Raw genomic sequence first — 144,179 nt, forward strand, 5'->3', positions numbered from 1 at the left:
GTTTATGGTACCCGTAAGGTGGTGCTGAGCTCCTATTTTAAAGACAGTTTTTTTTTAGTGACACAAATCACTATGCAATAACTAATATTCATTTACTAAATATAATCCATTTGTTGCAAAAATAAAATAAAATACCCATTTTTACAATGTGTCCAATTTGTTGTGATGTGATTATACAGGAAATATACAACATTCTAACTTAAAATTCTTTTTTGTTATTTACAGAAACATATATGGGATTTCAGGGGTCATGATTAAATAAGTAAATTTCTTTTCAGACAATATACTGTTTCAGAATATAAACTGCTTACAATTAACTTCTTAAAAAATTCTGAATTCTAGACTATTAAGCAAGAAAAAACACACAAATTTACACATTGATTTTTTAACTTGCTCTTTTATTATATCAAAACTTTCTTGCTCTGATTTTCTTTACCTATGGTAGAACCATGAAGCGTAATTCCACTGTCAGAAGTCTTACCTGGATTATTATTTTGCGAGGAACTCATGAGTAGCTTTTTTTCTTTATACTCAGAAATCAGTTGGTGACAGCTATGTATAAAAAAAAATTGGATAATATTACTACTTTAATGCCCATAATAAAGAACATTTGTCATATACATTAAATGATTCTCAAAAGATTCAGATGATGACAGAGCTAAGAATTCAGAACTTTAATTATCCCATATACTACAAAATACAAGCTCTGCAAACTTTTTATTAAGCATTTAACTGAAGAAGAAGAAAAAAATAAAAATAAGGTGAAGTGGTCCTGAATTCAGGGCAGTAAATTAGCTGGAGTTAGTGGGACACAGTGGAAACTTTCCTACACTCAGCAGCAGTCCTAGCTCTGTAACACAAACTATTTGTCCTTAGACAAGTTCCTGCTCTGAGGCTCAATGTCTTCCTCTACAAACCAGGGATCTTTCTGTCCCACTTCACCAAGAGTTATGAGGATTTAATGGGCTAATATACAAAACACTGCTCATAGAAATAGTCAAGCAATGGAATAATTTGTCTTGAACTTTATTGCTGAAACTATTTTGGTATCTCAACTAAAACCCAATGCAGTTTTCTCATAAGTTTAAACATACAAATATTTCAGTCTTCAAAAAATGCTATTAAGACCTAATTTTGGATATTCTTTGTGGTTTGTAATTTCAGAGCATCTTAGCTACTATATAACTTGTAACTAAATATGCTTATATTATAAATATACTACCTCAATAAATTAGATAACATAATTGGCACCTGTTATTGTAGTTAATCACACCAAGGGCAGAAAACTAATAGAGGTCAAGACCTGGCTTGGACTACTACTCATTCTTTACCAACCCAAACTCTGATCTTTATTAGAACGATGCTTAATTTCCATGTTTATCTTCTATTGTCTTGGAAGATGTAACCCTTCTTTAATACATGGATACTGATGTGTCATGGAGGAGACTTAGCTCTCCTAAGTCCAACTAACCTATCATAGATCCAGAGAACTCTGCTGAATGGCCGCCTTGTGAGGCAGAATTTGAAACTTATGCAAGCTTTGAAAAGTTGACATGAAGATGCAAGTCCTTGGGAGATTTTCATTATTATGGAAATAGATCACTTGAGGGGCTGACCTTAATTATGGAATCTAAACAAGTTGGTACCCACTACTACTCTGGGGAAAGATGATATGGGACTTTCGACAGCCTAAGAAAAGGTGCTCCACAGGACTAAAGGGGCCTTGGGGTACAGATTTAGTAGCAAAGATGAAAGAAACTCTGATCTCTTCCTGCAGGATTATATGAACCTCTCTGACAATCAGAATGGTTCCAACTAATATCTGCTGGCAGAAAAGGCAAACTCGGGCCTCAAAGGGTAATTCACCATGATGATCTAGGCTCCATACAATGTACTGGGGGGAGAGAAAGGGGAATATCAGTTTGCTTACTAAGTGTGCAGTTAAAGCTAGAAGGCCCAGCAGCCAGGGCAGGATACTGGTGTTCTGGAAACAACGGCTGAGCATATAAGCACACATGAACCGAAAAAAAGTTGTAACTCTGAAGACTAAGTGTGGGTCACCACTGAAGACTGTGAGGGGTCTGGATCAGCAAAGACATCCTTGTAGGAAAGGTCAATCATGACTGGACTGTACGACCAGACTTCAACAGCAACACTGCAGCAACAGAAGCAACGGAAACACTAGAATGTCCTTCTTTCCTCCACTTGACTTGTGAAAGAAGATTGTGTTTTTTGACTTAGTAAATCCCACTGGATTCTTGCAAAATTCAAGGGGGTGGGGATAGGTGATAGCACCAAGGGGAAATAGAGGATTTTCTGCAAACCTGGACATTTCAAGACTCAAATAATTAATTAGAAAAATCCAAGATGTGACCCTATTTGTACCCCATGCATAAAGGTGATACTTGGAATAAAATTGATAAAATTTAGGAGCACTAAGAATAAAGGTCTTAAAAATCCTGAGCCTTACCTCTTCCCATCAAGAATGTGGCAGTCACTGCTCCTTCTAACTTGTCTAGCCTCAGAATGCACTTTGCTTCTTATATAGTTTCTGGCTGCTGACATGAACTAACTCACAGCCATTCTAAGACATCCTGAACCAAACTACAAAATCTGCCTCACCAGTTTTCTTGGTAACAGTTATGATTATCTTAAACCTCACTGATTAGTAATAACTAGTATATAATATAAACACTTACATATTAAAACCATTAGAAAGAGCATATTCTTCTGCAGTCCATCCACAGGAATCTCGAGAAAAGACATCAATACCTTTCTGAAGAAGAAGACTGACTATATTTGGTGAGTCAAAAATTACAGCAAGCATGAGGGCTGTTCTAAAATAACAAAAAGATAACTTCACCCTCAAGAACTTTAATTAAACTACTTAAACAGCTAATTTGATATATACTTTACCAAGCTAATATTTTCCCTGTCTGTAGAGCAGTGACTAGGTACAGACACTAACAGACATAAACATCTTGGTTGCTCATGTGATTATCTTCATAAATTACCTCCAAGGCTACAAGGAAGGGAAAAAGCAAAAGGAAGCTTGTCCTACTGTGGTATTAGTAGATAATTTAAAGTCCCTTGATGGACAAGAAACTATACTGAGGTCACTTATCTGAAGTAGGCGAAGATTTAAAGGAAGGATTCTTCATTTCTTCCCTATTCTGACATAGTTAACACATTGTAATTCAAATTCAACTAGGGATAAGTGAAAGCTTTGCAGGCTTAAAATAATATTAATAATAATGGTAATAATAACAGTTAGTTATATTAATGATGCTGATGAGCATGTGGTAGGCATTGAATTAAATGCCATATATATAAATACATATATATTCTACCTTACAAGCACCATTGAAGCATGTATTAGTATCCTCCCTTTCATATCAGAAAACATATTTGGTGAGGTAAGTAATGTTCCCAAGGTTACAACCCTACTAAGTAGGAAAACCAGGAATTAAACTCAGTCTTCAGTGCATCTAAAGCCCATCTCTTTTCTCTTTATCATCCACCTATGTCTTATCTTCATTAAAGGAAATGATTATTTAATGAAAGCTATTTTCCTGCCCTCTGCCCATACCATTTAAAAATAAAAACATCCTTAAGATACTAGAATGAAAAAAGATAAAAAATGATTAGCCCATAACTGGAAAGAGTCATAGTCAAGTAGCAATAATCTAATGTCAGTATTATTCAAAGTAAGCAAGTTAAAGCAGTCATCCAAAAGAAAAAATGACTTTCAATATTTATGTTTAATAAAGCATCTTTTAAGGAAAAGTATATAAGAAGCAGAGATTAATACTATGTGGGAATTAAGAAATTCAGTGTTTTCTCATGTTGAACCACCCCTGCATGGTTATTGAGTTCTAGCTCCATTCCATTATGGTCAGAGAATGTGCTTTGAATAATTTCAATCTTTTTAAATTTATTGAGGCTTGTTGTACACCAGCATATGATCTATCCTTGAGAACATTCCATGAGTACTAGAAAAGAATGTATATCCTGCTACTTTGGGATGTAATGCTCTACAAATGTCTGTTAAGTCTAATTCTTTTATCACATTGTTTAGATTCTCAATTTCCTTATTGGCTCTCTGTCTGGTTAGTCTATCTATAGAAGAGAGTGGTGTATTGCAGTCTCCCACAATTATTGCAGAAACATCTACTGCTCCCTTCAGTTTTGCCAATGTTTGTCTCATATACTTTGGGAGCACCCTGACTGGGTGCACAAACATCTATGATTGCTATTTCTTCTTGGTGAATTGTCCCTTTTATTAATATATAGTGCCCTCCTTTGTCATTTATGACATCTTTGCATTTAAAGTCTACTCTATCTGATATTAGTATTGCCACCCCTGCTTTCTTTTGGCTCCTACTTGCATGGAATATTTTTTCCATCCTTTCACTTTCAATCTCTTTGTGTCACTGCATCTAAGATGGGTCTCTTGTAAACAGCATATCAATGGATCATACTTTTTAATCCATTCTTCCAATCAGTATCTTTTAATTGGGGAGCTTAATTCATTCACAATCAGTGTTATTACTGTGCAGGCAGTTCTTGAATCAACCATCTTATCCTTTGGATTTTAGTTCTCAGATATATTTTCCCTCTCTCTTTCTCTTCCATTTTAGTTACCCTTACTAATACTTTTCAGTTCTGTGCCCTTCTCCAGACCTCTCTCTCCTTTCTTTTTCTCAGCCAGTAGAAATCCCTTTAATATTTCTTGCAGGGCAGGTATTCTAGTTTGCTAATGCTGCCAGAATGCAAAACACCAGAAATGGACTGGCTTTTATAAAGGGGATTTATTTGGTTACACAGTTACAGGCTTAAGGGCATGAAGTGTCCAAGGTAACACATCAGCAATCGAGTACCTTCACAGGAGGATGGCCAGTGGTGCCCAGAAAACCTCTGTTAGCTGGGAAGGCATGTGGCTGGTGTCTGCTGCAAAGTTCTGGTTTCAAAATGGCTTTCTCCCAGGACATTCCTCTCTAGGCTGCAGTTCCTCAAAACTGTCACTCTTTGTTGCACTTGGGGTATTTGTCCTCTCTTAGCTTCTCCGGAGCAAGAGTCTGCTTTCAACGGCCATCTTCAAACTGTCTCTCATCTGCAGCTCCTGTGCTTTCTTCAAAGTGTCCCTCTTGGCTGTAGCTCCTCTTCAAAACATCACTCACAGCTGCACTAAGTTCCCTCTCTCCATCAGCTCATTTATATGGCTCCAGTGACTCAACTTAGACCCACCCCAAATGGGTGGAACAACATCTCCATGGAAATTATCCAATCAGAGTCATCACCCACAGCTGGGTGGGGCACATTCCAAAGAAACACTCAAAGAATTACAATCTAATCAACACTGATAACATCTGCCCATACAAGATTCCATCAAAGATAATGGCTTTTGGGGGACACAATATATTCAAACTGGCACAGCAGGTCTCTTGTTAACAAATTCTCTCAGCATTTGCTTGTCTGTGAAAATGTTAAACTCTCCCTCAATTCTGAAGGAGAGCTTAGCTAGATAAAGAATTCCTGTCTGGGAATTGTTCTCTTTCAGTATCTTAAATATGTCATACCACTGCTTTCTCACCTCTGTGGTGCCAGCTGAGTAGTCAGTACTTAGTCTTATGAGCTTTCCCTTGTATGTGGTGAATCACTTTTCTCTTGCTGCATTCAGGACTTTCCCCTTCTCTTCAGCATTTGACAATCTGATTAGTATATGTCTTAGAGTGGGTTCATTTGGATTTACTCTATTAGGAGTTCATTGGGCATCTTGCTTTTGCATATTTATGTTTTTTAGAAGGGTTGGGAAGTTTTCCCCAACCATGTCTTCAAATACTCTTCCTAGCCCTTTTTTCTTCTCTTCTCTTTCTGGGACACAATAATTCTTATATTTGTGCACTTCATGTTGTCTATCATTTCCCTGAGATGCATTTCAAATTCTTGATTTTTTTCACCATTTGTTCTCTGATGCATTCACATTCAATTGCTTTGACTTCTAGTTCACTTATTCTTTCTTCTGCAATATTATATAATGTAATACAACATATTAAAAATTGAAAGGGAAAAATCAAGTGATCATCTCAATAGATGCTGAAAAAGCATTTGACAATATTCAGCATCCTTTTTTGATAAAATCACTTCAAAAGATAGGAAATTGAAGGAAACTTACTCAATATGATAAAGGGCATATATGAAAAACCCACAGTCAGCATAGTGTTCAACAATGAGAGACTGAAAGCCTTCCCCCTAAGATCAGGAATGAGACAAGGATGGCCACTGTCATAACTGTTATTCAGTGTTGTGCTAGAAGTTCTAGCCAGAGCAATCTGGCAAGACAAAGAAATAAAAGGCATCCAAATTGGAAATGAAGGAGTAAAACTGTCATTATTGCCAGATGATATTAATCGTATATTTGGAAAATCCTGAGGAATCGACGACAAAGGTACTTGAGCTAATAAACAAATTCAGCAAATTGGCAGGATACAAGATTACTGTGCAAAAGTCAGTAATGTTCCTATATACTAGAAATAACCTAATGAAGGGACACTCAAGAAAAAATTCAATTCACAATAGCAATTTAAAGAATCAAGTGCATAGAAATAAAGTTAACCAAGAATGTAAAAGACTGCTACATAGGAAATTACATAACTTTACTAAAAGAAATAAAAAAGAACCTAAATAGGTGGAAATTTTCCATGTTCATGGATAGGAAGGCTAAATAAACATCAAGATGTCAATTCTACCCAAACCGATCTACAGATCAACGCAATTCCAATCAAAATTCCAAAAACTTTTCAGACTTGGAAAAGCTAGTTATTAAATTTATTTGGAAGGGAATGGGGCCTCAAATTGCCAAAAACATTCTAAAAAAAAAAAAGAACCAAGTAGGAGGACTTACACTTCCACACTTTAAAGCCTACTATAAAGCCACAGTAGTCAAAACAGCATGGTACTGGCACAAAGATAGACATATAAATCAATGGAATCAAATCAAGAGTTCAGAAATAGACCCCCAGATCTATGGTTGACTGATTTTTGATACGGCCCCCAAATCCACTGAACTGGGACACAACAGTCTCTTCAACAAATCAGCTGGGAGAACTGGATAGCCATATCTAAAAGAATGAAAGAGGACCCATACCTTATACCCTAATTCAAAAATTAACTCAAAATGGATCAAAGATCTTAATGTAAGAGACAGCACCATAAAACTCTTAAGAGATAATGTAGGGAAACATCTTCAAGACGTAGTATTGGGAGGTTACTTCTTAGATCTTACACCCAAAGCATAAGCAACAAAAAATAGATAAATGGAAACTCCTCAAAACCAAAAAGCTTCTGTACCTCAAAGGAATTTGTGAAAAAAGTAAAGAGGCAGCCAATGCAATGGGAGAAAATATTTGGAAAGCATATATCTGATAAGAGACTGATATCCAGCATATATAAGGAAATCCTACAACTCAACAATAGTACAAACAGCCCAATTATAAAATGGGCAAAAGATATGAAAAGACATTTCTCTGAAGAAGAAACACAAATAGCTATAAAACACATGAAAAAACATTCATCTTCACTAGCTGCTAGGGAAATGCAAATCAAAACTACAATGAGATACCATTTCATACCAACAAGAATGGCTACTATTAAACAAACAGGAAACTACAGATGCTGGAAAGGATGTGGAGAAATTGGAACTCTTATTCATTGCTGGTGGGAATGTATAATGGTACAGCCACTGTGGAAGACAGTTTGGTGGTTCCTCAGAAAACTAGATATCGAGTTACCCTAAGATTCAGCAATTTCACTTCTCAGTATATACCCAGAAGATCTGAAAGCAGTCACATGAACAGACATTTGTACACCAATGTTCATAGTGGCACTGTTCACAATTTCCCAAGGTGGAAGCAACCCAAGTGTCCTTCATCAGACGAGTGGATAAACAAAATGTGGTAATATACATATGATGGAATACTGTGCAGCAGTAAGAAGGAATGAGGTCCTGAAACATATGACAACATGATGAACCCTGAAGACATAATGCTGAGTGAAATAAGTCAGACACAAAAGGAAAGATATTGTATGTTACCACTACTATGAACTCCCTGAACAATGTAAAATCAGTGTCTTATAATGTAGAATATAGGGGACCTGGACCTAGACAGAAGCTAGTGAAGGGGGAATGATAACCTAGTATGTACAGACATGTTAATAACAGTGAACCTAAATGTATGGGAATGGACAGGGGTGATGACTGTTCATTATTGAGACTGTAAGTATTCAGTGCCACATTGAAGGCAAACATGATTGAAAGGGTTTGTTTAAAGGTATGCATCCCGCAAGTGCTTGCATGATCTACTTCTAAGGTATGACACGGGTACAAAGAGTTAACAACAGAATGGTATATGGGAAAAACTACATATTGCACATTATAGACTATATATGAATAGTATAGACTATATTTAATAGGAATACCTTACCAGTACCATAGTAATACCAGGGTTAAATAACCAGGGGCTGATAAGAGCTTTGGGGTATTTGGGGTTATGATAATTGTTTAAAAATTTGACAGTGACAATGACTGTACAACTAAGTAAAGATAATGTGAGACATTGATTGTTTATCTTGGACAGAATATATGTAACATGAAATTAGGAACCCCCTACTTAATAAGTCAAGCTCCTGATCTAGAGGCTTACTCTAGTGAAACTAATGGCTGTAAAGAAGCTAAGCCTACCTATAATTATGCCTAGGAGTCACCTCCAGAGAACCTCTTTGCTTTTCAGATATGGCCTTTTTCTCTCTAAGCCCAATTCTGCAAATAAATTCATTAACCTACCCCCTCTGTAGGACATGACTCCCAGGGGAGTGAATCTCCCTGGTGACATGGGACATGACTCCTAGGAATGAGTCAGGCCCTGCCATTGAGGGACTGAGAATGCTTTTTTGACCAAAAGGGGGATAAAATTAACAAAATAAGGTTTCAGTGGCTAAGAGATTTCAAATAGAGTCAAGAGGCTATCTTGGAGGTTACTCTTATGCAAGTTCCAGGTAGATATTCCAAATGCCTACAGTATGCCAAGCCCTAATCAACAGTAGTCCCAAAATACTCAAGAATACCTAGATCCCTATCTGAGACTCTATAAAAGTTTCACTAAGTTTACTTTTCAGAAACTTGAATCCCCCAGACTGTTCCTATGCCAGATAAATCCTAAAATCCCAGAGGCAACAGCCTCTCCAAGAACATCAACCAGATGCATGCCCCTTCCCCATAATGTTGACACCCCTTTTTAATTATGAACAAGTTATGCTGGTCACTGCACAGATATCCCTGAAGACTGAGACGGTAATCAACTGACAAGACAGGATTTAACAAAGGATTAAGAATATTGAATCTTTACATAATTTTTTTTTTACTTTCTAGGGTACTAGAATAGCTAGAAGGAAATAACTGACATGGTGGAACTGTAACATATAAGATGCTTTGAACTTTGCTCTATAGCAACTTGTTAAACTATACTTTGAAAGTTATCACATTTCTGTATTTACATTATATTTCACAATAAGGAAATAACTGAAAGGGTGGAATAGTAATCCATAACATTCTTTGAAATTTGCTCTATAACTACTTGCTAAATCGTACTTTGAAAGTTAGCATCTTTCTGTATATGTTATACTTCACAATAAAAAACATTAAAAAAAGAAATTCAGTATTGCATCTGAAGTAAAATAAAAATTAGTCTGTAATTTACAAAATCATTACGAGATCATATGACAAAAAAATCAGATTATAAATCACAAACATCAACCAGTATCATAAAGGAATATGAAATCTTGCTACATCCTGGATTTCATGGTGCCCCATCAGAAAAACTACTTTTCTACTATCTGATGATTTGTGTTGATATTTTTCACCATATAAAAATAATCATAAGTTAATCCTTTTCTTATTAATTCAATCTCTCTGACATGAGTGGTTCTTACCACTGTAGAACACCACTGAGATTTAAAAAAAGAAAGAACTACTGTACCTTTTTGACTTATCAACTGCATGTATATTTGCTCCTTTCTTTACTAAAAATTCCACCATTTGCTGTTTGCTTTCATCTACAGCAAGTAAAAGTGGTGTCAAGTCATCCTGAAAATTAGTAAAAACAATTTATAATTTACAAAATTACCTATTTTCTCAAGTGAATTTAAAACCTTAAAAAAGATCACTTCAGTTTCATCTCATATTTGTATGGCCAATTCCCTTTATAATTTGGAGATTTGGCCAAAAAAGGAAAGAGTAAGTAATAGAGTACATAACAAAAACTGGATTTAATTTTCCTGGGTAGCAGTGGAACAGAGCCTAGTAAACTCAAACTGTACCTTAATTTCATTGTGCATAAAATCCTTTCCTCCCAGCTTCCCATCAAGATATTCAAGATTTGAGAGCAGAGGCTAGACTCTCATCTAAGTGGCTATTTCTGCCAGAATAGGATGTCAGTTAATTATTTGTTTTTCTGTCTCATTGCCCAATTCACTCAATCTGATTTCCTCACAGACTGCCTAAAACTGATCTCTAGGCAAGTTTACAACTCACCCTTTTCCAAACTGAGAATTATCATCCACAGAATTGAAGAGCACCTTGCCTAAACATAAAAACTGAAAAAAAAATCTTCTCTTGATATTTTCCCTCAATTACTAAATTTCCAAATTGATTTGAATATTTCTGATTGTTCTCTCCTTTTTCTTTTCCTTTTTTTTCTCTTTTAAATTAAGCCTTGGTCACTGAAAGATAAATCACTTTTACATAAACATTTTTTTATAAAACAGGAACTGTCAAAAGCAGCAAGAATTCTATTTATTGTAAAATGCTTTTGTCTAGTTTATTTTAATAAAGCCTGTTTCCAAATGAAATATGTAAAACAGACCCTACTTATGTCAAGATTAAAATAAATTTATTTCAAATATTTTGTAAATGAAGCTAGTAGATCTCTACCTTGTTTCTTGCCTCAATATTTGCATTGTATGAAAGCAGTTTGGCTGCTAGTGGTATATGCTCAGCACAGGCAGCATAGTGGAGAGCCGTGTTGCCACAGGCATCCACAATATCTGGGTCAGCACCATGCTGTAGCAGAATGGTTGCACATTCCTCTTCCTTGCATTGTATAGCCTGTCAGTATTAGAAGGAGAAACAGACTTCAGATTCTAGGAATTAATAAACAGTTCAAATATTTCACCGATTAGTTATACGAATCTGTTTTTATCCTCAGTATTTAAGTCAAATCCATCTCATGCTGAAACAGTTGGCCACTACATACCTTCATCAGAGCTGTCCTTTGTTCACCGTCATAGAGGTTCAACTGGCACTTTCTCTCTACCAGGAGAGTTACCACTTCTGCATAGCCATTGGCACAGGCCAGATGCAGAGCGGTCCTATAAAAGGGAGAGGACTTTTTAGGAACTTATAGTCACTATCTCAAGATGTACAATTATTAGTGTATTTGTAAACATTAAAGAGCATGTTACTCCTATGCCTTCAAAACAAAGACTTATTTTCTTCTGAAGTTTAATATTTGTTAGCACATATTACTTACTACATTAATGAAAGAGCACGGCTTTTGGATTCAGCCCAACTTGGGTTGGAATCCTATTTCAACTCTGTGACTTATTAGCTATCAGCCTTTCTGTGCTTCCACTTCCTTATCAGTAAAATGGGGAGAAAAATAGTAGCTATCTCACAGGACACCAGTGTGATGCTTAAATCAGAATCCATACAAAGTCTTTATAACAGGTCCTGGCAGAAAAAACAGCTCAATAAATGTTAGCTAAAATTATTATTCCTACTGAACAATGATAACATTTCAACTAAGTAAAATGATACAGTTATACTTATTTTGCAGTTATGTATTAAGAATTAGAGAAAAAGCGTATTTCCGTGATTCAAAGATGCTCATTTTCTCACATTTTAATAGCTCTGACATTGGAATGCAACTTAACATTGATGATGTCTTACAACCATAGTTAGCTGCATTTTAAAAAATTTCTTATTGATACATAAAACAATGGGACATCTTCAGTGGGACATCTCACAATTCACAGTGCCTTACATTAAGAGAAATATGGTACATACAACAGGTTTACTGAAGTTCAAGTCATTTGGTTGGCATTTGAATAAAGTTTAGTTCTTAAAAGTGCTATGGGGAAAGAGGGCTGAAATAAAACAACAAAAGGAATTAAAAGGATAAAGTAATTGTTACTTTGGTTTTCAAGAAACTAACTCAGCCAAAGGAAACTCAGAATTTAAATGAATAGGTATAGCTCATTTTATTCAATATTTAGAAGTATACAATGTATGTAAGTCATGTATTTCCAAAGATTAATATTAATATTTAATGTTGTTATAAATTTTTAGAAGGCAATTAAAGTATTTCTCTGTACTTATAAAATTTTAGCTGTGTCCTTATGAATATAAAAAATAAAAGTAGAAAATATAAATGATTATTCCTATTGCAAAAGTATTGCTTTAATTTATGAAGTTTTCTTTTTACAATTTCCTACTTTCAGAAATGCTTTTGCATGAAGGGAGAGAGGAAAAACTTCAATTCACATTAAGTCTTAATACTTCAATTTTAAATTTCTCAACTTGCTCAGACTAGGCAGGTAAACTTGAAGTTTTTAAGGACAAAAAGATCCTGATAGAAAAATGTGTCTGCTGTATAACAGGTTTTGAGGCTATGTTTGATGAAAAAAACAGATGCAAGAATGGCTCAAATAATGGATAAATACAGTTGGAGAGTACAATATTTTTAAAGAAAACTTTATAATCACCTGCTCTTTTTGTCCTTGTCATTCACGCCATTTTTTCCGAGCAACAGGATCTGCTGCACTTTGGCCACTTTGCCGCGACTGGCGGCCCTGTGGATCTTGCCAAGGTCCTGGTCCCGGAGGAGGTACCCCCAACCCGCCGGCCCTGCCGGAGCTCAGCGACGGATTGCTCTTCCTCCTCCCGAAGCCGAAAATCCTCTTCATCGCTGAGACACCGGCTCCGGAGACACCTCAGCTGTCCCTCGGCTCTTCGCCGTCCCCCGAGCCCAGAACCAGCGCTAGAGGGGAACCCGCCCAATCTCCGTCACACAGACACACAGGGAACATCAACGCCTCTTGGCCCAGAATAACTGTAGCCAAACGGTTAGCTAAACGGAAGCGCGCATGCGCGCGTGCCGATGTTTGCCATGAGGCTGCCCTTAGCTCCAGCTTGTGCGCCCTGAGGCCCCCCCGGCTTTGTAATTTCCCAGTGGTCAGGGTTTGTTGCTGCTGACATGCATGAGGATAGGATTGTTGTTATCTTATTATTAACAAATTGGGTGCTTGTATTTGTGTGTGACAGAGAACATATACTCAGATTACTTCTTTTTTAAGTTTTGGTTAATATTCCTTATGACCTAACCTATGGTCCTTTTGCTGACACTTGTAGAAACAGAAAGCATTCTCTACTTTAAGGACTTACGGCTTCATTTATATCTGTTAACCAACATTATCATGTGGCTGATATTTGCAACATTTTCACTTATTTATTTCTGTCAGCTTGTTCTGTCCAAAACTGGGAAGCTTGTTAAACTTTTCCCAAACAATATAATATCTTAGCAATTTAATGTAAATTTGGTGAGTGCATTTTAAGCATCTCTGGATGCTTTGTGATTTGCCCCGTAAATATTCATGACTGTGATCCCTCCATTGACATTTCATTTTAATTGAGTGCTTTCAGAGACTGTCCTTGACTTATTTGAGGATCATGTGTTTGAAACAAATCAAACTTGGTACAATTTTCAAGTGTTTTTTTTTTTTCTTTTTAAACTTCTTTTACAGATGAATTGGATAAAGACTTGGAACATTCACTTTTTATATGCGGTTTCTTTTGTATTTATTTACATAATTCATTTGGCAAATTGGTAAGTGTTAATATTTATTTTCCCAGAGGTTTTGAAATATATGTGTCAGAGTTTAATGTTTTAAAGTTTGGAATGATTGTGTGAAAGGTGCACAGAAGATTTCATTTAACCATTATTTTCTTTTAAAAACAAATTATGATATTGGAAATACATACCAAAAATTATATATACAGATGCAGAAGACAGAAGCATAGTTTTCAATGTTTCATGATGTTTTAGGAGTGAATTCTAAATTTTATCAATGTTTATTACTTTTATTTCTTGATAAAATGTTTTGTCCTTTTATATATATGATAAACATGAAAACAATGAATACATATACATCTACATGTATATAATTAAAATGTATGGCTTTATTAACTTTGATGCAAAAAGAATGAGGGACAGATTTATAATGGGTGGAATTTGCTCTTTAAAGTCAGATTAATGCTTAATTATGAGTTCTGTTCCTAAATATAAAATTTCATATGTTAATGAAAAGATAAAGAGCATCAAGTAAAACCTAGTGTGTATTTTACTAAATAATTGTGATGAGCATTTAAGTTCTAATTATTTCAGTGTTGGCTTTTATTATATTATAGTGTGTGTGTGACTAATATAAGTTTAGGACCAAAGTTAATATTAAGTGACTAAATTGACAATAGACACAAAAAAATGAGTTTAATGAAATTCTAATGAAAGATTTGCTAAAATGTAAATTATATACATTTTTTTCTGGATTATTTTCCCCACTTCAAAAAAAGAAACAATACATTTTTCTGTCCTGTGCTAAATGTCCAAGTGTTTTTAACTTTAGGGGGAAACAATACTGGAATCTTTCAAAATTGTTTTTTTCTTTAACTTTCAAAATTGTGGACCCCATAGTAACCTTCATGAGCCTAGACTCCAACCCACTCCTTTCACCAATAAGTAAAGGGAGGAAGAACCACATGACTTGAACCCAGTGTTAGCCAAGGTGGTGCCTCCTTGTTCCTAGTGCAGGGATGATTTTAATGCCTGTTCCCCCAGGAGATTACTTTCCTTTGCTTAAGAATGAGTTTTCGGCAAGATGGCAGACTGGTGAGCTGTATGTTTTAGTTACTCCTCCAGGAAAGTAGGTAAAAAGCCAGGAACTGCGTAGACTGGACACCACAGAGCAATCTGTCTTTGGGCATACTTCATACAACACTCATGAAAACGTGGAACTGCTGAGATCAGCGAAATCTGTAAGTTTTTGCGGCCAGGGGACCCGCGCCCCTCCCTGCCAGGCTCAGTCCCGGGGGAGGAGGGGCTGTCAGCTCCGGGAAGGAGAAGGGAGAATTGCGGTGGCTGCTCTTATCGGAAACTCATTCTACTGATTCAAACTCCAACCATAGATAGACTGAGACCAGACACCAGAGACTCTGAGAGCGGCCAGCCCAGCAGAGAGGAGACAGACATAGAAAAAAAACAACACGAAAAGCTCCAAAATAAAAGCAGAGGATTTTTCGAGTTCTGGTGAACACAGAAAGGGGAAGGGCGGAGATCAGGCCTTGAGGCGCATGTGCAAATCCCGAAGCAAAGCTGATCTCTCTGCCCTGTGCACCTTTCCTTAATGGCCCTGGTTGCTTTGTCTATTAGCATTTCAATAACCCATTAGATCTCCGAGGAGGGCCGTTTTTTTTTTTTTTTTAAATCCTTTTTGCTTTTTCTAAAACAATTACTCTAAGAAGCTCAATACAGAAAGCTTCAAAGAATTGAAATTTGGGCACGTCAACTCAAGAGCAGAACTAAGAGAGCTCTGAGACAAAAGGCAATATTCCAGTGGCTGAGAAAATTCACTAAACAACACAACTTCCCAAGAAAAGGGGGGTGTCCGCTCACAGCCACCATCCTGGTGGACAGGAAACACTCCTGCCCATCGCCAGCCCCATAGCCCAGAGCTGCCCCAGACAACCCAGTGTGACGGAAGTGCTTCAAATAACAGGCACACACCACAAAACTGGGCGTGGACATTAGCCTTCCCTGCAACCTCAGCTGAAGGTCCCAGAGCTGGGAAGGTGGAGCAGTGTGAATTAACAAAGCCCCATTCAGCCATCATTTGAGCAGACTGGGAGCCTCCCTACACAGCCCAGCAGCCCAGAACTGCCCTGGGGGGACGGCACTCACCTGTGACATAGCACAGTCATCCCTCAACAGAGGACCCGGGGTGCACAGCCTGGAAGAGGGGCCCACTTGCAAGTCTCAGGAGCCATACGCCAATACCAAAGACTTGTGGGTCAGTGGCAGAGACAAACTGTGGCAGGACTGAACTGAAGGATTAGACTATTGCAGCAGCTTTAAAACTCTAGGATCATCAGGGAGATTTGATTGTTAGGGCCACCCCCCCTCCCCGACTGCCCAGAAACACGCCCCACATACAGGGCAGGCAACACCAACTACACACGCAAGCTTGGTACACCAATTGGGCCCCACAAGACTCACTCCCCCACTCACCAAAAAGGCTAAGCAGGGGAGATCTGGCTTGTGGAGAACAGGTGGCTCGTGGACGCCACCTGCTGGTTAGTTAGAGAAAGTGTACTCCACGAAGCTGTAGATCTGATAAATTAGAGATAAGGACTTCAACTGGTCTACAAACCCTAAAAGAACCCTATCAAGTTCAGCAAATGCCACGAGGCCAAAAACAACAGAAAATTATAAAGCATATGAAAAAACCAGACGATATGGATAACCCAAGCCCAAGCACCCAAATCAAAAGACCAGAAGAGACACACCAACTAGAGCAGCTACTCAAAGAACTAAAGATGAACAATGAGACCCTAGTACGGGATATGAAGGAAATCAAGAAGACCCTAGAAGAGCATAAAGAAGACATTGCAAGACTAAATAAAAAAATGGATGATCTTATGGAAATTAAAGAAACTGTTGACCAAATTAAAAAGATTCTGGACACTCATAGTACAAGACTAGAGGAAGTTGAACAACGAATCAGTGACCTGGAAGATGACAGAATGGAAAATGAAAGCATAAAAGAAAGAATGGGGAAAAAAATTGAAAAACTCGAAATGGACCTCAGGGATATGATAGATAATATGAAACGTCCGAATATAAGACTCATTGGTGTCCCAGAAGGGGAAGAAAAGGGTAAAGGTCTAGGAAGAGTATTCAAAGAAATTGTTGGGGAAAACTTCCCAAATCTTCTAAACAACATAAATACACAAATCATAAATGCTCAGCGAACTCCAAATAGAATAAATCCAAAAAAACCCACTCCGAGACATATACTGATCACACTGTCAAACATAGAAGAGAAGGAGCAAGTTCTGAAAGCAGCAAGAGAAAAGCAATTCACCACATACAAAGGAAACAGCATAAGACTAAGTAGTGACTACTCAGCAGCCACCATGGAGGCAAGAAGGCAGTGGCACGATATATTTAAAATTCTGAGTGAGAGGAATTTCCAGCCAAGAATACTTTATCCAGCAAAGCTCTCCTTCAAATTTGAGGGAGAGCTTAAATTTTTCACAGACAAAGAAATGCTGAGAGAATTTGCTAACAAGAGACCTGCCCTACTGGAGATACTAAAGGGAGCCCTACAGACAGAGAAACAAAGACAGGACAGAGAGACCTGGAGAAAGGTTCAGTACTAAAGAGATTCGGTATGGGTACAATAAAGGATATTAATAGAGAGAGGGAAAAATATGGCAAACATAATCCAAAGGATAAGATGGCCGATTCAAGAAATGCCTTCACGGTTTTAACGTTGAATGTAAATGGATTAAACTCCCCAATTAAAAGATATAGATTCGCAGAATGGATCAAAAAAAATGAACCATCAATATGTTGCATACAAGAGACTCATCTTAGACACAGGGACACAAAGAAACTGAAAGTGAAAGGATGGAAAAAAAATATTTCATGCAAGCTACAGCCAAAAGAAAGCAGGTGTAGCAATATTAATCTCAGATAAAATAGACTTCAAATGCAGGGATGTTTTGAGAGACAAAGAAGGCCACTACATACTAATAAAAGGGGCAATTCAGCAAGAAGAAATAACAATCGTAAATGTCTATGCACCCAATCAAGGTGCCACAAAATACATGAGAGAAACATTGGCAAAACTAAAGGAAGCAATTGATGTTTCCACAATAATTGTGGGAGACTTCAACACATCACTCTCTCCTATAGATAGATCAACCAGACAGAAGACCAATAAGGAAATCGAAAACCTAAACAATCTGATAAATGAATTAGATTTAACAGACATCTACAGGACATTACATCCCAAATCACCAGGATACACATACTTTTCTAGTGCTCACGGAACTTTCTCCAGAATAGATCATATGCTGGGACATAAAACAAGCCTCAATAAATTTAAAAAGATTGAAATTATTCAAAGCACATTCTCTGACCACAATGGAATACAATTAGAAGTCAATAACCAGAGACTTAGAAAATTCACAAATACCTGGAGGTTAAACAACACACTCCTAAACAATCAGTGGGTTAAAGAAGAAATAGCAAGAGAAATTGCTAAATATATAGAGACGAATGAAAATGAGAACACAACATACCAAAACCTATGGGATGCAGCAAAAGCAGTGCTAAGGGGGAAATTTATAGCACTAAACGCATATATTAAAAAGGAAGAAAGAGCCAAAATCAAAGAACTAATGGATCAACTGAAGAAGCTAGAAAATGAACAGCAAACCAATCCTAAACCAAGTACAAGAAAAGAAATAACAAGGATTAAAGCAGAAATAAATGACATAGAGAACAAAAAAACAATAGAAAGGATAAATATCACCAAAAGTTGGTTCTTTGAGAAGATCAACAAGATTGACAAGCCCCTAGCTAGACTGACAAAATCAAAAAGAGAGAAGACCCATATAAACAAAATAATGAATGAAAAAGGTAACATAACTGCAGATCCTGAAGAAATTAAAAAAATTATAAGAGGATATTATGAACAACTGTATGGCAACAAACTGGATAATGTAGAAGAAATGGACAATTTCCTGGAAACATATGAACAACCTAGACTGACCAGAGAAGAAATAGAAGACCTCAACCAACCCATCACAAGCAAAGAGATCCAATCAGTCATCAAAAATCTTCCCACAAATAAATGCCCAGGGCCAGATGGCTTCACAGGGGAATTCTACCAAACTTTCCAGAAAGAACTGACACCAATCTTACTCAAACTCTTTCAAAACATTGAAAAAAATGGAACACTACCTAACTCATTTTATGAAGCTAACATCAATCTAATACCAAAACCAGGCAAAGATGCTACAAAAAAGGAAAACTACCGGCCAATCTCCCTAATGAATATAGATGCAAAAATCCTCAACAAAATACTTGCAAATCGAATCCAAAGACACATTAAAAAAATCATACACCATGACCAAGTGGGGTTCATTCCAGGCATGCAAGGATGGTTCAACATCAGAAAAACAATCAATGTATTACAACACATTAAAAACTCGAAAGGGAAAAATCAATTGATCATCTCAATAGATGCTGAAAAAGCATTTGACAAAATCCAACATCCCTTTTTGATAAAAACACTTCAAAAGGTAGGAATTGAAGGAAACTTCCTCAACATGATAAAGAGCATATATGAAAAACCCACAGCCAGCATAGTACTCAATGGTGAGAGACTGAAAGCCTTCCCTCTAAGATCAGGAACAAGACAAGGATGCCCGCTGTCACCACTGTTATTCAACATTGTGCTGGAAGTGCTAGCCAGGGCATCCGGCAAGACAAAGAAATAAAAGGCATCCAAATTGGAAAAGAAGAAGTAAAACTGTCATTGTTTGCAGATGATATGATCTTATATCTAGAAAACCCTGAGAAATCGACGATACACCTACTAGAGCTAATAAACAAATTTAGCAAAGTAGCAGGATACAAGATTAATGCACATAAGTCAGTAATGTTTCTATATGCTAGAAATGAACAAACTGAAGAGACACTCAAGAAAAAGATACCATTTTCAATAGCAACTAAAAAAATCAAGTACCTAGGAATAAACTTAACCAAAGATGTAAAAGACCTATACAAAGAAAACTACATAACTCTACTAAAAGAAATAGAAGGGGACCTTAAAAGATGGAAAAATATTCCATGTTCATGGATAGGAAGGCTAAATGTCATTAAGATGTCAATTCTACCCAAACTCATCTACAGATTCAATGCAATCCCAATCAAAATTCCAACAACCTACTTTGCAGACTTGGAAAAGCTAGTTATCAAATTTATTTGGAAAGGGAAGATGCCTCGAATTGCTAAAGACACTCTAAAAAAGAAAAACGAAGTGGGAGGACTTACACTCCCTGACTTTGAAGCTTATTATAAAGCCACAGTTGCCAAAACAGCATGGTACTGGCACAAAGATAGACATATAGATCAATGGAATCGAATTGAGAATTCAGAGATAGACCCTCAGATCTATGGCCGACTGATCTTTGATAAGGCCCCCAAAGTCACCGAACTGAGCCATAATGGTCTTTTCAACAAATGGGGCTGGGAGAGTTGGATATCCATATCCAAAAGAATGAAAAAGGACCCCTACCTCACCCCCTACACAAAAATTAACTCAAAATGGACCAAAGATCTCAATATAAAAGAAAGTACCATAAAACTCCTAGAAGATAATGTAGGAAAACATCTTCAAGACCTTGTAATAGGAGGCCACTTCCTAGACTTTACACCCAAAGCACAAGCAACAAAAGAGAAAATAGATAAATGGGAACTCCTCAAGCTTAGAAGTTTCTGCACCTCAAAGGAATTTCTCAAAAAGGTAAAGAGGCAGCCAACTCAATGGGAAAAAATTTTTGGAAACCATGTATCTGACAAAAGACTGATATCTTGCATATACAAAGAAATCCTACAACTCAATGACAATAGTACAGACAGCCCAATTATAAAATGGGCAAAAGATATGAAAAGACAGTTCTCTGAAGAGGAAATACAAATGGCCAAGAAACACATGAAAAAATGTTCAGCTTCACTAGCTATTAGAGAGATGCAAATTAAGACCACAATGAGATACCATCTAACACCGGTTAGAATGGCTGCCATTAAACAAACAGGAAACTACAAATGCTGGAGGGGATGTGGAGAAATTGGAACTCTTATTCATTGTTGGTGGGACTGTATAATGGTTCAGCCACTCTGGAAGTCAGTCTGGAAGTTCCTTAGAAAACTAGATATAGAGCTACCATTCGATCCAGCGATTGCACTTCTCGGTATATACCCGGAAGATCGGAAAGCAGTGACACGAACAGATATCTGCACGCCAATGTTCATAGCAGCATTATTCACAATTGCCAAGAGATGGAAACAACCCAAATGTCCTTCAACAGATGAGTGGATAAATAAAATGTGGTATATACACACGATGGAATACTACGCGGCAGTAAGAAGGAACGATCTGGTGAAACATATGACAACATGGATGAACCTTGAAGACATAATGCTGAGCGAAATAAGCCAGGCACAAAAAGAGAAATATTATATGCTACCACTAATGTGAACTTTGAAAAATGTAAAAACAAATGGTTTATAATGTAGAATGTAGGGGAACTAGCAGTAGAGAGCAATTAAGGAAGGGGGAACAATAATCCAAGAAGAACAGATAAGCTATTTAACGTTCTGGGGATGCCCAGAAATGACTATGGTCTGTTAATTTCTGATGGATGTAGTAGGAACAAGTTCACTGGAATGTTGCTATATTATGTAACTTTCTTGGGGTAAAGTAGGAACATGTTGGAAGTTAAGCAGTTATCTTAGGTTAGTTGTCTTTTCCTTACTCCCTTGTTATGGTCTCTTTGAAATGTTCTTTTATTGTATGTTTGTTTTCTTTTTAATTTTTTTTTTCATACAGTTGATTTAAAAAAGAAGGGAAAGTTAAAAAAAAAAAAAAGAAAGAAAAAAGACAAACAAGGAAAAAAAAAAAAAAAGATGTAGTGCCCCCTTGAGGAGCCTGTGGAGAATGCAGGGGTATTTGCCTACCCCACCTTCATGGTTGCTAACATGACCACAGACATAGGGGACTGGTGGTTTGATGGGTTGAGCCCTCTACCATAAGTTTTACCCTTGGGAAGACGGTTGCTGCAAAGGAGAGGCTAGGCCTCCCTGTATTTGTGCCTAAGAGTCTCCTCCTGAATGCCTCTTTGTTGCTCAGATGTGGCCCTCTCTCTCTGGCTAAGCCAACTTGAAAGGTGAAATCACTGCCCTCCCCCCTACGTGGGATCAGACACCCAGGGAAGTGAATCTCCCTGGCAACGTGGAATATGACTCCCGGGGAGGAATGTAGACCCGGCATCGTGGGATGGAGAACATCTTCTTGACCAAAAGGGGGATGTGAAAGGAAATGAAATAAGCTTCAGTGGCAGAGAGATTCCAAAACGAGCCGAGAGATCACTCTGGTGGGCACTCTTACGCACACTTTAGACAACCTTTTTTAAGTTCTAAAGAATTGGGGTAGCTGGTGGTGGATACCTGAAACTATTAAACTACAACCCAGAACCCATGAATCTCGAAGACAGTTGTATAAAAATGTAGCTTATGAGGGGTGACAGTGGGATTGGGAATGCCATAAGGACCAAACTCCACTTTGTCTAGTTTATGGATGGATGTGTAGAAAAGTAGGGGAAGCAAACAAACAGACAAAGGTACCCAGTGTTCTTTTTTACTTCAATTGCTGTTTTTCACTCTAATTATTATTCTTGTTATTTTTGTGTGTGTGCTAATGAAGGTGTCAGGGATTGATTTAGGTGATGAATGTACAACTATGTAATGGTACTGTAAACAATCGAAAGTACAATTTGTTTTGTATGACTGCGTGGTATGTGAATATATCTCAATAAAATGATGATTAAAAAAAATAATAATAATAAAAAAAAAAGTTGTGAAAAAAAAAAAAAAAAAGAATGAGTTTTCAACATTCTACTGGAAAGGGTATTGTTTTGTTTGCTAAAGCTGACAATGTGGCACCACATTTGTGCACTTCTGAAACCAAAAGTGAAACATAAGACAAAGTAGCAGGTACATTTAAGGTTTCAAGCTTAAGTTGGCTTGGAGGGTCTATTAAAATAATGTTTTAAAAATCCTGATACAGATTCTACACAGTCTGACAAATGTGCCCACAGGGCAGCCGGGCCGTGTTCCAGACTGTGGCTGGCAGCGCCGGGGAACACTCTCCGGGGCTCGAGCACCCCCTGCTCAGCTGGCTCCCTGCAGCCCCCGTGGGTGATTCCTGCTTATTGACTGATTCCAAAATAAAGCAGTCAGTCACTGCACGACACGGACCAAGGTCCCCTCAGAGCATGGAGTTCAGAGGCTGACACACAGTTTCCCAGGTGAGGGGCTCGTCCAGACAGAATGGGGGCTCATCCAGGCTGAGTGGGGGCTTGTCCAGCCGGCTCTGAACCCAGTTTTCAAGCAGGCTGATGGGTGCTGGGGCAGCCCACGCTGGGTGCTGGACGCTCCCAGCAGGCGTGTCCAGCAAGCGCACGGGGCAGGGGCACGCACAGGTAGAAGCCAGCGCCCCAGCCCTGAAGAGCTTGTCCCCAGTGGGGGTGCTGAGGGAGAGCACAGGAACCACAGCCGCACTCCACAGGGGGGGACGGGCAGTACCCACTGAGCGGTCAGCACACCCAGCCCTGGGCTAAGAGCCTGGGTCCCCTGTCCCCTCGAATCAGGCCTCCCCAAAACCCCATGAGGGGGCCCCTGGGAACCCCCTCGACAGATGAAGGTGCAGCCACATAGCCAGAAGGGGTGCAGTGGGGTGTGAACCCAGATCTGGGAGTCCAGGCCTGTGCTCGGCTGGCCCCCACGCCCCAGGAGGGAAAGGGGGTCCCAGGATGTGGCTCAGCCAGAGGGGGAGGAGCCTGGGGGAGGCCAGGGGCAGCCGGGAAGGAGCAGATGCCACGCAGCCATCTGGAACTCGGACAGAGGATGTTGACAGGATGGGGGGACAGATGGATGCAGGACTTCCTTGCAGCACAGATACAAAGCCAAGAGCCAGGGCTGCTCCCAGACCCTGGCGAGGAGCCGCCCGAGCCCTGCCCACCCGGCCCCACATCAGAGCCCCCCCGCTGGGCCTCAGGCCGTAGGGAGCCCTTACTGCGAGGCACTGACCACCGGCAGGCCCCCCCCTGCCAGCAGGCCCAGCCTGACTTGCAGTTAAGCCCGTTTAGCCCAATTCCACCCACAGAGCTGAAACGGCATGTGGGGGAGTGCGGGTGGGAGGATGGAGGACGGATATGGGCCTGGAGGTAAGGGGACAGGCCCAGGGGACAGGTGAGAGGCCAGGCCCGGGGGCAGGTGAGGAAGAAGGCCCAGGAGCATCGCAGCCAGAAGGGCAGAGGTGAGCAGAATCGGGCCCAGCACTGGCTTCCAGCCGGGCTCTCTCTCCCACCCACTCAAACAGCCGAGGATGGAGCCGAGGGCCTATTTCGCTGTCGGAGGGAGGAAAAAAAGGGAGCAGAGCGCCCGCGGCCCAAACCTGGGCTGGGGAGAGGAGGCCTCTGCCCCCAACCAGCAGTGTGACCTCAGCCAGTGCACTCCCCTGTCCCCTCCCTCACCTCTGAGCCAGGGCAGAGCCTCCCCAGAGGGGTGCCCTTCAGGGCCTCTGAGAGGAAGTGCCAGTGCTAGGGGATCAGAGGCCCCCAGAAACAAACCCTCTTAGACCAGGGCACGGCCCAGGCAGAACCAGGGAATTCCAGCTTTCACCAGCTTTGCAGCCCACCCTGGCATGTCACCATCAGCAAGGAGATGGAGAGACACGGCCAGAGGGATGTGTGTCTGACCTAGAGGGGGTCCTGTTGCCTCCCCAGCTCTGCAGCCAGGTCCCAGAGAACACAGGTGCACCCCCCCACCCCATCCATCCCAGAAAAACAGTCGCACACCTCCCCACCCCCATCACCCGGGAAAATCCCCGAATTGAGCCAGGAGCAGCCACCAGAAAGAGAGCTGAGAAAGTCGCCTTAAATCCCAACTTATTTAAGGAGTCCTGGGAGACAGAGAGGCCTAAGTTTGTGTTTAGTCTTGCCACATACTCTCTGCATGATGGGGGCACGTCACCAGACCTGAGCTCCAGCCACCTCATCTATGAAACGGGGTGCTGGCCCCTGCCCCAGGATCCCACCTAGCACAGGGCAGAATGGATAAGAATGGGCAGCTGCCATTTCTTTTGTCATCAAACCACTGTGGATAAAGTTCATCGCTAGCAAAAGAGCAGCGCCACAGAGAGGCCACCAACTTCCCCTCCCAGACCCTCACTCGTGTTTCCTTAATTGTGAACATCCCAGTGGAACTCGCCGGCTAACCCTTCCCCTCCCTCCACACAGGCTCACGGAGCCGGCCTGGGCCGGCCACTGGCACACAACGGTCCGTGTGACTAGGCCACCCTATGAGACCCCAGGAGCGTTGAGGAGGAGCCAGCCCCAAAGGGTGACACTGGCCATTGCCCAGCTAATGAGCCTGACATTGCTGGTGTCGGTATCGCCACCCCAACCGCCAGTGGCTCCAGGACCCGCAGACAGCCTGGGGTACCCACACCCAGCTCAGGGGCAGGGCCAAGCCGCCTGCCACAGCCAGCGCCAGCCCCATCCTGCCCAAACCACGGCTGGAAGGGGCAGTTCCGGGACAGACTCTGCCCACCCCACGGCCCCGGACCCCAGCCTCCCCGCCAGGCAGCCGGAAACCCTGCCCAGAGCTAGCAAGCCCGAGCAGACCCTGCGGCCCGCAATCAAAGGCAGACGCTCGGTGCAAGGCCCGCTCGGTGCAAGGCCCAGCGCCCCATTACCAGCCCTGCCCTTCCTCCCCCAAGACTCTCCAGGTGAAGAAGAACCGGGAAAGTACTTCCCAGCCGCCGGCAAGGCTGCGGGGACAGATAAGAACGGACCTGTAAAACCGCTCTGCAGTAGTGGCCCAGGTGAGTTATCATCTGCAAAGGAGCTTAAGGGGGCTTCCCCCTCAGGGCCGGCCTTTGCAAGCTGCCGCCACCCCCGTCTCCAGACCCTGACCACAGGAAAGGGCAGAGGCCACGAAGGCCACCCTGGGACCGCACTGAGTGTGACTCACTCGTCTCCCCATGTCAGGCCCCTCGTGAATGGCCGTTGTCCACGCCTAGTCACCGAGGGCCGCCAGGGGAGAGGCTACTGGGCTGGGGTGATGGTGGAGCCTCGACACCCCCTCTGCCTCCCCAGCCACTTGGCTGCCCGCATGGGCTGGAGATTCCGTGACCCCGAGGGCGCGACGGGAGTCTCGGTTCTGCTTAAGTCTTGGCCAGATTCCCTTCAAGGGGCCAAGAAAAGCAGCTCCGGTGGCCGGACATTTTCCGGCGGGCCGGGCGGCCCCACATGCGCCTCCACCGTGACAAAGGCCACCCTTGCGGGCCAGACGCGGACGGGGGCAGGGTGCGGGGCCGGAGGAGGGGATCGGAACTCCCGCCGGTGGCTGGCGGCCCCGGGGCACGGAGGAGGCGAGGGAGGCAGGGGGCGGTGCGGGGCCTACCCGCTCCCTCCCGGCCCCGAGGGCGCCGGCTCCCCGCCCCGCCCCGGCCCCACGACGCCGGCTGCTCCTCCGCGGCGCCCGGCCACCAGGTGCGAAGCCCGAGGACGCCAGCTCTGGTGCGCCGGGCCGCCGGGGTCCAGACCGGAGAACGGGCGCTCCCCGGGCTGGGAGACTTTGGTCAACTCGGCGCCCCCTCTCTACATCGCACCGCCCTCCCGCCGACGTCCCTGAGTGCTGGCGTCCGCACAACGGGCGGCAGAACCCCCGAAAGCCCGGGGCGGCCCGGCTGTCGCGGGCCCCTCCCGCCGCGCCCGGCAGCTCACCTGGGACATCTGCGGCCAGAAGTTGATGTCCTTGAGGTCGATGGAGCCGGGGGAGAGGTTGCGCAGCAGCTGGCACAGCAGGACGCCGTCGCGCAGTGCCTGGGCCAGGTCGAAGACCACCGCCGAGGGCCACACGAGTCGGTGATTGGGAGGCAGGACCTTGCAGTCGATGAGCCAGCGGCCGCACTGCTGCTACTGCTCCATGGCGCCCGCGCAGGGCAGGGCTCAGGCCAAAGTGTGGCGGCCGAGGGCATCCCGCCCGCGCGGGGCTCGGCGGCCGGGGCGGGGCCTCGCGGGCGACCCGGGGTCCGGCGGCGCCGCCGCGCTTCCCTCCGCCTCCGACTTCTCCTGCGCCTCCGGGCTCCGGCTGGTCTTCCGGCTCACGGGTCGCCGCTCCCCCCCTTCACACACACAAGTCCCCCCGGGCCTCGGGCCGGGCTCTACACCGCCCGCGCCGCAGCGCTCCCCGGCCCGCCCCGCCCCGCCCCCCCGGGCGCTGCATTCTGCGCTCGGGGCGCCCCGCGGCCGCCGCCGCTCCTGCCCCGCCCGAAGAAAAAGGCCCGGCGGGTCGCTCGCTCCGCGCCTCTCGCGCCCCGGCCGGCCGCGCTCCACGCCCGGCGCTCCGACTCGGCGGCTCCGGGACGCAGGGGGCGTGGGGGGCGCGGCCAGGGCGGAGGGCGGGGCCCGGCGGGGGCGGCCCGGCCCCCCACTTCCTGTACCCCCGCGAGTCATATCTGTGCTGCAAATATTTACAAAAGTTCTTGCAACTCTACGTCACCTGCTCAGGAAATTTCTTTCACCCTCCTATCTGAAAATTATTGTTGGGGTGGCTACCTTGCAACTCACAGGCTGATGTCTTGTGCAGACTATGCCTCCATAGGACTGTCAGCTGGCTGATGATTAGGTTTACCCCTGGACACTTACCTCAAATTAGCTTCATCTCTATGTCCTGTAGCCTGGAGGTAAGCCCTGTTTTAAGTTTCATACTCCCTCCAGGTCCAATAGCCATGGGTTCTGCTTACATTGGGAGAAATGTAAACAAGGAGTTGAAGATACATTTGGAAGAATACAGATTGTGAAAGTCTTTAAATTCCAGCCAACCACATTGATTCATCTAGAATAGCCCTTTATAGGGTGTGGCCCTAGGATGCCTGGAGGTTCCCAAGACCCTTTCCAGAGGTAATCAAGGTTCAATCCATTTTCATAATAAAACTATGACAATGTGTTTCTTTTTCTCTCTCATTCTCTCATGAGTATACAGTGGAGTTTTCCATAGGCTACATGGTGTGTGATATCGCAAAAAAACTGAAGGCAGTAAAACCTAAGAGAATTCAGCTGCCTTCTGTGCAATCCATCATTACATAGATTTGCAGACATGTTAAACGATGGCACTCATTCACTGGAATTCTATTTTGTTTTGGAGAATATCCTTATTTTTTATAATGGTATATATGTTAATGTGGATTTTTTATTTTTATTTAAAAATGAATTAAATATTTAACATTTTCTCAATTTTGATTTCTAATATGATAAACATCAATAAATATAAACCCACATGAAAAAAATCCCTTTTGAGTCCTCAATAACCTTTAAGAATGTAGAGAGGTCACGAGATCAATAAAGATGAGGGCAGTGATGTTGACTGGAGGGAATCAAGAATGATGCAAGTGTTGGGCAGGGAAGTGGCATGATGAGAGCTGTGTTTAAGGATCCTGACCTGACAGCCAAGAGTAGGAGCAATTGGAGGAGAAAGACTTTAATGACCTATTTTCAAGCGGTGTTAGAAGTTTGCAGCCACCATCCAAGGGAAACGGATGGTTGAGGGTGGAATGCTGACACAGAAATCGTGTGTAGGGAGTGCATTGCAGATGCCCTACACTGCATTGCAGACTCTACCTACGAGTTGGACAACAGAAGATTGTTTTTATCTCTCCTGGGTTGTTTCTCCAAGATTGCCAGGGGCTGGTCAATTGTTCCTTCTTAGACATGGACATAACCACGGGGCATTTGAAACATCAGTATTTCCAGAAGAAAATTTTTTTTGCTGTGCAAAATGGAGTAAATGTAAGAAATGCCACGTTTGATATATTAGTAGGATAAAAACAAACAAAAATACCATAGAACTGTACAACACAAAGAGCAAACACTGATATAAACTATGGACTATATTTAATAATATAATAATACTGTTTCATCAATTGTAACAAAGGTACCACACTAATGCAAAATATTAATAACGGGAAAGTGTGTGTATAAGGGGGCATATATGGGAACACTGAACTTACTGCATGATTTTTCTGTAAACATACAATTGCTCTAAAAAATAAATAAGTAAACAATGACAAGAAAATAATGGCACATTTGTAAAAGAGAAGAGCATAGCATAAGTCTTTTATGGCATAATAATTGTTTTCACACTGTGACACTATAAAATTGTCTTGAATTTGACAAGACAAAGTTGGCATCAAGAGCAGAAATCACTCTAGTTCTTCTTTAGTTGTGCTGCAGGAAAACTAAGCCCACTGTTTTGCCTCCTGCAGTAGGAAAGGAGACAGACAGAAACTCTTCCTCTTGTATTTTTCAGGGATGACAAAAAACTGGAGGGCCCATTCATTTCCATAATAAAGTGGTCCATAAGGCATAATAAAATCAAGGCAAAATACCAGGCTCAATGCTTTGGAGAGAAATGGTGACACCTTTCTGAATAGAGACTCAGGGAGGCAATTTATTCAAGCAGAAAAATCAATTTTGTTTGTTGGTACAGTAACACCTCCTGGACAGTGAATTATCCTTAATTTATATTTATGTACTCAAATCATACATTTTGCAGTTTATATCAATTTAGAATATTAGGAAATTACAGATTTACACTAGAGAATAAGACAAGTAGTAGAAAAGATTTAAGACTTGAGCAAGCCTATACCCTCACTTCTTCACACCCACTCACAATTCTCTTGCTTTCCACTGTCCTCAATCTTTGTCATTTTTTAAAAGAAATGTTCCTTTTATTTTGATAGCACACTACAAAACATTTGACTAATTCCCTGGAACAAAAATGTTGGTAACATCCTTAAACCTATGGTGGAATGGCTGTGGTCAAGTATGACCACCAAAATAACTGACTTGAATGTCAGGGCTTGGGTCTACATTTTTAAAGAAAGTAGTGTCTCCACTTTTCCTCCCTAGTTTGATGTATCCTACTGCTCAGCTGATTTCCTGAAATAACCTCCTACTTCTGTTATTTCCATTGTAATCTATTTTCCCTGCAGCACCAGGTTATAGTATTAAAATAAAATTTTAAAGACCCACAATTATGTCATTTCTCTAGGGAAAGCCATCAATGGCTACACTGCACATACTGACTCCTTATAATTGCCAGTATCCATGGGCTGATGACTGACTCCATGGCAGGCTTCTCTACCCAACTGTCTCAGTTTTCCAGGCTGCTCTGACAAATACCACACAATGAGTTGGCTTAAACAACAGGAATTTATTGACTCACAGTTTCAGGAGCCACAATTCTATATCAAGGTGTTGGCTAGAAGGTTTGTTTCCTCCTGGGGTTGGTTCCGGGAGGTTGCCAATCTTGGGTTCCTTGACTTTGCCATCACACAGCAATGTCTTCTCCTTTCTCTTCCAGGTTCTGTGGACTTCTGCCTTCTGGCTCCTCCCCATAGCTTTCCCTATGACTCAATTTCTTAGGTTTATAACAGACTCCAGTCATCCGGATTAAGTCCACCCTCTTTCACTTGGGCCACACCTTAACTAATAACATCTTCAAGAGATCCTATTTACATGTTCATACCCTCAAGAATGCAGATTGAGATTAGGAACATGTCTAAATTGGGGTTCATAAGTCAATCCACCCACTCTTTTTCACTCAGGAGGTATTGCTTACATGGGCCTCCTTTCAGTTCTTCTAAGGAGTCAATCTCTCTCCCACCATGAGGCCATGGCAGATATCAGGAACCTTCTTCCTAAGGCTTTGCGTGGCCCCAGGTTCCATTAAAATCACTTCCTCACACATGTTCCTGCTTGTCCAATCTTAAACAGCTCTTTCCTGTTATTTTCTTTTTTGGTACCTTGTCTTTTTCCACATAGAAGTTGTTAATTTTATAACCATATCAGTGTTCATATTAAGTAACATTTCCTCCTTGATGTCTTTGTTGATACTGTCCAATGTTCATTAAAGTCTCCCTCACTGGATTCCCATAGCATTTTTTTTATATGTTTACTTTTATTTTAGATAATTGAGTATCTTTTATTTAACTGCTCTCCGTATTACAATTCTCACACCACATCTCCCAAGTAGATTGTAACCATTTTGAGAAAAGGGACAATGCCAGGCTTCTCTCATACCTCTTATTACCAAAGGCAATACCTGCATATTAAAGACACCAATATTTGTTGAATTTTGTTGGAGCAAGTCTGTTAGGAACTGGGAATGGAACATCCATTGCTCTCCATCATTTATGAGCCTTCTTTCCATTGCCAGCTATGCCAGCTCTGCACCCAGGCAGTGACCCTTCATTGCCAATACATTTGCCATTGACTTGGCAATTGTGCTACTGTGCCAGCATAAACAGAACTTTTTTATTCACACATTCAGCGCAATACGCTCTCCTATTCTGAAGTGGAATACGTTTCTGAGTATGATTGCTTTTGAAGAGCAAAGTCTCCGTAAGAAGAAGCTGGAAAGAGTTTGCTCCTGCTCTGACTGCATGTTTTAATCATCATTCTTTGCCCCTCCAGCGCATCCGCCCATTTCAGAAGCCAGGCTCATGATTTTGATGTACCATCATGGCTAAATACAGTATATCATTTCAGCAGGCTCTTCACATCGCATTTTTGTTAATGATGCTTTTTATTTACCAGAACCATAGGCAATATAATATTACTCTCATTCAGTGAGCCCAGCAGGAGACTTTTTAAAAGTGTAATGCATTTGCTCTAATGTCTCTGATCAGGTGGATCTGGCCTGGAAAAACTCCAAGTTGGATAATTACATTTCCACTACCTGTAATTTCCACCACCCCTTTGAGAGCTTGTAACATTCTTCTCCTTTTATACTCAACACAAATGTGATGTTTGCCGAACACTATTTTAAAAAGAAAAGAAAATCAGCCAGGCTGAACTGCAGGGAGGTGAGGGTAGAACAGTGAGGAAATTGGGTGGTCAAAATAAGCCCTTTTAAAATTGCAACGTCATTGAAGTTTGTCTTTATTTTCCCTCGTTCCTTCACAATCTGCATCTTCTTTTGCATCTCTTCTATGAGACACCTTCCCTCACTTTCATATAAACAGTATTCTCATGCTATTCTGATTTCCTCAGTAGTGAGAGAAAGCCATATAATGAAATCATTCTTATATAGCATACATATTATATTTGATAACCTGTCCAGAGATACTTGGACTTTAAAAAGGATAACTACTGGAAGAAGCAAGGCATAATGCAAAGGGGCAGTTTTCCAAAGGCAGAATTTTAGGGCCCACATGCTGTGAGAAAGAAGAAAATCTCAAGTGATGGGTACAGTCCCGTGCACCTTAAATCCTATCACATGCCACACTGCTTTTTAAGATAAAAATAAATATTGGATTCCACATTCATGGCCTCTAATAGGTTACATTATCATGCAAGGTTCTCTGCAAGCATGGAGTGACAGGGTCATGGAGAACATTTTAACAGAATCCAAGATCAGAAATTTTTGAGATAAGATTCATTTTCAATCCTGACTAGTGGAATGAGATGGATGGCCATGGCTGGATATAGATTCCTGTATTATAATCACATGATTATTTTTAAAGGGAAAACTTTTCTTTGAGTGTGTGAGGTCTGTTTTGTTGGTGATTCACCCTGTTTTTTAATGGGCATGCATGATGCACTCTTACTACTTTCATCTCTCTCTTCCCTTTGGGGACCTGGGTGCTCACAGTGACCCAGTGCAGCCCGTGTCAGCCGCCGTCCTGCCCCCAACTATCTCACTCAAAGCTCTGCTGGAGAGTCACGTGTGGGTCACCATCTAGGCAGCTGTTCTCTGACACTGAGAGCTGACATCACCGAGCCGGGTGTGTACTTATAGAACATTAATGCAGTCTACAATATTACGGCTGTCAAAATTGGCAAATGGAAATTTTATTCCATACATTCTCCTTTTTCTCTTCCTAATGTGCCTTGCTTTTCTTTATTCTATACAGGCTTATGGGGAAATTTGTTATATATCCAAATGGATTACTTTTCTTTGCTTCTCTGATATTATGGACAGGCTGTGCCAGTTTGAATGTATTGTGTCCCCCAAATGCCATTATCTTTGTGGTCTTGTGTGGGGCAGACGTTTTTGGTGCTGGTTAGATTTGCTTGGAATGTGCCCCACTCAGCTGTGGGTAATGATCATTTTGATGAGATGTTCCCATGGAGGCATGGCCCCACCCATTCGGGGTGGGCCTTGATCGGTGGAGCTACATAAATGAGCTGACTGGGGGGGGGGGGAGGAAGAGAGTGCAGCTGGGAGTGATGTTTTGAAGAGGAGCAAGCTTGCTAGTAGAGGAACGTCCTGGGAGAAAGCCGTTTTGAGGCTGGAGCTTTGGAGCAGATGCCAGCTGCCTTCCTAGCTAACAGAGGTTTTCCGGAGGCCATTGGCCATCCTCCGGTGAGGGTACCCGATTGTTGATGTGTTACCTTGGACGCTTTGTGGCCTTAAGACTGTAATTGTGTAGTGAAATAAACCCCCGTTTTATAAAAGCCTATCCATCTCTGGTGTTTTGCATTCTGCAGCATTAGCAAACTAAGACACAGGCATATGCCATTTTTACCTAGAAACTGTTTGAGGCAAGGCTGAGCATATGATGGATTCCTCTGCTGTGTTGAAGTCACACATCTTAAGGGAGTTGATCACGTACCAATCCACATCTGGAGGGAGTGAGGTTGGGGAGACAGGACAGCATCAATGGTGGCTTTGAGGTCCAAAATGAGAGCTAATTTTTTGAGCAAGATGATAATTTAAATTTTAGAAATGTTGCATTTTAGGTGCTGGAAAGACATCAGATGGAAATACATTTGAGAGTGATGCTATACAAAAGAAAGAAAAAAAAATGGTATTATTAGACTCGTCTTTTCTTTCCAGACCTTTTTAAATGCAACCAAGGGGAAAAAGCTGGGCCTATATTCAAAGTCATCAATATTTTGTTCTCCTGGTTTGACAGTTCTTATTCCTGAGTTCCCCTTGTCCCATTTTGGTGTGGATTTGGCTCACATTCTCAGGGTAGCAGCTTCTATTTGTGATACAGATTTGGATTAGTTATGACCTTTGAATACAATCAGCCCAGAGCTTCCTGTATTTTCCCAATGGTTTTAGTACCACAAACACAGTCAATTGATGACACACTTGGAATCTTTGTCTTGCAGTATCTTCAAGTTCCATGATTCTTTCTGAGGATCAGAGTTCTCCTATATTTATTTTTACTATCCTTTTCTAACTTCACTATTTGATTAAATGTCAGGGTTTATTAAAACCCAGTTCACCAGCCTCCCCACTCTTTGGTCATTGCTTTCTCCCTCAGAAATTTTATCCATACTACAGTCTGTCCAACACACTAGAATTAGTGCTGGCATAGTTTCTCTGTGAAAGCATCAATAGTAAATGTTTTAGGCTTTGCAGACCGTGTAAGGACTCTATTGCCTATTTGTCTTTGTTTGTTTTTACAACCCTTCAACAATTAAAAAAAAACAAAAAAAAAACCCCACAAAAAACACATTCTTAAATCTCGTGTCATACAAAAAAAAAAAAAAAAAAAAGCTCTTTGGACCCGTACTAGAGGCCAAAAGGAGGAAAGAGAATGTATTCACATTCTGAAAAGGGGTGAAGAAGACTGAGAATGGATGATAAACTGCTGCTAAAAATTAGAGGAAAAAGTGTTGCTTTTAAAGTAATTTTACTAGAATACTACTTTTTGGAGAAATGGCAATCACTTCTAGCTTATCTATTCTGCAAGTGTGACTTTTATATTGTACTTCAAGTAGAGTCAATATGTATCACTGGCCTTCTATAAAGAATTTAAATAGCCCCGAGAGTCTGTTATATTCTTTCAAATCAAGTACAGTGTGTTTCTAGTTTCTCCTTAGAGAATAAACACATCTCCTGTTGACCTGGAACTAGAACTGACTTCATGAATAGGCAGTGCCTGAGTAAGGCTGTGCACTCAACAAGCTGTGTGATGAGATGACCTTTCAGAACGTCTTTCACTCTTTTGGCATCCCACTCTTACCAAGCTACTATTTTGGGTCCTGAAGGATTTTGTTTTGTCTTTGAAAATTCACATTTAAAGGAAGATATTAACACCATAATCCATGTTATCTGTCACCTGGCTTAGTCATATTGGTAGGCAGATCTTTTAGAGAAAGATTTTGCAGGAGATGAGACAAACTAGCAATGTGAAGGAGAAGAAGGGAAACAGGGCTGCCAGAAGAGAAAGTAGGAGACAGACAAACAAAAAATCTTCCACACTTACAAATTTTGTTTGATTAGACTTCCTTCAAGAACCTCCATTTCTTAGTAACAGGATGATTGGCTACTATGTATCATAAATCTATACTAATATTCAGAGAAGTGAAGCCCAGGTAGAGCCATGATATTCAAGAGACATGTCCTTTCCTTCACAGCTGTTGAAATAGCTCAGCCCAAACAACCTACAATTAGTCCACTACCTGGGAAACCTCTGCTGTCTTCCATCAAATTTGGAATAAATAATTTTTTTTTTCCTTCTGGGTTTACTCAATAAACAAGCCACCAAACACACACATACATATCAAGCAGAGGAGCCAATTTCCTTGACTTGATGAAACATTTCCAAACAGAAAAATGCTGAATTAATATTACTGAAACTCAAAATGCATGCTGAAATAATGGGTTCATTCATGACTCCAGAGGGATTCTGATTCTTGCAATAAGAGGTATTAATTTGAAAATAGTTCCTATAAGGTTTTTGATGTTACACATCCAGTATTTCCTTCAGGACTCTAAGATATTTGTTATCATTTAAAAAATTCATCTAGTGTTTTAAGCTCTCTTTCAGTTCTCTGGTATTCCTTTGGTGCCTAGCACAGGGCCTGTCCATTAAAGAGATCCAAAAGAGACATGTTGCCTGATTGATTAAATCTTATCCCAAAGCTCCCCTTCAACCTTATAAATCTCTCCCATCTCAAATTTGTCACTCTGAATACGTGAGAAAGAGAAAGGACATTGTACCCCTCTGTGTCCTGCCTTAGTTCCTCATTGCCCTTACATCAAGTTAAAAAGATTTATTTCTTTTAATCAGCCCTGATCAAGCAGTTCCTCTAACCACTTAACCTCTCAGGATGTTTTTCCCATTATTTCTGAAAATTTGTCTTCAGCTGTCTGCTCTCAAGGTGTCCAGAAAGAGCCAAAGCAATGCAGCAGGACAGTCTAGTAAACAGACTGAAAAGGTGACAACCTAATTAGTAGAAATAAGGATTCTGTCTACTTCCACTCACATGCAGACACATACATGCACACACGTGTGCACACATACACACATGGATGCTCAGTCTCCTTCATGATCATCCATACTAAAATTCTAACCAACAGACAGGTTTTATTCATGCATTTGGAGTGTTCAAACTCCAGGACCTAACCACCTAGCATCTAATAAATGCCTTGCCAAATAGGAAGGAGCTGGGGCTAGAGTTACTGGGGGAAATTGACCCAGGAGAGGAAAGAGGAAAGGGAGTAGGGATTTGGAAAATTGGTAGAGCTTTCCTTCACCAAGTAGTGGAAGGGCACCAGAAACAGACTTTCTGATTTCACAATTGTTTTGAGGAAACAGTAAAATACCATTTTCTAAAAGCCCAATAAAATGGCACCTCTCTGGATGTCAATGTTATTAGGTTACTTGGTGCCATAATTTAAAGCCAATTCAATTTTCAGTTGCCTTTGTTGTAGGCCTAAACATACCTAATTTTCGAAATATCCAAACTCTTGTCGATGTTGACAACCTCATCACTCAGAGACAACACTGTCTAGTTTTGGCATTTCTCTTTGTGTTTTCACTGGAATTCCAAACTGGCAGAGAATATAAGAGTGACAGGCACTCGGGAGCATCATCCTCCTTAAAAACAGTGAAACTCCAAGAAGATGATCATCAAATAATACTAAGATTCAAAAACATTCAAAAGTCATCATTTTCTGGAATGTGCGGAATAATTAAATGCAACATCAGCATGACATCAGCGGTAGATAATTTTCAGCCAAAAATGTCATTCTCTTGCATTAACTTGAGGGTTGTTGGATTTTTTTGTCTCCATTTCACCAGAGTACAAAACATTGTGACACACTTAATATTTCTTCCGCCAAGATGTTCACTGATTCCTCACCCTCTACAGAGCTGTTGATTTCATCCTGCATTTAGCTGCCAAAAAAGCGATTGCGTGTGCAGCACCAGTAACAAAGTGAAAATGAATTATGCATCAGAAGGAACTGCATTTGAGTCAAAAAACTTAGACTTCAGCATCTTCAAATTACAATATGATTTAAGAAGGAATACATTTAAGGAGATAGCAATGGACTGAGGTGAAAGGGTCAGCACTGACCCAGTTTAATATAATTTAGTTTTCAATTATTTATTTTTTAAAGAGCTACTAAGCACACTGAATCTCTTTAATGGCAATGCCAAAAGTATGGAGACTGGAGAAAAGCCATGAATAATAGTGACAGATTGTTATGCATGGGAAGGTTATAGGGTCTGCTGCAAACTGAAGCATTCACCAAAGCAGAGAGAGCAAACAAGGAGCAGCCTGTGATGAAAGCAAGGGAGATGGCTCCCTTCTCTGGCCTGTGATGACGGACAGACTCTACTTTCTATGGGATCTAACTGGTTCTGTCAAAAAGGCAGTTAAGCCGATCTGTCCATGAGAATTCTGTACTTCTTCTTTTGACACTTGAAACCTGTAACTGTTTACACATGGAACATGTAATTGTTTACATTGTCCACCTTTAATAAAATATTCCTGCACATTCTTTGAACACCTGTGCTGTGACTAGAACTGTGAAAACTGCTGCAGAGGACAAGAGACAACAACTTGTCCCCTTCTTTAGGAAATCAGTCATCAAGTTGACGGACTGGAAGTAATTAGAAAAATATATAGGCATAAATAGAGGAAATTGATGTGCTGAAGAATCTGATGTAAACAAAAAGTCTTTTCTAATACACAGGAAGAAGCAAAAAGCCATGCCAAAGTAGAAGACCTTGGACTAAGATTAGGGAGCTCCATGTTCATCCATCAACTAGCGAAGGGAAAGTGACTGAAGAAAACATGAGACCTTTAAGATCACGGTTGGTGCTCTGTCACATAGGACCTTTCTGCTCCCACCCCTCCAGATGTCAGGGTGTTCAGCAGATCATCAGGAAACTTTTGGTTAAATAATTACTTCCCCAGTACTTTCCCAAACATGGCCCATGTTTGAGTGCCAATGAAGGCAGTCAGTGACATAATTAAGACAAGGTTGAGTACAGGTCTGGCTGCACCCAGACACTCTTGTGATTGGTGTCTCTTCTCTGCCAATGCTTCCACTCCCAGGTGGAGGAACTTCCTCTTCAATCACAATTTTTCAAACATAGGCACTGTGGTATTTTGGGTGTGATCCAGTGTATTTTATGATTTGGGCCATGAATAGAGGGCTAAAAGGGAAAGACATTACCTTATTACATCACCTTCAAATCATAGCTTTTATCCTTTCACATGAGTAGTTGTTGAGTCCACGACTATAAAAGAAGATATGAAGGACACAAAAGCAATAGAATTCTATATGCTCCTTTTCTCTCCAGGTTCTGATGTTTCTGCTTCATGGTGTCTTATTAAGCTTTCCAAATTATGTCTTTCATCACTTCACTCCCCTGTTAGAATCCACAATAGTTCTTATTGCCAATGGACCAAAGTTAAAATTCTTTAGCTTGCCTTTAAAGACACACAGTGATAATCAAGTACCTTTTTCCTTCCTACATTTTTTATTAGTTTGTCATGAAATCCTTATTACATCGAAATTTCCAATTCCCCAACTATTTATTCTTGCTTTTTTCCCATCCTGGACTGTACTTTGTTCTCAGACTCTTCACATTTTTACCCTACAATGGGGTTGACCTCAAACCCTAAAAGATGTGGCTGTAACCAGGGCATCCTTTACAATGTTGGGAATATTTCTACGAACCCAGTGTACCGACTGAAAGAATAAAGTGTCTATGTTATTATCTAAAGGCAAATCCCAAACTTAGAGTGTAAATGAGGAATAAACACTCACAGCTTTAATTTAACTCTCAGTTCCCAACTTCTCTTCCCAGACAGACACCTCAAGCAATGGAAGTGAGCAGCATCCCACGGTCTTGGGCTAGGCTTATAGAGAATGATGATTTGGCAAATAGCATAGGGCTTATAACCCCTGAAGACAGTTCAAATGAAACCTTATTTCAAGGGGCCCAAGAGGAAAGGCATAATTTATGGCCAGAAAATATGATTAAATTAGGGGGACATGACTAGAAGAAGAAACATGGAAAGTTTCTCCAAGGCTATGACCATTTTTACTAAACACATGTATTCTTATCATGAATGAATGAAGATGGCCAGATTAAATATTCCCGAGTGAGTCAATTTAAGACCAAAATTTCTCTTATTTATAATAGCTCCAAAATGAAAGGACCTCCAATCTCCAAGAGCAGGGAGCTATTTCTACAGGGACACTGACTCTGTCTGCTTTATCTGTTACCGAATCACAAGAAGTAGGAGAGGGTCATGTATACAAGGAACAATTGTTAAATATTTATTTAAGGAATAAGTGCTAAATGAATAACTCACATTTTATAACATGAAATATCATGTCATTATTAAAATTTTTAAAGTATAGAAAAGACTTCTGTGATAACCAATTTAAAAAGTAGGTTACTAAATAAGTGTGATATAAATCTCATTTTATGAAACATTTTATAGTGTGTGCATAGAAAAACATCTCAACCATATTTCCCCTTAATTTGGGGCATTAAAATTATGAAGTAAAAGCAAATATTTGCTTTTTACAAATTTATAAAGAATATGCATTTTGTTTAAGTAAAAAGGAGTTTATCTTTAAAAATACAATAAAAGTGAAGACTAGTCAACATAACTTTGATTATACCCACCTCAAGCTCATGGGGCATATCAGAAGCTTCCAAATTCAAACCTTTGGAAGTGAACAAGGTTTGGTGAAGGAAACATACACCTGATAGGCAGAATGAAACTACATCTCTGAAGTACCCACTGTGCGAGTAAAATGTCACAATCAATGTTAAATTGCATGGGTAACCAAAACAGGGATTGAATTGATGTTTCTAAATATGCTGAAGTGAAAAAAAGCCAGGAAGGATCTAGGCCACCTTATACTATTAAGTTGCATCCTATAAATAACACAGTTTAGAAGACCCACAAATGGAGAATTACAGTAGTCTAGACTTAAAGTATTAAAGGGGTTTACCAACACTGTCACATTGTTCTTGCTGAGCTGGGGCTTTGCTTCTAGGAGGAAGAAAAGATGCTCCAGTGACAGTCGCAGGATGTTTACCCATTGATGAATCAGATGTCAACATGACACAAAGGCACTTAAAACTTCGGGATGCTTTTAAAATCACATTCCGTAAACGAGTTACCAGAGAAGCAGCCTCATTTGGCAAGCACTTCAAGCTGAGGAACTGAACTTTGATGCGATTTTGATTCAGTTTCATCAGATTGTGTGACAGCCTTCAGTGCTCACCCTGGATAAAGTCCTCATGGCAAAGTCCTCATGGCTTCTTCTCTTCATCATTTATTGGCGTATGCTGCAGCGTGGAATCGATGCCTCCTGAGAACGGCTGCAGCTCTTTATTTCAACTCCCTCACAGCATTTTCCTGTTCCACTTTACTTATTTGGATGCTTACCCTCTCAATGGCGTGCATTAAAATATACTTAAATTGCAAAGCATTATGAAATTGTTACTTCTTATTGCACCACTGCAAGATGCTTGAGAGCAGGGAATATATCCTATTCATTTTTCCTGTCAGTGATTATCAACTGTCATGCCAATATCATTTTGTGAGTGGCTACACTATGCAGAAATTGTGCTAAGGACTCTGCATGCATCCTTTCTGCTGCTCAGATTTTCCTGCAAGGTATTGTTCCCATTTTACAGACAAAAACTGATCTTCAAAACGTGTAATTTATTTGCAAAATCATAGAGCTGCTACATACTGTCATACTGCATCCTGCAGCTACAACTACTACTAATCATAAGTAAATGGTCAGTGAGTAAAATGCTCCACAATCCATCTCTAAAGATATGAACAGAACTATTTTTCATTCCATACCTAAAGGAAACAGGATTCACTGGGAATTGAAATTGATTGCAATAATGCCTTTCCCATTTGAAAGCTCAATATAAATTGCATGGTTGTTTAATTACTCTCACCCCATATCAAAAACAAAACAAAACAAAAAAAACCCAAACAATCTGCCCCCTCCCCCAATTTAGCAAATGGTATGTTGCTGATTAAATCTGAGAGAAGACGAGTTCAAATTAATCAAACAAGGTTTTATTGTACAACTTGTTAGACCTTTTAATATGATAATAATCATTGCAAAAGTGCCAAGAAACGGCTACTACGTGAATTATTTCTCAAACTTATTCCACCAAGGAAACCTTTTTCTTTGTGGAGTTTCTTACTAGGAAAGCTAGAGCACTCAGAATTATTCATCCTGCTCAGTGTATTTATTGTTTACACACAAATGTATAAAGACCAACTACATTAGATCACAATTTAATTTTGTGCAGTTATATTTCAGGGGATGTAATCTGGCTATTGGTAGACTAATATTACGAGAACTTTTTAACTGACGTATTATTTTCTCAAGAAGAAAAAACTAAACGTGAGAGAAATTTTCTGCATTACTGTATGTAAATAAATAAGGTACATTTCATGAAAGTCTATGAAAAATGTCTGCATAAGAAAAATGAAAGAGAAATGGGTCAAAACATCAAACCCACATATTCAAAAAGGAAGAATTATTTTACTGATTAAAAAAACACTAAATTAAACAGAGCATCAAATTAAAGAGAAAAATATGGTTATAGCATGGCAACATTTTCCCACTTTTACACATGTATATACAGATACGACTAAATAATAGAGATGGAAATTAAATGAAATTGCATTAAAATATGTGTTTATATGCATGAAATATATGCATTTAAAAAGGGTATTCAAGATTTCTTTGATATAATTATTCTGTAGTTTATCTGGAAGACTAAACAAATACAAGTTAGCAAGACATTCTAAAGAAAAGAGAAATAAAGAGGAGGGGCTCTATTATATTAAACTTACTATAAACCTACAATAACAAAAGAGTATGGTAACAGTGCAAAAACAAACAAACAAATCAAAAACAAAAACAAGGACATCTTATAGACCAGAAAGCCCTATTTCATAAAAAAAAAAAAAAATGAGTATAGAATACAGGTGAGTATCTAAGAGTAGATTAACTATTTAGGGAAAACAGATCCTCATCTAACACTAAAAACAAATTTCTAAATGGATTAAAAAGCTTAATTTTATCATAGCATTATTTTTTAAATTATTGGAGAAAAATATAGTACATAATTACTTGACCATGTAAGTTTTTTTTTTAACAGAGAACCAATCCAAGATATGTAAAATCTTAGAAGATCTTACTACATAAACATTTTACATATCTTTATGTTAAAAAGGAAAAAACTATCAGGGTAAAGTATTAGCAATGAATATAAGTAGACGTTTACTATATCCTAAATATAGTACCAAAAAATATTAAGAGTACTTATATATAAAATTTTAAAAACCATTATTTTTAGAGAAATAAAACAAGCAGAAAATTCAGTGGAAAGTGAATATCTCAATCACATAACTTCAATAGAAATAGCTAAGATATAAATTAAAACTATTAATACACAGGTAGATATGATAAAAGTGGCACACCAAAATATTAACAGTATTAATATTTATACCACGGCATTTCAAAATGATTTTACTTTTGTCTATTTTTTCAAATTATTTTATAATCATATACTTAGATTTTTATAATTAGAAAAACAATGAAAGATATTTTTAAAAAGTCACGACACAGCAAGGTATATTTAAGGCAAGTATTTTTGGTGAAATATTAATGTAATGTTTTTGAGTGCTATTTAATGCATGGGATAATTTCCACAATAAAACAATGAATGCAAGAAACAAAATCCTGATTTTTAAAATGTTCATTTACTTAATTTGGGTCAGAAAAAAAAAATATTGGGGCAATTTTTATTGTCTTTCAAGTTTTCTGCATTTTCTGCAAGGATCACTCTACTTTCATAGTTAGAGAATACATATTTAAACATAATGTGCTAATTTCTGTTGCCATTATAAACTTATTGGAGAGTGTATTTCCAAGAAAGCTTGGATGGAATATGGTATAAAATATGATATTAAGCTTTCCTGTGTGTTTCAAAGTACAATTCACATTACTTTTGAATTCTGATACTAGTCAGGAAAAAAAAAAGCACTACTTATTGTTATGAAGAGTCAAGTTTCATTATTGGTGTGCTCATACTCAACAAGTGTTAAACATCAACTGAACATTAAAGGAGCACTGTACAGAGACTACAGGTGGCAGGTGTGAGGCTTTGTGAAGATATTAAAGGTGATGTATCATTGTCTCACGGAGAGAGACATAGGGTCCTCTGATTTTTATATTCCTTGGTAGATCAGAAGGAAAGTTCCAAGAACAAAGGGACAAAAGGATTTAAACAGAACCCAATAATAAATGAGAAACAGAAGTCCACACTCCACTTGTTGAATAACCAGGTTCCCCCACATTGTCCTTTACAAAACAGTAATTCTACATAGATTCTACATATCTGGTCCATGGATTTAGTATTTCTTTGCATATGGTCTCATGTATATGTGCTGGTTTTTAAATATTATACCAGTATGTAGATTTTATTACTTTATTTTATTTTATTTTTGTTTGTGTCTCCCAAATGTTTGAGGGAACAGAAATAGACTGAAAAGATAGTTCATAATTAAGGATCCAAAGGAAATAATATCCCTTAACAAGACTTATTCATATCAATTCATTTGAATGAAAACTGATTGCATCTGTAGCTACATAATTACCTTCCAAAGTGAATTTCACTCAACACACCCAATGGATGGAAAGAAGTGATACCATCATGGTCTGTCTAGAAATATGGTAAGTGATATCTCAAATTCAGGAAACTCAATGCATGAATATTCAAGGAATACACAAACTATTCTATACCAAGGCACCATATCTAAGCACCACCTGATACCAGGCTTATTCTATTACCGTCAATCAGGTGGGCAATTAAGAACATGAAGACAAGAAGAATTTCCCTCTCTTCAAACACCAGTTTTCTCCTACATTATCCAATACACATGCTCATATTGCAATTAGGTTGCACACTCATTGCATTTATGATGAAACATATGGAAACTTAATTCTCTGAGAAGGTAAACAATAAACCCTGGGAATATCACTCACTTTCAGCAGACTGAAATCCTCTAATCACCTGCCACCATTCCCTGCCTTTTTCTGAGCTTATTTGCCTCTTTGGATCTCAGCATGTGATTCTCATTAATGGCAGCAGATGGGGCGCTGGAGTGTCAGGTGAGCATGCTTGGACATTAAACTAGGCCCCTGCAAACCACCAGGCTCAAGGGATAAGGCGAGAAAGTGGGAATTTCCCAGTCCTAGTAATGCTTTCTGACATACAAAAAGGGAAAATAGTTACACCCTTCACTGCATCACTGTTGGAAACTAATTTGTTTTGACATTCGGAGAAGTAATCTGATGTTCATATTTATTTCGAGCGGGGAAAAAAAAGCTGTATTAGCTAAAAACAAATTTCATGAATAAAACCATGGATATAGAATCAAACATATACATCCACTGAAGTGTAAGAAATTAACTGAAGAAATTAACTGTTGCTTCATAAACTTTTTTTTTTAAATAAATTCAAAGTTACATGAATAGTTGCAAAAACAATACGAGCTCCATACACAGAATTCCATCATACCCTGACCCCCCTCCCCCGATAGCTCAATCCACCAACTTTAACATGCTGTCACATTACTATTTCTTTCCCTTCCTCCCTCCCTCCCTATCATCCATCATATATTTCTCTGTCTTCTGAACATGAGTTAGCTGCACACATCCTTGAACATACACTATAATTCACGTATGTACTTCCCATGAACAAGAACATTCTTTTATGTAATTCCATTAAGCGCAGCTAAGAAGTATAACAGATTCAACAATGATACAGTGCTTACATTCTATATTTCCTTTTCCTTATGTCTCAACTGTGTCCCTTCAAGCCACCTGTCCTCCACCCTCCAATACCATCCAAGTTCATCCTTAGCATTCAATCGTGATCTAGTTAGACTTTTTTTTTTTTTTCTTTTTTCAATTGTGGAAACATATATACAGCCTAAATCTTCCCATTCCACCCCCTCACTAGCCTTCCATTAGTGGGATTAATCACATTTAGAATGATGTTATGCTCTTTCCCACCATCCATTACTAGAAATCTCCCTTCACCTCAAACAGCAACCCTACACTCCTTTCTTAACTCCCATTGCCCCTTCCCCCATTTCTCTTAACCCAAACTCTACTTTTCATCTCTATGGTTAGATTCTCTGATAATTTCTTTGTGTTTACTGTGGGGCTTAAAATTAACCTCTTAAATCCCTATCAATCTTGTTTTTCTTTGATACCACCTTCACTTCAATAGGGCACATAAACTATGTTCCTATACTCCTTCATTCCCCCACCTTTATATAGTTGTCTGAAATTACATATTTTACATTGAGTTCAAAACCACTGATTTGTCCTTAGTTTGTGTATTTTTTATCATGTAGGAAGTAAATAGTGGAGTTATAATTAAAAAATTATTGACTTCTATTTGTATTCCATTGTGTTCGGAGAATGTTCTTTGAGTATATTCAATTTTTTTTTTTTTTTTAAATTTCCTGAGGCTTGTTTTATGTCCCAGCTTACGGTCCCTTCTGGAGAAAGATCTGTGATCACTAGAGAAAAATGAGTGTCCTGGTGATTTGGGATGTAAGGTAGTATATATGTCTGTTAAAATTTTCTATATCTCTTTCTCCTTTCTTTGTCTCTCTGTTAGTAGGGCTTCCTTTAAAATCTGAAGTAGGACAGGTCTTTTATTGGCAAAGTCTCTCAGCATTTGTTTGTCTGTAAAAAATTTAAGCTCTCCCTCAAATTTGAAGGAGAGTTTTTGCTGGATAAAGTATTCTTGGCTGGAAATTTTTCTCTCTCAGAATTTTAAATATGTCATGCCACTGCCTTCTCGCCTCCATAGTGGCCGCTGAGTAGTCACTACTTAGTCTTATGTTGTTTCCTTTGTATGTGGTGAATTGCTTTTCTCTTGCTGCTTTCAGAACTTGCTCCTTCTCTTCCGTATTTGAGAGTCTGATCAGAATATGTCTTGGGGTGTGTTTATTTGGATTTATTCTATTTGGAGTTCACTGGGCATTTATGCTTTGTGTGTTTATATTGTGTAGAAGGTTGGGGAAGTTTTCCCCAACAATTTCTTTGAATACTCTTTCTAGACCTTTATCCTTCTCTTCCCGTTCTGGGACACCAATGAGTCTTAAGTTTGGACGTTTTATTTTATCTATCATATCCCTGAGATCCATTTCGATTTTTTCAATTTTTTTCTCCATTCTTTCTTTTGTTCTTTCATTTTCTGTTCTGTGGATTTCTAGGACACTGAGATGTTGTTCAGCTTCCTCTAGTCTTGTATTGTGAATATCCAGAGTCTTTTTAATTTGGCCAACAGTTTCTTTTATCTCCATAAGATCTTCTATTTTTTTATTTACTCTTGCAATGTCTTCTTTATGCTCTTCTAGGGTCTTCTTTATGGCACTTATATCCTGGGCCATGGTCCTCTTGATGTCCTTTAAATTCTTTGCCATGTTTTCATTCTTTGATTGTAGTTCTTTGATTAATTGTGCGAGGTACAATGTTTCTTCGGAAATCTTGATTTGTGTGTTTGGAGCTGGATTCTCCATATTGTCTGGTTTTATCATATGCATTAAGATTTTCTGTTGTTTTTGGCCTCTTGGCATTTGTTTTGCTTGATAGGGTTCTTTCAAGTTGTAACAAAAAAAAGGATATCGATCTAATTTTTCAGAGACACAGTTTGGTGACATACACTTTCTCCAACTAACCAGCAGATGGCGTCTGTGAGTCACCTATATCCCTCATGTCAGTTCTCAGCCTTTTTTTCCACAGCGTGTGGGGAAATGATTCTTGTGGGTTCAGTTGGAGAACTCAGTTTGGGCATCTACCCTGAATGTGGGGCGTGTGTACGGGTGGCCAGGAAGGAAGGGCAGTTCTACTGTTCAAATCTCCCAGGTTCCAGGAGTTTCAAGGCCGCCGCAAGAGTCTAAGCCTTCATTTCAGTTCAGCCCCAGACCCTCTCTCTCGCTGTCCCACCAACCACTGGACTTGGCATAGCCTCCCTGGGTTCTCCGAGCAGGTCCCCCCTCCCAGCCGCGATCCTCCAGGAGCTCAGCCAAGGGAATGCCGTGCTACATCACCAGTGTGCACCATCCCTCAAGGGAAGCCCTGGGCCACAGGGCTGTGCCGCGGGGCTCTCAGCTCATTTCAGAATGCAGAATGTCTGAGGCTGTCTTTACTGCAATGCCTTGCGGGCTGAGAACAGCTGAGGTTTTCTCCACAGAGAGCGAGGGACAGAAAAACTCCCAGGTTCACCCGTCAGCCAGAGATAGCACCCGATTCTCTGGGCTCCCTACCCTGAGACAGATAAGTCCCCCGACTCTCCCAAGGTCAGTTGTCACCAAAAGCCTCTGTCTGCTTATTGAGGATTCGCTGCATGTATTGAGCAGTTAATATTAAAACCTCACTTGGAGCTGGGCTGAGAGTGCACGGCGCGGCTTCCGTGAGGGAGGGGCTCTCGGCTCTCAACGCGGGTCCGCAGTTTTACTTACAGATTTTATGCTGTGATCTCGGGCATCCCTCCCAATTCATGTCGGTGGATGTTGAGTGTACAGTCACGTTTGTCTCCCCGCTGTTATTCCAGGTTATTTACTGGTTTTTTGTTCATTTATGAATTGTTCTGGGGGAGACTAAGTCTTCCACTTCTTTCTATGCCGCCATCTTCCCACAATCTCCCGATAAACTTCTCTTTAAAGGAATCTGATTTGTATCACCTTGAAACCCTTCCCTACTTCTCTCTTGGCACTACTAGCACCCAGGACACAGCTGTCTCCATGAACACATGGAAACATTTTACCCAGAACATTAGCTCGCATTAATCCAAACCACTTGTTCATGCTTCTCCTTCCAAAAAGCCTTATAAATGATCTTGATTGAAGGGCTATTTCAATACTATTCTTGGCACAATGACAGTCACTGAAAACCTTTCTGAGCTACAGCCTGTTTCACAAGCTTATGCAACACCTTATTTACTTATCTTCAGTTAATGAAAAGCTAATATCTAAAGCTCTATTTAAACCTTAAGAATCCCCAAATTACCCTCCCGATCTCTTCTGGTTGTGAAAGGACACCAGAAATATATTGAGCTCTAAAGATACAGAGAGAAGGGGGAAAAACCCTCATGAAAACCACAGTGAGTGAAAAGGGACTGGGAGTTACAAGTATTAAAAGAGATGAATTGCATTAACCCCTGCCCTTCCCCATTATATTCACTGCCCACTGGAAACAACAACAGAATTACTAAAATCCCATACTCTCTAATGGGATGGTAATAGGATTCCAAGGCCATTAGGGTAGAGGCAATCCATATTTTACAATGTAATAAGCTCAGACTAAAGATGTTGCACCCCCTCCTCGGAGCTCAACAATTACCAATTTAATAATAACAAATCCATGAGCACTTTCAATACTCCAAACTAAACCCGAGTTAAAAGTCAGAGGTCTAAGAGCAATAGATGATGGATGATAGGGAGGGAGGGAAAGAAATAGCAATGTGACAGCATGTTAAGGTTGGTGGATTGAGCTATCGGGGGAGGGGGGTCAGGGTATGATGGAATTCTTTGTATGGGGTTAGTATTGTTTTTGCAACTGTTCCTATAACTGTGAATTTATTTCAAAATAAAATAAAATTTTAAAAAGTCAAAGGTCTATTTCTTTTAAACTGTATATATTTTTGTGACATAAAATTATCTAAGTTGGAATCATTCATTTTTTTACTCTGATATTGACTATTAGTCACTTTAGAATGCTTTGAAAATGAGGGATTGTGTGTTGTCATGAGGTGGATATGATTTTTTACAAATTGAATCTACTTGCTCATGGCAAGGACATTCCATTTTTAAAAAGAACGTTTTATTATCTGGAAGAAATACAATAAACTACTCTTGGTATTAAGAGTTTCCATGTAAACTGTACAAATGGATTTGATCGGACACTCTTTTGAGAGAGAAAAGAAGGGAGATGGAGAGACGGAGAGCTTCACACCACCCTCATGGAAGCAAAGATTAGGGTAAGGATTATATATCAAAAATTAAAATAGATGGAAACTGCATTTGTGAAATCAAATTGCTAGGAGGACTGTAAACTGAGGAGCCTTTGAATCCTTATTAGTATAACTTAAAATAATTATTTTATAATTTTAATAATGTTTCTATCAAATTGTTATCTATATAACCTCTAGGGTAGCTGTAAGATTGCTTGCATCTTTGTGGAAGAGAGAGAGAGAGTGCATTTTTAGGAACATATTTTGAATGATGAGTTCTGAAATTTTCAATAAAGATGAAGAAAATGATTTGTTTATTATTAATTTCCACAAGTTCTTCTCTTTACCTTTTTCTTACACAATATTAAGAAGAAAATCCCCAATAAGAGATAGCAAATATTACTGTTCTATAGTATAATAGCTAGCCCCTCTATGCTTTATAAAGTAGGCTTCGCTTCGTTCTGAACAATAATATTCCAATGCTGCTTTAATCATATGAATATATGGGATATTTTCATCTTATACACTTTATAAAATATTCACCTCCATAATGTAAACAACAATAAACAACATTGAATACAACAGGGTTAGATAATGAAGGCAGCAGGTATTTTAAAAATAATAAGGTAAAGATATAATATCTAAATGCTCTTTCTAGGACATTTCTTATACCTCTCCACCAAAATCATCCTAAATTTGCAAATCAAGAGGTAGTCATGCCTGGAATGCAGTTCAATATAAATCATAACAGATTAAAACCAGCCAGGCCACTCATTCCTTAACTCCAAGTCCACTGTTAATCATACTTCAGGGTAATGTGGGAATAATTTTCTATTTTGAGGGTGTAGCTTTATTAAAATGGCCAATCAAAAAACCAAACAGAAGTGAAACGGGTGCTCAGACAACAGCCCTGTGTCCCGGAAGCTGCTTGATCATTTAAATATGCCCTTCTAGGCAGACTGATACTGTGGTAACCTGGAAAAGCTTGTATCTACTGCTGTAACATCAGTGACAAGCTAGACACACATGCTTCCTGCCTTCACTGAGCTTAAAAGCTTATGTGGATATGGACAATTAAATGAACAGTTATATGAAATGAGAATTGCTCTATAATAAGGTAAATACCTTGTTATTTATCTTATATTTAACTTAAGCCAAAGGGTATTAAAAGGAGGATTAGCACCAGTTAGGGTCTTTTCATTATAAACAAGCAAGAACAGTTAGATCTTATGAAATCAGAACTCAAAGAACATACTGAAACATTAAGGGAGGACAGTTGGAAAAGAAACACAAAAAAGTTTGACCTGGAGGCAGAAGATCCTTACATAAAGTGGCCAGATCCCACAGACCCAATTCAAAACAAATCAATGTCTATTTATTCTGCTTCATCGATTCTGAATCTCCAGTTCCTAACAAAGTGCCTGACGGCGAGTAAGCATTCAATCTATATTCATGGATGCAATTCTCGGAGTCATAGCCTCTTTCAGCAGCTCTGATATCCAAGGTTTGACATCTTGAACACCGTCACTGGAGTGGAGAGAGGTAGTCACCTCTTTTAGGCTTACCCCCAAACAAGCCCGCAAGTCATCATAGGTAACATCATCAGAGACGAGAGAGAAAACAGTTAAAATGTGTACGATCCCCACCATCTGGTCTAGTACTTAGGTACCTGGATCGTTTTCAGCATGAATAAGGAGAGGCACATGGTGATTCTTGAGGCTAACATACATGAGTAAGGCTTGAGCCCACACACAGACATTAATCCTTCCCCAGTTCTCAAAGATTTAATATTGCCATTTAAACTTATCAATGCCCTGGGAATATTTATGTATTTAAACATTCATTTAACACTTATTGCTTAAATAAACTTTATGCTCTCAGGTTATTTTACTAGACACCAGTGATACAATAGTGGACAAGCTGAACACACATGGTTCCTGCCTTCACTGAGCTTAAAACCTTATGTGGAATACGGAAAGTTTAAAGAGCAGTTATATAAAATGAGAATAGTGCTATAATAAGGTAAATGCACTGTTACTGATACAGACCAAGGAGGAAGGGAGATTTAAATTGAGAACTAAAAGATGAATAGGAGCTACCCAGGGGCAAGCTAGAGTGTTGAGAAGACAAAAAGGATGAGCATCTGTGAAGGCACAGGTATGAAGGCTGAAAGAACTGAAAGAAATTCTGTAGGGATGGAACGCAGAATGTAGACGCTTGGGATGCAGATGTTGGGGCACAGGAAGCAGGGGAGATGATTTGTGGGAAGCATCAATTTTACTGTAAACTCCTTGAGGACAGGAAATACATTGTATCTTCCTCATTTTATAATTGACAGCAAAATGAGTAGATTACCCATTGGAAATGCTCCATCAATACTTACTGAATATCTACTGGGGATTTCCTGGTGATGACTGAAAAAAAGCTTACAGTTCTTTTAAATGCATACGGTCTCCGATCCAAGAGAGGGACGTGAAAGGAAATGAAATAAGCTTCAGTGGCAGAGAGATTCTTCCAAAAGGAGCCGAGAGGTCACTCTGGTGGGCACTCTTACGCACAATTTAGACAACCCTTTTTAGGTTCTAAAGAATTGGGGTAGCTGGTGGTGGATACCTGAAACTATCAAACTACAACCCAGAACCCATGAATCTCGAAGACAGTTGTATAAAAATGTAGCTTATGAGGGGTGACAATGGGATTGGGAAAACCATAAGGACCACACTCCACTTTGTCTAGTTTATGGATGGATGAGTAGAAAAATAGGGGAAGGAAACAAACAAACAGACAAAGGTACCCAGTGTTCTTTTTTACTTCAATTGCTCTTTTTCACTTTAATTATTATTCTTGTTATTTTTGTGTGTGTGCTAATGAAGGTGTCAGGGATTGATTTAGGTGATGAATGTACAACTATGTAATGGTACTGTGAACAATCGAATGTACGATTTGTTTTGTATGACTGCGTGGTATGTGAATATATCTCAATAAAATGAAGATTAAAAAAAACAAACAAAAACAAAACAAAACAAAAATAAATGCATACGGTCACTTCCTGAAAATGCTCAGTACGCACATGTGTGTGTTTAATTGTAATGCTTTATTCACTGTTCCATAGGCCCTCATCAGTCCTGATTGTCTTACTTCTGACTACTCCTTTTTTGGGCATTCATGTTTGCAACCCCTAATTTAGGACTTATCATGGAAGAAAGCTAAGCTAAGAATGCAATCCTCAGTGGCATAAGTAGGCAAATATAGCATTACTTTATTAATGGATTAGTTCCAAGGGTTAGTGGTATTAATACGCAAGACATAATACTTCCAAGCCATGGCATGCAACCTCAACTTTAAAGTTAATCATTCATTCTCAAATCTGAATGAAATCTGAAGCCCTGCTGCACTGTTTTCCCTTAACTGGGATGGTCTGATATGAGGTACTGATAACTCCACTGTCAAATAGTTCAAAGCTCTATACCATCATTTTCTCTACTTTTCGTGCATGAGTTTTCTAGAGAAAAACTTGATAAACATGCTCAACTGTGCAGCAATTTGCAAAGTGTCAACAATTTAACAATTTTAGCTTGCAATATAAAATAAAATCACGGTGGGGCAAGATGGCGGACTGGTGAGCTGTATGTTTTAGTTACTCCTCCAGGAAAGTAGGTAGAAAGCCAGGAACTGCGTGGACTGGACACCACAGAGCAATCTGACTTTGGGCATACTTCATACAACACTCATGAAAACATGGAACTGCTGAGATCAGCGAAATCTGTAAGTTTTTGTGGCCAGGGGACCCACATCCCTCCCTGCCAGGCTCAGTCCCGTGGGAGGAGGGGCTGTCAGCTCCGGGTAGGAGAAGGGAGAACTGCAGTGGCAGCCCTTATCGGAAACTCATTCTACTGATCCAAACTCCAACCATAGATAGACTGAGACCAGACACCAGAGAATCTGAGAGCACCCAGCCCAGCAGAGAGGAGACAGGCATAGAAAAAAACAACACAAAAAACTCCAAAATAAAAGCGGAGGATTTTTGGAGTTCTGGTGAACATAGAAATGGGAAGGGCAGAGCTCAGGCCCTGAGGCTCATATGCAAATCCTGAAGAAAAGCTGATCTCTCTGCCCTGTGGACCTTTCCTTAATGGCCCTAATTGCTTTGTCTCTTAGCATTTCAATAACCCATTAGATCTGTGAGGAGGCCCCCCCCCCTTTTTTTTAATCCTTTTTTCTTTTTCTAAAACAATTACTCTAAGAAGCCCAATACAGAAAGCTTCAAAGACTTGCAATTTGGGCAGGTCAAGACAAGAGCAGAACTAAGAGAGCTCTGAGACAAAAGGCAATAATCCAGTGGCTGAGAAAATTCACTAAACACCACAACTTCCCAAGAAAAGGGGGGTGTCCGCTCACAGCCATCATCCTGGTGGACAGGAAACATTCCTGCCCATCGCCAGCCCCATATCCCAGAGCTGCCCCAGACAACCCAGTGTGATGGAAGTGCTTCAAATAACAGGCACACACCACAAAACTGGGTGTGGACATTAGCCTTCCCTGCAACCTCAGTTGATTGTCCCAGACTTGGGAAGGTGGAGCAGTGTGAATTAACAAAGCCCCATTCAGCCATCATTTCAGCAGACTGGGAGCCTCCCTACACAGCCCTGCAGCCCAGAACCGCCCTGGGGGGGACGGCACTCACCTGTGACATAGCACAGTCATCCCTCAACAGAGGACCAGGGGATGCACGGCCTGGAAGAGGGACCCACTCGCAAGTCTCAGGAGCCATACGCCAATACCAAGGACTTGTGGGTCAGTGGCAGAGACAAACTGTGGCAGGACTGAACTGAAGGATTAGACTATTGCAGCAGCTTTAAAACTCCAGGATCACCAGGGAGATTTGATTGTTAGAGCCACCCCCCTCCTTGACTGCCCAGAAACACGCCCCATATACAGGGCGGGCAACACCAACTACACACGCAAGCTTGGTACACCAATTGGACCCCACAAGACTCACTCCCCCACTCACCACAAAGGCAAAGCAGGGGAGAACTGGCTTGTGGCAAACAGGTGGCTTGTGGACGCCACCTGCTGGTTAGTTAGAGAAAGTGTACTCCACGAAGCTGTAGATCTGATAAATTAGAGATAAGGACTTCAACTGGTCTACAAATCCTAAAAGAACCCTATCAAGTTCAGCAAATGCCAAGAGGCCAAAAACAACAGAAAATTATAAAGCATATGAAAAAACCAGACGATATGGATAACCCAAGCCCAAGCACCCAAATCAAAAGTTCAGAAGAGATACAGCACCTAGAGCAGCTACTCAAAGAACTAAAGATGAACAATGAGACCCTAGTACGGGATACAAAGGAGATCAAGAACACCCTAGGAGAGCATAAAGAAGACATTGCAAGACTAAATAAAAAAATAGATGATCTTATGGAAATTAAAGAAACTGTTGACCAAATTAAAAAGATTCTGGACACTCATAGTACAAGACTAGAGGAAGTTGAACAACGAATCAGTGACCTGGAAGATGACAGAATGGAAAATGAAAGCATAAAAGAAAGGATGGGGAAAAAAATTGAAAAAATCGAAATGGACCTCAGGGATATGATAGATAATATAAAACGTCCTAATATAAGACTCATTGGTGTTCCAGAAGGGGAAGAAAAGGGTAAAGGTCTAGGAAGAGTATTCAAAGAAATTGTTGGGGAAAACTTCCCAAATCTTCTAAACAACATAAATACACAAATCATAAATGCTCAGCGAACTCCAAATAGAATAAATCCAAATAAACCCACTCCGAGACATATACTGATCACACTGTCAAACACAGAAGAGAAGGAGCAAGTTCTGAAAGCAGCAAGAGAAAAGCAATTCACCACATTCAAAGGAAACAGTATAAGACTAAGTAGTGACTACTCAGCAGCCACCATGGAGGCAAGAAGGCAGTGGCATGATATATTTAAAATTCTGAGTGAGAAAAATTTCCAACCAAGAATACTTTATCCAGCAAAGCTCTCCTTCAAATTTGAGGGAGAGCTTAAATTTTTCACAGACAAACAAATGCTGACAGAATTTGCTAACAAGAGACCTGCCCTACTGGAGATACTAAATGGAGCCATACAGACAGAGACACAAAGAAAGGACAGAGAGACTTGGAGAAAGGTTCAGTACTAAAGAGATTCGGTATGGGTACAATAAAGGATAGTAATAGAGAGAGGGGAAAAATATATATGACAAACATAAACCAAAGGATAAGATGGCCGATTCAAGAAATGCCTTCACGGTTATAACGTTGAATGTAAATGGATTAAACTCCCCAATTAAAAGATATAGATTCGCAGAATGGATCAAAAAAAAAATGAACCATCAATATGTTGCATACAAGAGACTCATCTTAGACACAGGGACACAAAGAAATTGAAAGTGAAAGGATAGAAAAAAATATTTCATGCAAGCTACAGCCAAAAGAAAGCAAGTGTAGCAATATTAATCTCAGATAAAATAGACTTTAAATGCAGGGATGTTTTGAGAGACAAAGAAGGCCACTACATACTAATAAAACGGGCAATTCAACAAGAAGAAATAACAATCATAAATGTCTATGCACCCAATCAAGGTGCCACAAAATACATGAGAGAAACACTGGCAAAACTAAAGGAAGCAATTGATGTTTCCACAATAATTGTGGGAGACTTCAACACATCACTCTCTCCTACAGATAGATCAACCAGACAGAAGACCAATAAGGAAATTGAAAACCTAAACAATCTGATAAATGAATTAGATTTAACAGACATATACAGAACACTACATCCCAAATCACCAGGATACACATACTTTTCTAGTGCTCACGGAACTTTCTCCAGAATAGATCATATGCGGGGACATAAAACAAGCCTCAAAATTTAAAAAGATTGAAATTATTCAAAGCACATTCTCTGACCACAATGGAATACAATTAGAAGTCAATAACCATCAGAGACTTAGAAAATTCACAAATACCTGGAGGTTCAACAACACACTCCTAAACAATCAGTGGGTTAAAGAAGAAATAGCAAGAGAAATTGCTAAATATATAGAGACGAATGAAAATGAGAACACAACATACCAAAACCTATGGGATGCAGCAAAAGCAGTACTGAGGGGGAAATTTATAGCACTAAATGCATATATTAAAAAGGAAGAAAGAGCCAAAATCAAAGAACTAATGGATCAACTGAAGAAGCTAGAAAATGAACAGCAAACCAATCCTAAACCAAGTAGAAGAAAAGAAATAACAAGGATTAAAGCAGAAATAAATGACAGAGAACAAAAAAACAATAGAGAGGATAAATATCACCAAAAGTTGGTTCTTTGAGAAGATCAACAAGATTGACAAGCCCCTAGCTAGACTGACAAAATCAAAAAGAGAGAAGACCCATATAAACAAAATAATGAATGAAAAAGGTGACATAACTGCAGATCCTGAAGAAATTAAAAAAATTATAAGAGGATACTATGAACAACTGTATGGCAACAAACTGGATAATGCAGAGGAAATGGACAATTTCCTGGAAACACATGAACAACCTAGACTGACCAGAGAAGAAACAGAAGACCTCAACCAACCCATCACAAGCAAAGAGATCCAATCAGTCATCAAAAATCTTCCCACAAATAAATGCCCAGGGCCAGATGGCTTCACAGGGGAATTCTACCAAACTTTCCAGAAAGAACTGACACCAATCTTACTCAAACTCTTTCAAAACATTGAAGAAAATGGAACACTACCTAACTCATTTTATGAAGCTAACATCAATCTAATACCAAAACCAGGCAAAGATGCTACAAAAAAGGAAAAATACCGGCCAATCTCCCTAATGAATATAGATGCAAAAATCCTCAACAAAATACTTGCAAATCGAATCCAAAGACACATTAAAAAAATCATACACCATGACCAAGTGGGGTTCATTCCAGGCATGCAAGGATGGTTCAACATAAGAAAATCAATCAATGTATTACAACACATTAAAAATTCGAAAGGGAAAAATCAATTGATCATCTCAATAGATGCTGAAAAAGCATTTGACAAAATCCAACATCCGTTTTTGGTAAAAACACTTCAAAAGGTAGGAATTGAAGGAAACTTCGTCAATATGATAAAGAGCATATATGAAAAACCCACAGCCAGCATAGTACTCAATGGTGAGAGACTGAAAGCCTTCCCTCTAAGATCAGGAACAAGACAAGGATGCCTGCTGTCACCACTGCTATTCAACATTGTGCTGGAAGTGCTAGCCAGGGCAATCCGGCAAGACAAAGAAATAAAAGGCATCCAAATTGGAAAAGAAGAAGTAAAACTGTCATTGTTTGCAGATGATATGATCTTATATCTGGAAAACCCTGAGAAATTGACGATACAGCTACTAGAGCTAATAAACAAATTTAGCAAAGTAGCGGGATACAAGATTAACGCACATAAGTCAGTAATGTTTCTATATGCTAGAAATGAACAAACTGAAGTGACACTCAAGAAAAAGATACCATTTTCAATAGCAACTAAAAAAATCAAGTACCTAGGAATCAACTTAACCAAAGATGTAAAAGACCTATACAAAGAAAACTACATAACTCTACTAAAAGAAATAGAAGGGGACCTTAAAAGATGGAAAAATATTCCATGTTCATGGATAGGAAGGCTAAATGTCATTAAGATGTCAATTCTACCCAAACTCATCTACAGATTCAATGCAATCCCAATCAAAATTCCAACAACCTACTTTGCAGACTTGGAAAAGCTAGTTATCAAATTTATTTGGAAAGGGAAGATGCCTCGAAGTGCTAAAGACATTCTAAAAAAGAAAAACGAAGTGGGAGGACTTACACTCCCTGACTTTGAAGCTTATTATAAAGCCACAGTTGTCAAAACAGCATGGTACTGGCACAAAGATAGACATATAGATCAATGGAATCGAATTGAGAATTCGGAGATAGACCCTCAGATCTATGGCCGACTGATCTTTGATAAGGCCCCCAAAGTCACTGAACTGAGTCATAATGGTCTTTTCAACAAACGGGGGTGGGAGAGTTGGATATGCATATCCAAAAGAATGAAAGAGGACCCCTACCTCACACCCTACACAAAAATTAACTCAAAATGGACCAAAGATCTCAATATAAAAGAAAGTATCATAAAACTCCTAGAAGATAATGAAGGAAAACATCTTCAAGACCTTGTATTAGGCGGCCACTTCCTAGACTTTACACCCAAAGCACAAGCAACAAAAGAAAAAATAGATAAATGGGAACTCCTCAAGCTTAGAAGTTTCTGCACCTCAGAGGAATTTCTCAAAAAGGTAAAGAGGCAGCCAACTCAATGGGAAAAAATTTTTGGAAACCATGTATCTGACAAAAGACTGATATCTTGCATATATAAAGAAATCCTACAACTCAATGACAATAGTACAGACAGCCCAATTATAAAATGGGCAAAAGATATGAAAAGACAGTTCTCTGAAGAGGAAATACAAATGGCCAAGAAACACATGAAAAAATGTCAGCTTCACTAGCTATTAGAGAGATGCAAATTAAGACCACAATGAGATACCATCTAACACCGATTAGAATGGCTGCCATTAAACAAACAGGAAACTACAAATGCTGGAGGGGATGTGGAGAAATTGGAACTCTTATTCATTGTTGGTGGGACTGTATAATGGTTCAGCCACTCTGGAAGTCAGTCTGGCAGTTCCTTAGAAAACTAGATATAGAGTTACCATTCGATCCAGCGATTGCACTTCTTGGTATATACCCGGAAGGTCGGAAAGCAGTGACACGAACAGATATCTGCACACCAATGTTCATAGCAGCATTATTCACAATTGCCAAGAGATGGAAACAACCCAAATGTCCTTCAACAGATGAGTGGATAAATAAAATGTGGTATATACACACAATGGAATACTACACGGCAGTAAGAAGGAACGATCTCGTGAAACATATGACAACATGGATGAACCTTGAAGACATAATGCTGAGCGAAATAAGCCAGGCACAAAAAGAGAAATATTATATGCTACCACTAATGTGAAATTTGAAAAATGTAAAACAAATGGTTTATAATGTAGAATGTAGGGGAACTAGCAATAGAGAGCAATTAAGGAAGGGGGACCAATAATTCAAGAAGAACAGATAAGCTATTTAACATTCTGGGGATGCCCAGGAATGACTATGGTCTGTTAATTTCTGATGGATATAGTAGGAACAAGTGCACAGAAATGTTGCTATATTAGGTAACCTTCTTGGGGTAAAGTAGGAACAGGTTGGAAGTAAAGCAGTTATCTTAGGTTAATTGTCTTTTTATTACTCCCTTGTTATGGTCTCTTTGCAATGTTCTTTTATTGTATTTTTTTTTTTTTTTTAATTTTTTTTTCATACAGTTGATTTAAAAAAAAACAAGGAAAAAAATATGTAGAGCCCCCTTGAGGAGCCTGTGGAGAATGCAGGGGTATTGGCCTACCCCACCTCGATGGTTGCTAACATGACCACAGACATAGGGGACTGGTGGTTTGATGGGTTGAGCCCTCTACCATAGGTTTTACCCTTGGGAAGACGGTTGCTGCAAAGGAGAGGCTAGGCCTCTCTATAATTGTGCCTAAGAGCCTCCTCCCGAATGCCTCTTTGTTGCTCAGATGTGGCCCTCTCTCTCTAGCTAAGCCAACTTGAAAGGTGAAATCACTGCCCTCCCCCCTACATGGGATCAGACACCCAGGGGAGTGAATCTCCCTGGCAACGTGGAATATGACTCCTGGGGAGGAATGTAGACCTGGCATCGTGGGATGGAGAACATCTTCTTGACCAAAAGGGGGATGTGAAAGGAAATGAAATAAGCTTCAGTGGCAGAGAGATTCCAAAAGGAGCCGAGAGGTCACTCTGGTGGGCACTCTTATGCACAATTTAGACAACCCTTTTTAGGTTCTAAAGAATTGGGGTAGCTGGTGGTGGATACCTGAAACTATCAAACTACAACCCAGAACCCACGAATCTCGAAGACAATTGTATAAAAATGTAGCTTATGAGGGGTGACAATGGGAATGGGAAAGCCATAAGGACCACACTCCCCTTTGTCTAGTTTATGGATGGATGAGTAGAAAAATAGGGGAAGGAAACAAACAAACAAACAGACAAAGGCACCCAGTGTTCTTTTTTACTTTAATTGCTCTTTTTCACTTTAATTATTATTCTTGTTATTTTTGTGTGTGTGCTAATGAAGGTGTCAGTGATTGATTTAGGTGATGAATGTACAACTATGTAATGGTACTGTGAACAATCGAATGTATGATTTGTTTTGTATGACTGTGTGGTATGTGAATATATTGCAATAGAACGAAGATTAAAAAAAATCAACTCAATTCAAAAATTGAGTCTAATATTCCATCCTTGGCTACATTCCTTTTATACTTATATCTGTAGTGATGGTATATAGTAGGAATACAGGTAATTTCTAATGTCCCCTTTAAAATAAAATCTGAAGTCCAAACAATCCCATTGATAGAGCAGAAAACTGAGAGGCAAAGCCTAAAGCCCCCATAGAAATCTGATCCAAGACTGGGAAAAGCATTTTCTGAATCCTATTTTGGTGGCTTATTGGCCCCATGGCTTTTTGTTCCTACCCTGCCCCATTCACAACTGAGATGAGAAATGTTCTTAGTTTAAGAAGGGATACTTGTCACCCTAGGACATGCAGTTTTCTGATTTGGAACAAAGGGTTTACTTTTTCTAGCATTCTTAATGCAATTACACTCAATCATTAAAGCAAAGGGCAGTGGATGCAAAAATTGCAGAGCCCCCCTGAAAGTTCTCAGTAGGTGGAAAGCTCAAAGAGGAGGGCTACAATATGAGCATCCATTTCACAGAGGATTTGGAGACTCTACCTTTGTCTCATCTTTCTTTCCCTTCAAGTCTCCAGAGGACTTGCCTATGGAGGCTGTGTCTACTGAAACCTTCAAAATTGCTTTGTTTTTTCACATTATAGATACAGTAAAATACTCCAGAGACAAGAGACTGGCTGGGAAGCCACAGCCTGCTGGAGTGAATGAAATAGCCAAATCCTCCCGGTAATGTTGTAGTTGGTAGCATAGTAGCATTGCCTGTGGTTGCCATAATCAAATCCCCATTGAAGATCTGACTCAAGGTAACTTTTCAAGTCTCTGGTGGAAGTGTTAAAACCCAGTAAAGTAGCGGGTAACAAATGGAGGAGAGGAGTCCAGATAATTTCTTTTATTCCTCCATCATTAAGATTCTCAAGTTTTCTCCTTCCAAAATATGTTTTTCTGAAGTCGATAAAAATATGCACACTTCCTATATTATTTCATTATATCTGAGATGAATGTGTATTCGTCTTTAGAAAGGCTACCAGAAAGTCAAGAGGCCCTTCCTTTGGTGATCCCACTGAATAAAGGGCTACCATTTTTCAAATCAAGTGCAGGCACCTGTACTCTTAAACCTCTGCTCCCACATGTGTGGGACTTGGTAGCATATCAGGCATGTTCAATTGGCAGGCACATTCAGCCGCATTAGGCAAAAATGCTTCACTTAACTATTCTTAAAAACCACTTTTGTGAATAGACTGCTATAATGCATTGGCAAGATTCAGCTGAAACTGATTTTCTCCTCACAGTTCTACCTTTTTCTGACATGCACTCTGCATTCTTTATGATGGGATTGGTCATGAGTATCTGGCTTCTGGAAATAAACATTTTTTATTCTTTCAACTACAAAAACAACTTGCTTTGTTTCTAACTTGTGGTACGCCTTCCCCAGTCCCAGGGAAATATTTCTCATAAAGAAGCAAATGGGTGTTGGAGAGATATGAAAGTCTATTTAAAATTCCAAATAGTACTTTGGCTCATCCATCCAGCTCTTGCAAGACTGACCATATGTGAAATTTGAATGTAGATTACAGTGTTTCGATTTAACAAGATTAAGGTGTGATTACTTTGGTTATTTTGTAATTTCATACTTTCTCCATTAAGGGAAGTCAGCTTTTAAAATCATTCTCAGACATTTTTAATAGCATTCTGAAGTGGGGAAAAATGCTTATGGTTTTAAGTTACCAGCCACTTAACTTTCTTTAGTTTGTATTTTCTAAATCTGCTATTTCTTAAAATATATTCCTCCCTTATTTCTCCACAAGAATCTAAATTACAATCCACTTCACTTTCTTTAATTGCTACTTTCCAATCATATTTTCTTAAAATATATCCCCCCAATATTCATTTTGGGAAGAAGAGAGAAGCAAGAAACTATTTTAAAAGATACTGGAATATTTAGACCTAATTTGCTGACAGAAATTTCTATTAACCCACTTCCTAGGGAGAAGCAGGATGAAGTTGAGTGATTCCTGCCCTGGTTTCATCTGAATCCTGGTGTCCCACAAGACATTAGTTTCATGGAAAGAAATAAAACAAGGTGGGCAATCTTCAAAGCATATCATTCTCTTGGAAAGCTACAATGTATTTCTGCATACTGAAGTCCCTTGGGTATCCTACAGGAAGGAAATATGTTCAATTTTCTTTAAACAATTGTAGCAGAACTACAACTTATTTGGCCACAGATCCTTTCATTATCGGAATATACATAAAGAATGATCAGGACATGAATGTTCAAGGAACACAGCTTGGAAAAACCAATTATAGTTAAATATACATGGGTTTTCAGGTATATTTTCAAATATCCAGGTTTGGTACTTATACCTGTGTGACTCTGAACAAGTTACTTAACCTCTCTGAGCTTCATTCCAATGTTGCATTCCAACCAACATTTACTGAGCATCGTAGTGTTCTAGGACCAACAGGAACACTGCAGGAAACATGCCCCAACCTCAGGTAATTTACAGTCAGGTGGGAGAAACAGACATCAAACAAATAGATGTATACTTAGAGTGTTGACAGGTGCCAAAAAGAAAAAGAGTAAGTGTGGGAGATAACTATAGGTAAAAGCTAATGTAGACTGAGTAGGGAGGGAAAGTCTCCGAGGAAGTGACAATTAAGCTGCTCCCTGAAAGAGAATAAGACCCAGCTAAGCAAAACGTAGCAGCCAAGTACTCCAGAAAGAGGGAAAAAAAGAAATCCTGAGGCCCCAAGAGCTGTCTTACCTACTGATTTGCCTTAATGGGGAAAATATGAAACTTAAAACTGCTAAGCTCCTTCCTCCTCAATCTTGTTGGAAGAGCTTGTTACATACGAGGATAGCAAGGAAGCCAATATGTATGAAACCAATAAGGCAAAATGTTAACATATATTCAGTCTTGACAGTGAGCACATGGATGTCTATTATATTATTTTGTGTATTTCTCTGGCTGAATTGTTTTATACTAAAAAAACAAAAATTTTAGATACATACATAATTTTAAAATCCATGTACTTAATTTGCCAGGACTGGGGAAAACGAATAAATCTATAATAAATGAGTGCTTTCTTACTACCTCTTCTCACCAATCTTTGTCTTCAAGTAACTAATTAACCAAGTTATTTTTATCCCTCCAAGGCTAAAGAGCAACTTCTGTGAAAAAGAAGATAAAACTCATCCAACTCAATTTGGTTGTCTACCATAGACCTATTTCTTGATGTGCTTTTAGTGTCTTAAAAACAAAAGGGAAAATATAATAAGTATTCTGTTATCCTTTGGGATTTTTAGTTCTAAATTTTAGACAATTCTAGCTAGGGCCTTCTTGTCATAAGCCTTTCTTAACTTCAGCCCAAATTACCCCTTAAGAATACCTGTTTGTCTTTGGCTGTCTTCCCGTTTAAAATCTCAAATCAATAGAAAGTCTTGCCTTTCTCCAAACTTTATGAGAACTTGTTCCCTGGAGTCCAAGACGTACCTCTAACTCAATCCATTATGCCACTCCTTAAGTATAATTGCAATCCCAAAATACTATATAATGGCACATTTTTAGTTTTTTCCCAAAGTTTCTGTTATTCCCTTTTCACCAATCAGTTCCTTCATATTGATTGGAATTAATCCCAGAGTAACAGAGTCCTTTTTTGCTCAACCTTCTAAAAAACAAAACTGTGATCAAGTCAATAATTTGACAAAAGCTTAGGTCTGAATGAATGAGATTTCGCTACCATGATATTAACTTTCTCTTTATCAGTTTTGTGATCACATGAAGAAAATATCAGCCTCTTTCTCTCCGTGGCTCTAAAATGTTCTCACAATTTTATCAGCATCGTTCTTTCTGTCTTTCATCCTTACCAAAGGGTTCTCACATGTGTCTGTGCCCTGAGGTGCCTATCATATTATTTCTTTGAACAACATATGCCCTTTTCAAGTTATATTTCCTTTCCTCCTCAGCCTTGGTCCTTTGAGGCCATATTGACCGTGGTCTTGTGAAATAAATCTTAAGATTTAATTTATGCTTTGGTAATGACTACTTAAGCAAGAGTTTTGTTCACAACTCTAATTCATTCATAGCACAAGTATATAATGGGTGCTCATTCACTAAGGCAGGTCACTGTTTACTGAGTTACTGGGCATCCCTTTCTATGCCACACCTGAGAATATGCAGTGTCACTTTTCACACTCCATCTCCTTCTTTTCCTATTATCAATGTTAATGTTCTTAATGAAAACAATGTATCTCTATGCAAACAAATTCCTGCCAATCCTTTAAAAATAATCACATATATCACTGATCCTTACCTCTGGAAAGAGAATTACATAAAAAATTTAAAGAGCTGATTTTAGGTCCTGGTGCTGCAACTTTTACTAGACATTTAACCTTAAATAAATCACTTAACCTCTCTAAGTTTCCATCTTCTCATAAGATTTAAAAAAAAAAAAAAAAGGTTACAAATCCTGAGTCTACATTTCTTAGGATCAAATGAAAGTAATTAAGATAAAGTAATAATAACAGTAACAACTAACACTTATTAGTGCTTAGAATTTGCTGCCAGTATGCGAAATTCTTTATTTATTTTATCTCATTTATATTCATGCCTCTTTATTTTAATCTCAATTTTAAAAGATAATTTGTCAATGTTCAAAAAGATGCAGTGTAGCCAGCTTATACAAATAACCTGGCAACTAGAAAGATAATATAGAGCCCTCCAAAATTTCCCCAAGTTGTGAGAAATACCTGACAAAACTTCCTAGCTCCTTGCTATCTCCTTCATGGCTCACTAAGAAATCAACAATCTCATTTAATTTTCCACCTTGAAAAATGGCATCCTGGATAGCAGACCCAAGTAATTTGGTTTTCAGAAAGAGGTACTTAGCCATTATGAATTAGTAAACTGGCACTCTTCATCAGTCCTGTCCAGTAGAACTTTCAGCAATAAAGGAAAGGTTCTATATCGGTGCCATCCAATAGGTAGGCCTACCTATTGGATAGCCACATAGGACTACTGAGCACTTGAAATGTGATTAGTGCAACAGAACTAAATTTTAAGTTTTAAATAATTTAATTATCCTAAATTCAAATTGTCATATGTGATTTATAGCTATATTGATGCAGCTCTAGATTATAATTAACCCTCTGAATTGGTTGGCATGTACCCATTCTTGAGGTACTGATTATACCTGGATGAACCAAGAAAATCTAATTCCTATTCCAATAAATCTGAAGTTCAGGCCCTACACCCACAGTGACCCCATTCAGGCACCCTATGAAGTTCAGCCAGACACACTACCACATCTTATCACTTCTTCAACACAATGATGCTCACCTATACACTCTGTTCAACATTCTCAAACCTATCTTGCCACACAGACCACAAAGCATTTTTCATCTAGTTGTTACTCTCTTTCCCTTCTCTTAATCAAATTGACAGAAACTAAAGCACATCCAAAGGCATCAAGCAGAGCTGCTAAAATGAAAAAAAGACAGTAGAGAAGCATGCTTTCGTACTAATCTTTCATGTCTAAAGACATGAATCCAAATATAAATCAAGCACATAAGCTTGGTGGTCACATCCAAAACCCCAGGTGGGTATACATTCTAGTCATAAAACTCGTACAATATGATAAGCTGAAAAACGGTGTAGATAGGAACAATGGGCAAATATGAAAGGCTGGGTCACGAGAAATAAAAGTTTAATAAATTCCCCTGAAGTCTGGCCTTTTATTCATTTTACAAATCAACTCAAATGGAAAGACGTTTGCATTAGCAAAAATTAACCAGAGAAATTTGGAGATGGGAAAGAGAAGGGAATGAAGGCGATCAGGAAAAAGTGTATTTTAGTAAATTCATTTCTTCCTGTTCTAAAGTGAAGACTATTCAGTTTTGTTTCCTTTTCTTGTAGTCATTTTCCTCAAAGGAAGACTAGAAACACTTTCAAAAAGATGCAAAATCATTAGAGGTTAATTCCACTAAATCCTTCTGAAAGGATACAGCTTTTTAAAAAATGTCAAACTTAGAAAGCAGGCTTTTAAACTTCAGTTATTCATATTATAGTTAGAATTCAATTTTCATAGCTAAACACTACATCAGTATTAAGAGTATTAAGTCTGCTCACATTTGAGGTTCTTTGCTTAATAATTATCTAACACCATCTTTTCACAGGCAATTTAAATAGTTAATCTTCATTTCACCGGTCCTCTTGTAAGAAAGGATTAAGTTTAGCTTTCACATAGAGACAGCATGGAATAAGGGAAATGGAGGCAAAACCAGTTTAAACAAGCCCCAGACAAAGAGAAGAGAGAATCTGCCTGCTCCTTATATGGAAAAGTAACCATAGTTACTGGAATGTAAAGAGATATGAGGTAAAATCAGAGGCGGGAACTCACAGCAAAAAAAAAAAAATTTTGGGGGGGATTGGCTGATCAGTTCAAAATCTCAATAATGAGCTAGTTGGCTCTCTGGGATTGGCTGTACAAATTAAAATCTCAAAAGATGAATTAGTTAGTGTTCTCGGATAGGCTGTAACCTCTGTAGTACCCAGTCAATGGGGAAACAGGGGAGGGACTTGCGAATTAGGAGTAGGAGATTTAAAGATCGCCATTCTCTTCCTCTGGCGCGCCAGCCTACCACGTGTTTGGCTGGACGCCCTATCTTGCAAGATCGTAAATAAATTCTTTTCTCCTCCAGAACCGAGTGAGCGTTTATTCCTTTACAGGTACTGCTTTATTTCCGACACTCTTGTACCATTATTCCCAGTCGGCCAAGACCAAAGCAGTTCTATAACTGAATCAACTTTCTTATATAGCAGTTTGAAAATTCTCACTGTGCTATTTATTTCGGCTCATGGGTACAATACATGGTAACCATTCTTTGCTATTATTACGATTTATGTACTCCTTTTTATTCTAAAGTCAACTGCCTTCTCAACAACTAGAAACATTCATACTAAACTGACTGGCTGGAAAATCAAAGTACAAGAAAAAATAAACCATTTGGTTCTGACCACCTAAACTTCATCTATTCAAATACTCATTTCTGTTCTTAAAATGGTAGAATGAGAAATATAAGCATTACATCTAAAACTTTTCTTTTTGTATGAAAATGGAAACATAAGCATAACACATCTTTTCCCAGTTCAACCTCATAACACCGAGATGTAGAAAAGTTTCCTTCAAACGCTTTTAATACGGTAATGGAAAAAGACAATTTCAAAATGTTTTGAGGAAGAGTGACAATCTAATGCAACATCTTTTTTTTTTTTTTTAACTGTGGAACCAGAAAAATGAGAGAGTAAGAGCATTGCAGTGGCACAATTTTAGGTCAAAACTTAACAAGTGTCAAAGTACATTCTCTCTGGTATAAAGACAAGGCAAAGGGACCATGGTTTGGGTAAGGAAACAGTTGTTTTTTAGAAAGCCAGTCTCAAAAATTTAAGTAAAGGAGCAGCCATTAATCAAACAACAACAAGAAATCTAAGAGTACAGTCACATCATTACATAAGGCAGTCTCTGAACAATGCTTTACTCTAGGCATACATATCGCACAAGAAAAGGAAACGGCACAACACAACACAATTAGAACTGCAAACTGATGACCACATCTTTATTTTCTACTAAGGTGATAACTATAAAATCCAGGTTGATAAATCATCCCAATTATGAGCTTTTTAACTACTTTTAGAATCACAGAATATAAAGAGCTACACAGGACCTTAGAAATCAACCATTATACACTTCTGATTTTACAGGCTCAGAAATTATTTTCCCCAAGTCAGTAGGATAGCAAAACTCTGACACATAGTACAGTGCTCTTCCTACTTCTAAGTACCCAGGCTTCCAACTTCATCAAACATAAAGCATCACTTTTGAAATACATTAACAGCAGGGATATAACAAATAGGTTCTAAAACCTCAAGCATCGTGACCAACTACTGTATAGAAGCAAATGGAACATAATGGCCCAAAGTATCAAAAAATAAGAAGAGCTTTCTTCAGAAAGAGAACGTTTCTTTCAACAATACTATAGGCATTTTCCCCCTTAACAAAAGTAATTACTGATTTTGATGATTTCTGTTTAGACTCTTGGGAACATGACAACACTAATGCAAGCTGTCACAGCATAGCAAGCTCTGAAGTCTCCACTTCAATGAGGTAAAAAGTACAATTCTATTAGGGGCAAAGAATACCCAAAAGAGCTCAGCTCTATTTAGCATCAGAAAGGCTATAGATGCTCATTCTCATTAATTTTTATTCCCATTTTAAAGATTTAGAGACCAATGCATAAAAACTTATTTGAAAATTATTAACCACTCTGAGCAATGCAGACAGAATGTAAATTTTAATAATTATCTACTTTTCTTTCTTCACCATCTCCTAAAAAAACTTCTGAGTTTTAACTCTTGAAAAGGTGGGACCCAACTTGCCATACTCCCAATATAAAGAATTTAGACTATTGATGATTGGTGACAAAAACATTAAGGCAGCATCTTCCTAACACCTCATTCAGCTAACCACTATTGCATGTACTTAATCATTTCTCAAGTTGCTAATTAACACTGATAACTAAGAGAATAAATATGAAACCATACAACTCGAGAGTTGGTTTTTTCCATAAAAAAAGTTGATCATTCTCAAGTCACACTTTATTTTTTTTCTGTTATAAAATCCAAAACACAAAAATGAAAAATATATACTATAACATGTTCCGCATTAAAAGCTGTAACTACAGTCGAAACTAATTCCAATGATTAAATGGCATATATTGCTGTTTGAAAAGTCATAGTTGTTATAAAAATTATTTCTGAACCTTTCCTCAAAAATAATTAGGAAGAAAAATTAGGAACTGTGAACAAAAGCCTAAATATTAAGTTTAGCAGATAAAAAAATGAATTATACAACTATATAGCTTTATATTTCTTGATCCTGTCCGTTTCCTCTCAAATTGCCAAGATTTGGAATTTCACTCATAATATGAATCATAATGCTGCTCTCAAAAAGCAATGTAAGAGCTTTTGCTTCAACACACGCTACACTCCTCTTGTACTTGACACTTAACCTTTTTCACATTAGTGACCCACAGGCTATAAATGAGCTGATCCTAATAAAATATCCATTTGCTATTCAACGCTTACAAAATTTACAGAGAGTAGCTTAAATGAAATTTCATCACTAAGATAAGTGCTTAAAGAGACAGTAGACATATGAAAACCTTGAGAACTTCCCTGTATCCCATGTGAGAACATAAACAAAATCTCAGAATGAATAGCTGAACTGGAAACTAAATTTTATTTAATTATGGGGAGGGGACTGACAAGAGTATATTGGTTAAAACACTTCACTTTAGGTAGCTATGATATCATTTTTCCATAAAAGAGCAATACAAAAAAAATATTTTAAATGGACCTGACAACAAAAATTTATATGGAAGCACAAAGCCTAGCCAATGCTAGTACTTATTATATATAACTAAGATTTCTTCCAGACGAAGGTTGAAACAACAGGCAGGAAATCACCTGGCATCAAAACTTTCTCCAGACATTAAACAGTGACCCATGCTAGTAAGATTGCAAAGGAAAACACGTGAGAATTAAAAGAAATTCTCTTAGAAGAACTGTAAGAAAAGGTCTTTAAACAGTATCTACTGTAGTGCTTTGTGAATGGTATATACAAAATAAGTTACATCATTTTAAGTACAGAATTGAGCTCAGTTTTTGCACTTCTAAATAAAAACATTTTATTAAGACAATCTTGAATGAAAAATGTAATAAATAAACTCAGTCTGCTTACAAAAAAAGGGAGGAGGGGCAGTTTAGAGCAGCCAATAAACTATTTCCAAACATAAGCATCTCTAGCATGCAATCTTTAAGGCTGTGTCACAAAAAAAGATGGGTTATCTTAAAAATATCACTAAAAGCTCCACATTTTCAAATCTGACTGAATTCCAGATAAAAAAGGTGACATACTGTGTGATACTATTTATTTGAAGTGTCCTGAATAGACAAATCCATAGAGAAGACAGTAGATTAGTAATTGCCAGAGGATGGAGGGAGGGGATAATGAGGGATAACTGCTAGGGGGTATAGGGCTTCTTTTGAGTGATAAAAATGTTACAAAATTACACAGTGGTGATTGCTCCACAATTCACAATTCTGTGAATTTACTAAAAAAAAAAAAAACACTGAATTGTACACTTTCAAAGGTGTATGTGAATTATGGTATGCAAATTCTATCTCAATAAAACATTTAAAATTAATTTTAATTTTAAAAAATCTGATTATACTCATAATGCCATTCTATACTATAAATATTCAGAGCTTTCTACCTGTTTGAAAAGTTTCTTTTTTACCTTGGCAAGGCGACTCATCTGGTCTTCTGAGAGAGTACTACTTGTTCTGCCGGGAGTTTTGGTGGGTTCTGATCCATCTGCTTCTACATTAGGCCAAACTTTTAAGTCATGCATCCCTTGGCGAAACATACTAAACAAAAAAAGATTGTTGAGGGTAGAAGTAAATTAATGTACTTCATTACAGGAAATTTAAATTCTTAAAAACAGAGAGAATTCTACATAAGGAAATGCATGCCTCTATTACCAAGCTTTAAGCCCCCAAAGGGTTTTAAAACAATTAAATAAGCAACCGAAATTCAATTAACACTGACAGTTTTTCACATGCCTTTCTTTTTCTCCTCCAAGTGGTTAGAACCATTACAGAGAATTCTGAAGGTAGAGTGGAAGGAGAGAAGGACTAATAATGGACAACACATTTATTCAGTTCAGTGGAGACCTCAGAAATAATAGACACCAAATTCCTACCCAATGGAGGAATGTCACAGTGACAGGGGCTGAAATCAATATTTAAATAATCACATACTACTTTTTTTTAGTAACAATTTAGCACAGTAGACTCTAGAGTCAGACTGCTGGGCTTGAATGCCATGGTGTCATCTATTATCTATGTGACTATAAGTAAGTTATTTAAACTCCATGCCTCAGTTTCCTCATCTATAAAATGGGGTTATAAAGAGTACTTGTACTTCACAGGGTTGTTGAAAGAATTAAACAAATTAGCAAAAAGTACTTAGAATAGTGTCTGGCAAAGTAAGTATTCAATAAATGTTAGCTATTATTATCTTTTTCACTAAGATACAGGTTAATTGTTCTAATCTTCTTTTCCATAAGAGGGATGTTCTAAAAGGAAATAAGACAGTAAGTCTAATAAAATTTTTTTTCCCATGTCTACAAATCAGAAATTTAACAAATAATCCGAATTCAGCCTAGGCTTGGTGATCCTGCTTTAAAGTAATAGATGCTATGCCCTTCAATTATCATATTTCATTCAAAAAATACCAAGAAGATCTAGAGGAGTAAAGACTGAACAAACTTTATGGTGTTGCATGGTGTTGGCAGCACCATGCAGAGAAGCAGCTTTAGACAACAATACGTTTTAATTATACTGTGTCAAAAGTTTCTGCATTTGTTTTTGTTTTTAAAATGGGAAGTTAGAGATGTTCTCCTGTGTCTTTTTTTTTTTTTTTTGAAGTGTTTTTAAGGCCTTTCAAACAACACAAAATCTACTCAAACAGCATCCCAAAACTGAAAGAGCAAACTGTAGATTCAATTGCAGAAGAAAAAAAAAAACACACACTGAAAGCATGCATAGGTGAGTAGGGAAGTCTAAAGCATTTTTCACTTTTTTAACATTTAAAAAAAAATTTTAATAATAAGACACATGTTGGACATACTGATGTATACTTTCCATCTCTAAAAATTTCTCTACTTAATTCTAAAAGGTTTACACAAATGTTTCTCTAACCATCATCATAATGTTCTGACTAATGGAAAATTTCTTCATAGATTTTCCTCAGTAATAAAGATGATTTTCACTGAACTTGTAATGTATACAAGTAATGATGCTGCAAACATTTAGATTGGGAATGACAAAGGATAGCTACAAGCACATGAGCAAAGAACCCTATCTGTTATCAGCTCTCTAAAGATGGAAATAAAATAGCTATTATTCAGCAACCTAACTGCAAAACTTATCTTACAGACCCAAAACAAAACGTACTGACAGGTTGAGAAGGATAAAAGTTCTTGGTATTTACCATGTTAAACATCAAAAAAAAGTTAGATCCAACATGCAGACCTATTAAGAGCAATCTCTATGGAACTCAGTACAGTGGGGTAATAATAACACTTTAAGTGAATATCCTTAAATGTATCTTCAGAAATAGCAGAAAGTTGCCTTCTCTTCCCTCTCCTCTCCTTTCTCATATCACCCCCCCCACCAAGTGTATATTCTGACTGGCTGAATTTAAATAAAAAATAAGTACATTTGGCAGCAAGTCAGTTTACTAAATGATTTAGGTGTCTTGGGATAAAATCTGGAGAGAAGATTTAAGGATGGGAAGGTGGAGGGTAGAGGTGATGCCAACTGACTGTAATGATCAACTGAACATATTACTTTCTTTTGACACTAATCGAACATTTGCAAAGTTACACAGCCTCCAGGTGGTAAGTCAGAAGATGATCAGAGCATCAGGTCCACTTGGGAAATTAAGCCAAACACGTAAGACAGAAGAAACGGCACAGCAGGATCTCCTTCAGCCTACAACAGAGGCCCCAGCAACAGCTGCTGTTGATGCGCTAGCTTCTAGTGCCAAGTCACTCAATAGCAACAACTGCCTTGACTTCAGAATTCACATTTGGAAAAAACATCTGTAGCAGAAATCTGTGGATTCCCTATGGTTCTTTGCCAATTCCACCTAATGATCAATCCATAACTTAGCTAGTCAGAAAGCTCACATGCTAGGTTTTCAAATTAAGGACAATAAGTTATTCTAGCCTTATCCTAACAAACCAGTCTTTCAGTTATTAAGACTATTCTCCAAGAAGTTCTGTTTCACAATGACAAGTACACAAAACAGATGATAGCAAACAGCAAGAGTCTGAAGTCAAAAGATTCCCCTGCTAGAAATAAAATACTATAATTCTGGACACTGAGGACCACTTTCTAAAAGCTCCTAAGTGCCTACCAGAATTTTTAGAGAAGGGGGGGTCAATTTGTACTATTTCATTGCTTAAGAAACATTTGAAGAAACCATGGTCTAAGGCAGTGTTTCCCTAAGTCAAAAAAACTATGGTGTCACATGACATGATTTTCAATGGTAGGTGGAAGAACATTTGCACAGACTTCCTGCAGAGGCCACCCAGAAGACATGGTGTTGGCAGCACCATGCACAGAAGCAGCTGTAACCCAGCAGTACATGTTTGCACTCTACTATAAGTACCTGGAATATCGTGAATATCATATTTTTCCACAGTCCAAAGTACATTAGAAGTACAGTAACATAATGGGGAATGCTTAGGCTTTTCTCCTCTGCAATCAGCTCGGCCCTCACAGCAAAGGCTGAGAGAGAAAAAGGAGCTATTTTAATTTTGTAAGGTTTCTTAGAATTCCTTCTTCTGGGGACCAGCCAAGGGGGTAAAGTAACTGGTCATCTAGCTTTTTTGCACTCCTTCCCCACTGTTTGAAGTGTCCATAAAACTCAACTAAAAATCTAAATTTTATCATTTGGCTAACTGCCCTACAATCATATGGGAACTGACTGGTTTATAAAGAATAAGTTGAAGTAAAGCCATATCTTCCACTTGAACTAAGTGACAATGAGCTGAATATCCCCTTATTTCTGACTAGGCATAAACAGAACTATTTTTATTAAAGAAGGACTTTTTTGCAGATAGAGTATGCATATTTTGTAAATCAAAGAAATGTATTATCATTTGTATTCCATTAAGGGTTATAGTGCTTTAGTCTTAACCACAAGTAATTTTATTTTTTTAAAATAACAGTTGTTTTCTTTGCATTTATTTACACTATTACCTCCCAATGTTAAATGATATATTTACAGCAGGGATATAAAGTTTTTCCTTCAAAGTAAATAGAAATTTAAAAAAGGTGAACTGTGTTAAATAAAAATCTTGTAAATAGAGTATAAAGAAATATAGCAGGAATCCTGAAAGTGGTAAGGAAATGGCTCAAGTTTGAGAAACCCTGCTTTAAGGGCGATATTGATTTCACAGAATCAGTGCTATTTGTCAACACATTTCATCTGTATCTTGACATCTGTGACAGCTGGTGTGTTCAGGACATGGAGGAATAGCAGGAAGTATTTTCAAGTTACAGGTAAGAGAAAGCAGATGATTTTCCAGGCTTCAAAGTCTTAATTTACTTAACACCAGAAAAACTTAACTCTAAATTATTGCCACTACCTTCCTTATGAAAATCACTGAGATTTAATTACTGTTTCAAGTAGAACAAGTAATACTGATTTGTCTTTCAGGCACATATCCAGTGATGGTCTAGATGGGAGGTAAAGGAATTTTTCTTTTACTAAGATATATGTAGAAACACAAATAAATTGGGCACCAGAGGTAGAAGAAGGATACATGAAAAGAAATGCACACATAAGTAAAAAAGATAAACCACTAAGAAAAAGTAAATGCCGTGTTTCTCAACATGTGGTCCATAGGCCACTTTCCCAGAATCACTCAGGATGGTTATTAAAAATGCTGATTCTTGGGCCCAATCACAGATTTAATGAATCAGGGAGGACCTAGGAATATGCTTATCCAGTAAGCTCCCCAGATAATTGTCCTACTGAGCCAGAATAGAATAGGGCATCAAGGCTGTGGTCCCTGGTCTTCTATTCAGCTTCAAAAGAGTTAACGCTAACCTGCAAAGCTTCAACTGCAGACTTCATGGAGCCCAAATTTCCCCTAAAGCTCTGAAGACTCCCCAAACCATAAACACTTGTCAAATCATGGGCCCAAAGCAAATTCTCAGTTAATGACAAAAAGCATGGGGTCATAAAGGTTGTTAAACATGTGACCAAAGACAAATTTTAGATATGCAAGGACAGGCCACAAGTTCTGATCACTGTGATAACTGTCTCCTCCGAGAACAAAGACAACAGGTGTTCAAAGGTCGAGATAAGAAGATCACAGTAAAACTTTCCTATATAACAAGGCAACCCACTCCCACTCAGCGCATGCTTCTCCCTGGAACATGCCCACGTTCTCTCTTTAACGTGTCCTCTTTCTCTTTTTCTTTAGTAAACTTTACTACTTATTCCTACTGGCCCCTCTTATCTCTGAATTCTTTCCATGGGGAAAGTCCCAACCCCGAACAGGGTTCTGCCTGGCACTGTTGCCAGCAGAATGCCAGTTACAACGCAAAGACTCATTACCACTGATTTAAGTACTTTTGAAAATTTTTCCAAAAGCCACATAATCTAGTAAAGCAGTGCCATATGTTTCAACTGAAGAGAGTCTGAGAAGGAGTTTATTGGTTTTGGACAGGTCATTTCACCACATTTCAGTAGAAAATGTAATTTTCCCACACCTATAGCCTAGTCAGAAAATCTCCTGAAGCTAGATCCTAGGGTCATCTAAAACACACAAGTGCTAAAAAGGTGTTTTTATGAGGGAACTTCTGGCTGCTATTCCAAAAGGCAAACCACTTGTTAAGAGTCCAGGAGGAAAAGCCAAGAGGTATGTGGTCTTTCAAGGACATACAGCCATTAAGACTCATAAGAGTAATGAACTATCATGCATTTTTTTCTCTGTGGCAAGCAAAAACCTTCCTACTAGAGAAAAATAAGGAAAAAGTGTTCTGGAAAAGGAACAACACCGCTTTAGTAATACTGTCTGTTCTGCTGTAACATCCTATTTTACCAAAAATTATCTTTAAAAACTGGAGGTTCCAACATTCCAGACTATGTCTAAATTGTTGCTCCTGCATGGATTTCAATAATAAACATTTCTTATAAAGTTAGATTAAACTAAAAATCCTACACATTACTAAGCAATCAAGCTATTCTAAATTAGACTATTGTGTCAGTTTGAATGTATTATGTCCCCCAAAATGCCATTACCTTTGATGTAATCTTGTGTGGGCAGACATATTAAGTGTTGATTAGATTGTAATTCTTTGAGTGTTCCCATGGAAATGTGCCCCACCCAACTGTGGGTGATGACTCGGATTGGATAATTTCCATGGAGGTGTTATCCCACCCATTCAGGGTGGGTCTAAATTAAATCACTGGAGCCATATAAATGAGCTGACAAACAGAAGGAACTCAGTGCAGCTGAGAGTGACATTCTGAAGAGGAGCTACAGCCAAGAGGGACACTGAAAAATGCACAGGAGCTGAGAGAGGAACTGCAGTTTACAGAGACATTTTGGAGATGTCCTTTGGAGGCAGACTTTTGCTCCAGAGAAGCTAAGAGAAGACAAATGCCCCAAGAGCAACTGAGAGTGACATTTTGGAGAGAAGCTGAAGCCTAGAGAGGAACGTCCTGGGAGAAAGCATTTTGAAACCAGAACTTGGAACAGACACCAGCCATGTGCCTTCCCAGCTAACAGAGGTTTTCCGGACACCACTGGCCATTCTTCAGTGAAGGTACGCAATTGTTGATGGACACTTTATGGCCTTAAGACTGTAACTGTGTAACCAAATAAACCGCCTTTTATAAAAGCCAATCCATTTATCGTGTTTTGCATTCTGGCAGCATTAGCAAACTAGAACAACTATACAGAGATTTTATTCATGCATTGAAGCTTTTCTAACATGCTTCAATGGGTAAAAGATTTCAATATTTAAAGGTATCAGTTCTCTCCTAAGTTAACATATAATTCAGTACGATTTTCCAACAAAATAACAATTTTTTTAACTTGAGAAAATAACATTAAAATTCATCTAGCAAAGCAAACATGGAAAATTCCAGAAAAATTCCAAAAGGAAAACTAATGAGGAGGACTATCCCTATTTAATATTAAAATATTTTACAATATAAGAGTATTCAAAACTGACAGAACCGTCCAGAATTAATGATAGCTAAGCTCATCATTCAACGTATTTAATAATTTAATCGTCATAACTATTCTACGAGGCAAATATTATTATTATCCTCATTTTACAGATTAAGAAACTGAGGCATAAGGCGATTGAATGACTTGTCTAAGATTACAAAGATAGTAAGCAAAAAACAAAAACAAAAACAAACAAAAAAGATAGTAAGCAAAGAAGCCAGGATTCAAACTCAGACAATCTAGTTCCACAGCATGTCCTTCACTACTTTGTACTACACTGCCTCAGATTTAATACAAGAATTCAGTACATAAGAATGATACAAAGAAGTATCTGAGGAAAAAAATTTACCTGATGAACCTGGAATAAGCTTGTCTACCAGAAAGCAAAAAAGCTAACAATGGGAACTGAGGAAGATGGCACATAAGGAGAGGGCAAAAAAGTCTCGGTGAAAAACACTAAATACAAGACAAAAGTGCTCCAGAATACCAGTTCCAGCGATGCACCGGCTGGACAAGTCTGCTAAATCTACAGGGACCGGGCACTTGGTGAAACCGAGAGTCTGCATTCTGAAACAAGTGAGTGAGCCTGCTGGAGAACTGGCAGCCATGCTGCGGTCAGGAGAAACCAAGGGTTGGTGTTTGGAGACGGATTAGTTTAAAAACCCAAAAGCGGCTGCAGAGCTGGCAGCAAGAGCCGCGCAGTTGAGTGTGGCAAGAAGGGCTTCCCACAACCCGTGCACACGCCTCAGTATCTGCTGTAGACGATAGCCTTTTGCACACCCGCAGCTAATTGTCCAGGAACCAGGAAGGCAGAGGTCTGTGAAAGGGGAAAATTACCATGCCCCATACAGCCATCTTTTCAGCAGGCTGGGAATGCCCCTGCAGGGCGCCGCAGCCCAGAGCTACGCTGCACAGCCCAGTGCAGAGGGATGTGCTTCCCACAACCTGTGCAGAGGCCTCAGTATCTGGCATGGACTATAGCCTTTTGCACACCCGCAGCTAATTCTCCCAGAACTAGGAAGGCAGATGTCCGTGAAAGGGGGAAATTACCAAGCCCCATACAGCCATCTTTTCAGCAGGCTGGGAATGCCCCTGCACGGTGCCAAGCCGAGAGCTACGCTGCACAGCCCAGCATGGCGGGAAGTGCTTCCCACAACCCATGCAAACACCTTAGTATCTGGCATGAACGACAGCCTTTCGCACACTCACAGCTAATTGTCCCAGAGCTAGGAAGGCAGAGGTCCGTGAAAGGGGGGAAATTACCACACCCCATACAGCCATCATTTCAGCAGGCTGGGAACAGCCCTGCACAGCGCCGCAGCCGAGGGGAGGGGAGGGGAGGGGAGAAAAAAGCCCGGGAGCAGCTGCAGATACAACGGGGAGAGCCCCGCAGTGAAGCATGGCGGGAGCGGACTGGGCTAATGCCTCAGTGTCTGGCGTGGAGGATACCCCTTCCCACACCCGCTACTGACTGTCTCAGGCCCAGGGGAGCAAAGGGGAGCCAAAGGGAGAAAGGACCGCATGACTTGCAGCCATCTCTCCGGCGGGCGGGGGACGCCCCTGCCCGTGGCTGAACCCACAGCCCAGAGTCGCACCAGGAAGCCCAGTGTGACGGGGAGTCTTTCCCACAGCACCGCGCACACGCCACAGTGTCAGCCGTGGACAGTGGCCTTTAATACACCCACGGCTGACTGTCCTGGAGCGGGGAGGGCGGTGCTGTGCAGAAAGGGGGAAGTTAACGTGCCCCATTCAACCATCTTTGAAGCGGGCAGGGAACACCCCTGCACGGCCCGGCGGCCCAGGGCTTCCCTGGAGGCTGGCACCCACTAGTGACGTGGCACGGCCCTCCCTCAGAAGAGGTCCTGGAAGAGCACGCAGGGAAGGGGGAACCACTCGGAAATCCCAGGGAACCTACACCAATACCAAGGACTTGCGGGTCAGTGGCAGAGAACAGCCTTAAATCTCCGGGAACACCTGGGAGGTTTGATTATTAAAGCTGCCCTTCCTCCCTAACCGCTCAGACACACGCCCCTTATTCAGGGCAGACAGCACCGACAACACACCCAAATTAAGTGCACCCATTGGACCCCACAAGAGTCAGATCCCCACACACCACAAAAACAAAGTTGGGGAGAACTGACTTGAGGGGAATGGGTGACTCACAGACGCCATCGGCTGGTTAGATGGAGAAAGTGTACGCCACCAAGCTGCAGTTCTGACATATTAGAGATCAAGCAAAGCAAATGCCAAGAGGCCAAAAACAGAAAATCTTAAAGCATATGATAAAACCAGACGACATGGACAAACCAAACCCAAACACCCAAATCAAAAGATCAGAAGAGACACAGTACTTGGTGCAATTAATCAAAGAACTACAGGCAGGCAACGAGAGCATGGCACAGGATATAAAGGACATGAAGAAGAGCATGGCACAGGATATAAAAGACATAAAGAAGACCCTAGAAGAGCATAAAGAAGAAATTGCAAGACTAAATAAAAAAATAGATCTTATGGAAATTAAAGAAACTGCAGGCCAAATTAAAAAGACTCTGGATACTCATAATACAAGATTAGAGGAAGCTGAACAACAACTCAGCCTCCTCGAGGACCACAGAACCGAAAATGAAAGAACAAAAGAAAGAATGGGGAAAAAAATCGAAAAAATCGAAATGGATCTCAGGGATATGACGGATGAAATAAAACGTCCAAATTTAAGACTCATTGGTGTCCCAGAAGGGGAAGAGGAGGGTAAAGGTCTAGAAAGAGTATTCAAAGAAATTGTTGGGGAAAACTTCCCAAACCTTCTACACAATATAAATACACAAAGCATAAATGCCCAGCAAACTCCAAATAGAATAAATCCAGATAAACCCACTCCAAGACATATTCTGATCAGACTCTCAAATACGGAAGAGAAGGAGCAAATTCTGAAAGCAGCAAGAGAAAAGCAATTCACCACATACAAAGGAAACAACATAAGACTAAATAGTGACTACTCAGCGCCCACCATGGGGGCGAAGAGGCAGTGGCATGACATATTTAAAATTCTGAGAGAGAAAAATTTCCAACCAAAAATACTTCATCCAGCAAAACTCTCCTTCAAATTTGAGGGAGAGCTTAAATTTTTCACAAACAAATGCTGAGAGATTTTGCTAATAAAAGACCTGCCCTACTTCAGATACTAAAGGGAGCCCTACCGACAGAGAAATAAAGAAAGGAGAGAGAGAGAGAGAGAGAGAAAATTTTAACAGACATATATAGAATATTACATCCCAGGTCACCGGGACACACATTCTTCTCTAGTGATCACGGATCTTTCTCCAGAATGGACCGGATGCTGGGACATAAAAACAAGCTTCAATAAATTAAAAAAAAAAAAAAAAGAATTTGTTCAAAGCACTTTCTCTGACCACAATGGAATACAAATAGAATAACCATCAGAGACTTGGAGAATTCACAAACACCTGGAGGATAAAAATGAGGGGGAGATAAAAACATTCCCAGATAATCAAAAGCTGAGGGACTTCATCACCAGTAATCAGTCCTATAAGAAATGCTAAAGGGAGTTGGGCAGGCTGAAAGGAAGGGACACTAAACAATTGACTGAAACTACATGAAGAAATAAAGATTTCCAGTAAAGATCACATGGTAAATATATTAAAAAAAAAAGAGAATAAATAACACCAAAAGTTGGTTCTTTGAGATCAAGATTGACAAGTCCCTAGCTAGACTGACAAAATTAAAAAGAGAGAAAACCCAAATAAACAAAATAATGAATGAAAGAGGCAGCATTACCGTGGATCCCAAAGAAACTTAAAAAATTGTAAGAGGATACTATGAACAAGTGAATGCCACCAAACCAGTTAATGTAGAGGAAATGGACAATTTCCTGGAAACACATGAACAACTCTGACTGACCAGAGAAGAAATAGAAGACCTCAGCCAACCAATCATAAGCAAAGAGATCCAATCAGTCATAAAAAAAGCTTCCCACAAATAAACACCCAGGGCCAGATGGCTTCACAGGGAAATTCTACCAAACTTTCCAAAAAGAACTGACATCAATCTTACTTAAACGCTTTCAAAACACTGAAGAAAATGGAACACTACTTAACACATTTTATGAAGCTAACATCACTCTAATACCAAAACCAGGTAAAGATGCTGCAAGAAAGGAAAACTAATGAATATAGGTGCAAAAATTCTCAACAAAATTCTTGCAAATCAAATGCAAAGATACATTAAAAAAATCATACACCATGACCAAGTGGGGTTCATTCCAGGCATGCAAGGATGGTTCAACATAAGAAAATCAATCCATGTATTGCAACACATTAACAAATCAAAAGGGAAAAATCAAATGATCATCTCAACAGATGCTGAAAAAGCATTTGACAAAATCCAATATCCTTTTTTGATAAAAACATTTCAAGGGTCTTGAGGGGAAGATGGCAGGATAGAGAGGAGTGGACGCTCTTTAGTTCCCCCTGGAACAACTAATAAACAACCAGGAATAACTAGTAAATAATCTGGAATAACTGCTGGGGGACAAACGTGACTGTCCACACATCATAAACCAATCTGGATTAGGAGGAATGCTCGAGATCACAGCATAAAATCTGTAAAACTGTGGACCCGAGCTGAAAGCCCCTCCCCCACAGCAGCCCAAACTGCAAAGCCTCGCTGTGCTAGAGAGCAGCACTCTCTGAACAAGCGAATATACCTCAGCCCAGCTCCAACTGAAGTTTTAATTAACAAATGTTGACTGCTCACTACAAGCTACGAATCCCCAACAAGCAGACAGAGGCTTTTGTGACGACTGACCTTCGAGTACTAAAGGACCTCTCTGGCAGGGAGGAGAAGCCCAGAGGACCGGGTGCTGTCTCTGGCCAATGGGTGAAAGTGAGGGGGTCAGCAGACTGATACCGAAGGGAGGTTCTCTGTCCCTTTTTTGGCTCAGTGGAGAAAGCCTCAGCCATTTTCAGTTCCCAGCTCTCAGACCCAGACAAGGGCAGAGATAGCATTAGTCAGTCTGCTAATGACCTCTCCCTAGGGGGTGCACTTTCCCTCAGAGGAAAGAGGCAGTGCCAAGCTCTACTACTCGCCTTCCATTCACAACCAGACCCCAGAGCCTGGGGGAAAACAGCTAACGCGTCACACCCCCTTACACAAGTCTGGAGTGACAGGCTGACAGGCGCCACCCGATGGGCAGAAAAGCACAGTGATTTGAGGCCTTACAGTGTGTATCAATCTAAGACACCCTCAGGGAGATGTGATACTATTGGCTCCCTCTAGACCTGAGACCATTCTGGTCTGGGAAAACCTGATTGGGGTAACCAAGGAAATCAGATGCCTAGACAACAGGAAACCAGAACCTACACAAAGAAAAACAAAGTTATGGCCCAGTCAAAGGAAAAAACTGACACTTCAACTGAGAAACAGGAGTTTAAACAACTAATACTAAATCAAGTCAAAAAGCTTAGGGAAGATATGGCAAAAGAGATGAAGCATATAATGAAAACACTGGGCGTAAATAAGGTTGAAATCGAAAGTTTGAAAAAACTGACAGAATCTATGGAAATGAAAGTCACAAAACAAGAGATGAAAGACGCAATGGAGACATACAACAGCAGATACCAAGAGGCAGAAGAAAACACTCAGGAACTGGAGAACAAGGCACCTGAAAGCCTACACACAAAAGAACAGAAAGAGAAAAGAATGGAAAAATATGAGCAACGTCTCCGGGAACTTAAGGACAAAACAAAATGCAGAAATGTACGTGTCATGGGTGTCCCAGAAGGAAAAGAGAAGGGAAAAGGGGCAGAAGCTATAATATAGGAAATAATCAATGAAAACGTCTCATCTCTTACGAAAGGCATAAAATTATAGATCCAAGAAGTGCAGCATACCCCAAACACAATAGATCTGAATAGGCCTACGCCAAGACACTTAATAATCAGATTATCAAACGTCAAAAATAAAGAGAGAATCCTGAAAGCAGCAAGAGAAAAGCGATCCATCACGTACAAAGGAAGCTTGATAAAACTATGTGCGGATTTCCCCATAGAGACCATGGAGGCAAGAAGGAAGCGGTGTGATATATTTAAGACACTGAAAAACCACCACCCAAGAATCCTATGTCCGGCAAAACTGTCCTACAAATATGAGGGTGAGCTTAAAATATTCTCTGACAGACAAGGACAGAGTTTGTGAACAAGATACCTACTCTACACGACACACTAAAGGGAGCACTACAGACAGAAAAGACAGGAGTGAGAGGTTTGGAACACAATTTTGGGAGACAACAGCACAGCAATGTAAGTACACTGAACAAAGATGACTTTAAGTATGGTTGAAAGAGGAAGGTTAGGAGCATGTGGAACACCAGAAGGAAACAGAAAAGATAAAGACTGGGACTGTATAACTCAGTGAAACTTAGGGTGCTCAATGATCATGATAAAAGGTACAAATATGTTTTTACATGAGGGAGAACATACGAATGTCAACACTGCAAGGTCTTAGAAATGGGGTGGGATTGGAGGAGAAATACAATCAATGCAAACTAGACTATAGTTAACAGAAACAGTGTTTCTTTAATATAACATAGGCAATATACCAAAGCTAATATGGGGGGGACACAGGGGACGGGTATGGGACTCGGCATTCGTGATATTTTCTGACTCTTTATTCTACTTTAGTTTAATGCTATCTTTCCTTTTGTTGCTTCCCAGCTGTCATGTTTTGTTTTGTTTTGTTTCTCTCTTTTTTTCTTTTTCTCTTGTCTCTCTACGTTGACTCTCTTCCTCCTACTTTTGAAAGAAATGGAGATGTCCTTATATAGATAGTGGTGATGGTGGTGAATACATAAATACATAAATATACAGGGAACCATCGATTGTTTACTTAGGACAGAATGTATGGTGTGTGAACAAAACTGTCTTAAAAAAATGGGTTGATGAAGAAACCCAGGGGCACTATATTGAGTGAAATAAGACAGACACATAAGGACAAACATTGCAGGGCCTCACTGATATGAACTAATTATAATATGCAAACTCATAGACATGACATGTAAGTTATCAGGATATAGAATGAGGCTAAAGAACGGGGAGCAGTTGCTTATTATGAGCAGAATGTTCAACTAAGACGAACTTAAATGTTTGGAAATGGACAGAGGTGATGGTAGCACATTGTGAGAATAACTAACAGTGCTGAATGGTGTGTGAAGGTGGTGGAAAGAGGAAGCTCAGAGTCACATAAGTCCCCAGAAGGAATGTTGGAGGTTAAAAGATGGGAGTGTATAAAACAGTGAATCTTGTGGTGGACAATGTCTGTGATTAACTGTACAAATATTAGAAATCTTTCTCATGAACTAGGACAAATGTATGATACTATAACCAGAAGTTAATAATAGTGGGGCACATAGGAAAAAAATATACCTATTGCAAACTATATACTACAGTTAGTAGTATTTTAACATTCTTTCATCAACAGTAACAAATGTACTATACCAATACAATGATTCAGTAATGGGGGGGGGGGTGTTAGGGGTATGGGACGATTGGAGTTTCCTTCTTTTGTCTTTATTTCTTTTCTGGAGTAATGAAAATGTTCTAAAAATTGAAAAAAAATATTGTGGTGATGGATGCACAGCTGTATGATGGTACCATGGGCAATTGATTGTATACCTTTGATCTTTGGATAATTGTATGGTTTGTGAGCAATCTCAGTTAAAAAAAAAAAAAAAAAGGCACTTCAAAAGTTAGGAATTGAAGGAAACTTCCACAATATGATAAACAGCATATATGAAAAACCCACAGCCAGCATAGTACTCAATGGCGAGAGACTGAAAGCCTTCCCTCTAAGATCAGGAACAAGACAAGGATGCCCGCTGTCACCACTGTTATTCAACATTGTGCTGGAAGTGGTAGCCAGGGCAGTCCAGCAAGACAAAGAAATAAAAGGCATCCAAATTGGAACGGAAGAAGTGAAACTGTCATTATTTGCAGATGATATGGATCTTATATCTGGAAAACCCTGAGAAATCGATGACACAGCCACTAGAGTTAATAAACAAATTTAGCATAGTAGCGGGATACAAGATTAATGCACATAAGTCAGTAATGTTCCTGTACACTAGAAATGACCTACCTGAAGAGACACTGAAGAAAAAGATACCATTTTCAATAGCAACTAAAAAAATCATGTACCTAGGAATAAATTTAACCAAAGATATAAAAGCCATATACAAAGAAAACTACATAACTTTACTAAAAGAAATAGAAAGGCACCTAAAAAGATGGAAAAATATTCCATCTTCATGGAAAGGAAGACTAAATATCAATAAGATGTCAAATCTACCCAAACTCATCTACAGATTCAATGCAAGTCCAATCATTATTCCAACAACCTACTTTATGGACTTGGAAAGCTAGTTATGAAATTTACTTGGAAGGGAAAGATGCCTCGAATTGCTAAAAACATACTAAAAAAAGAAAAATGAAGCTGGAGGACTTACACTTCCTGACTTTGAAGCTTACTATAAAGCCACAGCAGTCAAAACAGCTTGGTACAGGCATAAAGACAGACATATTGATCAGTGCAATCGAATTGAGAATTCAGAGATAGAACTCCCAGATCTATGGTCGACTGATCTTTGATAAGGCCCCCAAAGCCACTGAGCTGGGACATAACAGTCTTTTCAACAAATGGGGCTGGGAGAGTTGGATATCCATATCCAAAACAATGAAAGAAGACCCCTACCTCACACCCTACACAAATATTAATTCAAAATGGGTTAAAGACCTCAACATAACAGACAGTACTATAAAACTCCTAGAAGATAATGTAGGGAAACTTCTTCAAGACCTTGTATTAGACGGTCACTTCCTAGACCTTACACCCAAAACACAAGCAGCAAAAGAAAAAATAGATAAATGGGAGCTCCTCAAACTGAGAAGTTTCTGTACCTCAAAGGAATTTGTCAAAAAGGTGAAGAGGCAGCCAACTCAATGGGGAAAAATATTTGGAAACCATGTATCTGACATATAAAGAAATCCTACAACTCAACAACAATAGTACAGACAGCCCAATTATAAAATGGGCAAAAGATATGAAAAGACAGTTTTCTGAGGAGGAAATACAAATGGCCAAAAAAACACATGAAAAAAATGTTCAGCTTCACTAGCTATTAGGAGATGCAAATTAAGACCACAATGAGATACCATCTCATACCAATTAGAATGGCTGCCATTAAACAAACAGGAAACTACAAATGCTGGAGGGGATGTGGAGAAATTGGAACTCCTATTCACTGTTGGTGGAGACTATATAATGGTTCAGCCACTCTCGAAGACAGTCTGGCAGTTCTTTAGAAAACTAGACAGAGTTACCCTTCGATCCAGCAATCACACTTCTCAGTATATACACGGAAGATCTGAAAGCAGTGACATGAACAGATATCTGCACTACAATGTTCACAGCAGCAATATTCACAATTGTCAAGAGATGGAAACAACTCAAATGTCCTTTAACAGATGAGTAGATAAATAAAATGTGGTGTATACACACTATGGAATACTACACAGCAGTAAGAAGGAACGATCTCGTGAAACATATGACAACATGGATGAACCTTGAAGACATAATGCTGAGCAAAATAAGCCAGGTACAAAAAGAGAAATATTATGTTACCACTAACGCGAACACTGACAAACGTAAAATAAATGGTTTATAATGTAGAAGGTAGAGGACCTAGCGATAGATAGCAATTAGTGAAGGGGGAACGATAATCTAATCAGAACAGATAAGTTATCGTGGGTAAATTTAATGTTCTGGGAATGCTCAAGAATGACTATGGTTTGTTAATTTCCGGTGGGTATGGTAGGAACAAGTTCACAGACATGTAGTTATCTTACGTTATCTGTTTTTCTTATGTCTTTGCTGGGTTATAGTCTGTATATTTTCTTGGGGTAGAGTAGGAACATGTTAGAAGTACTGTAGTTATTTTAGGTTATTTGTTTTTTCTTATTCCTTTCTTTTGGTTTTGTTTGAAAATTTTTTATTGTCTTTTTTTCATTTTTTGATAAATTAAAAAAATGAAAAAAAATATGCAGAGCCCCCCTGAAGAGCTGGGGGAAAAGGCAAAGGTGTTGGGCTTCCTCACCTGGATGGTTGCTGGTATTCTCACAAACACTGAGGACTGGCGGTTTGATATGCCAAACCGTTTCATGGGACTTGCCCTTAATAAGCCTGTTACTGCAAAGGAGAGGCTAGACCTGCTTATAATTGTGCCTAAGAGTCTCTCCCTGAACGCCTTTTTGTTGCTCAGATGTGGCCCTCTCTCTCTAGCTAACCTGGCGGGTGAAATCACTGTCCTCCTCTCTACATGGGATCTGACATGCAGGGGTGTAAATCTCCCCAGCAACGCGGGATGTGACTCCTGGGGAGGAATCTAGACCCGGCATCATGGGATGGAGAACATCTTCTTGACCAAAAGGGGGATGTGAAATGAAATGAAATAAAGTTTCAGTGGCTGAGAGATTCCAAATGGAGTTGAGAGGTCACTCTGGTGGGCACTCTTAAGCACTATATAGATAACTCTTTTTAGGTTTTAATGAATTGGAATAGCTAGTAGTAAATACTTGAAACTATCAAACTACAACCCAGTAGCTTTGAATCTTGAAGACGATTGTATAACAATGTAGCTTACAAGGGGTGACAATGTGATTGTGAAAGCCTTGTGGATCACACTCCCCCTTATCCACTATATGGATGGATGAGTAGAAAAACAGGGGCAAAAAACTAAAAGAAAAATAGGGTGGGAGGGGAGGGACTATTTGGGTGTTCTTTTTTTTACTCTTTTTTTTTCTTATTTTCACTATTTCTGGTACAAGGGAAATGATCAAAAAATAGATCGGGGTGCCGAATGAACAACTATGTGATGGTAATATGAACAATTGATTGTATACTTTGAATGACTGTATGGTGTGTGAATAAATCTTAATTTAAAAAAAAAAGTTAACAATGACTACTGAGGTACCGTCAAAAAGGGTATAAAGCCTACATGAAAGGGCTCCTAATGACTAAAAATGGGACTTCACAAAGAGTAAAGGCAGCAATGGATTCTAACACATCAAAAATGTTCAAGTCTAAAAGTTCATTGCAAAAAAAACATCAATTGTTACCCCTGAATTACGCATTATTCTTAAAATTGGTAAAGGGAAAAAAAAATCAAACATTTATCTGCTTTTCCTACATGAACTGTATATCAGGGTAACTACTTCATGAAGGACCAAATTCTTTATAGGAAAAATCCAATAAACGCAGGAAGAAAAATAAAATATCATTTCTCTCACGATAAAGAGTGAAACTTCCATCTCAGGAGACTAGGGACAGAGAGATTGTAACTTTCAGTACTGCGAGATTTTTTTTTTTAACCATAAACTGCCTTTATTTGTAATTTTTTTTAATGAATTAACTTTCTATTAAAATCATCACCATAATTAGCAAACTAATGTTTTTAATCCTGTTTATCCATCACTACTTTCTGTCACTACTATGACAAAGCGGAAAAACCCTGTAACAAAGCACTTATAGTGTATGCCAAATAGCCTCTTTTTCCTCTATAAGCAAGGTTCTAGTTCTCAATGACTGAGATTTTGCTTAAAAATCACATTACCAAACACTAACAGAAGAGTAATATAAATTGTGCTTCTTAATCACTCCATCTGCATATCCTATAGGAAATAATGTCAAATTCAGACTCAGGAATTACTGAATCACACATACCAAACTGGTTTCAATTCCTAGTACATAGAGAACAAGAGTGGGCATAAACTGTGAAAGCCCTCCAGAAAAGAAAAGTGTCAGAAAACTACAACACTCCTATAAATTAGCCAAATAAAATGCTCACCCATATTTTCCAGAGTGACACTGTTGTTCCTCCCACAGGCACTGCTTTTCCTGGTCCATACACATCCCATATGGTCAGGGCCACCTGGGCATTCCTGGGCAGGTCAGGGTACTTCACGGGCAACTTGAGCCATTCATTCCAGCTATGAAAATGAAGTCAGTTTAATCACATACATACAACCTTCTTTCAAATTAACAAACCATACAAAGTTTGGCCAGAGAAAAATGCCCCCAAAAGATTAGGTTCAAGAAACAATGTCCCAATTGCTTGAATTTTTATATAATCAACTTTAATTTTAAATGGGGAACACATAAGAAAAAAATTTTTAAATAGAACACATGAAAAATAACATCAGTAAAACCTTTAATCAAGAAACTCAAACAATTTCACTAAGACACAAGGGAACATGTTAATGCCTAATAAACATCTGGAGAACATTTAAATATTAGAATTTTTTGAACCCAAATGAACTTTTTATTTTAATATTCTTGAAATCACAATTTTACACTATGAAGAGAGAAAATCAGAATTATTCTTATTACCTTTAAAACACTACTGATGTCCTATAATGTATAGCAGTGCATCAATAAAACAGGGAGAAAACAAACCTTACAAATAGAGGTCAAAGTAAACAACCTACAACCTTCACAACACAAAATTACCAGCATGCTCTAGACAGATATGTAACTTTTTTAATGTCAGGTTTTTCTGTACCTCAAGTCATTCCATCAGTATTGATAATACTTAGTTATTTGTGCTTTATGTTTTTAGAACATGTTTGCATATATTATCTCACTAAGAAATGCTTGTTCTTAATATAGTAATGACAGCACATCTCTTGTTTTTGCCCTCCATTCATCTTGGAAAATTTTCTTCTGCGTTTAAAATTCACACTGGATTCACTTGATAATTACAATTCCCTTAAACAGCAGATGGCTTTTATAATCCCAAAGGAATACTATACAAGCAATATACACAGTAATACATGGCAGACACATTGAATAATTAGGGAAAAAAGCTGTTGTTTAGACAAAATTATTCTCAAAAGGGCTTATCCCAAACCATCTAAGTCAAATACATCTGCATCAGTAAAAAAAATTGAAGAGAATTCTCAAAAACTTAAATGACAAATCATTTTAGTATATATCTACTATATGAATTTAAGGACCTCCAGGAAAATTAGAGATGCACGCTATCAATTTCAAGGAAAATTCAAGAAGTCATTAAAACCTTTTCTTCTATGAAGTTCTTCAAAATATACATCCCGTGTATGCTTATGAAAGTCATTCTCCACTACAGATAAGCTTGAGTAACCAAATGAATACAATTACTACACACATGGTAGGCCAGGCTTAAAAGCAAAGACTAAGAACTGTCATCAATCACAATGAAGTTAATTAACACAGGCTAAAGAGGAAAATCAGTTACTATATTCAAAATGAACTGTGAAATTTCACATCTTTATAGTCTGTCTTTAATGACACTGAGCCAATACATATGATATGACAAAACCAATCTGTGGCCTCAAACCTTTTACTATCCAACCCCAAGATCCTAACACCTCTTTATATCAAAGCAACTCCACTTTCATGTTTTCCACTCTGGGCTTCTAAAGAAGAGTTCTTTTCAAGAAAATGATTCTACAGATTAAAAAGTTTGGAAACTTCTCTAAATATTACAGAATGCATGGAAAGATCTAGCCGGGCATAACAAAGCTCTGTATTCTGAACACCATTTTGTTCTCTCCCACCCCCACCTCCATTAAACTCAATTCACCTGGCAACTTTCAAAACCTTGCAAGACTTTAAAGCCGGAATCTTGACATTACTGTGGCCCCCACCCCCCAACACCCTGCTCTGCCACAAACCCTTGTACTAACACCTCGGTCTGATTAACGCAATCAAAGTCTGACTTCCTAATTTTTAAATTACATTAAACTACTTTTATATGTGTCTCTCAAAAGCCACTTTAAATCCTTTATGGGAGAAGGTAGAATATCAATTTTTAAAATAAATTTAAGCTATTTGCCTACAGAATAATCTTCATATAGAAACTTGGAAATCTGCAGTAATCTTATCCTAAAACTGACAACTTTACCTTAAGTGTAATTAAAGAAAGTACAGGTTTCCTTCACTATGGAATCTCTTATTATTGGATAGCATAGCTTAACACAGGATAGACTGGGATAAATTTTGGATGAATCAGTCTTTATTAGAACTAGCATTACTATCAGAAACTTAGAAACCAAGCAGATGTCAATAATTTGGCATCTCATACTCATATTACACAAAAACACTTAACTGTTAATACTCAAATATACTTGTGGAAAATGCAAAAATATGGATGGCAAATAATTTTTTATAGTATAATTTCTTTTCCAAGTTTATAGTATATTTCTTTTAAGCAAATGTTTATAAAGAATGATGGATTTACCTCATATGTTTAAAGTTTGCCCTCACTCATTATAGGAAGCTTTTCTTCTGCTTTGATGAATTGGTAATAAATTCGAAATTTAAAAACTAAAGTGCGGAGTATAAAAAATCGACTACAAATGACTTCTCCTAATCTTAAAGAGTATCTTTTCATTAAAAGGGAAAAAAAAAAGCCTATCCATGTTACTGAGCCATTAACTTTGCTCAACGCTCAACATCAAGTATTTTCTTCAACCTACTTTCTACACAGCTGTTTATGGCTTTTAAATTTAAAAAAAAAAAAAAGCCATTATCTTCCTCTAATTGTTTTACTTTGTTTATCTACTTTAAGAAGTATTACAATTTAAAAAATATAAACTAAAAATTTTCAAACATGTAATATTCTACATGCTTGCAAATATAATACAAGGCAAAGAGGAGTTGGCAAATGGGAGGAGGAGGAGGACATGAACCTCCCTGTAAATGGGAATTTGCTTTCTCTCTAATTTCCTTTTTACAGAGGCACGGAAAATACTAGACAATTTTCCTTACCAAGAAAAGTGGGATTCACCATACATGTTGACTTTCTAGATCTAATTTTGTGGTTTGAAAACTTTTTTGGGAGTACAGGCCACTTCCAAATATCTAATTTGGGCTCCATCTCTGGGGAAAAGTCTAAGACATACAAAATTTTGCACACAATATCAGGGTTTTGTAGATTTCCTGATTCCAGTTTAAGGACCTATGATACAATTAAGCAATTTCTGTTCATTGTTTTAGATTTGATGATGGTGCCATAGATATGTTTAAAAAAGAGATGTGAAAATATAAATACGTCTAGAATTTGCTTCAAAATAATGGTGGGTATAGATAAAAGAAGGTAAGTAAATACTGAAGCTAGTTGATGGAAACAGGAAGTTTATTATATTATTCTTTCTACTTTCATAGGTTTGAAATTTTCCAGAATAAAAAGTATTAACTACATAAGTGTTTGTGTATATGAATGTGTGTCTGTATATCCATATCCCCAAAAAGATACTAAATTATACCATTAAAAAGTTGGTTTCAATGTGGCCAGAATGCCAAAACCAGACATCTACTTGCTCTGAAAAAAACCTTTTCCAGCACCGCTGAAACACAGCTGGCCCACATGGGACTGTACCTTCAACGGCAGAGCATGGCTGTCCTTTTAACCACACATTGTCCTGCATGAACACTGTGGGCATTAGCTCCTAGTCTGAGGGGCACACACCTGTGTGTTCTACACTGAGTCTACCAGGGTGCTGAATAATAATACATGTGGATCAAACTTCAGAACTGTACCATATGTTCTAAGAAGTAATGTATCGAGAAGTTAAATTAAGGACCAGGAATACTTTTCTAAAACACATGAACTTCAAGTTTATTTACCCCACATCCTGACAATGTTTTGCTAACATCCCACGCTCAATAAACCACGAACCATAAAAAAAATTAGTTTAATATTTAAAATGTATTAGATTATTAGACTATTACTACTAATAATAAATCTAATTTGTATAGATGACAAGAGATTTCATTCTAAAGATATGAGCTCCAAACGTCTGGTTGGACAATATTTCAGAGTGTCTAAAATTGTTTATGTGTTCATGGGCAAAGAATAGTAGAAAATAAAAAATGATACAGTTGTGTTTTTGGTTTTGTTCATTTTGTAAATCAGTCAAGTATTTACCAAAATATATCAATATACTGAATACAAACATAATTGTACTTTCATTTCAACTGCAGTTATGACACTAATATGTAAAATACTTTCTTCTGTCTGAAAAGGTTATTGTTCTAACTTAAACTATCCTATCAATGCTTAATTTCTTAATTAAGAAATTCCTCTGTAACCTTTACTAAATTATACTTGCAAAGTCTATAGAGAAATGAAAGAGCAGACTGAAAGCCACCATATGCAAAAAAACAACTTACTTCCATCTTCTACTAAATGCCTTGTAGGATGTTCTCACTGGCAAAGCCAGAGGCTTCCCTTCTGCAAAAGCTTGGCAAGTAACATAAAGGTCAGAACAGGTGTCTTGATATAGTCCTGAAAACTTCAGCATTGGGTCTTCTAGGACAGCTTTATAACTCTTTTGTTCTCTTTTTCCCTTCCAAACTTCCTCTGAAAGCACAAAAGATAATGTTATAGCTATACATTTTAAAATATATATATACACACACAGGCAAAATAAATCCTCAGTCAAGTATTGTGTCAAGGTAACCTGTTTCTTAAACAACATTTTCTGTATGTGCAAGTAAAGCAACTTTTACATCTAACTGCGGTCTCTTAAATCCTGACATCTAAAATCATTCCATTCTTCATCAACTTATTTCTGCAGTTTGGGCTTCTTAATTTTAAAGCCTGCCACCAACTCCTAGCCTATCTTCTAGAAGTCACCAGCTTTCCAGGACTTCATTTCATTTCATTTATTTCAAGTTGACCAGTTATTCACTTTTTCTTTCGACATTTACTCTCCTAGGCACAGGACCCAGAAATGAAAGACAAGATAAACAAGATAGTGTAACAAAAAATGTTAAGTAGTTGCTTCTGGGGGAAAAAAAACTTATTTTTAACCAAATATTCTATTTTATTGTGTGCATATATTACCTGATCATTTTTTTAATTTAAAAATCAAGTGTTATAAGCTATAAAAGATATGCACAAGATACTTTAAAAGAGGTAGAAGCACTTCTTGAACATCAAGATTATGCCAGATACCGTGGAAGGCATTTTATATACTCTTTTCTACTTAATTTTCATCATATTTTCATTTTATAAACAAGGAAGCAAAGACTTAGATCAATCTCATCCAACGTCGCAAAATAACACAGAATAACAGAGCTGATAATAAAAACCAGGGCACAGGAAGTGAACTCAGTGTTCTTTCCACTATATCAAAAAACATATCTACTTCTAGCATGGGGACAGTGGCTGAATATCCCAAACAGATGCTCAAAATGAGCCTGTACAATATACAGGAAATGGCAGCAAAAAAGGTAGGGAGTCATCCTAAAGAAAAAGAATAACATGTACAATGAAGCACAGGCAGGACAATGAGTCTGGAGAACTGCAAGTTGTTTGGTACGGCTAGCATATAAAGTGCACATGGGGAAGCAGCTAGAGATAAGACTGAAAAGGTAAGTAGGGGCTGGACATTGAAGCAAATAACCACCAAATTCAGAACAGTGCTGACACAAAGTGAACATTCACAGGTCTGTTAACTGAAAAAATTAACTCAAAATGGATCAAAGACCTCAACATAAGAACCAAGATTATAAAATTCCTAGAAAAAAACGTAGGAAAGCATCTTCAAGAACTTGTGTTAGGCAAATGGTTTCTTAGACTTTACATCAAAAGCACAAGCAACAAAAGAAGAAATAAATGGGGACTCATCAAAACTAAAAACTTTTTTGTATCAAAGGCATTCATCATAAAAATAAAGAGAACGGGAGAAAATATCTGGAAACCACATATCTGATAAGGGTTTAATATCCAGAATTTATAAAGAAATTCTACAACTCAACAAAAACACAAATAACCCAATCAAAAAATGACTTGAATAGATAGTTCCCCCAAGAAGACACACAATTAGCCAAATGCACATGAAAAGGAATATACCCTTACATAAACCATGGACTATAGTTAATAGTACAATTATAATATTCTTTCATCAACTGAAACAAATTGTTGGTACCATAAGTAGTGTGGTACTAAGGCAAAATGCTAATAATGAGGGAGGCAGTATTTGGGAACGTTGTGTTTTTTTACATGATTTTTCTGTAAACCTACAACTTCTCTAATTAAAAAAAATAAGAATAAAAATATACAATGTAGCACTTGTTCATTCATTTAAAATATTTTTAGAGCGCCTACCACAGGACAGGTCAGCAGCTGTTCTAAGCATGCAAACACAAATAAAACAAAGGCCTACATTCAAGGAACTCAATCTTCCTGGGGAAGCTGACAACAACCCAGGATAATTCAAGCTGTTATTCAGCTGGTACACACAGCTGAGTACAAACAGGCCACGCACACAGGCATTGGTTCCAATTCTTCAGGCACCCATTCTTGTTGGTTGGTGTCTGTGCCTTGTTAGTTGTTAAATATTATAAAAATTATCTGTTTTTTTATAAATTGATAAATACTATAATTGACATATGAAATATCAATGTTACCAAAAATTAATGTTAAAAGGGTTCAGAGGAGATGATAAGAACTGAAGTTTAGAGATGGTCTTGTCTTGGGGTCTCCTGGATTTCTGCAAGGAAAGTTAGCATATTTGGATAAAGAAGCTGGTTCTAGGTGAGGTGAATAGTTATCAAAAGATCCAAGTATGGCCCCTCAACTATGTTGAGGACATGGTTTAGATCTGTACTGCGCAACATGGCAGTCAGCACCCACATATGGCGACTGGGCACTGAAATATGTTAATATGAATTAAGATGGATGAAAGCGTAAAATATACACCAGATTTCAAATCCTTAATTTAAAAAAGGAATGTAAAACGTATCATTAATTTTTTATATTTAGTACATGTTTAAATAACATTCTGGATATCAAATAAGATGTTAGAATTTTTTAAAAAGTCTGTTAGTTGAATTATCTGAAATGGGAAAGCAACAAGAAGATTTGTATTTATACTTTGGCAGTATTATAAGAACAGACTAGAGAGGTGGCAAGGAAAGCAAGGAGACCAGTTAGGAAACTTTCAGTCAAAATTAAAAATGAAAAAGTTATACTAAGGCTGGGGCAGCGGGGTAAAAGAAAGAGCATAGACCAAAGAGACTCAGCAAGTAGATTCAAGACACCTTGGTGACTGACTAAACAGAGAAGGTAAGAGCATAATTCAGTTTTCTGTCTTAACCAACTTGAAGGGTGATGCAAACAATCAGCAAAATCAGGTGAGGATACAGGAAGATCAGTTAGAGGGGTAAGCTAATGATGTGCTCAATTTTAGACAAGCTGTGCTTTGAGACATTCAAAGTGACCATGTCCATGGGTAGTCTGATAGTCAAGTATGGTGCTAAGAAGAAAGACATCAAAGTGCAAGTTGTTATTAAAACCACAGAAATAGAGGAAAGGCCTGGGTAGAATAAATAGAATTAAAAGAACTTACTATTCTCTGATTAAATGATTCTAAATTGATACTTCCTGCTATGCCCTCCCCTCCCCCCCCCGAAGTCCAAACACAGTCTTGAAAGCTTAAAGACAATTAGTACTGATTTTTGCCAAAACTCTGATTTAAAACTTTATTTTTGGTTTTATGTATCTCTGCATATGTTAATAATGCACCAGTTTTTGTTTTTCTTTTGGGGAGGGGTTCTTTCTTTTTAATGATCAAAAGTTTCAAAACATGCATTCTCATGCAAATACTGAGAGGAGAGAGACTGAAGAAAAGCTCTTTACCAGGTGATGGCAATAAGGTCCCATATAAGTATCTAGTAATGAATGCTACAGAAAATACCTGAAATGGGTGTGTAAAGTATTATGCAAAGTTATAGTTTGGTTGTTGATATATTATTTTTACCACCATCTCAAACTGGGTAGTAAAGGATTTGTAAGAGCCTAAAGTAAGTGACTTCTGAAAATAAGAGGAAACATCCAAAAGCATACGTGACAAATGAGAAAATCTAATTATCACCAACTGAGAAAATGTATTATCAGGTAGCCCTCTGCCTATCAAATATTCGTTGAATATTAATTGAGCATACTCAGTCAAGATTTGAATAGGAGTTGATGTTCTGGTTAATAATTTCTTAAATGAAAATGCTTCTATAGCACTGCCTTAAAACGCACACAATTTGCAACTCTGTCCTACACACTCCCCAATCTCAGTTCCATTATTCTCATCTCAACATGTCATGCCCTTGGCCATTTGATTTTAATCACAGTGCTCCAAGGTTTTCCTGCAGGCTTCATGGTCCCTGTGCAACCAGCACCGCCATCTTTGATTCAGCGCCAACTTCCCTGGGTTCACAATATCAGACTGCCCGAGTCAGATGAAGCCTCTATCACCTCCCACGCTACTAATACTGCACCCACGTGCTTATCTCATCCTCAACTACAGATCTGCCTGACCCTCCATAACTTCTGCAGTCTTCATTCCACCAACCAGACCCTTCTATTAACCGCGGGACCACGTCTTTATCTAGCCTTAGTTTCTTCTAAAGTGGGACAATAACCCATCAAAAGGTTGCTGTGAACAGCAAAATGCGTTGAAGACTAAAACACAGTGGGACTTTCGGGTTTATTCCTACAGTTTCCCTTCTGAAAGGGACCACATCCTGAGTCCTTTTCCCAAACCGCCCCTCTCCACCGCCTCCTCTGCCACTGCTCTCCCGGCAGCCCCCAGGCTCGGCCTTCAGACCAGTCACTTTTACACCCCGACCCCCAAAAACCCGCCTCCCGAACCTGAACCTCGGCAACCCCACTCCCTGCCCTCGGGATTTTTCTCACATCTTGAGCTGCACGTTGATGTCCAGGTCACAACTGTAGATGTAGTGAAACTTCTCCGCTTCCCCCATGGCACCCGCAGCAAAAGCAGAACCTACGCAGCCATCTGGGCACAGAAACAACGCAGGAGCTGAACCAGCTAAGCCGCACAACACCGATGCTTCCGGTTCCACCCCTTAGCTGGCGCGCCGCTTATCACCGGCCGAGGCGCGCCTAGTCGCGGAGAATGTCCCGCCCATGTGTTTCTCCTGCGCATGTGCCGAGGACGCCCACCATCTTGCTTAAGGGTAAATAGGATTCCGGAAGCAGAGCATATCTGGTTACATTCCAGGCTTCACGTGCTCTTCCTTATTCAACAGGACTTATTTTTTTTTTTTAAGAAGGAAGGTGTCATTTGAACTTGACCTGTACCTAAAATCAATCCTAAAGGAAATTCGATTATAAAAAATTGTAACAGCTTTCATTGCCTGCACGCTAAGCAGATAACAATCATAAGAATTAGACTTTGTCAACTTTAAATTCCAGAGGCCCTTACAAAAACTGTAGATCTGATCACTGATTTACCATTCGAGCAAAAAATTCCTCTTTCAGCTCTAAAAAATGGGGAACAGACTGGACAAAGAGCAAAGGAACCTGGGTTCAAATTTTGGTACTACCAATATTAACTGTGATACTTCAGGCAAGGGCTTGAGCACTTGTTTGTACTCTGCCTATTCAGGTCCAATGTAGCTTTCAAGACCCAAACCAAGTTAGACCCTGAAATGACTGTAGAACTCACACCTCTGAACCCTCTGAGCCCTACAATGTTTAATTTGTAATATTTAATATAATCTAAAATTATTTTCATTCTAACTAAATTCAAACTTTCTAAAGGCAAGAAGAACGTTCCATATACTTCTGTCTGTTCCTCTTAGAGCCTAGCACATTGCTGAGTTTATTAATGTCTGTTGATTGATCATTATTGATGATATTGAATGAAAGTCTCCATTTTCTATGTGTTTAGTCTTGGATGCCACATTTTAAGGTGGTCATTGCTAGACTAGGTCCAAATTAGAGTAATGTTAAAAAGAGTGGAAAGGCAAAAAAAAAAAAAAAAAAAAAAAAAAAAAAAAAAAAAAAAAAGCCATGTGCAATGATTTGCCCAAAGTAAATTCTCAAAAATGTTTTGTGGAGGAGGCGGGGCAAGATGGCAGACTGGTGAGCTGTATGTTTTAGTTACTCCTCCAGGAAAGTAGGTAAAAAGCCAGGAACTGCGTGGACTGGACACCACAGAGCAATCTGTCTTTGGGCATACTTCATACAACACTCATGAAAACGTGGAACTGCTGAGATCACCGAAATCTGTAAGTTTTTGCGGCCAGGGGACCCGCGCCCCTCCCTGCCAGGCTCAGTCCCGGGGGAGGAGGGGCTGTCAGCTCCAGGAAGGAGAAGGGAGAATTGCAGTGGCTGCTCTCATCGGAAACTCATTCTACTGATTCAAACTCCAACCATAGATAGACTGAGGCCAGACACCAGAGACTCTGAGAGCAGCCAGCCCAGCAGAGAGGAGACGGGCATAGAAGGAAAACAACACGAGAAGCTCCAAAGTAAAAGCAGAGGATTTTTGGAGTTCTGGTGAACACAGAAAGGGGAAGGGCGGAGATCAGGCCTTGAGGCGCATATGCAAATCCCAAAGCAAGGCTGATCTCTCTGCCCAGGGCACCTTTCCTTAATGGCCCTGGTTGCTTTGTCTATTAGCATTTCAATAACCCATTAGATCTCTGAGGAGGGCCGTTTTTTTGTTTTTTTTTTTTTTTTTAAATCCTTTTTGCTTTTTCTAAAACAATTACTCTAAGAAGCTCAATACAGAAAGCTTCAAAGAATTGAAATTTGGGCACGTCAAGTCAAGAGCAAAAATAAGAGAGCTCTGAGACAAAAGGCAATAATCCAGTGGCTGAGAAAATTCACTAAACAACACAACTTCCCAAGAAAGGGGGGTGTCCGCTCACAGCCACCATCCTGGTGGACAGGAAACACTCCTGCCCATCGCCAGCCCCATAGCCCAGAGCTGCCCCAGACAACCCAGTGTGACGGAAGTGCTTCAAATAACAGGCACACACCACAAAACTGGGCGTGGACATTAGCCTTCCCTGCAACCTCAGCTGAATGTCCCAGAGCTGGGAAGGGGGAGCAGTGTGAATTAACAGAGCCCCATTCAGCCATCATTTGAGCAGACTGGGAGCCTCCCAACACAGCCCAGCAGCCCAGAACTGCCCTGGGGGGACGGCACTCACCTGTGACATAGCACAGTCATCCCTCAACAGAGGACCCGGGGTGCACAGCCTGGAAGAGGGGCCCACTTGCAAGTCTCAGGAGCCATACGCCAATACCAAAGACTTGTGGGTCAGTGGCAGAGACAAACTGTGGCAGGACTGAACTGAAGGATTAGACTATTGCAGTAGCTTTAAAACTCTAGGATCATCAGGGAGATTTGATTGTTAGGGCCACCCCCCCTCCCCGACTGCCCAGAAACACGCCCCACATACAGGGCAGGCAACACCAACTACACACGCAAGCTTGGGACACCAATTGGGCCCCACAAGACTCACTCCCCCACTCACCAAAAAGGCTAAGCAGGGGAGATCTGGCTTGTGGAGAACAGGTGGCTCGTGGACGCCACCTGCTGGTTAGTTAGAGAAAGTGTACTCCACGAAGCTGTAGATCTGATAAATTAGAGATAAGGACTTCAACTGGTCTACAAACCCTAAAAGAACCCTATCAAGGACAGCAAATGCCACGAGGCCAAAAACAACAGAAAATTATAAAGCATATGAAAAAACCAGACGATATGGATAACCCAAGCCCAAGCACCCAAATCAAAAGACCAGAAGAGACACACCTAGAGCAGCTACTCAAAGAACTAAAGATGAACAATGAGACCCTAGTACGGGATATGAAGGAAATCAAGAAGACCCTAGAAGAGCATAAAGAAGACATTGCAAGACTAAATAAAAAAATGGATGATCTTATGGAAATTAAAGAAACTGTTGACCAAATTAAAAAGATTCTGGACACTCATAGTACAAGACTAGAGGAAGTTGAACAACGAATCAGTGACCTGGAAGATGACAGAATGGAAAATGAAAGCATAAAAGAAAGAATGGGGAAAAAAATTGAAAAACTCGAAATGGACCTCAGGGATATGATAGATAATATGAAGCGTCCGAATATAAGACTCATTGGTGTCCCAGAAGGGGAAGAAAAGGGTAAAGGTCTAGGAAGAGTATTCAAAGAAATTGTTGGGGAAAACTTCCCAAATCTTCTAAACAACATAAATACACAAATCATAAATGCTCAGCGAACTCCAAATAGAATAAATCCAAAAAAAACCCACTCCGAGACATATACTGATCACACTGTCAAACATAGAAGAGAAGGAGCAAGTTCTGAAAGCAGCAAGAGAAAAGCAATTCACCACATACAAAGGAAACAGCATAAGACTAAGTAGTGACTACTCAGCAGCCACCATGGAGGCGAGAAGGCAATGGCACGATATATTTAAAATTCTGAGAGAGAGGAATTTCCAGCCAAGAATACTTTATCCAGCAAAGCTCTCCTTCAAATTTGAGGGAGAGCTTAAATTTTTCACAGACAAACAAATGCTGAGAGAATTTGCTAACAAGAGACCTGCCCTACTGGAGATACTAAAGGGAGCCCTACAGACAGAGAAACAAAGACAGGACAGAGAGACTTGGAGAAAGGTTCAGTACTAAAGAGATTCGGTATGGGTACAATAAAGGATATTAATAGAGAGAGGGAAAAATATGGCAAACATAATCCAAAGGATAAGATGGCCGATTCAAGAAATGCCTTCACGGTTTTAACGTTGAATGTAAATGGATTAAACTCCCCAATTAAAAGATATAGATTCGCAGAATGGATCAAAAAAAATGAACCATCAATATGTTGCATACAAGAGACTCATCTTAGACACAGGGACACAAAGAAATTGAAAGTGAAAGGATGGAAAAAAATATTTCATGCAAGCTACAGCCAAAAGAAAGCAGGTGTAGCAATATTAATCTCAGATAAAATAGGCTTCAAATGCAGGGATGTTTTGAGAGACAAAGAAGGCCACTACATACTAATAAAAGGGGCAATTCAGCAAGAAGAAATAACAATCGTAAATGTCTATGCACCCAATCAAGGTGCCACAAAATACATGAGAGAAACATTGGCAAAACTAAAGGAAGCAATTGATGTTTCCACAATAATTGTGGGAGACTTCAACACATCACTCTCTCCTATAGATAGATCAACCAGACAGAAGACCAATAAGGAAATTGAAAACCTAAACAATCTGATAAATGAATTAGATTTAACAGACATCTACAGGACATTACATCCCAAATCACCAGGATACACATACTTTTCTAGTGCTCACGGAACTTTCTCCAGAATAGATCATATGCTGGGACATAAAACAAGCCTCAATAAATTTAAAAAGATTGAAATCATTCAAAGCACATTCTCTGACCACAATGGAATACAATTAGAAGTCAATAACCATCAGAGACTTAGAAAATTCACAAATACCTGGAGGTTAAACAACACACTCCTAAACAATCAGTGGGTTAAAGAAGAAATAGCAAGAGAAATTGCTAAATATATAGAGATGAATGAAAATGAGAACACAACATACCAAAACCTATGGGATGCAGCAAAAGCAGTGCTAAGGGGGAAATTTATAGCACTAAACGCATATATTAAAAAGGAAGAAAGAGCCAAAATCAAAGAACTAATGGATCAACTGAAGAAGCTAGAAAATGAACAGCAAACCAATCCTAAACCAAGTAGAAGAAAAGAAATAACAAGGATTAAAGCAGAAATAAATGACATAGAGAACAAAAAAACAATAGAAAGGATAAATATCACCAAAAGTTGGTTCTTTGAGAAGATCAACAAGATTGACAAGCCCCTAGCTAGACTGACAAAATCAAAAAGAGAGAAGACCCATATAAACAAAATAATGAATGAAAAAGGTGACATAACTGCAGATCCTGAAGAAATTAAAAAAATTATAAGAGGATATTATGAACAACTGTATGGCAACAAACTGGATAATGTAGAAGAAATGGACAATTTCCTGGAAACATATGAACAACCTAGACTGACCAGAGAAGAAATAGAAGACCTCAACCAACCCATCACAAGCAAAGAGATCCAATCAGTCATCAAAAATCTTCCCACAAATAAATGCCCAGGGCCAGATGGCTTCACAGGGGAATTCTACCAAACTTTCCAGAAAGAACTGACACCAATCTTACTCAAACTCTTTCAAAACATTGAAAAAAATGGAACACTACCTAACTCATTTTATGAAGCTAACATCAATCTAATACCAAAACCAGGCAAAGATGCTACAAAAAGGAAAACTACCGGCCAATCTCCCTAATGAATATAGATGCAAAAATCCTCAACAAAATACTTGCAAATCGAATCCAAAGACACATTAAAAAAATCGTACACCATGACCAAGTGGGGTTCATTCCAGGCATGCAAGGATGGTTCAACATCAGAAAAACAATCAATGTATTACAACACATTAAAAACTCGAAAGGGAAAAATCAATTGATCATCTCAATAGATGCTGAAAAAGCATTTGACAAAATCCAACATCCCTTTTTGATAAAAACACTTCAAAAGGTAGGAATTGAAGGAAACTTCCTCAACATGATAAAGAGCATATATGAAAAACCCACAGCCAGCATAGTACTCAATGGTGAGAGACTGAAAGCCTTCCCTCTAAGATCAGGAACAAGACAAGGATGCCCGCTGTCACCACTGTTATTCAACATTGTGCTGGAAGTGCTAGCCAGGGCAATCCGGCAAGACAAAGAAATAAAAGGCATCCAAATTGGAAAAGAAGAAGTAAAACTGTCATTGTTTGCAGATGATATGATCTTATATCTAGAAAACCCTGAGAAATCAACGATACACCTACTAGAGCTAATAAACAAATTTAGCAAAGTAGCGGGATACAAGATTAATGCACATAAGTCAGTAATGTTTCTATATGCTAGAAATGAACAAACTGAAGAGACACTCAAGAAAAGATACCATTTTCAATAGCAACTAAAAAAATCAAGTACCTAGGAATCAACTTAACCAAAGATGTAAAAGACCTATACAAAGAAAACTACATAACTCTACTAAAAGAAATAGAAGGGGACCTTAAAAGATGGAAAAATATTCCATGTTCATGGATAGGAAGGCTAAATGTCATTAAGATGTCAATTCTACCCAAACTCATCTACAGATTCAATGCAATCCCAATCAAAATTCCAACAACCTACTTTGCAGACTTGGAAAAGCTAGTTATCAAATTTATTTGGAAAGGGAAGATGCCTCGAATTGCTAAAGACACTCTAAAAAAGAAAAACGAAGTGGGAGGACTTACACTCCCTGACTTTGAAGCTTATTATAAAGCCACAGTTGCCAAGACAGCATGGTACTGGCACAAAGATAGACATATAGATCAATGGAATCGAATTGAGAATTCAGAGATAGACCCTCAGATCTATGGCCGACTGATCTTTGATAAGGCCCCCAAAGTCACCGAACTGAGCCATAATGGTCTTTTCAACAAATGGGGCTGGGAGAGTTGGATATCCATATCCAAAAGAATGAAAGAGGACCCCTACCTCACCCCCAACACAAAAATTAACTCAAAATGGACCAAAGATCTCAATATAAAAGAAAGTACCATAAAACTCCTAGAAGATAATGTAGGAAAACATCTTCAAGACCTTGTATTAGGAGGCCACTTCCTAGACTTTACACCCAAAGCACAAGCAACAAAAGAGAAAATAGATAAATGGGAACTCCTCAAGCTTAGAAGTTTCTGCACCTCAAAGGAATTTCTCAAAAAGGTAAAGAGGCAGCCAACTCAATGGGAAAAAATTTTTGGAAACCATGTATCTGACAAAAGACTGATATCTTGCATATACAAAGAAATCCTACAACTCAATGACAATAGTACAGACAGCCCAATTATAAAATGGGCAAAAGATATGAAAAGACAGTTCTCTGAAGAGGAAATACAAATGACCAAGAAACACATGAAAAAATGTTCAGCTTCACTAGCTATTAGAGAGATGCAAATTAAGACCACAATGAGATACCATCTAACACCGGTTAGAATGGCTGCCATTAAACAAACAGGAAACTACAAATGCTGGAGGGGATGTGGAGAAATTGGAACTCTTATTCATTGTTGGTGGGACTGTATAATGGTTCAGCCACTCTGGAAGTCAGTCTGGCAGTTCCTTAGAAAACTAGATATAGAGCTACCATTCGATCCAGCGATTGCACTCCTCGGTATATACCCGGAAGATCGGAAAGCAGTGACACGAACAGATATCTGCACGCCAATGTTCATAGCAGCATTATTCACAATTGCCAAGAGATGGAAACAACCCAAATGTCCTTCAACAGATGAGTGGATAAATAAAATGTGGTATATACACACGATGGAATACTACGCGGCAGTAAGAAGGAACGATCTGGTGAAACATATGACAACATGGATGAACCTTGAAGACATAATGCTGAGCGAAATAAGCCAGGCACAAAAAGAGAAATATTATATGCTACCACTAATGTGAACTTTGAAAAATGTAAAACAAATGGTTTATAATGTAGAATGTAGGGGAACTAGCAGTAGAGAGCAATTAAGGAAGGGGGAACAATAATCCAGGAAGAACAGATAAGCTATTTAACGTTCTGGGGATGCCCAGAAATGACTATGGTCTGTTAATTTCTGATGGTTGTAGTAGGAACAAGTTCACTGAAATGTTGCTATATTATGTAACTTTCTTGGGGTAAAGTAGGAACATGTTGGAAGTTAAGCAGTTATCTTAGGTTAGTTGTCTTTTTCTTACTCCCTTGCTATGGTCTCTTTGAAATGCTCTTTTATTGTATGTTTGTTTTCTTTTTAACTTTTTTTTCATACAGGTGATTTGAAAAAAGAAGGGAAAGTTAAAAAAATAAAAAAATAAAAAAATAAAAAAAAAAGATGTAGTGCCCCCTTGAGGAGCCTGTGGAGAATGCAGGGGTATTCGCCTACCCCACCTCCATGGTTGCTAACATGACCACAGACATAGGGGACTGGTGGTTTGATGGGTTGAGCCCTCTACCATAAGTTTTACCCTTGGGAAGACGGTTGCTGCAAAGGAGAGGCTAGGCCTCCCTGTATTTGTGCCTAAGAGTCTCCTCCTGAATGCCTCTTTGTTGCTCAGATGTGGCCCTCTCTCTCTGGCTAAGCCAACTTGAAAGGTGAAATCACTGCCCTCCCCCCTACGTGGGATCAGACACCCAGGGAAGTGAATCTCCCTGGCAACGTGGAATATGACTCCCAGGGAGGAATGTAGACCTGGCACCGTGGGACGGAGAACATCTTCTTGACCAAAAGGGGGATGTGAAAGGAAATGAAATAAGCTTCAGTGGCAGAGAGATTCCAAAAGGAGCCGAGAGGTCACTCTGGTGGGCACTCTTATGCACACTTTAGACAACCCTTTTTAGGTTCTAAAGAATTGGGGTAGCTGGTGGTGGATACCTGAAACTATCAAACTACAACCCAGAACCCATGAATCTCGAAGACAGTTGTATAAAAATGTAGCTTATGAGGGGTGACAATGGGATTGGGAAAGCCATAAGGACCAAACACCACTTTGTCTAGTTTATGGATGGATGTGTAGAAAAGTAGGGGAAGGAAACAAACAGACAAAGGTACCCAGTGTTCTTTTTTACTTCAATTGCTCTTTTTCACTCTAATTATTATTCTTGTTATTTTTGTGTGTGTGCTAATGAAGGTGTCAGGGATTGATTTAGGTGATGAATGTACAACTATGTAATGGTACTGTAAACAATCGAAAGTACAATTTGTTTTGTATGACTGCGTGGTATGTGAATATATCTCAATAAAATGATGATTTAAAAAAAAAAAAAAAAAAAATGTAGCTTATGAGGGGTGACAATGGGATTGGGAAAGCCATAAGGACCAAACACCACTTTGTCTAGTTTATGGATGGATGTGTAGAAAAGTAGGGGAGGGAAACAGACAGACAAAGGTACCCAGTGTTCTTTTTTACTTCAATTGCTCTTTTTCACTCTAATTATTATTCTTGTTATTTTTGTGTGTTTGCTAATGAAGGTGTCAGGGATTGATTTAGGTGATGAATGTACAACTATGTAATGGTACTGTAAACAATCGAAAGTACAATTTGTTTTGTATGACTGCGTGGTATGTGAATATATCTCAATAAAATGATTTAAAAAAAAAAAAAAATGTTTTGTGGAAACAAGAAAAGCACATAAGTAGACTAAGAAAAAATGATAGTTACCCTCCTGTAATTGAAAATTGAAACAAAAAAGAAAGCAATTTGTTTCTAAGTACAACTACCACTACTGGTTGGAAATAATAGAAAATGTAATTTCAACAATTAAGAATTGAGCTTTCTTATCATCAAAGCTGTCCAACATTAAATTGCCACAAGTGCTCTATCGATGGAATAATTCCTTCAATGGGTGTGAGGTTTGGCATGAAACATTCTTCTCAAACTTGAATAAAGTATTGGCAATTTGTAAAGGGCTAAATTCTCTGATCCCAGGGCTGACTTAAATTACTTTTATTACAAATGTTATGTAATGAATAAACCTAGGTAAAACTATATGTATATATTTCTTATAAACTCTAAAACCAAAATGAATTTACAAATTACATAGAAAACTTCAAATTAATAACCTTAATATAATAGATAATGTCTTTTGCTGAAATTCTGTTGCTTACAACATGACTGTGGCTGGTCTAATCTTTCTGTTCAAATTACTATGAAATATTTATTGGTATACCCACTATGGCCATCATGATGCCATTTGGGCTTTACTTGACCCTCAGAGCATCCTTTTATCTTAAGTCCATCTCCTTTCTTTTCTCATTAGTTCATTACAGCTAAAGTAATACTAATTGGCCCCAACACAGTCACAAAATACAGATAAAGGTATGAAAATCGAGTGTTAGTACTTGGTTATAAGATATTATTCATACATCCAGGATAGATTCATATTAACTTTTAAAATATTAACATAAAGAGAAGAATAACATTAAAATTTATTATAGGGGAATCTCAGAACACCTGGGTGTGATTGTATTAAAGATAATTATGCATCTAGAAAACCCAATGTACCAGTAAGGAAGAATATTTGGGTCATTCTGAACTGGCAGTGCCTTTCCTGGACCAACCCTGGGTCAAGGAGATGTTTATTGGTGGATTTCACTATCAGAGTCCAATTGCCAAGGCCATTCCCATAGGAGAAATGAAAGCCTTAGGAATCTTATTCTGAAAAGAACAGAATGCTTTTTTTTTCCTTCTCAACTCATAAATATACCCACCCAGCCTGACTGTAGGGAAATAACTTTTGGCATAGATGCTTTCTTTGCATGGTAGTCTGCTCCATTGGCTATTTCATCCCATATTTAATTCACCTTTGGAACTCCAGTTTTATTTTGTGCTCCTTTTGCCATCATATTTCAATTTCATGTTTAATTATTCTAATAACCTATTTCAATGGTAGTTTAGAAACTTGTTGATTGTGGTCCATTCCTTCAAACTGCCCAGGACCCAAGTAATGATAATCAAGTTTGTTTTGCCAGTTTCCATCAATCAATTTATTCTCTTTAGCTTGTAATAAAAATTATACATATACCTTAAAAAAGCAACCATCTATTATTGAGCATCCATCAAGAAAAAAATGACAATGATATTCTGAGATTTACATTGTCTATCTCCTAATCTCTTTTTCTCCAATTAAAAAATTACCTTTATAATTTTTAATAATTCTAGGTGTTTTAGAACCCAATCACATAATAGAATAGCCAACAGTTCCAGGAAACTTGAAAGATTCCTGCCTCAGCCTCCAAGACTCTTGGCCACTTGTCATGTGACAATGAGGAAAAAAGATGGTCTCCAGGAGCACCCACTAGTGATCCTAGGACAGGAACCCACAAGGCCTAGGTGGTTCCATTCAAATACGTAATTTATATTAGTTACAAAAGGGAAAAGATCAAAAGAATATTCTGCAAAATAATAAAAGTATATCTTGCATAGTGTGCTCCTTGTCATATTTCTATGAAATAATAGAGGAACCGCCCACCTCCCCCACTGCGCAGTGTCACAAGTGAGGAAAAGAAAACTTGTAGTTAAATGATGTCACTGTCAAGCATCCCAGCTATAAAAAGCATGATTAGTTCATCCCCAAGGAACATGATTGTGGGTGGAACTCCTTGTGTACCCCCACAATATAGGAGGGTTCTCTACACAGACCTTGGAAAGGAGGGCTAAAAACAGTGTGAAGAATATATGATTGTTATTTACATTATCTGAGTCAAGATTTTACAATATTTGTTGAAAAACCCTTTTGCTCCATTCTACATTTTGGAGTTCTAAATCTTCTATTTACTGCCTTAAATTATTTAATTTGGGTTCTGTAAGTAAAAGAACATTTCCACTGATTGTTGAAATTCCTTAAATGGACTATGATAACTAATTCCTTTTCTTTTCTTTTCTTTTTTTTTCTGAAATGTTGCTCCACAAGCTTTCTTCTGATTATAATTTGCTTTTCCTTGCTTTCTTTCTGACTCAAGTGTGGCATGCACTTTCTCATTGACCAGGGTCCCTAGCACTCCCTACTGCCTAGAACAGGACTCCATTCATTTACATTATCTCCTCAATACTGTTTTGCTTTCAACTCTTTTACCTCTCTTTTAATAACACTTGTCGGATAAAATCCTAACTCTAATAAGTGCAACCTGACAACAAGATGCACACCTGTGCCCAAGAAGTAGAGTGCTAGTTGGGAAAATTTGTATCAGGACTGACTGATACACTTCCAGATTCCTAATCACCAACCTTATCACTGCCAAACAGTCTTAATACATTCTCTGTTCAGTTTCTTTCACCATTCTGCAACAACTCTCCTCCCATCTCCTTAACCCTCAGATAGCCCTACTTCCTCTCCTCATTCTCAGCACAGGGTCTCACCTCCTACTTACCGGAGAAAGTAAAAGCCCTGAGATAACAATTCACGCAACTCCCCCCTGCCATCCATCCTCCCCTCAAAAGCTATGTAAGCATCTATATTGGCATCAGTCTTCTCTTTTTTTCCTCCTTTATTACAATAAAATTGGCACTGAGTCTTCTATTTCAGGTCATTGTCTATGCTCTGGACTCTAACACCCTCTGAATTAGCATCTTCTTAGGAAATTTAGTCATTCTGCTGCCCCTTTTCCTTCTGGTAGGCCCTTGTCAATAGGACTTAATCATGCCCAAGCCTTTCTCATTTAAACAAACGAAAGTCTTCTCATCCCCACTGCCATCAGTGTGCTGCTACAAACCAGACACTAAGACTCAACCTTCATCCCTACATATCCTGTAGATTTTACTTCCTAAATATTTCTTGAATCCATCAATGCCTTTCTATCTTCAATATCATCACCTTGGTTCAAGCACCATCATTTCTTACCTGAGCTATTCCAATGGCTTCCTGTGGTGGGGCCAATGCTATGCATATGCCAAATTTGCTTCATTTTCCTTCAGACACACAGGAAGACTACATTTTTCAACCTCTTTTGTTGATAGACTGGGATCATGTAACTGAATCTGGACAATGGAATTTGGACAGAAGTAATGCAGTCATAAAACCTCAGTGCAATTTGCCCCCTTCTTTCTTTCTCTTCTTTATATCCTAGCTGGATGTGGAAGATTCAGTAGAGGTCTCTGAGACCCTAGAAAACGGTAAAAGCACTATAAAGATCCTGGGTCTCTGACTCACTGCTTGCAAACCATCTACAAAAATCTGATTGGATTGTGAGATGAATAAGAAATAAATCTTTTATATTGTTAAACCAGTGAGATTTAGGAGTATTGTTGTTAGAGCATTTAACCTACCTTGGTTAATACACCTCCTAACATGTCTCCTTACATCCATTCTTTCCCGAATCTGATCATTTCACTCCTTTGCTTAAAAATCTTCTAATATATTTCCATTGATTTTAGGATAAAGACCAAAGTCCTCATCATGGTTTGGCAAAGAATTTTGGTTGCCTCCCAAGGTCCTATTCCCCCTTATTCCTTGCAGACAGAACTCTGCTTTTGTTTACAAAGCATTGTGCTCACCCTCGCTCCTTGCTTTGGAGGCTGTCCCATGGTGGCATGAGTCTGGAGCTTCTGTAACCCTCTGCAGACCGTGCGATGTGAGTTTGATAACGAAAGCCAAAATGCTGAATTTGGCAGAGTAGAAGAGTAGAAAAACCTGCATCTCTGATAACATCATGGTGCCACTGAAAAACACTGGCGCCACCTGTTTCCAAATTTATTAAGTAAACAATAATTAGGTTTATAAATTAAGCCACTTCCATTTAATTTTTTTCTGTTATACACAGATGAAAGCATACTAATCAAAACAGAGTTAAAACACTTTGTGTGATCTGTTTTACAAAGCTCTCTCCAAGCACTCTGGACATCTTTCAGAATAATGAAAAACTCTAAGCTCCATAAATGCAGGGCTTTGTACAAAACAGTGCTGGACCCCAGGAGGCTCCCCATTCTCCTCCCCACCTGCCAAAGGAACTTCTGTTAGAACTCTGCATTGCAAGTCTAAAATCAGACCCTCAGGGAAGCTTCCTCTGACCCTCCCCTTTCTCCCTCAATGCTAGTCAAGTCACCTCACTCTAAAATTTATTCTTCCTTGGTTTTTTCTTTCACAGCACTTCAACGAGTCTCTATCATACTAATTTAATTAATGGCTATGTCTCCCACTAGACAATAACCTCTGTGAAGGAAGGGTCTGTGGTGGTTGATTTTACCACCGTGTCTCATTGTCTCCTCTAGTTCATATCTTAGAGCAGATGTTAAATAAGGAAGGAAAAAAGGAAATGAGCATTTGAGAACTACTATGTGTCAGTTAATGCATTAGGCAATTTCATGTATATAATTTTATTTATTTCAACAAATTAATGAAGTAGGTGCTGTTACCTTATTTTACAGAAAAGAAACTGAGGCTCAGTAGTTTAGGTGATATGTATATGATTAATAACTAATACATGGCAGAGTCAGGTGTGTCTGGCTTCAAAAGGCATGATATTTTTACCAAACCACTAAAAAATATTCTAGACCAATCACTGTACTTATCATTACAACAGAAAATAAACTGTCGATGCCAGTATCTTTAGTGTCCTCAGTGTTATTTAGCACTTCCATTCATCCCTCTGTCTACAATTACATTCTCATATGAACATCTTTACTCATTGCAGATTAGTGCCATGGAGGGGAGTTTTGGGCTCATTCAGCATCTTTGTATGCTATTCATTTGTTTAACAAACATTTATTGAGTGCTTAAAATATGCCATGAACTATGTCAAATAAAAACCAATTCTGTTCTATTGTACTTCTTAGCTGTGCTTAATGGGATTGCATGAAAGAATGTTCTTGTTCATGGGAAGTGTATACATGAATTATAGTGAATGCTCAAGGATGTGTGCAGCTAACTCTCCTATGTTCAGACGACAGAGCAGTAGATGATGGATGATAGGGAGGGAAAGAAATAGCAATGTGACAGCAAGTTAAAGTTGGTGGATTGAGCTACCGGGGGAGGGGGGGGTCAGGGTATGATGGAATTCTGTGTATGGGGCTAGTATTGTTTTTGCAACTGTTCATATAACTTTGAATTTATTTCAAAATAAAAAAAAAATTGGTCTGTGAAAAAAAAGTATATGAATAATAGGGAGGGATGTGAATTATAGGATGTTTGGGGCATTCTTTTTTACTTTAACTTTTATTCTTATTCTTTTCTGTGTGTGGTAATGAAAATGTTCAAAAATTGATTGTGGTGATGAATGCAGAACTATATAATGGTACTGTGAACAACTGATTGTACACCATGGATGACTGTATGGTATGTGAATATATCTCAATAAAACTGACTTTTTTAAAAAAGTTAAAAAAAAAAACAAAAAAAAAACAATTCTGGACATGTTATAGAGAGACTATTTGGAAGGATAATTGCAAGGGTATGGGGAAGGAGTGAGGTAAAGACTATTTCATTAAGGAGAATGCTCAAGCATCTGAAAAGTTAGGCAAAAGCATTTTCTTTTATAGGCAAGAGTAAGCAAGTCTAGAAAGAATGGGATGTGAGGAAGAGTAATAAATGGGAGTGGCATGATCAGACATTAGATCAGAGAATGCTTTACCCTAAGGCCAGCCTATGTTCAAGAGAGGTTGTATCCTGGCTCAGGCTGAGGATGGGCCAAAGTTTATAGACTTAGGGGAGGAAAGATTCTTAACCAAAGGTTGATAAAACCATTTTGTTCTGATTGATCAGTGGGCGCAAGCAGTTCATTTAATCATAAGACCATGTGACAATGGAAGCAGAGATTGGAGTGCTGCATCTGCAAGCCAAGGAAGAGCAAGGATTGCTAGCAAACACTAGCTAGAATATTTCCGAGGGTGCATGACCCTACTGATACCTTGATTTCAGACTTCTAGGCTCCAGAACTGTGAGGCAATACATTAAAAAACCGTCTTAGTTTCCTAAGGCTCTCAAAACAAAGTACCACAAATTAGGTGGCTTAAACAACAGAAATAGGCTGTTTCTGAGAAATAAGCTTTTGGACTCAAACTGAAGGGGATTTGAATCGCACAGGCTGGTTTCTGTGACTTTGGTAAATGAAGGAGTAGTCTGGAGGCTGAGTTTCTAGCCTGATATCAACTTTATGATGCAGATACGTCACTATTAACTAGGGTGAACATTCAGTATGCTTTGGAGAGTCCTGGGGTGAGGCCCAACATTCTCTTATTCATTCTCCAAAGTGAATTTGGATGAAAATTATATGGTCACCTCACATATAAACTCTCTGGGGCTTGATTTCCGTATCTGAAAATAAGACATTGTTCTAGAAACTCCAACCCTCAAACATACACAAGTATTTCCTGTGCTCTGTCACCTTAAGCGTGCTCTTAATCTATTAGAATAGTTGGCAAAAGTTAACACATAAGCTGGGCTGAATTAAGATGTTGCCCCTCTCAGGGAAATGTACCTTTCAATTGAATACTTTTGAAAATAAGACTTTTATAGCTCAAAATACTGAATCTTTAATGATGGAATTATGGGCAATCTCAGCTCATATCAGCTATTTCACCTTCTGTGGGAAACACTAAATGCTGAGCTGGTATCTCAGGGGAGAGTCCAGAGGATCTTAAAACCAGTCCTGGCTGGACTGTCTTTCAATTAACATGGGGAGTTCTCGTTCTCTCTCTCTCTCTCTCTCTCTCTGTCCTGGGTCCTAATCTTCAAAATTCAGATTTAGATTCAGTAGGAAGATTGAGAGGCCCCTCATTTAAATTTTTAAAAAGCTCCCTAGGTGTTTCTGATACAGAGCTTGCTTTGAACTCAGAGATCTACCTCAGTATTTTCATTTTACAGACGAAGAGACTGAGGTTCAGAAGGCAATGGCTACAGGAAAGACTATTTATTTGGTATTTGTTGTTTAACCAAGTGCACCCATAGACAGTATTTCCTTTAATCCTTACCAGAGTCCCATGGGATTTCAATTATCAGCACCATTTTTTAGGAGGTTATATGACACAAAATAAAGGCGTGTGCCCAGAGTCACACAGCTAGTTAGTGTCAGAATCGGAAGTAGTATTTATGTCTCCTGATTCCCATTCAGGGTCTATTTTAGTTATACCATAATGACTCAGGTTGTTTGGGACATGCTTGTGACTCTTTGACTGAAGTGCTAGGTTTCCTTCCTTGCCTCCATTTCCAGAGAGAGACACATTTCGGAGGTTGTTGTTTTCTTCCTGCTATGGGTCTTTTTTGGATGAGCATTTAATTATCCTCATCTCTCTCCCTTTCTGTGTGTACAGAACTGCCTAGCAGAGATGGCAGGAGATGTTTTCATGTGCAATCAAGGACATAGATGCACTGGCTGCCAGCCTCGGGCAGGGACACAGACTTGTTTCCCACCAGCCAAGCGATGATGCGTTGCCCCAAAATGTTCCAAGAATGGCCTGGAATGTGAATAGACAAAGTCCATGCAGCCCACGAATGGCTTCACACTGCACCAACCAGAAAAGAAACACAACAGTAATTCTTGGATTAGCATGAAAACACTTCCAAAGGGGGTTCAAAGACAGCCTTTTGTCCCTTTCATAAAAGGGAAGAGATGAGGTGTGACAAATGGCCCGTTGGATGGCTTTCTGTGCCGGCAGAGGTCATCTTGGCAGGGTACCACAGACACATTTGGTTTAACATAGAAGAAACAGAGTCGAAGCTGAAGGACAAAGAACATTTCAGAAGAGATGAAGTGGTGTCTAATGGAGACAACTTCAATTAAAACATGCAAAGGAGATAACATGGCTCATATATTTATTAAAAAAACAAAACTGCCTTTTGTGTTGAGACATGATGCGTATAGTGGAAACAACAGTTTGGAGTCACGAGATGCAGGTATTCCAATGTTAGACAAAATGCTCAAAAGTTCTGGGCTTCAGTTTTTGCATCCATAAAATAAGGCTAAAATATCTACCTTGCCTGGTTGCTGTGAGGATTACATTCATTGAAAGGGGTAGAAAGAAATAAGAATGTGGATTAGTGGAGACAGTTTGTGCTGGGACACAGATGACTTGGCCTGGGGTCCCAGTTCTGCAGTGACCAGGTAATATTGGGCAAGTCATTTTGCCTCTCTGGCTCTCAAATTATTTTCAAACCTTTTTATGAGTGTCTATGGCTCCAGAATTTAACAAATTAGATCTTAAACAAAATTCCAATATATAGAACAGATAGACATGGAGCTGCTCTGATTGAAGCAGGGGTGGGTTGGAAGAGGTGCTTTGGCTTCTCAATACCTCCTCTCCCCTTTGCGCATCTCTTGTTCTCGCCATGACAACAACTTAGGCAGCTCTTCTGTTTCCACGCTCTCAGAGGTGGCTGCTGCTCCCCTCTGCTGCTTTCTTGATCTTTGAAGCATCAGTTGGGAAGTAATAATTTCAAAGTCCCTCACTGAATTTCCTACCAAAACTTCCATGGAATGGCCAAATTTCCTCATTTTTATGATAGTAAAAACAAACAGAATAAAAAAAAGATCCACAAGAATATCTGGATGACAGAGTTAAACACCTCTGATTGATTTAGTACTTTATCTCAGAGTATGGACACAAGATCATTATTGTCAAAATGCTAATTTTTAATTTTTTTTTTTTAGGAGAAGGAGGAGGAAGAATCTCATAAGTAAGGAATCACTTCGAACTTCAGGTGACCTAAGTGGATGTGTAAACAACTAATCTCAGTCCAAAATCATTAGTGCCACGTAAAAGATAAATGTGATTTTTCTGTCTTTCATTTTCATACCATGATCCACTACATGTTACTTCTCTATTATTTCACATTGGTATGCACGTGTATGCACTTGCACACACATACACACACACACACACACATCCCCACAGCAAGCCCTCTATCAGCATCAAGAGTACCAAGCAGAGCCTTATGAAATCTGAATGAACCTGTCAGGAGTCCCTGTAATGTCTTGTTACTTCAAAAGCATTTCCTTTGTGGTCTACTTTAGAGTCTATCTAATGTCTTAATTTATGGAGATCACATAAACCTGTTTTGGAAACAGAGAAGAATTATCTATTTGGGGCCATTATAAGAAAAATAAACAGTGGGTCCCTACTCTGCACCTTTTAAAAGAAATATCTTAATCCTGTGCCATTCATCCTTGCTCTACCTGTGTTCTCCCTGTGTAACTCTATGGCTGAGTTGTTCTCATCTATTGGAGATAAATAATAACCTTCCCACTTCATACCAATGTTGTGAGGATCAAATGAGACAACATAGGTTATGTTTTGAAAAGTGTAAAAGTGTCAATTAAATGTGATCTTTATGATTGAAAATATAAAATATAATTATTAGTTAATATTTTTACAAATAAAAGGTATGCAAGGAGTCTGTTTCTTCCTTTTAATAAAGACTAGAGGAGCATAAACTCTTAACCAGTAATAAATGGAGTCATTGATCTCTAGCACACGTGGGTTGTCTTTAAGCTTAAGAGGTTTACCAGGAGTGGGTTGGAATGCAAGCATAATGCTCTACTTCTTAGAATTCTCTGAGATATTTTTTATTAATTCTGGGATGAATCAGATGAGCTTTGAGTTCATAAGTTGGAAATATATTCTGCAGATGTTGCCCTGTGACCTCTGATGGGAAGTCTTGGGCCTCCCCAGTCTTGAGCTCTTCCAAGACTCTTGGGGGATAGAAGAATAGAAACTATGTCTAGAGTCAGCTCCAAATAAAACAAAGGTGTATATGTGGGCTTCCTAATTCCTATTCCTGCCTTCACTTTGCCTGCCTTCGATTGCTTTTATTCCTCTTCATTGGCAGCAATGCTATAGGATAAATTCAGTTACCTAGAAGGGTTTGTGACTGAATGTCATGCCTCTTGAATCCTAAAGGAGAATGCATGGAGCTGGGGGTGGGTGGGGTGGCGGGATCCCACCCAGACCACATGGCTGAGAATGGGGAACAGGGTGGTGTCTCAAAAGGAAATTGAGGTCTTACTAGGGAAAGTTAATAGCTGTTGGGAAGCCTCAAAATTCAAGTACTAATTTCTCTGATATGTTTGGTAACAGGAACTGATACATATATATATATATATATATATTTTTTTTTCCCTTATTTTGGCTTACTTATTTCTTGTGCCAACTTGAGCTATGTTTTCTGTCACCTGCTACTGAGAAGCAGCATTCCAGTCATGAAGGTAGCCATGGACCCAGCAAGGAGACAGTCTCCTGCTTTCACGGGTCACTGACAGGCTGAATGACCTTGGGAAGTGTCATTTTACCCTTCTGGTTCTCAGTTTCCTCTTTTGTAAAATGAGGAGTTTGGAAATGGAGATTTTTCAAGGTGCCTTCCAGCTCTAAGGAGTGTAATCGATATATTTTCTATCTATTGAGTTGGCATAGGTGGCGTGCAGCTTACTTGAGACCTGTAGGCTACTACTCAAAATACAGTAACAGGGAGATGAAAAACTCCCCATTAAGGGTTGTCCGTTATGGGTGTCCCTGGTCTGGTTTCTTTTCACTCCCAACACTGGAGGACAAGAGTGATATATCCTGGTGTGTTGCACAGATGAACATCTAGTGTCTGCTTCTTGATCATTGTAAGTGTGTTCAGAGCAGGATAGCTGAGGTGAGCAGAGCATATAACTGGGAGAGGGATGTTATTACTCTAGCTGGGCTCCTCACTCTTGTAATTGCTGTGAAATGAAAGAACTACCCCATTTTGGATATGTAAATGGAGCTGGCTACTTTGCTCCTCGAATAGCTTAGACTCAGCTTCAACTAGAGGCAAGAGAATGGCAGAGTTGACTTCTGAAAGCCCTGTCTGAGCCCCTCCATTTTCCAAAATGCTGGCTCTGGAGGAAAGTGTCACACATCTTCTCGCAAGTCCTGTCGCACGTGAGTAATGCTGCCTGTCTGTCCCCAGAGGAGCGCTTTAATGATAACGGCTGTCTTCAGGGACAGATTGTGACTTGTCTTTTAAAAGAAGATGAAATCTATTAAGACAGTGAGGACAGAAAAGAGAACCTATGCCCCTGAGAGGAGAGTTTTAAAGGAGAGCACAGTCAGATCCATTTTTGCCCTCCCACCCCTCCAACTCGTTCTCTCTTTGTTAGAAGACTGTACCCTTCCACCACTCTGTTTTGTGTCTGGATTATTATGGTTGTTGGTATATAAAATTGCTGCATGGTGTGTATAATTTATAAGCTCTAAAAAATGGTAAATAGTCCTAAGTAACAAGAGTGATTTGTGTTAAATCCTTAGGGTACTTTTGTAAAGGAATTTAATGTCTTGGGGGAAATTGTTTATAATTTTCTGTGGAATATTAGTTAACTGGTTCATAGCTGGTATTAATTTTCTGTCATCCTACTTTGTTTTTGTTTTTTTCTTTGATTACTGGTTGGAATAGTCTATACCTGGGTATATGAGATTATATAGATTATACAGTAAAGTCATGATGAACTGGGAAGCTTAGTGAAATAGAGAGCTAGTTAATTCATACATTTTGTTTCAAACCTGTTAGAATTATTTTATCTCTCTCTATGTATATATGTTTTGTATTTTTCTGTTGTAATCTAGTGGTTTCCAACCAGGAGCAACTTTACACCCCTTCCCCACCCCCCAGGAAAATTTGGCAATGTCTGGAGACATGTTTGGTTGTCACAACTAGGTTGTGACAAGTAGATATTTTGGGTGTCACATGCTACTGGCTACTACACATCCTACAATGCACAGAACAAGTGCCCCCCACCCCACAACTAAGAATTATTCTGTCCAAAATATTAATTATTCCATGGTTGAGAAAACCTGCTCTAGTCAGTAGGCTCCAGTGAATATCATTCAAAATTCTTTTACAAAGGAGTTCCTATAGAATCCCACTATTGTTTTCTCTCAACTTGGGAGATGTTGAAGAAGATGTTGGAGTTGGAATAAATGTGAATGAGTCCCACAGTATATAAACTCCAGTGCTTTTTTGTTTTTAAAGATATATATAACCGCAACATGTTATAACTTTTTGCATTTCCCTAACATTTAGGTTCAATTGCTTGATTGCAGTAAAAACTTATGGCTAATTGATGGACCAGTGAAATGGATTTTAGGTATTTGAGGTATTACCGTCATAGGCTTTTGAAAATACTTTTCAACAAAGGATAGCCCAGCAACAAAACCCGTGACCCTAAATTTTCACTGTATGTATATAACTATTGAAATTCCAATCAAAGGTTGAGTAAGGGGTGCTTAATAGTGGGAGTGGGGCCTCAAGTGCGAGACTCATACTGCCTAATAGCTTTTGTACTTTGCTCAGCACTGAACCTGGTAATTATGGTTGAGATTAATGAATGGATTTAAGGAAAGTATAATAAGCACCATCTAAATATTAGTACTTAATTTTGCAAATAAAAATAACCTGAAACTCCTTCACCTGGTATTTAAGACTCTTACCATCTGATCTTGACTTACCTCTTGCTAACTCTCATACTTGGTCTTATGCTCTAGTCAAACTATTGTACCCAGTGCCTCATAAACTCAAGCTGTATGGTAGTAAAGATGGCATACACCCACACTTTTGATAATGTCAATTCCTTCTCCTTATGGCCATCAACTCTTCAGCAATCCTTCATGGCTGAGAGAAAATTCTCTTTCTTTTGTGAGCAACCCAGGCAGAAATAGTATTTTCTTCATCCCTCCCTCTTTCCCTTTCTTCCTTTCTATCTTCTTTCCTTCCTTCCTTCCATCCTTGATTGATTGGATAAATATTTCATGTGAGCCAACTGTGGGAACTGTACTGGGCTTTTATCACATACTATCTCCCTTATCACAGTTGTCTGGACAGCTATCTTAGCTCCTTGACTAGAGTTAAACTCCTGGTAATCAAGAGCTCCTGGGAATAAGACACTTAATAAAGATGTTTCTACTAAATAATGGAGTGACATTTGAAGAGTGCTTCTAGATAGTGACATTTCTCATCAGAGTACTAGCACATTCTGTCCCATGGGCTGAGATAACTGCAGCAGTCTCTCCACACTCACAGCTGGCCTGGACCAATGGTTATGTACTATTGGTTATGTATCAACCAATGGTTATATACCATTAATGGTTCAGGAACAAAGGATTTAGGAGGGAGCTAAGACCTCTTTATGAACTAAAACAAAAGAAGCAAATTTCCCTGATCTAAGTCAGACCTTTCTCTAATGAACTGATGGATTACTAATGAATTGAGTGGCTCAAACATATTATGAAATAGTCTGTTCCCTGTGAACCTAAAACTTCTCAGGCACTTAAGGCTCACAGCATCTTCTGAGGATACTAAGTCTAAATGTTTTTATTTCCAAAACCAGACTCAAATTCCATTTCTGTCTGGCAGTCTTCTCTGGCCATGTTGGCCTACAGAGACCTTTGTATCTGGACTTCCAATGTCTTCCACTCATTTAAGCATTCATTTCCTGTTTTGTGGAGTTTTTTGTTTCATTCATGCATCTAAATCTTCTGTTAACCAATACATTAAAGATCCTGTAGGACTTATACTTCTTTATGTCCCTGAGAGTAGCTCCTCAAGTATGAGTCATTACAGTTAGTGTTTTGGGGGACAGGACCTGGAATTTGTGAGAAGAACCCCAGTGGCTTCTTCCTTAGTGAGGTTGGGAACCACTGTTGTAGGTACTCAGGAAATACTTTTATAACTAACTGGTTGAGTCTACTGGGAGGGAGATGTATAGGAACCAGCAGTTGGGGGGCTGGAACATGTATGGATACCAGTCAGTGGTTAGTGGGATCCTTCCAACCTCTCCTTGAGATAGAACTATATAAGATTTGCAGTTCAGAAAGTAGCATCTTCACTTCCTCTATCGTGAGGAAAATAAGGATTTTGATGGTGGTTTGATCATCCATGATATTCTTGATGTTATCTTACTTGTACCCCACCTGATGACTGTGGGTACAGAAAGATCACTGGTAAAGAAGGATTTTCTGGAAGATATTTGAAGAAAGCAGGTAGGAGGTGGAGGGAGAAGACTGTCAGATTTGGCAAATAAAAATACAGTACACCCAGTTAAATTTGAATTGCAAATAAATATTACATGGAACATACACTAAAAGAATATTTGTTTTTTATCTGAAATGCAAATTTTATCTGTATGTTACCAGGTGACCCTATGGGGGCAGTAATCATAACCAACTGATGAGAAGAACCCAAAGAGTGCCTGTTTTGACACCTTCTGCAACTAAAATTGGACCATCACCAAGAGTTTAGCCTGGTACCTGCAAAAGGAGAATATGAACATTCATGAAGTGGCTTTTTTTGGGGGGGCGAGGCATGAGTGTGTTCATTTATAATCATAAACAATTAGAAAACTCAGATGGCTGTCAGAAAATGAATAGATAAATTATGGAGGAATATTATTCAGCATTTAAAATGAATATAATAGATCTCTATGCAAGAACACAAATACATCTTAAATATATAATGCTTAGTAAAAAGTAATTAACAGAATCCCCACCCCACCCCACCCCACCTCCAGGATCTACATCTCTCTTTCCTTTACTTCCTTCTAAGTCTTTGCTCAAATGTCACCTTTACAATTAGGCTGCACCTTTTAAATCAGTATCCTGTACTCCCACTCTACACATACTCTCTGGCATTTAAATCCTCCATACCCTGCTCAATTTTTCTTCCCATAGCACTTATCATCCTATGTTCTAAAACATTTATTTTTTATCTGTGTCTTCCCAGTGGAGCGCAAGCTTGGTGAGGGCAGGGATTTTTACCTGTTTTGTTCACTGCTGAGTCCCTAGCACTTAGAACAGGGCCTGGATCCATAAGTATTTTTTTTTGAAAAGATCAATACAGCATGATCCATCCATAATACAATGAATGAATACAGCTTTTGTGTAAAACAATCTCCATTCTGAAGGAAGGGGGGGGTGGGAGTAAAGAATTTAAGAAACTTCAATTTTATCTGTAATTACTTAGTTTTTAAAAATGAAGTACATGGTCAAATGATAACATTTATTCATCATGGGTGGGTGGCACATAGGTTTTGTGTGTGTGTGTGTGTGTATTTTTCTGTATTTAAATAAAAAATATATATTTTAAAAACACAAGTGAGAGTTCCAAACAGCACACTGTCAAAACCAGTTGTCTAACTCAGAACAAGTCACTTAACCTCTCTGACAATCAGTTTTCTTATCTATAAAACAGGAAGGATAATACTTATTCTACTTCTCTCACAAGGTAGTTTTAGGATCAAATGAGACAATGAATACAAAAAAAAGCCCTTTGAAAAATATAAAGAACCACTTAAATGCAAGGCATTATTATTGTCATCAATTTACAAAACCACAGTGGATCCCAAAGTGCTAATGGTGTACATATTCTGCAAAGCACTTAGCCGGAGAAGGCACTTTATAAATGAGAGCTAACACAAGCGAATTGTTTCCACAGTTAAGAGAGACTGGCAGGAACAGCAGTTAGAGACGGGAGGCTGGGTAGGAGGTTACTACCTGTATTGATAGAAAAGCTATTAAAAGCGGAATGTGTGTTTTAACATCCCCAGGACCACGATAGAGATGAATAAAATTTTGTGTGCTTTGTCATTTGTGACCCAGAAAAGAGAATGCTTAAGGCATGAGAATTATTTGTGTGCAAAAGGAGGCAACATATTGCACTGATTTGACAATTTCAGTTTCTCCATTAAGGGTACAAATAAGGAGATGGGGTCACTTAGGCAAAACGCTCCCTGATTTGTCAAAGCCTTTCCTAACAACACATTAATAAACCCGAATTTATTTCTGTGGCTCAATAACTGGCTCAACATCCAAACTTACTTCTGGGCTGGTGGGAGGAGGGTCATCTCTGATGGACAGCATGGGGGTTGGTCCACCTGCTCAGCATGGAGCTAAGAGAAACTTGCAGAGTCGATGGAGACTGGAGAGTGATAAGCACAAGGGCCCGGAGTGGGAGAAACTAGAATGGAATCAACTCACAGTGCCTAATGGCTAGTGGGTGACAGGAAGCAGTTTAGCTCTTAGATATTCCCTGAAGCAAAGAGAGGGTGGAAAGGCTTTTATAAATTACCCTTGGGTGCTCTTCCTAGTGGGTTGGGAGGGAGCTGTTAAGGGCTCCCAGCTGTAAGGACATTAAATGAACAACAAATTAATCTATTGCTTTAGAACTAAGTGGGTTTTTTGTTTTTGTTTTTGTTTTGTTTTGCTATGTGAACACAGCATAAAGAGAGACAGGCTAGTGTGTGTTGAGTCTAGGCTCTCAACTCATCTGCCTTTGTGCAGGTCCTGTCTCTGCCAGGGATTAACTTGATGTGACCTGAGCAAGTTACTCAGTCTCTCTAGGCCCTAGTTTCCTTATCGGTAAAATAGGAATATTAGCCCCTCCTTCATTGGGTTTTTGTAAAATTAAATGAAACAATAAATGTGATGTACATTGCCTGGCAAAAAGAAAATCCTCAGGAATTGCTAACATTTGTTAACTTGAGTGACCAAGACTGTTTTTGCTTTGACCAAGCTGCCCGCCTTGCTCCTTGGGGGCCTCCCCCTGCCCCCAACCTCCTCCATTCCTGACTGCCTTGAAACTAATCTTGTACCTGTGGGACTGCAGAGGAAAACAACTCAGACTGCAGGAAAGAAAAGGAGAAAAGACAACTTCACAAGTTCTGACCCTAATATCAATCTTGCCCTTGACCTCCCGGGCCCCCGTCCCCTTCACCCTATCCCTTATGCTGCCCAGGCTCTGGAGAGACTCCTAGCTAGGCAGTTCTTTACACCCCACTCTTCTCTCCTGGCCCTTATAGACTCCCAGTGGCCTAATTACTGCAAAGGAAAACATTCCCAACCAAGTGGTCCTAATCTCAACCTCCGTAAATCCCTCACCCATCTCCGTGGAACCATCCTAAGTGCAACCTCGGTAAATCACTCATGCACCCCAGTGATCAACCCCCCTTACCATCTTCAAGGGCTTTTCCCCCAACCCACTCCCAGTCCTTAAAAAGCTGGCTGTCATCTGTTTCCACGGGAGTTTTGAGTTCTACTCTCTCCCCCCTGCTATAGCAGCTCCTAAATAAAGTCATCCTGGCCTGTTTAATGTTGTCCAGTGCAGTTTTTTTCTTTGATAATGGTCAGCAAATTGAAGCAGGAAATATTTAGAATTGAAGCCCTGGAAGAGGTTTTGAGGTCATGTAGTACCGTCCCACTCAGAGTGTCCTCCTAATCCTGCAGCACTGGCAGTGCCTGGGAGTGTGTCAAAAATGTAGAATTTTAGGCTCACCCAGGCAGACCTACTGAATCAGAATCTGCATTTTGACATAGTCAGTGTTTTTTGAATGAATGAATGAATGAATAACCATATACAGCCATGCAGTTTCAGATGGGTTGATCCTAATATATTGGATCAAAACAAAAAAGTAAGATGCCAAGATAAGAAAGAGATGTAGCACAAACACAGTCATAACTGTAGTAAGATTTGGTTAAGGTTAAGATAATAATGAGCCCTAAAGAGACTATGCATGTCAGAAAACTTTGAGAAGCAACTGCTGGTTAGGCAAGTAAACATATTCTTCCAACAGAAAATGAAAGGACACAAGAAAGAGGATAAAAGGAATTAGGATTAGGTTACTTATCAGGGAGAGAAAGAGTTGATTGCAAAGGAAATTTGGGGGAATTATAGGGGAAAAGGTTATGGGATGACTGGATAAAGCATGAATCTATTTATTCAATACTATTATTTATGCAGTAGTAAAAAAATAGTGTTCAGGCTTATCATTAGCAGTTTAACTCTCTTTTGGCTGGTACTTGCAGCCATACTGAGTCCCCAGCAGTGTTGGGGTCAAGCTGCCTTTATGTCTGTGAGCTAGGCCCTTCACTCATCCCTAGGTCTTGTTGAGTTAGACAATACTTAGGTAAAGTCGTGAGATAGTTGCTGTCACCCCCATGATGCAGATGGTAATACTGGGGCTCAGAAAGGTTGACTAGGCCCTATGGCCTTAGGGTATCTTTACAAAGCCACTGTGACTGTGACCTAGTTTTCAAATGACATAGCATCCGCATTATAATTAAGTGACCATATTTCCCATTAGCTAGTGAGATCAGGATGAGATTCATGTTTTGATTTCTACCTTATCTACAATCCTTTCTGGACCCCTTGCCTGCTCTTATTTCTCCTTTCTCTCTAGCATTTTTTTTGGGGGGGGGTGTTTATTATATTTTTTCATTTTTCCCCTGTATTAGGGAAGTTGTGAGTTTACAGAACAATCATGCATAGAATATAGGTTCCCATATGCCACCCTATTATTAACACCTTGCATTGGTATGGAACATTTGTTATAATTGATGATGGCACATTTTTATAATTGTACTATTAACTATAGTCCATGGTTTAATTTAGGGTTCACCATTTGTGTAGTGTAGTTCCATGGAGTTTTTAAAAAATTTTATTGTGTTACCATATATATAATCTAACATTTCCCTCTTTAATCACATTCAGATATATTTCCATGCTGTTAATTACACTCACAATGTTGTGCAACTATCACCACCACCCATTACCAAAACTTTTCCATCATTCCAAATAGGAACCCTGTACAATTTTTTTCTTTTTCTTTTTTTTTTTTTTGGAACCCTGTATATTTTAAGCCTTAACTTCCTGTTCTCTATTCCTCCCCCATCCCTTGGTAACCTGTATTCCAGATTCTGACCTTATGAGTTTGCTTATTCTAATCATCTCAAATCAGTGAGATCACACAATATTTGTCCTTTTGTGTCTGGCTTATTTCACTCAACATGATGTCTTCAAGGTTCGTCCACATTGTCACATGTATCAGGGCTCCATTCCTCTTTATGGTTGAATAATATTCCATAGCATATATACACCACATTTTGTTTATCCATTCATCAGCTGATGGACACGCAGGTTGCTTCCATCCTTTAGCAATTGTGAATAATGCTGCTGTGAACACCGGTGTGCAAATATCTGTTCGAGTCTCTGATTTCAATTCAATACCTAGTAGTGGGATTCCTGGGTCATATGGTAATTCTATACTTAGTTTTCTGAGGAACCGCCAAAGTGTCTTCCACAGCGGCTGCACCATTTTACATTGTCACCAGCAATGAATGAGTGTTCCTATTTTTCCACATCCTCTCCAACACCTGTTACTTTCCATTTTTTAAAATAGCAGCCATTCTAATGGGTGTGAAATTGTATCTCATTGTGGTTTTGGTTTGCATTTCCCTGATGACTACAATGTTGAGCATCTTTTCATGTGCGTTTGGCCATTTGTATATCTTCTCTGGAGAGATGTCGAGGTTTACTTCATATTGGACATGCACATTGCATCATATGGTTGGTTACACGAGCAACCCAGATGCCAGCTTTGGCTCCCTTCTTCGTAAGATCTGGGTTAGGTATAAACCGCTGTCCCATGCCGTGGAAAGTCCAAATGAACTCCCTGAGATTTTGGAGGCTTCCAGGATGGGTAATCAAGGTCAGCCTCTGGCTCCAACTTCCTGTTTTCATCCTGTGTTTTCTCTCTATTTATTTCTCCTGTGGCATCTGTTCAAGCAAGGCTCTCAGACCATTTCTCTGATTTCCAGGAAAATGCCACTCATCCACTCATACCAGGCTTTCTTCTTACCTTTTTTTTTTTTTATTTTGCAGACTTTTCTGAAAGTTTAGGAAGAAGGGAATTCATATCCTAGCAAAGCAAAGCCTTAGAATCAAATATTAGGCTTTCTTGTCATCAAAAGTTGTTCTCTCACTTCCCTGTGTTCTGGGCCATTCTCTCTCTTTTCTCTCATCCTCTTTTCTCTACAAGCCTTACAACAAAACTCAATATTTTCTCTATGTTCCCATGTAAAGAAATTCTTCTCTCTCCTCTCACTATCCCCAAACTTGGGTCTTGGCCTTTCTTTATATAGTTGAGTACTCTGGAAAGCACCTTAATTATCAGACTCTCCTGGAGCAAGCAGAGATTTCTTTTCTCAGTTACTAATCAATATGTCTATAAGTCTTATCTCCCCACCCAAAGGCAAATTTCCTTAAATACAGGGACAGAGTTCTCCTTCTCTGCTACCCCTACAGCATAGAGCTGAAAATTTAGGAGTTGGTTCATTCTGTACAGATTGACAAGAAAGTAGAGTACTCATAACATGGAAAGGAAATAGAAAAGAGCAACAACATGGTCCTATCACTTTACCTTTTACTCAGATGGGCCTAGAAATACCGGGCCCCTGGAGGCCCTGTCCAATGGGACCCTTGGTATTTGGATGAAGGCTGACAGCCAGTGGTTGAATTCCTTCTCTCTGCCTCGAAATAATTCTCGCTTTCTGCCTCTCTTGTTGGATTTTTTCTTTTCTGGTTAGTTTCCACCATCTCTCCTTAAAACTGCTTTACTTTTCAGATTGGAATTTCTCTTTTTATTTTTAAATTTATTATTATTATTAATTTTGTTTATCTAACCTATTCTCTAGATACCTAGATGTATGAGAAAGTTGACATTTGAAGATCCAGGCTGGAGGGCCAGAGAGTTTTCTGAACCCAGGTGGACAAGAGGCAAGCTTTGAAACCAAGGTACGGAGGTGGGGATTCTGAGATGAGATAAGCAAGTAAATGCAACTTGGCTCTTGCGGGTGGGAGAGGAAAGTGAGCATTATGATCTCCAAGTAATGTCTTGGGAAACCATTGTTTTTCATAGTATTTGTTTCAATTTTACGATGAGGACAAGGGGGGTTTATTTATATTCTAGCTTAAAGGGTACGGGATGTAGGTTCAAGAAATGTTTATTGAAAGCAAATTATGTATCAGAAGCTATGTGAGTCTTTATCCCTCATTTTACTTTTTTAAAATGTGAAATTATGTATACTTGTAAAAACACCAGCTAAAGAAAGATAGAAAGATAGATGATTGATAGACAGATAGGTAGATTTGGGAGAGAGAGAATTTATAGAAATAAAAAGTCCTTATTCATTTCAGCATCTTCCTATCTCAATCAGATTCCCCTATGTAGAGGTTCTGCTGTTAACAATAATGTCACTGTTGTTAAGAGTCAGAACATTCCCTTTATTTGATACCAAGACACACTTCTTCTCTCTTTTCTGACCACTGGAGGAGACATGTCTTTTGTTCTCTCTTCAAATAGTCTCCTCAAAGTTTCTTTAACTCATGACCTGTGTTTTCAGAGCACAAATGTACTCAGATTTGAATCTATAGACAGTCCTCAATATAAAAAAAGTGTGCCACTTTGTTCATTGTGACATCACAGGTGTCTATATGGGTGGGGTCAGGCTATTTTCATGTTGAACTGCTCATGAAGGGAAATAGGGGGGTCATGAGAAGTTGTTTTATAGGTCAGTCAAACCATGGCATGGAAGCTCTACTCTATTGATCATGAGCTACTGACATAGAATAAAAAGAAGTGATTCTTTCAATGAAGACAAAATACATGGTTCATTGAAGGAAGCAGAAATGTCACTTGCTACTTTCAAAATGGGGTCATTTGATTGAACATCTGAGTTGCTTTATTTGTTGGTTATCAAAAGACTTAGCCAGGAATCCAAAGGCCTTAGCTGAATTTGGAAGTGTAACCATTAAAAAAAAAAAAAGAAATTGAAAAAAAAAGCAAATTTTAAGAGACAATTTTACATCCAAAAATCTTAGTGACTTCAAAAATGATCAAGTGGGCCATATAATTTTTGGGGAACAGTGTCAAACTGAAGCTAAGACAGAGCTGAGGAAGTGCTAAGGCCTTATGGCTGATGTTTCTCTCAGTGGTTTTTTAATGCCTAATCAGGAATCTTTGGACTTCAATTCTCCTTGTATATAATCATTTCCTAATTATGCTCTTTGTGTGATTTGATTTGGATATTGTGACTTGTATTTATGTAAAACAAAGAATTAAAAGTGAAAGATCCAACTTCTCTAATAAAAACTGAGAGATATACAAAGCAGTCCTATTTGTAGAGAATAAATGTGTTTATTGGTAATATTTACCCCTATATTTACTAAAGCAGGATCATGGAATCTTTGCATTTCTCATAGTGTGCCTTAGCAAATCTGATTGAGAAAATCTAGTCCATTGTTTTTGTTTTAAGGTTTGAAAAAATAAATGTAGCTCTGAACTTGCAAAAAAAATTTTTTTTTCCTTTTTCCTACAGAAAGAAGAAATGGGCTTTTATCACATAAACTATTAGGATTCATTAGGTACTAAGTTCCTTGAGGAACAGGGACTTGGGCTTTATATGTTTTTGAATCCCTCACCAAACCCAGTACAGTGTCTGGCTCCAGATAGACACTCAATAATATATAGTTGTTGTTGCTTGCTTGTTTTAATTTTTGTTGTTAAATATAAAGAAGATTGACCAACAGTGAGGATTGACACAGATGGAGAGCTGTTGAAACTAAGGTAGATTCCTATCAACTTGAGATTGTTTAGGTGAGTGCTGTATGAAGCTGAGGAAAGAACCCAATGGCCATTAAACTCTCTTCCCATCTAGAGATGCTACAGTAGAGAGGCTCCAATTCAATCTAAATACTGATGATAAACTATACAATAGAAGGAAACAATCATAAAATGACTCTTTTCCAGTTGCGTCAGGGACAACTGAATTAACACTTTATCACAGGCCCATTTATTTTAATCGTTCTCTCTGAGGTAATATCAAAAAGTCAACATGGGTAGAGGAAACAGAGGAAAAAAAAAAAAAGGAAAAACAATTTGTTCCTCATTAAATGTTAGAAAAGTCCAAGATAAACCTATTTAAAATTGATCTGATAAGCCTGAGAACTCTGATGCACTGAGGTGTTTTCCTCCGCTAATGGTCTTCAGCTAACATTTATCCACTGCTTTGAGTAACCATTAATCTCTTGTGTTGAGAAACTCCACAAATGCAATTTCTAGGGCATTTAACCTTTCCACATTTGCTGTCTCTTGGGTTTGGGTGACTCGGTGGTGGTGTGTGCTCAATTTCATTTAGTTTTCCTTGGTCCCAATTGCCAAGATAATAGCACCAAGTCCATTTAAAATTAGTCTTTCTCCTTCCCAAACACAGTGATATGTTCCTGAGTTGTAACGAAGTTAAATTCATTTTGCCTTCCTACACTTACACTCATCCATTACTACCTTCTCTTCCCTACAATGAGTTCCCTGTTATTTTTTCTCCTCTGTAATTTGACATCAGAAATGGCCACATTCAGAAACAGCTGAGCAGTGTAAATGCTTTTCTAATAATCTCCAAGTTTCACTACAAGCTTACTGTTATTAATGTCTTCAGATCAACCTTTAGTGGTGGGGTTTTTTGTTGTTGTTGTTGTTGTTGAGAAACTACATAAGCTTTCTTAAATATGCAGCAAACTCAAGTTTACTTTTTAACCTGAAGGCATTGGATTGGGCCTCTTCTTACTCCCTTTTCTTCTCCCCCCCTTCTACTCTCCTCCCTCTGTCTCTCTCCTTCTCCCCCAGTCCAGGAGTGACAAGTAAAGCTTTTAAAAAAATGACTGAGGTTCTGAACAAAGCCTGTTGTTGCAGGTAATTGTTGAAATATCAAGGATATTGCATCCTCCATTACTTAAGCTCTCATTTGTGGTTTTCAGGGTTTTGAGGAATGTTTATGGCTGACAGTCCTTTCTTTACGGCTCTATCCTTCAAGCTCCGGCTGATATCACTGAAAATGACCGCTTGAGTGACTGACAAAATGTCAAGATGCCACTATTTCCAAGAGACTGTTTGGGAGCAAAAAGATCTTTTCAATTTATCTCATCCACCTGAATTTAAGTCTTCAGGTTTAACTTCGTTGGCTGCTACAACCAAATCATCTCTGGGTTTTGAGAGACCAGCCATCATGAAATTCAGAGGGGGTTGCAATGACAGTCACACCACATTTGTGTTGTATTTCACCGTGCACATTGATGCAATATTTTGGACTTAATTAATCCTCTCCAGGAACCCAGTTTATGGATGGCAATAACCATATTTTAGATCATGTGAAATACCACAACAAAAATCCAATTCATAAGGCAGATGGCAAAGCCTGGTTTGAGGAACAACAAAACAGGAAGATTTACAGTGAGTTTCAGAACTCTTCAACTGGAATCCAGCCGCTGCCAAAGCTCTGTTATTTCACTGGAGGGTAACAATCTGTGAGGGTCATTAGTGTCCTCATAAAAACCGAGATTAAAAAGTAGTCAAATGAAATGAATAAATAGTTGAGGCTTTCTCAGTACAACGGAAGTGGAGTTATTTAAAAAGCGAGGTTTCCAAACGTTTAAAAAAGTCATTCTTTACTCATTTGATTTTCAACCTGGAATTTACTAACATAATAATTTTAATGGAATGGGGAGCACCTAGTTATAATCTTAAGTGTGCAGCATACAAGAAAACATTGCATCAGCAGGCATATCCCCCCTACCTCTCTCTTTCACCTTGTCAGAGCCAGGTAAGAACTCAGTGTGGGAGATAGTTGTGATGGAGAAGGAAGGCTATCGAATGAAATGTTAATAACACCAGTGCCCAGCTGTCTTGGTGTTTCCGTTTTGGCCCTGCCACAAGTACCTTATAAAATTGAAGTATGGTTCACATAGGTTTTAATCTGATGAGGCACAAAGTTCATAAATAGTTTAGATGCCTGTTAGATTCTCTAAAATTAGCTAGGGAAGGCTACTGAGACTGAGTTCTGACCACCCGCAGACTCATCAAGTACCTTGTCTCTGCGTTGTGTTAAAGAAAATTGTCAATGGAATACATTTTTTAAATTATAATTAATAGGAGACTTGCAATGTCATAGGCCATTAATTACTTCAGGATGAGCTTTTATGAGTGCCTGTGTGTGTGTGTGTGTGTGTGTGTGTACTTTGAGGCGGATATTCACATTAATAGTTTTTCTATTTTAAAATTACAATTCTGTCTAGTTATTATGAAAAAGGGCTGAATGCATGTAACTGTTGTCATAAACTTTACCCACTAATCAAATGCTTCAAGTGGAAACTCCAAAAAATGGATTATTTGTATCAATATCATTGCAAAGACTAGAAGATCGTTGCAATGAATATGTTGGTTAATTGACTGTTGTTGGTATTCGTGTGGGATAAATTGAGGCAACACATCTGGTTCCAAATCACAAAGACTGTGTTAGAAGAAAGAGAACATTCATTCCACTTCTTCTTCTTCTGTCATATGCATAAAGGGTAAGGTTAGTGGATGGGGTAGGGAGAATGGGATGGAGCAATGATTTAAACTTGCCATTTTCTAAGGCCAAAGATCTTGGAAGGATTTGAAAAATAGAGCATTGTGCAATTTTGCATAAGACCATTGGAAATCTAGGCAACCACCATTTGTGTCTCATGAACTTTTCTCTCTTCTGGACCATCTTAGCTCTAACCCCTGTCCCTGACCACCTGGCCAGGACAATGCAAGCACTTGCCGGAGATTCAGGCATTCAGATGTTACTCCTGCTCATTCTATAAATCTGCTGTTTGAAGGTGGGGACTGTAGACCTGAGCTTCCCCCTGATGTGCCCTTGGTGTGCTGAAGTACTGTGAATGGGCTATAGGTGTGCCAAGTTATTGATCCCCACAGCCTTCTCGGTGGCCATGCAGGGTGGAGGGCAGCTGGTGCCCCTAGATGGTCACCTTTAGCCATGAGCGGTCTTCATGGATTATCCCAGTGTGCTGTAAAAATATGTTCACTTTCTATGTTTTCATGACATGCATGATGAGGAAATATTGCTCTAGATCTCAATTTCCTATGAAATGTGTGTGTGTGTGTGTGTGTGTGTGGTGTGGGAGGGTGGACTTGCTGATTCCCAAGGTCCATTCCATCCCTACAATTCTATGAGCATATATCAGCTTGCAGTTAAAACACCCAGAACTCTCTGTTCCTTTAGCTATACATACTTCCCTCAGCCACAGAGGCTCATAAAAAATTGAATTAAAAAACATGGAAACATGCAGAAGAGAATATTTCATGTACTGGAAATCTATTACCTGATTTTTATTAGACTCTGTGCACATGAGTCAATCCTTATTTTTGTGGTAGCAAAAGGGGCCCTAGGAAGTGGAACATGATCTATTATTTTTAAAATATTGTTATAATAAAAGACTTGTGGCATATTTCTGTGATCCATCCAGTTCTCTGGTTTCTTTATCTGATTTGTTTTTTTGGCCATCCCCAGGGGTGAGCTTGGTGAGTTCCCAAATTCTGTGCAGAGACAGCCGAGAAGAGAAAAATAATTATTGACCCATTACATTAGTGACCAAGGGGAAAATGTGTAAGGAGAAAGAGAAAACAATGTTCTGGCTGCCTCTTCTGGGTTCAATAATATTCCCTTTTGAAGAAATCAAATTTAATTATGCATTGAAAAGAATACAATAATATTCTTCTAGATTCAGGGCAGTGGTGGTGGAGAAAATCTTTTTGTCGTCATTTTACTTATAGTTGCCTTTCAGAATTCTTTGTTGTTTGTAATCACCTTCTGATATCCTTAAGATCCTGTTTATTCCCTTTTAAAGACCACATAGATAAAAACAAAATAAAATATTATTTTCAGTTGCTAATTCATTCCTTAATATACAGTTTGAATGATTTTTCAAATAGTCTATGTTCCTTAGTATATCTTTTTCTAGAGCAAAAGAGGTAATGCTTATGGAAGGACTTTGTAAAACATATTGTACTATATAATGTAAGACTACTATTTTTATCATTTTGTTAATAAGAATATGAATTTGATATTTTTCCATTTTGTCATGCAGTATTAATTTGTTCAGTATTTCCCTCCATTTTTTCATCATGCCTATTTCCTTGAAATGTTACTATGTATTTATTTCACGTGTCTTTGTTTACAATATCTTGAATGCAAGGGTAAGTTCCAGACTCTTTTATACTCTGCTCTGATCAAATATTTTAACCATATTCTGCGTTGTCACTGTGTCCAAAGAAAAGGATGCTCTCTGCCCTCCTTATCCACAAAAAGCTTAAAATTTCATTAAGGAAACAAGTTCAACACACATGAAGCCATCAGAGAAAAACATGAGAGAACATTAGTAACATTCAAAAGTGCCCTAGACATTTGGTGTCATCGGATCTCAAGAAGGCAGAGATAGCTGTGAGTTCAGTAGGTCGTGGGAGACGTTTCTGAAGTCAGCGTCAAGCTGGTCTTGAGCAGAGGAATAGGATTTACATTTACAGAGGAGGAATCATGCATGAAAAAAATACTTTTCTTAAAAATATCATGACATTGTTGCTGTGAGCATTTCTACTCTTTATATCAGAATCATGTCTTTTGAAATTGCCACACATTCCAAAACATTATTATTTGGAAAGAATATTAATAGCAGCAGTAAGATAATAATGATTATACTACTGACACCAGAATGTGAATTAAACATCAATTAAATTCAACAAATACTTTCAAGCATCTACTATTTATAAGGGTCTGTAGTACATGTTATGAGAAGTATAAAGATGGATAATAATTGATCCTTTTATTAAAGGGTGAATAATCTAAGAGGCTAGAAATATAATTTTAATATAATGGAGAAAATGAAGCATCCATTAACCTGAAATTTATTTCAAATTCTACCCCTGATTTGTTGTCAGAGTAGGGGAAAAACACGTATCTGTTTCGGGGCTTTAGTTTTCTCTCTTGTCGATGCACAAGCTGAGTTAGTTTGTTTCTCTCTTTCCCACCACCCTGACCACTGGGCTCGGGCAGGCTCTTGCCAGCTCTGCGACATCCATGGTCATGGCTCCTGACTTGAGCTCTCTTCCCTCAGACTTGCCCTCTCCACCTCCATCCTCCATAGATGTGCCAGGAAAATAAATTAATTGCACAAATCTGACCATCACACTCTCCTTATAACTACTGAAGTTTCACTTAGTGAGTGTGGGCAAAATCCCAGTTCTCTAACATGCCCTGCTTTGCCACCCTTTTAGCCACTCTTGGACCCCTGGTTTACACATGGGTGTCCTGAAACACCTGCGGTTTCCCAGAATCATAACGCTGCGTCTCATCTCTGGGAAATTTGCTTGCATGTGTGGTCCCTTTTATAGGGAACACTCTTCCTTATCTTTTTGTGCTGATCTTACTATTCCCTGGAGCCTTTCTTAACTCCTTGCCTTCCTGCCACCCCTTCTCCATGTTCCTGTGAGGCTCCATGTTTATCACAATCACTGAATCTCTATATTGTCTCTGTCTCCCCACTAGTCTCTATATTCCTTGAGGTCAGGCACTGTATTGTATTCATTTTTGCTTCGAACATAGGAGGTGCTTAATAAATATTTTGGATTGAATGAATCCATAAATGAAGATAGAACTGTGTTCTATATCCTGTGACAGTAAAAACTCATAGAACAAAAATATGAACAAATTGCTGTTGACCTAGAAATGTCAGAAAGGTTAGTGCTGGCCACCAGGATTGAGTTAGTTAAGTTTGATGAGCGGGTGAGATTTTAAAAAGCAGAGATATGGAGGAATATAGTTCCAAGCAGTTGGAATGGGCATCAGCCCAAGTGTAGACAGAGAATTTTGCCCTTTCCCAATATCCCATAGCTTAGTGGCTTAAAAAACAATTTACTATTATTTCTCATGGTTCTGTTAGTTGATTGGGCTTAGCTGGAAAGTTCTAAGTTGGGGTGTCTCAAGCAGTTGCACTTAAAAAATAGCTGAAGCTGGATCATTTGAAGGTACAACTGAGCTGAATGTCTAAGCTGGCTGGCTTTTTCACTCCTGTGTTGAGAGACTCAGTGCCCCTCCAAGAGCTCATCTATCAGAGTAGCATGGACTTCTTACATGGGTTCCACAAGGATGTGGAAGTTTCTAGGCTAGTTAAGGGTTGTGCTAGGAAGGGGCACAGCATCACTTTGTCCTATTCCATTGGTCAAAGCTTCCATAGGTTCCATCCAGATATGTGGAGGTGGAAAAACAGACTCTAGCCCTTGGAGGGGAGTGCTGAGGTCACCTTGCAGAAGAGCGCGTGATGCAGCCATCTTGAAAAATAAACTACCGCTAGCTTTTTCTTGGCAGAGTAAGGAGTTCGTGTAGGTCATAGAAAGAAAAATATAGGCTGTTAGGGAGTAAGAGAGGTTGGCATGAGCCCAGAGTCTATAATTTCATTGGAGTTTTAATAAAAGTTTGCCATTCAATCAGTAGGAAGTTCATGGGGTTTTTCTTTACATTTCTTGGAAGTAGTTGCTCTTTACATTCCTTGGGACTTTTTGTTTTAGTATGGGTTTGTTCTACATTGACCTACTTTACTGAAATTGTGTACCTTCTGATAGGATATCAGACTGTCCCTTTATTTATTTATTTATTTTTTTACCGGACATTCATCTTGAGACAAAAGAAAAGCCAAGCAAACTTATCAAAAAGGCATATCTTCTGTAATATCTGATAGAGTTCAGTGAAATTTCCTACATATGTAAGGGTTATAGCAATAACAGATTGCATTGGGTGATGGCTTCAGTTTACAGAATTGCTAGGCTGGCTGTCTCTGAATACCTTCCCAAGAGTGGCTTGCAGTAATTGATGCCCTGGGAGAAGTTAATGATTGGCATAGGGGCTAGAAATTTAAGAAAACGATGTGGTGATTTGGTCAATGGCATAGCCAGACTGTATTAATTTAGACAACTTCCATTTTAGTGAAAACAGTCCCTCCCTCCCCCCAACCAAAGATTCTGAATTATTACATCTCTACTTCAGGAAACTTAGGTAGGTATAGCTTCTGAGTCCAAGAAATCTTAGGAAACTTTTCAAAAAGCCAGAGCACTAGAAGTAACAGCCCATCTGTCCCCTAATTTTCAATTATTTTTTAAAAAGAAAAATCTTTCATTTTTATGGCTGCCTCTAAGCTGTAATGGGAATGATGCAGCAGGCCACTCTGATAGATGACAAACAAATGTGGATAAGTTCCATCTACACAAGTAACAGAAGCACCACTGGAAATCCTATTACTGTGTTGAATTTTGGTGCCATGTCAATGGGTACACCAAGATACTTTCTAAGAACTAGCCCTATGAAAATTAATGCTTTTGTAATGTGGATATTTTGTGGGGTTTTTTGTTGTTGTTTGTTTGTTTTGTTTTTGAAGATGCTGTCACTATCTGAGAGTGCATTTCTGTGGGGACTTTCCTCATTGTAACAAAAGAATCATACTTCTCCTGTGTATCTGGCTTGGGTTTTATCTTCTGAACACTAAATGACATGATTGCTCTCTTCTCCTTTTTGTTACAGGGCTCTAGGAAGTTTCCAATTAAATTTCTGTTTCATCTCCAGTAAATGCACTGTTATACTGTATATCCTTTTGAATTCTGCCTTAAATTCTTCTAGAGATAACCAGATACAAAAAAATAATTAACTGTCTAGTGATTACTCTCAAGTTGCCTGCTCTAGGATTCATTTAGCATTAGAGTTGCTTAACCTTACATGGGGAGGTCAAACTCACAGAAAGCTGGGAAAATACGATGTTGCCACCCCTCCCCCCCCTTTCAGGCTAGTTCATTAATCTTTAAAGTGAGAGAAAACACATATATTTGGTTAGCCTTCACTCTAAATAATGTCTGGTTATGGTGATAGATTAGGAAACAGTCAGTCGTTTGAAATCATGCGGTAATGTGGTTAGGGCTTCTGGGTTTTCCACACTGGGCTTTTACTTTCAAATTGACTACAGTTGGTAAATATTATAGATAGCTGATTTCTGGCAGGGTCTCTGAATTATTTTTCTGTTCATTGACAGAATGTCTACACTAACCCCACATTTTTAATGGATTGTCTCACATATCTTCCCTGCTGAGGCTATCAGGGTGTCTGTGAGATGTGAGGCAGAGAGCAGTGTCCTCTACTAAATATGTGCCAAGAGAAGGCGGATAGTTTTGATGGCACATGTATTTACTTTGCACACCACTGACTCATATAGGTGAGGAAAAAAAGTCCAGATTAAAGAGAACAGATCTGAATAGAGTACCCAAACTTGGATACCAAAACATAGTACTCAATCCAGACCATTTGCCTATTCATTTGTAAAATATACAAAGCATTCTTGGTGTTTAGCCTGTGGGTTTATGCACATGGTAAAAACAACAAATAACAGTTTACTATGGAAAGAAACCACGTTGGTAGTTCACCACCACCCAAGCAGCCCTGACACTGACTCTCAATCTCTTTGATTTGGGATTCAAAGCACAGTAACAAATGCTACCAGCTGTCTTTCAGAAATAAATTTCTGGATTAAATCAACAGGGCTTTGGCTCAATCCAGATAAAATTGTAGCAATGTTGACAGCATAACAGAATGACTCTTGGGAACTCACCAGAAATGGATCCTCACTAGAGATTCACGCAGTAGCACCTTAAGAGAGTCAAGGAAATGCAAGAGAGTTTAGTTTTGCTTACTGGGTGAGCAGTTGGATACAGCCCTTCCCCACCTTAAACCTGTGTTCCATAACAGGGAACGTGAATTGTTTCTCTGTGGAAATTCCTTGCTTGCAGGACTTGAGTAAAAGTGAATCAATTACCCAAATGATAATGAAGCTGTAAGTACTTCCTAAGGTATAATAAATACCTTGGTGGCAGATATAAATATATATGACACCCTTCTTGCCCTTGAGGAGTTTATCATCTAGCACACATGTACAGCAGGAGCTAATTAAAGCTATGTGCATGTAAAACAAAAGCCTATTATGGACAATAGTATTGGGAGGAAGTTTTATGACAGTTTGAAAAGGGAAACTTATTTTTAGCTGGGAAGGCAATTTGCATTACACCTCAAAGAAGAAAAAGATTATCTTTCTGCACCCTTGGCATCTCTCCTTTGGTTCACTGATGCTCAGGGACTATTTATCTTTGAACTTCTTGTGAAATAAACAGCTAATGACATCTTTATAATTTGAGCCACTTTTATTGGGTATCCTGTTATTTGCAGCTGAGATTTTCCTGCCATCAAAACCCAGCTGTTCTAGATCTACTTGCATGTGTGAGATCATCTAAAACAGTCCCTTGGATTGTTGTCATTTTTCAATAAATTTGTGCTTTGGCCCAGTTGGAGCACATATATATTAATTCGGAAAATACACTTTCATTGAATTATCATCTAGGAGATAAGCCCCGTGCTGGGTACCGGGAATTCAAAGATTCATGAGATGTGGTCCTTGCCTTCACAGAGCTCACCATCTACTGACATAAAAATACCTAATTTGATGAATTGTGCAAAATTATGGTAGAAATATAAGTAAGGTTCTCTTTTCTGAGGTAACAAAAAAGGGAAAAAGAGTAGTAGAAGTTAAGCATAGTGTGAAAGACCTCCTAGAGAAATTTCCTCCAGGATATTTTGGGGAATCCTTTTAATGCTGGGAACTGTAGGCATCATGGCAAGATGATATCATCTGGCAGCCAAGAGACCATCACTGACCTTCGACAGAATGGTTTCACTGAAGCAGTGGGGTAAGGAGGGGGTGGAAGGCAAGAGGGAGCGAAGACAGTGATTGTAGACAACACTTTCAAGGTACTGTGTTGTGAAAGAAGAGAGGTATAGGAATATATCTAGATGGGACAAACTTGGGCATATCTAATGCTGGTGAGAAGAGAGGGAACTTTTAAAGATGGAGAAGGGTGGGTATTCTGAGGACCGAAGAAGCATATTTGAAATATAAAACATTAACAAGTGAAAAACAAATTACGTTTATATACTCTTGCATCTAGAAACCAATTGGGACTCCTGCCTAGGATTGTTTCCTTGGGTATTCCAGAGGGACTTGTAGATATGCTACATTAGTGTGCTTTAGGGAACATAGTTTCTCTCTCCAAAGAGAATCAGAGGAACAACCTGGCCCTCCACATACTCATGGTCCTTTCTGTGGGAATAAAAGGTGTTTATGGGGGAACTATCCAACACCCTATAAAGATGAGCCCAGATAAATAAATCAGTATGAGCAAGGATGGATAGTTAGCAATGCTGACTAAACAATAAACAAGGAAGGGGAACATGTTACACTATCAAGTTTAATCAATCAGGTCTGACAAACTTTGGGCATGTGAGGTGAAGTGTAAATCATGTTTCTACGGTGACAGGAATTTAGCCCAGTTAGGTGTGTATATGAAAATGTTTTGAGGGGAAAGCAAACAAACAAAAAATAACCACTGGCCCTGGGGTGGGACACTAAGTCCCTGAGCAGCTGTTGTCTCTGTCTATTAAGAGAAGGGTGTTAATAGATCTACTCTCTTTTCTCTCATTTATTCATTCATTTTTTTCCAGCCAACATTTATTTCACCCCTATTATATGTTAGGCATTGTGTTAAATTCTGGGGACCTAAAAATGAATGAAATGCCATCCCTACCTCTACAGGGTCATTGTTTCCTAGGAAAGTCAGATATAAAAACAATCCACAGGCAATGTGGAAAGTGCTATCTATAATAGAGATGTGCAAAAGTTATCATGGATGTCTAATTCTTCCTGGGGTCAGGAAAAACTCCAGAGAAGAGAAGAGGTATAAGGTTTTCCCTTACTTTTTAACTACATTAAATAAATGAATCTATTGCAGTCAGGCTTTTGCATGAAGGCAATCCTTTATCTTGATTAGGACTTCCTTGTCCCATTTATAATAGCTGAACATGTTAACAGGGATGTGTTTATCAAAGAATCATGGAATTCCACAGCTGGAGGAGAGCTCAGCAATCACTTTTCTTTCTTGAAAAGACTCTAGCTTTATTCATGCCTTTATCATCCGTATAAATTAGCCAATATCAAACTATCTAACACCATTATTTTCACTCTGTATAGTATCTTTCATTCATACCCATACATATTTGTGCAGTAACTGAAGTAAAAATACAATAAAATATTTTTCTAATAGTATTTGAACTTGATTAGAAATGTTTTTTCCATGTTATTACACAGTTTTTGTAATTTTCCTTTTAATGGTAGCATGATATTCTATTGTCTTGATCTACCTTAAGTTACTAAACCATTCCTACAAATTTAGATTAACCCTTCCAATTTATAGATGAGTGTGCCAGTTTGAATGTATTGTGTCCCCCAAATGCCATTATCTTTGATGTAGTCTTGTGGGGCAGACGTTTTGGTGCTGATTAGATTTGCTTGGAATGTGCCCCACCCAGCTGTGGGTGATGACTCTGATGAGATCTTCCCATGGAGGCATGGCCCCACCCATTCAGGGTGGGCCTTGATCAGTGGAGCCATATAAATGAGCGGACTCAAAGAGAAGGAACTCAGTGCAGCTGTGAGTGACATTTTGAAGAGGAGCAAGCTTGCTAGAGAGGAATGTCCTGGGAGAAAGCCATTTTGAAACCAGAACTTTGGAGCAGACGCCAGCCACGTGCCTTCCCAGCTAACAGAAGTTTTCCGGACACCATTGGCCATCCTCCAGTGAAGGTACCCGATTACTGATGTGTTACCTTGGACACTTTATGGCCTTAAGACTGTAACTGTGTAGCCAAATAAACTCCCTTTTTATAAAAGCCAGTCCTTCTCTGGTGTTTTGCATTCCACAGCATTAGCAAACTAGAACAATGAGGAAAAAGAGGCCAGGGAGGGTAACTCATGATTTGGGTATTCTGACTTTGTAAGTTCTTTCTTTGCATTAGGCTGTTACTTTCATATGGAAGATGAGAGTTTTAGCTTATACAAAATTATTGGCAAGAAGTTCTGTGAGGTTGGTTTCCTTAATGCTTGTGCATCATTTGATACACTTTCAAGATCAGACTGTAATGCAAAACAGATACCTACTGAAGATTGAGAACACTGGCCAATAGAAAAGGGGATATGGGCTGCTCTTTTCCACTGATCCAACAATAGCTTCTTTTGCCATGTTGGAGAGATATCATGGAGACCTTGTATTCTCAAATATGTGTGTGAATGGGCACCATATTTATATAAGTAGCAGGCTTCTGAAGAACAGGGATAAATGTGGGTGAGACCAATCCAGGTGGCAGCTGGTAGAATAGGTCCACCCATTAGAAGCTGTTTGTGCCAGTTTGAATGTATTACGTTCCCCAAAATGTCATTATCTTTGATGCAATCTTGTGCGAGCAGACATATTAGTGTTGACTGGATTGTAATTCTTTGAGTGTTTCCAAGGAGATACGACCCACCCAACTGTAGGTGATAACTCTAATTAGATAATTTCCATGGCAGTGTGGCCCTGCCCATTCAGCCTGGGCCTTGATTAGTTTACTAGAGCACTATATAAGCTCAGACAGAAGGAGCAAGCTTGCTACAGCCAAGAGGGACACTTTGAAGAAAGCACAGGAGCTGAGAGAGGAGCTGCAGCTTACAGAGACATTTTAGGGATGGCCTTTGAAAGCAGACTTTTGCTCCAGAGAAGCTAAGAGAGGACAAATGCCCCAAGAGCAACTGAGAGTGACATTTTCGAGGAGCTGCAGACTAGAGAGGAACGTCCTGGGAGAAAGCCATTTTGAAACCAGAACTCTGGAGCAGACACCAGCCACATGCCTTCACAGCTAACAGAGGTTTTCTGGATGCCATTGGCCATCCTCCAGTGAAGGTACCTGATTGTTGATGTGTTATTTTGGACACTTTATAGCCTTAAGACTGTAACTGTGTAACCAAATAAACCTCTTTTATAAAAGCCAATCCATTTCTGGTATTTTGCACCCCAGCAGCATTAGCAAACCAGAACACTATTTTAGGAGGTTATGTTTTTGGGGAAGAGAACTGAGGTATGGAGTTACTCATAAGAGGTAGAGGAGGCCCCATCAAACCTCTCAAATGCTAGAATGTTGGTGCTTGAAGAGACATTAAAGACTATTTTCAATTCACCAAATACAAGTTAGATAGCAGGGATTGAACTAAAACTCAGATCTCATAATCCAAATTGAATGCATATTGTCCATCATGGAATGAATCATGCCAGTGGCAAATTTTTCCTCCTTTGATTACTGGGACTTTCATATGCAATTTCTTTTTCTTTTAAAAAATCTCTGGTCATCCTATTTCCATTTTCATATGCCAGAAAAATATAGGTTTGACTGTTCTTCACCTCCATATACTGGAAACAGGGATCAACATATCCAAACTGACAAAGCCCATGTCTAGAGTCTTTGTTCTTGTTTCAATTTGTCTTGAAATATATTTAAAATGTAGAAATGTTATTTAGGCCAGAAGTAGACTCACTCAGTAAAAT

At 38.9% G+C, this 144,179-nt stretch overlaps 1 protein-coding gene and 1 long non-coding RNA gene across 4 annotated transcripts in view; both read right to left on the minus strand.

Moving 5' to 3' along the window:
• Positions 1-13,312, minus strand: part of LOC119522458 (ankyrin repeat domain-containing protein 26-like) — a gene marked incomplete at its 3' end in the record, with an annotated part of 111,934 nt that extends 98,622 nt beyond the window's left edge. Inside the window, exons 1-6 of the mRNA XM_037820916.1 lie at positions 13,213-13,312; positions 12,820-12,970; positions 11,310-11,424; positions 10,988-11,161; positions 10,035-10,141; positions 482-552 (exon numbers count right to left, since the gene is read on the minus strand). Of these exons, the coding sequence (XP_037676844.1) occupies positions 482-552; positions 10,035-10,141; positions 10,988-11,161; positions 11,310-11,424; positions 12,820-12,970; positions 13,213-13,312 (718 nt within the window). The remainder of the gene's footprint in view (positions 1-481; positions 553-10,034; positions 10,142-10,987; positions 11,162-11,309; positions 11,425-12,819; positions 12,971-13,212) is intronic.
• Positions 13,313-33,429: 20,117 nt separating this feature from the next.
• On the minus strand, positions 33,430-98,533 carry LOC119523674. 3 transcript variants are annotated; one of them, XR_005214650.1, is made up of 5 exons: positions 98,378-98,533; positions 93,853-94,042; positions 89,486-89,627; positions 71,047-71,176; positions 33,430-33,817 (listed from the first exon to the last, which is right to left on the minus strand). It is a non-coding gene; the product is annotated as an uncharacterized LOC119523674 (long non-coding RNA). The 3 variants fall into 3 exon arrangements; XR_005214651.1 differs by lacking the exon at positions 33,430-33,817 and adding an exon at positions 69,968-70,255; XR_005214649.1 differs by lacking the exon at positions 33,430-33,817 and having other exon boundaries at positions 69,968-71,176.
• Positions 98,534-144,179: the final 45,646 nt, after the last annotated feature.

The sequence above is a fragment of the Choloepus didactylus genome, chromosome X (assembly GCF_015220235.1).
Source record: "Choloepus didactylus isolate mChoDid1 chromosome X, mChoDid1.pri, whole genome shotgun sequence".
NCBI lineage: Eukaryota > Metazoa > Chordata > Mammalia > Pilosa > Megalonychidae > Choloepus > Choloepus didactylus.